General features: G+C 38.3%; 24 protein-coding genes and 1 pseudogene across 25 annotated transcripts in view; 16 read left to right on the forward strand and 9 right to left on the reverse strand.

The window, feature by feature from the left end:
- Positions 1–31, forward strand: part of LOC101314473 (kinesin-like protein KIF18B-like) — a 3,942-nt gene extending 3,911 nt beyond the window's left edge. The window contains exon 7 of the mRNA XM_004301036.1: positions 1–31. This exon is cut by the window's left edge and continues 190 nt beyond it. The gene's annotated coding sequence lies outside the window, so the exon portion shown is untranslated.
- A 4,384-nt stretch (positions 32–4,415) lies between these two features.
- On the reverse strand, positions 4,416–5,664 carry LOC101296663. Its single transcript, XM_004299200.1, has one exon. It carries the CDS (start codon positions 5,508–5,510, stop codon positions 4,716–4,718), a length of 795 nt encoding a protein of 264 aa, XP_004299248.1. The 5' UTR covers positions 5,511–5,664; the 3' UTR covers positions 4,416–4,715.
- Positions 5,665–6,375: 711 nt separating this feature from the next.
- Positions 6,376–8,834, reverse strand: LOC101296957 (protein Dr1 homolog). The gene is made up of 6 exons (XM_004299201.1): positions 8,681–8,834; positions 8,524–8,585; positions 7,887–7,976; positions 7,549–7,643; positions 6,916–6,984; positions 6,376–6,763 (listed from the first exon to the last, which is right to left on the reverse strand). Exons 2-6 carry the CDS (start codon positions 8,576–8,578, stop codon positions 6,602–6,604), a joined length of 471 nt encoding a protein of 156 aa, XP_004299249.1. The 5' UTR covers positions 8,579–8,585; positions 8,681–8,834; the 3' UTR covers positions 6,376–6,601.
- Positions 8,835–11,177: 2,343 nt separating this feature from the next.
- LOC101314760 lies at positions 11,178–14,749 on the forward strand. The gene is made up of 5 exons (XM_004301037.1): positions 11,178–11,266; positions 13,006–13,103; positions 13,193–13,258; positions 13,424–14,370; positions 14,497–14,749. The coding sequence occupies exons 1-5, from the start codon at positions 11,178–11,180 to the stop codon at positions 14,506–14,508; spliced, it is 1,212 nt and encodes a 403-aa protein (XP_004301085.1). The 3' UTR covers positions 14,509–14,749.
- A 2,049-nt stretch (positions 14,750–16,798) lies between these two features.
- LOC101297246 (G patch domain-containing protein 1-like) lies at positions 16,799–24,124 on the forward strand. Its single transcript, XM_004299202.1, has 16 exons — positions 16,799–17,022; positions 17,404–17,494; positions 17,583–17,677; positions 18,219–18,322; positions 18,409–18,470; positions 18,559–18,633; positions 19,163–19,314; positions 19,476–19,551; positions 19,641–19,727; positions 19,856–19,933; positions 20,211–20,355; positions 20,820–21,309; positions 21,535–21,795; positions 21,875–22,003; positions 22,184–22,402; positions 23,048–24,124. The coding sequence occupies exons 1-16, from the start codon at positions 16,885–16,887 to the stop codon at positions 23,825–23,827; spliced, it is 2,982 nt and encodes a 993-aa protein (XP_004299250.1). The 5' UTR covers positions 16,799–16,884; the 3' UTR covers positions 23,828–24,124.
- A 1,256-nt stretch (positions 24,125–25,380) lies between these two features.
- Positions 25,381–30,459, forward strand: LOC101297539 (putative phospholipid-transporting ATPase 9-like). Its single transcript, XM_004299203.1, has 11 exons — positions 25,381–25,779; positions 25,902–27,256; positions 27,403–27,513; positions 27,636–27,912; positions 28,056–28,144; positions 28,248–28,356; positions 28,460–28,669; positions 28,791–28,916; positions 29,018–29,116; positions 29,241–29,432; positions 29,526–30,459. Exons 1-11 carry the CDS (start codon positions 25,381–25,383, stop codon positions 30,141–30,143), a joined length of 3,585 nt encoding a protein of 1,194 aa, XP_004299251.1. The 3' UTR covers positions 30,144–30,459.
- A 159-nt stretch (positions 30,460–30,618) lies between these two features.
- Positions 30,619–31,404, reverse strand: LOC101297834 (probable calcium-binding protein CML15-like). Its single transcript, XM_004299204.1, has one exon. It carries the CDS (start codon positions 31,283–31,285, stop codon positions 30,803–30,805), a length of 483 nt encoding a protein of 160 aa, XP_004299252.1. The 5' UTR covers positions 31,286–31,404; the 3' UTR covers positions 30,619–30,802.
- A 6,449-nt stretch (positions 31,405–37,853) lies between these two features.
- LOC101298125 (ethylene-responsive transcription factor ERF091-like) lies at positions 37,854–38,761 on the reverse strand. The gene has a single exon (XM_004299205.1). It carries the CDS (start codon positions 38,722–38,724, stop codon positions 38,074–38,076), a length of 651 nt encoding a protein of 216 aa, XP_004299253.1. The 5' UTR covers positions 38,725–38,761; the 3' UTR covers positions 37,854–38,073.
- Positions 38,762–43,012: 4,251 nt separating this feature from the next.
- Positions 43,013–45,494, forward strand: LOC101298421 (calcium sensing receptor, chloroplastic-like). The gene is made up of 6 exons (XM_004299206.1): positions 43,013–43,365; positions 43,489–43,734; positions 44,200–44,392; positions 44,638–44,779; positions 44,858–44,989; positions 45,092–45,494. The coding sequence occupies exons 1-6, from the start codon at positions 43,117–43,119 to the stop codon at positions 45,324–45,326; spliced, it is 1,197 nt and encodes a 398-aa protein (XP_004299254.1). The 5' UTR covers positions 43,013–43,116; the 3' UTR covers positions 45,327–45,494.
- Positions 45,495–46,083: 589 nt separating this feature from the next.
- LOC101298708 (probable acyl-activating enzyme 17, peroxisomal-like) lies at positions 46,084–51,147 on the forward strand. Its single transcript, XM_004299207.1, has 14 exons — positions 46,084–46,337; positions 46,815–46,944; positions 47,041–47,309; positions 47,427–47,631; positions 47,752–47,792; positions 47,884–48,009; positions 48,384–48,454; positions 48,590–48,810; positions 49,231–49,325; positions 49,503–49,719; positions 49,982–50,107; positions 50,182–50,280; positions 50,407–50,619; positions 50,712–51,147. The coding sequence occupies exons 1-14, from the start codon at positions 46,084–46,086 to the stop codon at positions 50,820–50,822; spliced, it is 2,178 nt and encodes a 725-aa protein (XP_004299255.1). The 3' UTR covers positions 50,823–51,147.
- Positions 51,148–51,290: 143 nt separating this feature from the next.
- Positions 51,291–53,403, forward strand: LOC101299001. The gene is made up of 5 exons (XM_004299208.1): positions 51,291–51,445; positions 51,525–51,604; positions 51,956–52,338; positions 52,726–52,802; positions 52,891–53,403. Exons 1-5 carry the CDS (start codon positions 51,378–51,380, stop codon positions 53,039–53,041), a joined length of 759 nt encoding a protein of 252 aa, XP_004299256.1. The 5' UTR covers positions 51,291–51,377; the 3' UTR covers positions 53,042–53,403.
- A 163-nt stretch (positions 53,404–53,566) lies between these two features.
- On the reverse strand, positions 53,567–55,116 carry LOC101315057 (tetraspanin-11-like). Its single transcript, XM_004301038.1, has 2 exons — positions 54,536–55,116; positions 53,567–53,881 (listed from the first exon to the last, which is right to left on the reverse strand). The coding sequence occupies exons 1-2, from the start codon at positions 55,037–55,039 to the stop codon at positions 53,567–53,569; spliced, it is 819 nt and encodes a 272-aa protein (XP_004301086.1). The 5' UTR covers positions 55,040–55,116.
- A 2,638-nt stretch (positions 55,117–57,754) lies between these two features.
- On the forward strand, positions 57,755–60,805 carry LOC101299298. Its single transcript, XM_004299209.1, has 8 exons — positions 57,755–57,821; positions 57,902–58,030; positions 58,583–58,698; positions 58,870–58,951; positions 59,212–59,271; positions 59,361–59,468; positions 60,056–60,101; positions 60,287–60,805. Exons 2-8 carry the CDS (start codon positions 57,908–57,910, stop codon positions 60,514–60,516), a joined length of 765 nt encoding a protein of 254 aa, XP_004299257.1. The 5' UTR covers positions 57,755–57,821; positions 57,902–57,907; the 3' UTR covers positions 60,517–60,805.
- A 1,762-nt stretch (positions 60,806–62,567) lies between these two features.
- On the forward strand, positions 62,568–65,838 carry LOC101299584 (enolase 1, chloroplastic-like). The gene is made up of 7 exons (XM_004299210.1): positions 62,568–63,130; positions 63,463–63,770; positions 64,057–64,211; positions 64,300–64,617; positions 64,917–65,063; positions 65,164–65,214; positions 65,354–65,838. Exons 1-7 carry the CDS (start codon positions 62,718–62,720, stop codon positions 65,417–65,419), a joined length of 1,458 nt encoding a protein of 485 aa, XP_004299258.1. The 5' UTR covers positions 62,568–62,717; the 3' UTR covers positions 65,420–65,838.
- A 60-nt stretch (positions 65,839–65,898) lies between these two features.
- LOC101299865 (2-aminoethanethiol dioxygenase-like) lies at positions 65,899–68,810 on the reverse strand. The gene is made up of 5 exons (XM_004299211.1): positions 68,221–68,810; positions 67,414–67,565; positions 66,889–67,045; positions 66,515–66,715; positions 65,899–66,403 (listed from the first exon to the last, which is right to left on the reverse strand). The coding sequence occupies exons 1-5, from the start codon at positions 68,417–68,419 to the stop codon at positions 66,288–66,290; spliced, it is 825 nt and encodes a 274-aa protein (XP_004299259.1). The 5' UTR covers positions 68,420–68,810; the 3' UTR covers positions 65,899–66,287.
- Positions 68,369–70,767, forward strand: LOC101315349. The gene is made up of 7 exons (XM_004301039.1): positions 68,369–68,809; positions 68,900–68,957; positions 69,158–69,277; positions 69,354–69,449; positions 69,523–69,661; positions 70,456–70,593; positions 70,706–70,767. The coding sequence occupies exons 1-7, from the start codon at positions 68,688–68,690 to the stop codon at positions 70,765–70,767; spliced, it is 735 nt and encodes a 244-aa protein (XP_004301087.1). The 5' UTR covers positions 68,369–68,687.
- Positions 70,768–71,379: 612 nt separating this feature from the next.
- On the reverse strand, positions 71,380–76,215 carry LOC101300147 (probable phenylalanine--tRNA ligase beta subunit-like). The gene is made up of 19 exons (XM_004299212.1): positions 76,158–76,215; positions 75,965–76,020; positions 75,775–75,875; positions 75,470–75,599; positions 75,261–75,376; positions 75,079–75,145; positions 74,648–74,689; positions 74,226–74,267; positions 73,961–74,037; positions 73,696–73,822; positions 73,439–73,606; positions 73,197–73,322; positions 73,010–73,111; positions 72,681–72,890; positions 72,455–72,562; positions 72,096–72,191; positions 71,918–72,001; positions 71,723–71,798; positions 71,380–71,619 (listed from the first exon to the last, which is right to left on the reverse strand). The coding sequence occupies exons 1-18, from the start codon at positions 76,213–76,215 to the stop codon at positions 71,730–71,732; spliced, it is 1,779 nt and encodes a 592-aa protein (XP_004299260.1). The 3' UTR covers positions 71,380–71,619; positions 71,723–71,729.
- A 615-nt stretch (positions 76,216–76,830) lies between these two features.
- Positions 76,831–78,105, forward strand: LOC101300443 (H/ACA ribonucleoprotein complex subunit 2-like protein-like). Its single transcript, XM_004299213.1, has 4 exons — positions 76,831–77,029; positions 77,125–77,194; positions 77,463–77,568; positions 77,746–78,105. Exons 1-4 carry the CDS (start codon positions 76,894–76,896, stop codon positions 77,908–77,910), a joined length of 477 nt encoding a protein of 158 aa, XP_004299261.1. The 5' UTR covers positions 76,831–76,893; the 3' UTR covers positions 77,911–78,105.
- Positions 78,106–78,265: 160 nt separating this feature from the next.
- Positions 78,266–83,492, reverse strand: LOC101300724 (uridine-cytidine kinase C-like). The gene is made up of 12 exons (XM_004299214.1): positions 83,436–83,492; positions 82,646–83,026; positions 82,322–82,436; positions 81,862–82,057; positions 81,642–81,755; positions 81,358–81,531; positions 80,349–80,543; positions 79,742–79,864; positions 79,554–79,666; positions 79,223–79,334; positions 78,842–79,114; positions 78,266–78,733 (listed from the first exon to the last, which is right to left on the reverse strand). Exons 2-12 carry the CDS (start codon positions 82,983–82,985, stop codon positions 78,515–78,517), a joined length of 1,974 nt encoding a protein of 657 aa, XP_004299262.1. The 5' UTR covers positions 82,986–83,026; positions 83,436–83,492; the 3' UTR covers positions 78,266–78,514.
- A 513-nt stretch (positions 83,493–84,005) lies between these two features.
- On the forward strand, positions 84,006–86,847 carry LOC101301007 (agmatine deiminase-like). Its single transcript, XM_004299215.1, has 11 exons — positions 84,006–84,196; positions 84,492–84,605; positions 84,709–84,798; positions 84,907–84,973; positions 85,170–85,225; positions 85,319–85,397; positions 85,489–85,623; positions 85,739–85,971; positions 86,170–86,325; positions 86,650–86,738; positions 86,832–86,847. The coding sequence occupies exons 1-11, from the start codon at positions 84,110–84,112 to the stop codon at positions 86,845–86,847; spliced, it is 1,122 nt and encodes a 373-aa protein (XP_004299263.1). The 5' UTR covers positions 84,006–84,109.
- Positions 86,848–87,904: 1,057 nt separating this feature from the next.
- Positions 87,905–91,034, forward strand: LOC101301295 (probable serine/threonine-protein kinase DDB_G0291350-like). 2 transcript variants are annotated; one of them, XM_004299216.1, is made up of 6 exons: positions 87,905–88,243; positions 88,782–88,924; positions 89,143–89,286; positions 89,559–89,744; positions 90,017–90,141; positions 90,456–91,034. In XM_004299216.1, the coding sequence occupies exons 1-6, from the start codon at positions 88,036–88,038 to the stop codon at positions 90,679–90,681; spliced, it is 1,032 nt and encodes a 343-aa protein (XP_004299264.1). In that variant the 5' UTR covers positions 87,905–88,035; the 3' UTR covers positions 90,682–91,034. The 2 variants fall into 2 exon arrangements, with proteins under 2 accessions (XP_004299264.1, XP_004299265.1); XM_004299217.1 differs by having other exon boundaries at positions 87,958–88,176; positions 88,853–88,924.
- Positions 91,035–91,866: 832 nt separating this feature from the next.
- LOC101301780 (LAG1 longevity assurance homolog 3-like) lies at positions 91,867–94,493 on the reverse strand. The gene is made up of 6 exons (XM_004299218.1): positions 94,239–94,493; positions 93,383–93,606; positions 93,097–93,252; positions 92,725–92,910; positions 92,262–92,446; positions 91,867–92,106 (listed from the first exon to the last, which is right to left on the reverse strand). Exons 1-6 carry the CDS (start codon positions 94,368–94,370, stop codon positions 92,072–92,074), a joined length of 918 nt encoding a protein of 305 aa, XP_004299266.1. The 5' UTR covers positions 94,371–94,493; the 3' UTR covers positions 91,867–92,071.
- A 16,312-nt stretch (positions 94,494–110,805) lies between these two features.
- LOC101302073 (protease 4-like) lies at positions 110,806–115,091 on the forward strand. Its single transcript, XM_004299219.1, has 13 exons — positions 110,806–111,230; positions 111,330–111,513; positions 111,607–111,744; positions 111,872–112,042; positions 112,117–112,220; positions 112,668–112,735; positions 112,847–113,013; positions 113,198–113,267; positions 113,435–113,589; positions 113,859–113,964; positions 114,058–114,145; positions 114,240–114,383; positions 114,583–115,091. The coding sequence occupies exons 1-13, from the start codon at positions 110,820–110,822 to the stop codon at positions 114,811–114,813; spliced, it is 2,037 nt and encodes a 678-aa protein (XP_004299267.1). The 5' UTR covers positions 110,806–110,819; the 3' UTR covers positions 114,814–115,091.
- A 4,621-nt stretch (positions 115,092–119,712) lies between these two features.
- Positions 119,713–121,945, forward strand: LOC101290870. The gene is made up of 5 exons (XM_004301040.1): positions 119,713–120,094; positions 120,142–120,250; positions 121,529–121,763; positions 121,863–121,874; positions 121,925–121,945. Exons 1-5 carry the CDS (start codon positions 119,713–119,715, stop codon positions 121,943–121,945), a joined length of 759 nt encoding a protein of 252 aa, XP_004301088.1.
- Positions 121,946–122,001: 56 nt separating this feature from the next.
- Positions 122,002–125,023, forward strand: LOC101291152 (annotated as a pseudogene).
- The last annotated feature ends 10,433 nt before the right edge of the window (positions 125,024–135,456 follow it).

Here is a 135,456-nt window from a genome sequence, read left to right on the forward strand (position 1 = left end):
GTGATCAACCAGCCTTGTCATATCACAATGGAGATGGAATCTGAGTTGTTCATTACATTATTCTTTCTTCATAATGTTTCTTCTGTAGAGTCTGCGAAACACAGTTCATTAGTTCAATATTTTGTTCTTCTTCTTCAGAGTAGTGTGTTACTTATTCCAAACTCATGTAGAGATCATCAATACACTCCCAGATCCAGATGAATGCATAAATGCTTGTTCTTATTGTTTTAGAAAAAAGAAGTGAGCACATGTTTTACCTTATTGCATTCAAAATCATGTAAATAACTGTGTAAGGTCAAGGTTTTTTTTTTTGGTTAAGGTCAAATATTTAAACGAGCTCTTTCTCAAGTGGAGTTCAGACTTCAGACATGTTACTAATAGTAAAAGTGGCTCGGGTACTTTTTTATGCTGGTTTTTCCTTTTCAATTATCTCTAATTCCAAGTTATACACTCATGATGCTTAAAGGACTGTTAAAATGGCTCAAACTCTGTAGATGACATAAAATACACTCATACATCAAAGAAAATTGATGTCCCATACTCCAATCACTTTCAACAGGTCTGAATTCGGAGTTACCAAAAAACCAAAAACTTGGCAAAATGCTACGTCATACATAACTATGTACCCTCCCAGAGGTAACTATACTATCCATAAGAAAAGTCGATCAGTTTCATCATCTTCCGACACAAAAGTGGTAGTAAAAGGCCAATCTGCTGTGTAGATGACTCACAAAAACATCAAACCGCACCTTAACTGTTCATCTCAAAAGCCTAAAGTAGTAGTTACAACTTACAAGATGTAGCAAACCCCTAATAAAGACTAAAGAGTTTGTAACAAGTTGCAACAGAAATTATGGAATGCTGTCATTCCATCGGACATCTTACTACTTCCTTGATGTGGAGATCGGGAAATTATTATTTGTACCCGGAACACCACCTGTTTTATGTTCCTTTTCACTGTTCCCTGATGTAAGAGTAAGACTTGTAAATACGTTTGTTGCTCATATTGACTTCTATCTATATTACAAAGGCTCATCAGCTTTGCGCTCGCAAAAGAGGACGCCGAAATTGAGGGAAGCGTAGCTGAAGAGGGGTCTGGATTTGGCTGGGGATCGAGTACAATTCAGAACCTTACAATGAAGCTCTATATCATCCAAATGAGGCATATATGAAGCCCTCTCTTTTAGGGCATTTTCATCTTTTCTTGCAGACTAAGAGTAGTGCTGGAAACTAAAACAAGAACATCGATCAGTCGTAACTTTGAGATGGATGGCAGTCGAAAAAGAAATTACAGTCTGTTGGTGCCTAACTGCCTATTAGATGTTTCTCATTTGGTTTCTTTTATCAGTTTCCATTTTCCTTCTGGAAGTCTCAAGATTATCAAAACACTAAAACTGTTGAAATATATAACCCACATCGGGAAAAATGGGACTTTACATGTGGTTTATAAGGGTTTGGACCACTCCATCCATTGCTAATTGGTTTTGGATGTAAACCAGACTACTTTATCATGGTATCAGAGTGGGTTACCCACGTTCACGTTTCACACGAACTCCACGTCACCCCAAATGTTGTCCACGTCTTAGGCTTAAAGATTTGCCACACGTGGGGGGCGTGTTGAGATATATATCCCACAAACCATGGTGATGATGATCCAACCCCATTGTGTGCATGAAATACCAAATAAGCTCACCACTACAGCACCACTTGATCAAAAAGGTATTCCACTTCTAGCTAATCTGGCCCTGCTTCTGCTTAATTATATATCAATATGTATGTAATCAAGCATTTTAAGCTTGTTAACATCCACTTGTAGATATCAGATATTGCGTCCTCCTATCCAATTAAGGAAAATATTAATGGCCACCTATAGATTAAGACTTCAAGTGATGAAGAAAAAGCTGAAGGCTTTCTGCATTTCAGGGCCTCCCAGCTGAGCTTAAAGTCTGAGCACATCATCAACTCTTCCGCGCACGGGGCTCAGTGTCTTTAGTCTGGTCCCTCATATGAACAGCTTAAATATGTTATCTGCTGTAGCAATCACTCGGCAAAGAAAGACCACCACTCCCAGAGAGATCAGAACTTTTCTTCATTGAGCGAGATGAAGAAGTCCGCACGCTAACTTGCTTTGCTTGTTTACTTGTTATTGTTGCAGACTTATAAGACAATTTATCGAACATTTTGCCTTTAGACTAGGCATGTCATTTCATAACAACCGAACATGTGGAGTACTTCAATGGGGGCCTGTTAGATATGATGCAGGCATTTGGTTGAAAATTTTAATATTTCTAAGATCAAACCCTACATATATATTTCATATCTCTCGTTCATTTATTCAGTAACTTTATCTTAAGGTCACATAGCTATCTACATGTACGTTCCCAATAGACAAGGTACATTTGCCTACAATAATATGGCACCACCCAACTATGGGACTGAGATGGCAGCCACCCAACTATGGGACTGAGATGGCAGTAGTCATTATAGTCCTGATTTATTACAACCTTACCTACCTTAGGCCATAAGGGCAATGCACTAGAGCTCTGGGCAACACGCAATCCATTCAATGCTGTTCTTGGTGTGTAGTCTAGGATTGACTTAAATATGTGTTGCCAATTCTGGGTTGTATACTAAATTATTCACATCTGTGCTAAGGCCATGTACAAGAGAAGGAAATTAAAGCGGACTCGAAAGAGCACAATAGAAATGGAACATAAGAAATGAACTCTATTCTGGTTTCAACTCTAGCTCTAATCTGAAATCAAATGAGATATATGATTGTACTAATTGAATAAATGATTGAGCAAAGCAGCGGCCTAACTTTAGGTAGAGCCACCACCAACTTTTGAACCCTTTGAAGAATATGACGGGTGGATGATCATCAACATGAACCTCGATTTCTGCGATAACATAATCCTAGCTTTAACAGATCCATTACCATCCTTTCAAATTCTCCTCTGGCATGGGCCTCTCCTTCCCATTATATTCTTTCTCATTGTAGTTGCAGAGAGAGGAGAAAGAAAAGGCATACACTTAATACATGAAAGCCTTGAAACTAGGATAAAAGGGGTAAACACTAAACACAAGACAGACACTGGCACACCAGCACTGTAACATAAGCTACAGAACATGACCCAACTATCCTTGTAAGAATGTCATCTGCATTTCATTTCTGGGTTTAAGGATGTCATTTCAGATTGCTGATGCAAATTCACACAGTGAAATAGAATGTAAGCAGTAGTTATTTAAGCTCAGTAGGGAATCAAGTGCCAAGGTGGAAAAGCAGTCAACAGGATTTACATTTAGGAGGAGAAAATGAAAAATAAAGAACATACAAATAAAAAGCAGTCAATTATAAGCAAAAGCCAAAATTCTGCTGTCAGGAATTGGATTTGGGGGTGGATTTCATTTTATATTTTGCTTTTGATGACTTCTATGATTACTTTAGTAAACTTATCTTGGGATCATTCTAACACAAAATTATATATCAAAAGAAATGATTGGAAACTGGAATAGGCCTATACTTTTGGACCAAATGCTGGTTTTTTATGGGATGAATGTGTGTGTATCACCATAACAGCAGAAAAGGAAATAAGTTAAACGGAAATGAATAGTAAAGCAAAAAAGAGACATCAAACCTATCATTGAAGCTATTCCATATAGAAGAGAGAGACCCACACAGACAAAAGGAAAAAGAAAATTGCATCTTTGTGTCATTAGATTTTTTTTTCTTTTTGGCTAGGCCTCTGAAGCTATCTTATGATTTAAGCACAGATCTTTCAGCTACAGAGAAGAAAAGCAGTTTATATGTTTTGCATATTCATGCCCCATGATTTATAATCACCAAAAACATTATGCAGGGGAAGGCCCCTTACAAAAAGCGAAGGAGTTATTGTACTAATCTACCGACCTGATGGTATGACATTGAAGTACAGATTTTTCCTCATTACCACTGATTGTTTACAATCTTGTGTCCATCTTTCTCATTATATTGCTTGCATGTTAGGTCGTATAACAAAAAAAGCAAAAACAGAGTCATTTATTAGAATTTTATGTTCATCGCGTTTAGCCATTTAGAGTCATGTGATGAGAGAGATAAACACATAATTGCATACAACCGGTAATATGAAAGAATAGTATTATCTTCTTTCTTGATATAGCAAGTCAAGAATACATAACCACAAAACAAACAGAATAACAGAATGATGGATAATTGGATATTCTAACAGCAATATACCAAAAATGGATTTACAAACTGAATCACAAGTTCCTCAGCTCAGCTGCTAGCAGGGCATATATAACAGATTCATACATAATTTCTCCAACAATTTAAACAACAACACATAACAATAACAAATAACTCCATCAAAAACTGGACAGATTAAGAAGCATTAGTAAAGATGACAATCATCATTGCATTAACATCAGGTCTCATCATCACTTAATTAAGGATTGGAAAAAGCTATACATGTACACCTTCATGCCCCCCACCACCTACATCATGTTCTAGTGTATTGCCCCCCACCTATACTAACATCATATGAAAGATAGACATAATCCCACTAACCATTTTCCCCAAATATTCCAACCTAAGAAAAAAGAAAAAAGAAAAAAACAAAAATACTAGTAGAGAACTAATTAGCTTCCAAACTCAGCTAAACAAGAGCTTACTCTTCAAGAACCTGAAGCACATAGTGGCTAATCCAAGCTCAGTTTTAGACTCGAAGCAAGTAGATACTGAGTTCAGGAGCTCCATTGCTGTCAGGGTTCATCATGTAGAAAGCCTCAGAGTCTCTGGACCCAACAACCCTCTCAAACTTGGCCCTCATGTACATGAGCTCACCATCTTCACCTTCATCCCCACAAGGCAACACCCCAGCACCCATTGAAATTGGCTCAACAGCTTTCAACACCTTCCACTCTTTGGGCCCACATTCCCTCCTGCTAGCAAACCCAGACTTCTTCCCATTGCAGTAAGTCCTCCACACAGGCTCCTCCAGCAACCTCCTCACAGCTGAACCAGATTTCGACGATTTCGACTCCATAGTTTTCTTCTTCTCCTGATCTTCCTTCTCCTTGTCACACTCCAAAGCAATCCTCACAAGCCCGGAAGCCATTTCCTTCACCAGACCACTGATTGGAGTAGCAAGCTCAATCAGGAAAGCTGGGTGTGAGTTTGGGTCTCTCTGGAGAGCAAAATGCACATGCCCTTTCTTAGAGCCGAAAAGGGTCCCTACAACTCTAGACCCCAGACCCAGTGGAAGGCCTCCCCTGTTCTTCCCAAAGGCCGTGAGCACCGACCGCAGCCTCGATATTGCTGCTGCCTGGAGCTTCCTCCTCTGCAGCTGAATCGCCTTGTGAGGAGTGTCCTTCCTCTTCTCTTCATCAGACACTGCTTTTGGCAAAGAAGGAAGAGCATGGTCATCATGGCCATGATCATCTTCATTGCCAACTTTGTTGGTCCAGTGGAAGTGTCTTTTGGAGGAAGAGTCCTGCAAGCTTTTTGCCATTGGTGTTGGTGTTGTAGCATAAGAGAGGAAAGCAATGAATGGAAGAGAGGCAGTGTTGTTAAAGAAGGTTGGTGTTGAGTAAAGAGTAAAGACTAGAAGAGAGAGTGAGAGGAGTTTGGTTTCTTCTCTTTTATTGAGGGAGAGGTGGTGGTGTGGTGTTTCTACATTAATTCTCTCTTTGTTTCTAGCAGAGCTGCCCCAAGAGAATCCTGACAAAAGAAACAAAGACTGACCCACCAAACTGTAACAATGGAGGTGTGGATTTTTAGAAAACACAAAATAAGGGGAATCTGAGGAGACAATGGGGTTGTGATTTCACTTTCTTAGTGGGGGCAAAGCCAAAGCTAAGGTGTGGTATAAGGATTTTTGCTTGACTGCACCCCTTTTTGACTTAAGAGTCACAAAACCAAACCAAAAACCCACAGTGGAAAAAGAGCAAAGCCATCACTATTCACACCAGACATGCTGATGTGAGCATTTCATAACCATGCCCCTGTCTTCTTCTACTGCACAGGTATGGAGGTGCTGGTGTTTATCCCAAGTTCTAAGTCCCTGAGCTCTCATGGGCATGGCTTATGTTGGGCGCAGAGTTAACATTTCGATCTTCACCTACCTGCGAACTGGCACCTCAATGTTTGTAGGGGACCTCTACCAACTACACCATTGAAGCATCGTAATCAAAAACATGAGTTTTGCTCCCATTAAAGGTTATCTTATCAGTCCAAAGAGGAAGGAGATGTAAACACAGAAGAAATCACGATGAGAAAGAAGCTAGAAAAGGGCTTTCTTTCGTGAGCATTGCAATCGCACAGACAAACCACACATTGAAGCCAGTGACCGCTAAATGCTAGCCAGCCATAACTAAAATAACGAGACTGGATAATTTACATAATTTGTGATACCAGGATTCGGACAAACTCGCACTAATTACATTCACTTATAGACATGGATCCATAACGAGAATACAACTTAGGAGCATAGGCCAGCAAACTAGTCAAATGATTTTGTACATAACTTTAAGAGATATTAGAAGCACAATCGATGAGCGATGCTTTGCCTACGGTTGAAGGAAAATAAAGGATCCTAAAGAGTTAGCTCTCTAAACTTTGGTCTGGGTCTGGTTGCTTGGGCGCAGTTGCGCCTCCATTCATTCTGGCACGTGCCTCGGCAAACATCCTCTGCTGCTCTGCCAAGGCTTGTTCCTCGGTCATCTCTGCTCCATTGCCCCATTTGACACTTTTAGCTACGTCATGCTGAAAAAAGATTCAACTCTCATCAGTACATTGTTTATGTTGCAATTTCACTTCGTATAAACATGGATCCTACCATGGTAACAAGTTTCAGCAAATACAATCCTGCACTCTACTTGTATAAACATATTAAGCAAAACATGAGGAAAACTTACCACAGTCTCAATCTTGTGTTGTTCATATGCTGCATAAACTTCCTCAATGTACTCGCTGAACCCAAGGACCTGACAAAGAGTAAATCAAGTGTCAAAGTGCAGCCAATTGAATATGTACATTGTTACACAAAAACTAATGCTAACTGTTTGCAAGATGTCTATGACAAGCTAACTGAATCACATTACTAATGCTGTGGTAGGCCTGTTAAAGATCACTAGGTAGTCAACACATTTCACCTGTGCTGGAGTATTCACCCCATGTCACCAGAGAACCATCTGTATTGTTGATTCCTACCCCAATGAAATTACCAACCACCTTTTTTGGTCAAGTACAAAACAATGATCACTTTAAAGCTCATTTAACAGATATGCCTTTTAAGGACAGATGACCAAAGTGACTATAACCATCCTATATCAGAATTACAGAAAGAATGAACTACATCCACAAAGATGATGCAAGTAAACGATGCAAATGCATAGATTGATAGGGGCACTCTACATACTAATGTCGCATAATATGGAAACCCAGGTTCACTATGTACTAGAATCAATTAGAGGAACACACAGGGCAACAACAAAAAACAAGAACCAATATCGAGACATTGAAATATATAGGGAGAGTTGGTCAGAAACCTGTAAAGCCTTGAGCACGTGCTCAGGAGCTATTGTTCTTTTCTCCTCTCTACTACAAACTTCATTCGACTCTGATGAAATGAGATTTATAAACTCTGCAAAGGCACAAAATAAGTATTAAATCAGTTTAAACGAATAAAATATCTGCCACAGGTTATCATCCAGGCAGTACAAAAGCATAGTGTTATGTTATTCAGGAATACATTAAATATCATTGGACTTCAAACTAGATGAGGGATATCACTACATATGTACCAATGGGATACCTAGCAAAGTGTCTGTGAATGCATATGCCAAAAGAAAAACATAAACAAAACTACTCTTTCATTTATTCGTACCTACACAACACTCAATGAGAAGATCTTGAGCATCTCTTGCGACGCGCACATCTGGAGGCAACATCTCCTTAATGATCTTGGTCATGGTTGCTGAGAAGAAACAGTAAGTTTACATCAGTCAGTATGCATCTTCAAACTCAAAACTTCAAAAGGATAGCACATAATAATGTAATCTAAGCGCTAACCCTCTGATCCAAAAAGAAAAATCACTACACGTTCCAAGTATGCAGACATCAGATCGACTTTAAATCTTGGCACACAAAGCACATCATGTAGACAATAATTGGACATTCAGTAAAAGCAAAATTGCTACCCCAAAGCAATGAGCAAACCATGTAGATCTACATAAACATCTCTTATCTAATTCAACAAAAATGCTAGCCTGCTATTTAATTCTTTTTTCATTCTATTTACCAGATATAATCCACTGTTAATTTCAAACAAAACTCCAATTCTCCTACGAACTCTTGCGAACCCAAAAAAAAAAAAAAAAAAACGAATCCTGTAACACTGATAATCACCGAACCGAAAACACTGAAAATTCATAAGCAAACGGATCACATCGAATTCAAAATCCACAAAATCGATTAACCTAACTATCAAAACAGCCACAAAACACAGAAAATCAAATCTATACCTTTCGGAAGCGAAGCGTCTTCTTTTGACTTTCCGACGATGTCCATCGGCTCCATCCTTGACCTGCGTGAACCACAACAAGCCCAAAAATCAATACAGAACCAAATAAAATCGAGCAAAACCCTAACAGATCTGGAGGTTAGCGAGATCGGACTCACCGGGTTGAATCGGGTACCGGAGGCGTGAGTCAGACGGCGTAATACGACGGATCTGAACCGATTGACGAACCGAGTTGCAGGGGAATCGGAAGGAGGGACATGGTTGTTATATGGATTTATCAGACGAGGGCGCAGTTCATTGGTTCTTCAGGATAAGAGAGGCAGATCTCGCGAGCAGGCGATTAGGGCACAAACCCCCTAAAGCGCGTTGATTTCACAGTTTTGCCACGCGCTGATTTTACGCGCTTTGGTGCTTTCGCGCGGTTAGGTGGGTTTGGGGGTGTTGGCCACGTGGGAGGGGCGCGCGTCGTCTGGCGTCAAGTTTGGGGGATCGATGAATGCGTGGGTTAGTTGAAAATTCTAATTCTAGTAAAAGTGAAAGTAAAAGCAGTTTTCCACTGGGAGGTGTTACCTTTTCTTTTCTGTTTTCACCAAGACTTCGGTAGCTAATTTTTGTCCACAAATGTGTCCACCAAGACTTCAACCTTCTCCGGTTGAAGCCTTGAAGGTTGCAAAAAGGTATTCTATCGGAATATATGCTACTTCATTTGGCATTGTTCATCTGAGTCATATATGTTTCTATAATAAAATCATCTCAAACCAAAAGTTTTGTATTGAAATCTATTAATATTTGATTGTTTTTAATTATTATTTTCAGTATTTGTCATGTAAAAATATATATTTTCAGCTAATTGTTATCGAAGTACATTTTGGTACTTTTTTTTTTTTTTTGTAGAGAAATAAGTACATTTTGGACTTATTAATGTGTTCAAATAAAAAAATATAACACATGACAACTGTTATAAATCAACATTTAAGAACAAAAAAAGAAACACGTCCTCAACTAAACTACCATTTGAGAAAGCAAAAAAACAATTTTAGTAGTTAGTTAGTGCTAAATTTTGATATGGTATCATGAAGACCTTAAAAGGAGGCCTCAAGTTTCAACATCAATAATTTCATCAACAACAATATTAATTGGAAAAGTGTCCACCCAAATCACCCACATATCTCTCTTTTTTTGGGTTTTTTGGGGGAAGACTCGTTATGGTCTCTAAAAACTCCTTCAACCCCAGTTTTTCATAACTAGAGGCTCTAATTCCATCAATGTTTAGCTTGAAACATTAATGATTAGCTTGAATCTCCTCAACAACTTGGACACGCAATAGCCTTTCATGTCACTGTTAGGAATGACTTTAATCTCTTTGGAACGGTTTCTCTAGAGGAAATTTGGTATAATTTAGTCATTTAGCATATATATAAAACAATGTTTAGCTTGAAATAGTTTAGGCTTGATCCAAGACAGCATAAAAATGTTTAGTTTGAAATAGTTAAGCCTTATCCAAGACAGCATGGTATAACTATGACTATAAACGGTAATGATTTTGGTTTTGGATAGAGCACTGATCCGTTCATTAACATAATTCAAAATAACTGCCAACCCCCCACCTGCTCTAAGACAAATAGATCTCTCACTTTTTTCTTTTTTTTTTGGACGATTATCACTCACTGATTATCAAATGGCATCCGCCCCCTCCTCATGCAGTGAAGCTAAATTTCGATGGTTCTGTGTGTGCCTCTCATAAAGCTGATGCAGGTTTTGTAATTCGAGATCACAATGGACACTCTCTTGTTGCAGTGTCAACAAATCTTGGCTACTCTGATGTTCTCTCTGTTAAAGCTCAAGCTCTCAAACATGGCTTATTGCACTTAGCATCCTCCACGTCTCAGTCAGTTTTCATTCAAGGTGACTCCAAAACCCTATTAGATGGCATTACTGCCAAAGCGCAATGTCCCTAGAGGATCAAGTTCTTAGTCCAAGATATTTTACATCTTTGTAATAGTTTCCAGTTTGTTTTGTTTAATCATGTATGGAGGAAAGAAAACTTCATGGCAAATGCTTTAGCTCAATTAGGTCATTATGTTTCTGATGTTATGTGTTGGAATGCCCAGTTTCCTCCCTCTGTTTTCATCGCCTACCGGTTTGACCAATGTGGTGGCGGGTGTAGCAAAGGGTTCTAGTTGTAATTTTTTTTTCTAATCAGAAAAAAAATAAATAAATAAAATAATTCACATGACTTATGGTACAGAAGCCTTGTCCCATGCTTAGTTCAAGCATGACCATAATCTAAGTCCTACCTCAGCAAATTGAAACATAAATCTCCCTTAAACAAAAATCATCCTTTGAAGTTTGAACCCATGAAAAAGAAGAAGAAAAGAAGGCACAAACATGAAATTGATGACAATTCTTACTAGGTCAAGCTACACTGTCATCAAATTGATAAGAGTTGTTAGTAAAACATGCCAAAAATTCTTACTAGATCAAGTAATAACCCGTTTTAAGAGAAAATTAGAGATAAACTACCATAAACAAATAATGAAGTAGAGTAGATAGATAATGAAGAAAGTAGAATGGTTGAAGCTAAGTGTAAGATATTTTGTTTAAGATGAGAGATGAACCGAGAGAAGAGCAGCTGAAGGTGGTAAAAGTGAAAGAATGGTACGACTGAAAGAGAATGATGAGGTTGAGGCGAGAGAAGAATACCACGACTGCGAAAGGCGACTTTCACAAACCCATGGTAAAAGGTGTGAAGCCTCTCTCCAAGATTTTGTAAGCTCATTAAACTCAATATATACGTGTTGTTGCCAAACACAAACTTGCTCTTATCATGTGACCCGTCTAATCTGGGTAACAAATATGCCCCTCGGTGTTTTTTTTATTTTGTCGTTTCGGTTTGATAGGAGAATTTTTTTTTTTTTTGTTGGTAATCAAATTGAATGATCATTTTTTTATAGTAGTGCTACATACACCAAAATATTTTACCAAATATGAATCCCAAATGACATGGCGGAAGCCACCTCAACACTTCGATAGAGTAGTACCATTGACGTGGATTGTGATTAATTTAAAAATAATTCATGAAACTGTTTTATTTAAAACAAGAACAGAAGTGAACAATAAAAGAATAACCCAAATGCCTTCTTCAAATTAAAAAAAAAAAAAAACCCTAATTCGCTAGCTATCCCTCATGAATCAACCCTAGGTTCTCTCATGAACTAGTGTTGGTAGTTGGTACCCAACACAATTGAAATTGCCACTATACAATTCATGAAGTTTCATTTGTAAATAAATAGATTGTTTGTCTTGGAAAGAATGTGTTGTAAGCATTGGGTAAACTAAGATTCATCCAAAACCTGAAGAAATAACTCTAACTTCCGAATGAATCATGAAACATAAGCTACTCACTAATAGGTTTTCAATTGGGTAGAGATTGAACACTAGCTCTAAATAGTGTTCAATTATTCATGAATTTGAGTAATTAAAGACTAAATGCAACAGCTAACTGTGTTTTGCAGAAGAGCAGTAAATTTCTTTTTAAATTAATAATGACAAATAAAAATAATTTTGGGAATTCAATTAAATACATGTATGAAATGAAATGGCACAACCACATCATTTGGGATATATTTTTGGTAAAAAATTTTGTGTTCTCAAGCATTTTCCCTTTTTTTTTATATAATCACTAACATCTTGACTCGCACTATGTATGTGTGTAAATTTTTTTTAACTATTATAATTATGCTTAAAGTTTGATTTCCCTCCCCATTTTCTCTCCCACCTCTAACGTTTTAAGTTTCTTTCTTTTTGTTTTTTTTCTTTTTGTTTCTAACATTTGTAATTACTAATTTATCTTTCATCTATTAAAAGGCATATTTTAAAGTTTTAATTAATCATAAGCATTATAGGTAGTTCAAAAATTTAACCGTACAAAATCAAAAAAACCTTCTCGCTTTATTAATAGAGATTTCGTTTTTTTTTTTGGTTACATAATCATTTCCTTTTTCTGGTTCATAAATATTTCCTTTTTTTTTTCTTAATAAAACTTCTACCAGTGTCGTTTTTAGTCTGGAAGACAATCTAAAACCCTAGCAAAGTCTCTCACACTCTCTCTCTCTCTCTCTCTCTCTCTCTCTCTACATGTTTGTATTTCATAGTTTTTCGATAACTTTAACTGCTTATTTTGTTCTGTGTCTGGAATTTATCTGTGGGGTTGTCATCCTCCTTAGTATGCTGTCATGAAATTATGATTATTTCTTGAGTGCTTTGTTATCATAGCAAGTTGATGGACGTCAATTGCCGGACAGGTTGTTTTATTTCTGGTTTTGTTTTGAATATGATCCATTGTTTGTTTAATGCATTTAGTGATTAAATTGTTATAGATCACCAACTTATGCCTCAATGCTTCATCTTCTGCTTTAATATATTGAACCACTTAGTTTGTTTAGTCATGGAACTTTAATTGGTTATTTTCTTTGTGATTCAGTGTGGAAGAGGCAAAAAAGAAAATTTATGCTTGTAGCACAACAACATATACGGGCTTTCAGGTGTTGATGAGCGAGGAAGAGTCAGAGAAGTTCAATGGTAATTTCATTTCACTATGTTACCTTCTATCATTCTGAGACTCTTTTCAAAAAGTCAAGATAGTCATGGGACTAACTTTTCTTATACAGGTGTACCTGGAGTTATTTTTGTGTTGCCGGATTCTTACATTGATCCGCAGAACAAGGAGTATGGAGGTGTGTTTATTTCTGTTAGAATGCTGAGTTGTAATCTATCAGCAGATTCAACCATGTGCTGGTTTTCATTTAAATTTGTAGAATAAGGAGATAATTCATCTATTTTTTTGAATAAGCTTTCACTTGAAGAAATTTTAGTTATTTATTTATTGTTATAAATTTCAGGAGACAAATATGATAATGGCGTAATTACACACAGACCGCCCCCATTTCAGTATGAGAGGCAGGGCTCAAGATACCGTGATCGTAACAGATACGATCGACCAATGCCAAATCAGCAAGGGAATTCCTCGTATGGCCAACCGGGGTCTCCACAAGGTGGAGGAAACTATAGGGCTTCACAACCGGGGTCTCCACAGCAGACTTATGGCCCACCCGGACAAGGGGAAAACAGAGGTCACACATCAGTTAATTCTCCTGGAGGGAGGGATGCATATCAGCAGGGTAGAGATCCAATACCTTCATATCAGGGCAATTACAACCAACAGGCACAAAGGAACGTTCCACAAGGAGATCAGAGTACATACGCTCCTCCTAGTCAAGGGGAACATAGGGGTAGTGAGAGGACTTCCGGTTATGGGCAAGGACCGAGCTCTGGATCATATGGGCAAGGACCGAGCTCTGGATCATATGGGCAAGGACCGAGCTCTGGATCATATGGGCGAGGGCCAAGTGCTGGGTCTTATGGGCAAGGACCAAGTGCTGGGTCTTATGGGCAAGGACCAAGTGCTGGGACTGCTGGGTCTTATGGGCAAGGGCCGAGCGCTGGATCATATGGTCAAGGGCCGAGCGCTGGGTCATATGGGCAAGGGCCGAGCGCTGGGTCTTATGGGCAAGGGCCGAGCGCTCAAGGACCGAGTGCTGGGAGTGCTGGGTCTTATGGGCAAGGACCGAGTGCCGGGAGTTATGGGCAAGGGCCGAGTGCCGGGAGTTATGGCCAAGGACCCATTGCCGGGGATTATGGGGAAGGACCAAGAGCTGGTGCTCACGTCCAAGGACCCAGTTCTGGCTACCCTGGGCCTGGAAATCAGAATTTCACCCAAGGGGAGCCAAGGAGCATGCAAGGGGAACAAACAAACTATGCACCCATGGGACAGACAGGAGCTGACCGAGTAAGATCTCTATATACTAACTAAATGTCTAATGAACTATTTAACTACCAGAGTATCATTACCATTTGATAAAGAACAGGGAAATTTGTAGTGGCATGTTATGTAACTCATGCTTGTTTTTTGCAGGGAAGATATTAGTGATGTGTCATGCGCGGTAATGCAAAGAGGGATCAACGAAGGGCTCATGGCACATTCCTTATCATGTTTGTTCACATGAAAATCGAATTTATTTGAATTTTCTTTGGGTCTTTATGTGGTAAATAATGGGTCAACTATCCTCTGTATCCCTTTTGGACAAGTGTAGTCAGAAATTTTAGCTTTTCCTCTGTTTCATGAGCTTGAACAGAATATTTACTAATGGAGTATAGAGGTTTTCTACAAGGAGCATGGAAGTCATTCCTTTTGATAAAAGCGTGGAAATCATTTTTATGTATGAGAAACGGATAAATTAACCTCAGGGGAAGAAATTTGCTCATCCTCCTTATACTGGAGCAAGTCTCCTCTCCAACTAGTCTTTCAAGTTTTAAAATTAGTTCCTTTAGCTAAAAGTCGGTAAAAGTATGAACCTGCAATGCTCCCAATGTTGCAATCACGGAAGGAACTGTATAGACAACAAACCGAAGTGGCATGTTTAAGGTCTATACTCGCAGAACGTTACTTACGTTCTCAACGTAATGACATATTTCAGGCCTCCAAAAGTAGATTTGCTGAGCGGGTTGAGGTGAAGAGAAGGAGAGGGCAGACGAATTGGGAGTGCCCTCCAAGTGGGGAAGGCTGAAAATTAATATTGACGGGGCTTTCAATGGCTCTTTGGGAAGTGGAGGAATTGGGGGTAGTTGTTAGAAATGAGAATGGTTTGGGAATCGCAGCTATGACAAGACTGTTCAAGCATGCTCACTTTGCGTTGAATATGGAGTTTGAGGCGTGCAGGGCGGGTCTTCGACTTGGTATTCACCAAGGTTGGTCGGATATTGATATTGAGAGTGATTCTATCCTACTTATCGCTGCCCTATAGAGGGAGACGGACATGTTTGAGGTGGGTCATGTTCTGAGTGATTGCAAGGATTATATGAGAGCCTTTCAATCAGTCAGGATCCGACACATCTATCGGGAAGCAAATGGTGTAGCAGACAAATTAGCGCACCTTGCTAATTTGGGAGCACTTGATGATGTTTGGTTAGAGAAGACTCCTGCTATTATTTTCTCTACAAGGATATTAGTCATTTACTTATTGTAGCACGGGATTCAGGCTCTATGTCCCCCCGATGTAAAATTTTAATATTAATTTAATAAATGAAACTGGATGTGGGACTGAACCTTCCAGCTAGGCTGGATTTCAAAGCCTTTCAAAAAAAAAAAAAATTTGCTGAGATTTACCGAAGATGATGTTTTGAAATGGTTGATCGTGGCAGAATGTCACTTGCGCTTACAACGGTTTCCTTCTCATGAACGCATTGCAACGGTTGCTTCCCAGGTCCGAACTTCCGATGCTTGTATGTGGATTTGTTTGTAGAACACAATCAAGTACTGTAGTCATTTGGAATCAATTTGCATGTGTTATTAGAACATTATGGAGCCTCTGTACCCATACTGACATCCAAATTGCATCAAACCACATGCAAGAAACCACAAGCGTTAATGAATCCATCTTGGCCTTTATCGAACTCTCATGACATGAGACTACGGATGGACATAAGTTCAATTGTTACGAAGTTTTCTTGGTGGATCGAAGTCGGAAATTAAGCATGATGTTATTGCCATGGAACCACGGACATTGGCGATTGCCTAACATTTAGCCTGTCTTTATGAGACTAAGCTCGCATATATCTAGGCTTCTCGGTCGACTCCTTTAGTGACCATCCACCACACACACAACCAAGAGGTGATCAAGCAATGACCTTCCCGTAATCATAGAGAAAGAAGAGCTCATGGTTTTTGTTTTAGTTGTGACGAGAAATGATCGAAGTCACATGTTTGTAAAAAAGCCAGTAATGGCCATCTTTCCCTTTTCGTAGTTTAATTGCATCATAAAGCCTCTAAAATCAAATGTTTAAACTTATAATACCTTTTTATACTGTAAGTAAACATCAATTGTAATTAGTTCAATTTTGATTATAATTTCATACGATAGATAATAAACTCAATGTAAATGAATATTCCTATACCAATTCCCAATTCGTCTCTCGTTCCCTTCCCCATCCTATTCATAATCTATTCCGTTCGAAGTAAATAAATGTGCCATTCACGTCTTGATCGAATACTGGGCCGGGTAAGTATAACAACCTTGGGCCTCCGAGTCCGTTACACAGGGGGGTACACAGGGGGGCACACCCTTCGTTAGTTCGCTTTCTTCTACCTTCGCTCGAAGGAGGAGAGGGGCTTTTGTTTTGCTCGCTCTGCAACTCCAACTCCTCCGAAATCCTAATTTCCAAAACAAAATCTCATCTCCGATCACATTAGATTTCGTATTCCGATTACAAAGCATTGTCCTGGATTCTCAAACTCGTAAAGAAGATGGACTCGGACGAAGAAGACTTCGTATTCTACGGAACGCCGATAGCTCGCGAGGATGACGTCACCACCAGCCGGAAGAAGAAGTCCGTCGCCGAAGCCTCCGGTCAGCTGCGCACTCTCGCTCCTTGGAAGCAAGAGGTAGTTCCTCCTCCTCCTCCTCTGCTATTTCGTCTTCCTTATCTCGTTTATTTGCTTAATGGAAGCAATGGAGATTACGACTGTCGTGTTTACGAGCTCGGCGGAGTTTTACTATCAGTAATTTTTGACTAGTTGAGCTTGTATGGATTATTGAAGGCTGAAGATTAGGATGAGTTTGAGATTGTGATTCTTAATCTGTTTTGTTATTCTAGAAACCAAGCCCTGCGTAGCTATATGTAATGCTTAGAGCATAATTTAGACTATAACAGTCGAGAGTGTTGATACGGACAGTAATGATTTTATGTGCTTGGTGAGGTTTTGAATGAGCAAATTTGGATGAACATTCTCTTGACTTTTTTTTTTTTTTTTCTATCTCTGCAGGTTAGAGATGAAGAAGGGAGAAGAAGATTTCACGGAGCCTTTAGCGGAGGGTATTCTGCTGGATACTACAACACAGTGGGCTCGAAAGAGGGTATTGTTACACATTCCTATGGACTAGAGTGCTTCATTGCTTTTTGTTTATTAGCTAATGGTTCATGTCATGTGAAACAAATGTGCAGGTTGGACACCACAGACCTTTGTGTCTTCCCGTAAGAACAGAGCTGAAGTCAAACAGCAGGACATTTTGAACTTTCTGGATGAAGATGAAAGAGCTGTATGTTTTATTTTGATCGTACCTGGACCTGAGTTTTATCTCAAACTCTCTCAGCTTCTTACCTTTCAGCTTTGTGAAGTGTTCCAGTTGTCAATATTGGAATTAGGGCATTTAGAAAATGGTTAATTACGTGCTTAGTTCTTCTGACAGTTTAATTAGGGCATTTAGGAAAATTGTTGTTTTTTCTTTTCTTGTTTGTTTGTTTGTTTGAAATTTTAACTCCAAAAGGACATGAATACAAAACTCTACTTGGTGAAAAGGCTGATTGGAATTTCGCGAAAATCTGTTCTGCTGTACAAGGGTACAGAAGTCAACCAACTACCAAAGTGTCATCTTTCTAAAATCATATTCTGTTAGGTTTGCTCATTAACGTGTTTAAGTAACAAAAAAATACAAAATAAAGGAAAAAATCGCATATGATTAGCAATAATCTTCCCCTTTTGAGTCGAATGAGATTCTTGAAGTATTTTTCTCAGTAAAACTTCGATCTTATTTCAACATTCTAAATCAGAGGTGTAATTCTATTTTTGATTATATTTAGGAAATGGAAGGTCAATCTTTGGGGACATCTTCGCAGTTTGATACATTTGGATTGACAGCTGCAGATCACGCTAGAAAACATGCAGAAAAGGAACAGCAGAAAAGGTTAATGTTGATCATGTGTGATCGCTGTTTGCTAGATATTCATGTCGGTCAACTTGATGACTAAATTGATTTTGCATGTATTATAGGCCATCAGCTATTCCTGGACCTGTTCCTGATGAATTGGTACTTCCAGCCACAGATTCTATAGGTATGTGTCCCGATAATTTGGGATTAGCAATTATTGAAAATGTTTGCAGTTGTACATCATTTAATCCCAACTTGCCCTTGTCCATTAGGTGTAAAATTGCTGCTGAAGATGGGATGGCGCCATGGTCGTTCAATTAAGGATTCACATGCTGATGTAGCATATGGTATGTTTTGCAAATGCAAATTCAAGATTGTTTTCATATTAATTCTACTGTGCTTCTTTTCCAAGATATATTAATGCATTGTAAGTGGTTTTTTGAACCAAACTTGAACAGAATAAACTTAAACGATCTGGGAGAATGACTTATTTCATTGAACAACTACTTTGGCTAATATATAGCCTTACACGGTAAAGTGCAAAGGAATGAGTCAACCTAGAAGCATATCACCCTACTTAATAGGGTATAATGAAACAGAAAACAGAAAGCAAACCTAAACAGCAAGGGATCCTAATGCTGCAAGGAATCCCAATACTTGACAAGTGGCCTCTATTTGAGGCTGCAATTTAGAGAGCTTGTATGCATGCCGTAACTTTAACCTTTTCAAATAAGCATATAGTGCATAACCCCCTCCAACCCCTCCTCCCGCCGTACTGCTCAAACCTGGAGAGTAAGATACTTCATGAAATGTGCATGTGTGCAAAAGTTGGAAGTGATATCATTGGAGGATTTAACTTCACGTCGTTCGTAACAGATGCTCGAAGGGAAGGTAGAAAAGCTTTCTTAGCATTTTCTGCTAATGATGCGAAAACACAGCTGGCTGACTCCGATCCCATTCATGATAATTCTGAAAATTATTCAGAGCAGCATGCAAGTGATGATGTTCGATCTTCACAAAATACACCTGTAAGTAATCTGTTTTCTTAGCGTTTTCTTACGAGTGATCAGAACTGCATGGTTAGTTGTTTTCAGGTTATTAGCAAATGCACTAGATATCTATATCAGATGGATCTGGAAATTTATATACATGATAGTGCATGAGTTGTGCCTCACATCTTCTCTTTCAGGTTTATGTACTCAACCCAAAGCAGGATATGCATGGATTAGGCTTTGATCCTTTTAAGCATGCTCCTGAGTTTAGGGGTATGCAATTTTTTAGATTGGTGATGTATTTCTAGTTACTAATATGGATGTGTTCTGATTGATTTTTTTACTTAATTTTTTATTTTCAGAAAAGAAAAGGTCACGTGTATCTGATAATAGGGGCCCTGGAAACAAAAGTTCTCTTTTACTGAAGAATAGTCTATTTGGCTTGAAGTGTAAGATTTAAGATTCATGTAGTAGGCATTCCTTTTTTGCTTTATCATTGAGGTCACCATCCTATTATTCATTTGATCGCTTGGTTTTTTGTCTCAACTTATGGTTGATCTGGCTTGTCATTCATCAGCAGGAAAAGCTGCTCCTGGTTTTGGAATTGGAGCACTTGAAGACTTTGATGCTGAAGATGAGGATGTGTATGGCTCTGGTTAGTATTTCCTGGGTCAGGAGTTTGGTTATTATGGGTAGTTATCAATCCAAGGCAGGAATATATAGGTGTTTTTAGAGGCATATGAATTCATTGCATAAACCACTCTGTTTTTCAAATTCTAGGCTTTTGAAGATACAGTATAGCAGTATGGTTTATTTTGAGGCTTATCTTGATGCTAGAAAATTTAACCATATGATTGAGCTGACACCTCTCATTTCACCCTTCATATGTTCTAACTTCTAAAATCTTTCACTGTCCCTCCTCTCCTGTTCAGGCTATGACTTTGAGGAGACTTATGTTGAAGATATTGATGAGCCAACAAAATTGATCATGGATAGTAAGCAAACGTCTGTTAGAAAGGAACCAGGTGCTCTCTCTGGATTTAGACTTGCATCAAATTCTGACTACCAACTTGAAAGGTAATTAAAGGTTTTAGTTTTCTGATACACATTTTTATTTTGTAAGTGAAAAGTTCTAGCTTAAAGTAGGAGAAACCAAATATAGTGGGCCGTAGATTTCTTTATTTATGGTTTTGATATTGAAGATTTTAACTGATGTCTACCATTTTTCCCTCAGTATAATGAGTTGTAACTTGTAGGTCTTTGATCATTTTGGTTAACATAGGATATCCATTGGTACTTGAAAATTTAGCCTAAAACACTATTGATATATGTACAACTATACAAGTTGCCACCTATTTTAACTGTTTAATACGCATGTGCATATGCTGAAATTTGAACCTTCTGAATGATTATGGATGAGTCCATGATGAAGTTACATATACTTTACATAAAAGAAAATATGTTCTCACTTTCTTTTTTTTCTTTTTTTCTATTTTTGCCGAGTATATAACTGATAACTACTCCACTGGCATATCTTATAGATTTGATCCTCCTGTAGTTCCAAAGGATTTTGTACCCCAACATAAATTTTCTGGGCCTCCTGAGACTAGCTACAAGCTTGGAGATCCTGGGCCCCCGGAAGTCCCTCCTCCTCAGGATAATAATCTGAAAGTGTTAATTGATGGGGTGGCAACTTTAGTAGCTCGATGCGGCAAATTATTTGAGGATCTCTCAAGAGAGAAAAATCAATCAAATCCAATGTTCAGTTTCCTTGTTGGAGGAAATGGTCATGAGTATTATGCAAGGAAGCTGTGGGAGGAGCAACAGAAGAGAGGAGATCAAACTAAGCTGCAATTAGATGGTAAATTGTCTCCAAGAACACAGAAAATGACAGCAGAGGGTCGTGGGAAACTTTTAGGGGAAAGGCCTTTGGAGCGAAGCTCTAAAGACTCGAGTACATCAATTTCTTCCACTGATGCCATTCATCTTCAGTACAATCTTTCAGATACATTTACTGATCCCTCATCATATGTGAGTACCATAGCTCTTTACTTTTGTGGTTTTTTTTTCTCTCTATCATATGAAAACCTTTACTAGTTCCATGTAATTCAAATTGCAGTTACTGGCTTTGACTGCTCTATCACTATAAACTCTTTTTTTTTTTTTTGGTTTCATGCCCTTGGTTGTAGCTTTCTCTGGACTGTGGAAGTGATGGATTATTCGTCTGACATGAAATTATGTATGTTTTGAATGTAGAGTGAAATGCCAGTAGTCGCAAAACCCTTCATAAATGATGCAGCAAAGCAAGAAAGATTTGAGCAGTTTCTGCACGACAAGTACCAAGGAGGGCTTCGATCTACCGAGTCCGGTAGAGCTAGTCATATGTCAGAAGCAGCTCGTGCTCTTGAGAGATTAGACTTTGAAGTTGCAGCCGAGGCAATAAAAAAAGGGAAATGGAGTAAAGAGATATCCACATCACTTACTGGAGGGATGGAATTTACTTCTGGGGGATTTGTGGTATGGCTTTGTTCATATTGTTTTCACATTTTGACCATGGTTATGCTGGTTCTGATTTGTTTCTTAAATATTAAAACAGCAAGCTAAAGATACTCAAGCTGAAGATGCGATCCCAAAGGAAGTCCATGTAAAACGAACAGAATATCAATGGCGTCCCTCACCTATCCTATGCAAACGCTTTGATCTGATTGATCCTTATATGGGGAAGGTACAGTCATATACTTTCTTCTAAATCTTGTTCTGTTTGTCTGCATTACTTGGTAACTCTCAAACTAGAGCGTAAAGGACACCATTTACTTCATTCATTGGAAAATATGTACTCCAGTGAACATGCTTTTGCTAAACATCATGGCTTGATTTTATGTTATTGCCTTATTGCCACTTGCAGCCACCACCAGCTCCACGATCCAAGAGTAAAATCGAAACTCTCATTTTCACATCCGATTCTGTAAAAGCGACTAAAGAAGAAGAAACTATAATTGTAAAGAGAGACTCATACCACATTCCTCAACCTGAGCCCCAAGGAATAAGCAAAGACGTAGCTGACGATGAAAGTGGTGGTGAGGTAGAAGTTGAAAACGTTGAGAGGCCTGTTGACCTTTACAAGGTACTTTGATCCGTACTTGCTCTTATTAAATTTAAAAGTTCATCGGAAGTGGTTATAAGCTTCTTAGTTCATTCTTGCATAGTGCTGTCCTGCATGTGTGATTCTCACAAAACAAAGGCCGTGCATCACTTATATTATAGTACATGTAGTGTTGTAATTAGATGGTTCATCAACCTTAATATTTACTGTTTTGGGTTTTTAACCAGCTCGATAATATGTGCAGTTGGCGATAACTTTTCATCTATGCTCGTAGACTACTTGCACATCTTTAGCTTATATAACTGGTCTCTTTGCAAAAAGCAATTGCTTGTTTCTGCAAATATTGAATAAGTCCTGGTCGTTACTTAGTATGCATTGTGGATCAGGAGATCGTAGAGTTGTGCCAGTTAGCATAAATCTGAGACAGTATCTGCCGAGTTCGCTATCATTAATGTGCATCATGAAATGTTCTTAACTGTGAGACTTTAACTCGTTTGGCAGTTCCTATGTACATAATTTTGGTAGTGAAAAAAAATGCAATAATAAGAGTATCAATGGAACTCAAAAGATGTATCCACTCACCTAATAACAGAAGAAACCCAATGTTACTATTTTTTATGCAAATGCTGTTTATGGGGCCTGATAGTTATCTTCATTCCTGTGCAGGCTATCTTTTCTGATGATTCAGATGATGAGGAGGATATCTCTACTCCTAATGAAGTTAATCCAGAGAAGAAGGTTGAAGCAGCTAATACAACATTAAACCGTTTGATTGCAGGTGACTTTTTGGAATCTTTGGGTAAAGAACTTGGCCTAGAGGTTCCGCCCGAGTTGCCTTCCTCAACAAACAAAACCATGAATTCTGCTCCTCCCAAAGAGATTGCCAATGCCAATTCAAGAATTTACAATACTTACCCAGTTGAAGAAAAACCTTCTTCCACTCTCAATGTCCCTCACGCCAGCAGGGAGATTGTTCAAGATCGTACATCCGAGAGAAAGGAAACTGTTAATGGTAACTTGATGGGTAGCTCAGCCGGAAGTAATAGCAAATACGCTGAGACTGCTTCTTTAGGCAATCATGTTGATAGAAATAGCTCGGAGAAAGGACCTTTACTGGATAGGAAATTCAAAACACCCTCAAGGCGGCACCGAAGTTCGAGCAGCAGCTCATCATCAGAAGATGAGAGCAGTAGAAAACGCTCCAGGCGACATCGACATAGACATAGACACAGCGATTCAGATAGTGATTCATCCGGTGATCAACGAGACCGATACCATTCTAGGTCTAAAGGGAAAAAGAAAGGATCCTCACGAGAAAAGAGCAGTAGTAGCAGAAGTCACTCAAAACATAAGCGTAGAAGCAGAGACTCCCCCAGTAGATATGATTATTCCCCTGAGAAGGAACGCTCAGAAACCAAGAGAGACAAGCACAGGAGGAGGGAATGAACATGAGGTTTGCTTCCCACCTTTAAGCTGGAATGCCAAATCGCATAGAATTATGGAGCATCCTGTCCTGAATAGACGAAGCTTCGTTTTCTTGCTCTTTTTTTGGAGGAATTTAAATATGAAATTAGATTGTACTTAATAGAGGTTGCATGGTCTATAGTTTCAGAAATTAAATTCTTAGACAAGTAACGATCATCTGCATTGTCACGGAGCTCGAATTATTACTGCCGCTGATGTAATGTTGTCACGTAATGTACATGTATAGTGTGCTGGTAATATTAGGCATTTTTTCCTTTTTGCTTCACCAATTTTTTCTTTTACTGCATTTCTCTTGGTTCAAAAGTTATCCATAATCGGTTAAATGATTCTTGTGTATTTTCCTCTGAGAAAATAATATAATTCTGCAATATTCATGTAGTCATTTCAAGACTGACTTGGTTGGCCTTGTTTTGGGTCAAGAACAGACAGTGTTACTTGTTAGTCAAACTTAATAAGCAAACCTCGCAATCATAGTGACGGTATTAAACGACGATTAGTGCATGTGGATGATCTTGTTTGACCTTCTTACCCACCTAGCTAGCGGCCTCAACCTCCTCCCCCATCACGTTTTCTATCTAATTATGCCAGCAAACCAAAAATAATAATTTCTCTCTTTTCCGTTGAAATCTGAGTGCGTCAGCTATGACGGCTATTTCATAGTATTGCTTATTTTGCTGACTCTGCTTCATTTCACAGCAAACCCGTTACTCTCTTACATGGTTATTTACCTTTTAAGCATTGCTAGGAATAATCTAGTTCACTTCCTTCCTCTGTGAACCAGTATTTCTTGACATTCTAGAAGACTTGGTCCGTACTCAAAAGCTTAAAACTCAAATCACAATCCAGATCACTAGGCGTATATCGTATCTGCCAGTTTCTATAAAAAGCTCAATATTCCAGTTTTGTTCAGATATTTTATTCTGAAACAAAACAGGGTTGATTGTTTGATACACTCCCCTGTTTGGCTTTTCTGCCTTCTGTCAAGTTTGCTCGGGAAGTAGTTGAGTTGGGTTCTGTTTTCTTTTCTCTCTTGTTCAGATTGGGGAGCCCAAAGTCACTTTTCCATTTTTCCTTGTTCAAAGTTTGGTGCTTCTAGAGCTGCTTAGCTACAAGTCAAAGCTGGGAAGGTATAGTCATCTCTCTTTGGCCTTGTTGAGTTGTTGAGCTTCACAGAAATAGAGAAGCAAGAAAATAGAAATAGTACTGCAGCTCTACTTTCATTGCCTTATCTGTGGGTTTTGGGTATAAACTTCAGTTCCAAACGATCTCCCCTTTTGTTCTGGCTCTTACATATTTTTTGCTCAACAGTTTTTCTTCTCACAAGTTCATCTTGGCTTTTTCTGGGATTGTTGAGGTTCTGTTTCTGTAATACAGTTGCTTCTGGGGAGTGGGGACTGCAGTTATTGAGTTCTCACTTGTGTAAGTTTCCTGGATTGGAGGAACTGAATCTTAGTGTTCCTGGAAAAACTTGTTGCTAGAAGTACACTCTTTGAGTGGAACCAATTGTGTAATATATGGGTGGTAGTAGTGGTAGAAGAAAGAAGCAGCATTTCGGCAGAATCCATGCCTTTCATCGTGGAAAGCCATCCTTGGATGGCGAGCATTCGCAGATCGGAGGCCCCGGATTCTCTAGAGTAGTCCATTGCAATGACCCTGAATGCCTTGAGGCCACTGCTAAGAACTATAAAAGCAATTATGTTAGAACCACCAAGTATACACTTGCTACATTCTTACCTAAGGCAGTGTTTGAGCAATTCAGAAGGGTTGCAAATTTATATTTCCTCATTTGTGCAATACTGTCATTTACACCGCTGTCTCCTTACTCGGCTGTCAGTAATGTTGTCCCTCTTGTGGTTGTGGTGGGAGTTACGATGGGAAAAGAGGCCCTTGAAGATTGGCGACGCAAAAAGCAGGTAAATTTTCTGAATGTTCACGCCATGTTTGATGCATTTCTTGATTTAAATTTCTATACTTTGCTGTAGTTAGTGGTATTAGTAATCATGGAGTCTAATGTAGTTTGTAATACTGTTCTTAGGATATGGATGGGAACAACAGAAAAGTTCTGGTGCATCAATCGGAAGGTGAATTTGATTTTAGTAAGTGGAGGGATTTGAAAGTTGGGGATATAGTGAAAGTGGAAAAGGACCAATTTTTTCCTGCTGATCTTATTTTACTTTCATCAAGCTATGATGAAGCACATTGCTATGTAGAGACCACCAATCTTGACGGGGAAACTAATTTGAAAATCAAACAATCTCTGGAAGCAACTTCTTCTAATATTCATGAAGATTCGAGTTTCAAAGACTTCAAGGCTTTGATCAGGTGTGAAGACCCGAATGCAAGTCTCTACTCATTCGTAGGGAGTCTGGAGTTTGAAGGGGAATCATACCCTCTTACACCTCAGCAGCTTCTGCTTAGGGACTCTAAGCTGAGAAACACTGATTTTATATATGGGGTTGTAATCTTCACAGGTCATGATACAAAAGTTATGCAAAACTCGACTGAACCACCTTCCAAGAGAAGCAAAATTGAGAAAAGGATGGATAAGATAGTCTACTTCTTGTTTTTCCTCTTAGTTGTGATGTCTACTGTTGGTGCTATTGTCTTTGGGGTTACAACTAGCCAAGACATAGAAGATGGGGCATTGATAAGATGGTACCTTAGACCAGATGATACTACAATTTACTATGATCCTACGAGAGCAGCAGTTGCAGCCATTTTGCAGTTCTTGACTGCCGTTATGTTGTACAGTTATCTGATTCCCATTTCCTTGTATGTGTCGATAGAGATTGTTAAAGTGCTCCAGGGCGTTTTCATCAACCAGGATCTGCACATGTACTATGAGGAAACTGACACGCCAGCTCGAGCACGTACCTCAAACTTGAATGAAGAACTTGGCCAAGTTGATACTATTCTATCAGACAAAACAGGAACCTTAACTTGCAACTCAATGGAGTTTATCAAGTGTTCTATTGCCGGGACTGCTTTTGGGCGCGGAGTTACAGAAGTCGAGAGAGCTTTGTCCAGTGGTAAAGGCTCGTCTTTTTTTGGAGGGGTGACAGAAGAAGAAGGCCAAGTTGAAGAATCTGCTGAAGCCAAGACATTAATAAAAGGCTTTAACTTTATGGATGAAAGAATAGTGGATGGAAATTGGGTAAGGGAGCCTCATGCAGATGTAATCCAGAAGTTTCTACAGTTACTTGCCGTCTGTCATACTGCAATACCTGACGTTGATGAAGAATCTGGAAGAGTTTCATATGAGGCTGAATCACCAGATGAGGCAGCTTTTGTGATTGCAGCAAGAGAGCTTGGGTTTGAATTTTATGAAAGGGCTCAAACAACCATCTCCCTGCACGAGTTTGATCCTATGTCTGGAAGGAGAGTTGAAAGGTATGCTTCTTGTTTAACACTTTCAATTAATAAACTAAATAGTAAGTGGAACTATTTCAAATATTTTTTTATTTTTATTTTTTATGAAATGTTGAATTTGTTGATATATGCTGTTCTCAAGCTGTCGTTTGCTTTCTGTTTTTCAGATCTTATCAGATTTTGAATGTATTGGAGTTTAGTAGCTCAAGGAAGCGAATGTCTGTGATTGTAAGAAATGAGGAGGGAAAGATACTATTGCTCAGTAAAGGTGCTGACAGGTTTGTAAACTCCTTCCTTTTTCTCTGTACTACAAACATAATCTATCACTTTGCTCTTAATTCTGTATGGATGAAAAACAAAGAATCATATATTCATATTGGTACTTTTATTCCACAAGCAGTGTCATGTTCCAAAGACTTGCAAAGGATGGAAGGGAGTTTGAAGAGAAGACCCGGGAGCACATTAACGAGTATGCTGATGCTGGTTTGAGGACTTTAGTACTTGCATATCGGGAACTTGATGAAGAAGAATACTTTGAGTTTAACAAAGAATATACCGAGGCCAAGAACTTAGTTAGTGCAGATCGAGAGGATGCTGTGGAGGAAGTGGCTGAGAAGATTGAGAGGAATTTGATTCTTCTTGGTGCTACTGCAGTTGAAGACAAACTTCAAAATGGGGTATGTTTTAAACCGACGATCAGCAAAACTACTACTGATCATGTTATTACTGCGCATATTCTATTCCAATGTTCATTTGTTGCCTAGTGAAAGGACATTGGTAGTAATTTTGTATATTAAGACTAAACATTTGTGCCGGATAGGTTCCTGACTGCATTGACAAGCTTGCTCAGGCTGGAATTAAACTATGGGTTTTGACTGGAGATAAAATGGAGACAGCAATAAATATTGGGTATAGTTACTAACTGGACTCTGTATTAGCATCCTTTTTTATGTGTATAAACATTGTTGAGTGCTAACCATATGCTTCTTCGTATTTTTTATTTTGCTTCCAGATATGCCTGCAGTTTGCTTCGACAAGGAATGAAGCAAATAATAATAAGCTCAGAAACCTCAGAAGCTAAAGCATTAGAGAAGGTGGAGGACAAATCGAAAGTGGCCACGGTATACTATATTTCCTATGCAAGATTAATTTTAGAGGGTTAACTTATAGATAGTGTGTGATTCATGCTGTAGTACTAAAAATGGTTCTTTGATGATTATTCAGGCATTGAAAGAAAGTGTTATTCATCAAATAAGTGAGGCAAAGGCATTGCTTGCTTCACCAGATGAGAACTCCGAAGCATTGGCTTTGATCATTGATGGGAATTCACTCACTTATGCCTTAGAGGCAGATGTCCAGGACCTATTTCTAGATCTTGCCATTGGCTGTGCCTCTGTTATATGCTGTCGTTCATCTCCCAAACAGAAAGCACTTGTAAGTATTCCACCAATCTTGTATTTTTATTTTATTTTTAAATTTATAGGTTGTTCCCTTGTTGGTATAATTTATTTGCTCACTTCTATGGTTTCAATAGAATTAATATAAATAAATGCAGGTTACAAGACTGGTAAAAATTAAAACTGGTAAAACAACTTTGGCAATTGGTGATGGGGCAAATGATGTAGGAATGCTTCAAGAAGCAGATATTGGTATTGGTATCAGTGGTGTTGAAGGAATGCAGGTAAAGACTTCACAAAATGCATCATGACTTCATGAGTTACTTCCATTTGGAAGAATTTTGGTGAATTCTCACTTATCGTTTCTGCCTATCTGAAATTTCAGGCAGTCATGTCAAGTGACATTGCAATTGCACAGTTTCGTTTTCTAGAGCGCCTGCTACTCGTACATGGACATTGGTGTTACAGAAGAATCTCGTCAATGGTAAGTTCAGTTCTTAAGAGAATTCAACTCATATATAGCTTTGTGATTACCATTTCTTGGACTACTGATTAATTGTAACCAAGTGCACTACAAAAAATTGACACAACCCTTTCTTGTTTGACAGATATGCTATTTCTTCTACAAGAACATTACTTTTGGCTTCACTATCTTTTTCTATGAGATGTATGCTTCATACTCGGGTCAATCTGCATATAATGATTGGTATCTATCACTCTATAACGTCTTCTTCACATCACTTCCTGTAATTGCATTGGGAGTGTTTGACCAAGATGTCTCTGCCAGATTCTGCCTCAAGGTATGTCCTTGAGTACATAGAGATATTGTTATCTAAGATAGTGAAAACTTCATAGCATATGATCCTTATTGTCTATTTGTTTCGATGTAACAGTTCCCTCTCTTGTACCAAGAAGGTGCACAAAATGTCTTATTTAGCTGGGTCCGGATACTTGGATGGTTGCTGAATGGCATAGTCACTGCCACAATAATCTTCTTCTCCTGCATCCTGGCAATAGGTAGTCAAGCCTTTCGCAAAGGCGGGGAAGTTGTTGGCTTCGAGATCTTTGGTGCCACCATGTACTCAATTGTGGTATGGGTGGTCAACTGTCAGATGGCACTATCCATCAATTACTTCACTTACATACAACATCTCTTCATCTGGGGTGGCATTGTGTTCTGGTACATATTCCAGCTGGCTTATGGTGCCTTGGACCCTTCCATATCAACCACTGCCTATAAGGTCTTTATTGAAGCATGTGCACCTGCCCCATTCTACTGGCTTGTTACACTCTTGGTAGTAGTCACTTCTCTCCTACCTTATTTCACTTATTCCGCCTTCCAAATGCGATTCTTCCCCATGTATCATCAAATGATACAATGGATGAGAACAGATGGGCAATCAGATGACCCTGAGTTCTGTCATATGGTGCGGCAGAGATCGATAAGATCCACAACAGTAGGCTACACAGCTCGTATTGCAAGGTCCAGACGCTTTGAAGAGGGTCATTGATGAATGCACCAGTTAATTTCCACATTCTTCTCATAGCGGTAGTGTACATTATCTCAAAAGTAAGATAAGCATTTTTCCCTTGTATTATATGTTAACTAGTTCCCCATATATTAGAGGAAAAGGCTGGAGCAGAACTGATCAGCTCATGTCCTTCCAACTTTTTGCTTAGGATATATACTTGTATGGTCAGGCAATCGCATCATGTATGATGATGAAGCATCAGATGTACAATATCACCAATATTTATTCAATTATTCGATAAGATTATTTTGTTTTCTAGGTAATAATAACAATTAGTATTGGTGGTGTTTCATTCTGTGGCATCTGAAAAACAATAGGTGAAGCAGACGGAAATGAATTATCTGAAAATTATAATGTTTCTGTAGATGAATGAGATATGCATGAGAAGAGATTCTTCTTCAATAATTGGCATATATAAAACTAGTAGGAACAAAATTCTTGAAGCAATTTCATTTGCTGGCCAGAAACAAAAAAAACATATTACAATCTACAGGACCACCAAACGAAAGATAGAACAAGAAAACAAAAGTAAACTTCTTGTCTATGATCTAAACAGTAATGGAAGCAGATCAGAATTTGTCTGGGTGCTGCATCAATAGAGGTATGAACATGTTAGCTTAGACATCATAACGTTTCGGTCATGAGAGACCAAGGCCTAGATAACCTGAGGCAGACTTTGCCATTATGGTTGCAAATTCATTAAAGCTGATCACACCATCTCCATCTGTATCAGCCTCTTTGATCATCTCTGTGAGCTCCTTATATGACAAGGGTTGGCCCATTTTGGCCATGGATTTTGCCAGCTCTGCTGCAGTAATGTAGCCATTGCCGTCGCGATCAAAGGACTGAAAAACCTCCATGAGTTGCTGCTGGTTTATAAAGATTTCCTCATTCATGTCAGGCAAAATGGCCTTGACCAACTCATCAAATTCAACAGAGCCATTGCCGTTTGCGTCAATGTTGGATAGCAGAACATGCATTTGGTCACCTGAGGGCCTGAGTCCTAGGGACCGGAGGAGCGCCCCGAGCTCCAGAATGGTGAGGCTGCCATCTGAGTCCATGTCGAATCTTGCAAAGATGGCCCTTAGCTGGTTGAGTTGCTCAACTTGTAATGCAGGCATTAGGACTAGTACTATAAACAACAACGACACAAACAATGAAGGTGCACAATATGAGAATAACAGATTGTGATTAACACAATGACTTTGCTGATTGCGGTGATGGTGGGTGGCAGCAGAGGAGGAGGAGGAGGAGGAGGAGGAGAAAAGGGTTGTTGTGGTTTGATTTGCTTTGGTGAAATGGGGGTTGTTGTTTTGGTGGTGAATGATTGTAAGATTTGAAGGCTAAATTTGGTTTGTGGAGACAACTAAGAGGCTAAGTCGGTGGTTTTCTTTTTCTTATTTTGTCACACACATGGAAGGTTCTCTTTTCATGTGTGCTTCTAGGAAGGGAGCTAGAGTTTTGGAATTTCTACCGGTGATGAGTAAATATAGTCAATTGACTTGCATATCTTATGATTTCATACCACGAGAGTCGTAGAAAATTGTATCTTTATATTCCGAAATATAAAATGCAAATTAGATATTTTAGATTTTTCATGAGATCATTTTTCACCGTTGAACGGGTGAATATAGTACTGAACCCAGAAATCTTCCTGTGATTAGGTAATTTTAGCATACCTGCCCTATCTCCTGCTCATTTGGGGTCAACATTGCATCATCTAATTGTTTCATTATCTCTATTTGCATAGTAGGGCTAGGAAAATGAACAATCTATGTTGCACAATATTTGCTTAGGTCAACAAAATAACTATCTGTTCTGGTGAATGATTCACTGAAAATTTGCCTTTGAAATTTAGGGTTCACTACCATAACTATCTGTTCCAAGGCAATGGTACCATCACTAGTTCACTACCATGCATCTAAAATACCTCAAAGTCTCAGAACTACAAGTAAGAGCTTTGCAAATATAACTTAACCCTCTTGGGGAGGAGCCTTGTCACCTTGTTTAACCTTGGCAACATCATTTCCTCGTTGGCCAAAACCCTTAACCTTTGTTGATCCAACTTCCACATCAGGATGAGGGCAATGATCACCAGACAGACACCGAAACCTGCACTTGCGCTTCAGCCATGCGAAACAGCTTCTTTGATCTCTGATGCCCTCCAATGGTGTCAGCACAACCTGATCCCGGGTCAGGATTCGACCCAACACGCATGAAAGAAATGCAAGGATTGTTAGGACGGAGATGACTGCAAAGAAAGGGCCGATTGATCCAGAAGAACTTATCGGAACTGCTTCAGGAATCGGATTAGTACTCAAGCTCTCTCCTGCTGGCTGATAATTAGGCAGTGTTTGTGATGTTGTTGCCATCTCTAGCTTTTTGTAATGTGTTGGTAGTAAAAACAAGCCCATACAGATTGAATCATGGAGCTATATAAAAGCATCAAAAGCTACAAAGAAGCATTGTGTAATAGTGATCAAAGTGTTGATCAAGAGCTGAAATGAGTGGAAGACAACATGGAAAGGAGCTAAAGTAGTGACTTTTTTCCTTTTCTTTTCTTTCTTCTTTTTAATCTGCTATGCTTTGAGGAAAGATATGTCTGGTTTGCTTAATGCACACCCTCCTCATCAAGAAAGCAGACCTTTCCTTACTCCTCTTGCATTTATAAGTTGTTGTTTTGTATTATATCCATCTTCATTCTTCACACCCCTTCCAACTCCTTACCACCAATGTGAAATTTACTTGAATCCATCAAAATCTATTTTCCCTAAACTTATACGGCATCAAAAAATGCATCCACAATACTAGCATCGTTACTTATCAGTCGATTCTTGTGAGAAAATACGTTCTACTCGATTAAAGCTTCATCTTCCAATTTTTAGTTTTTCTTTTCCCATTTTTCCATTCTTAAAAAAAAAAAAAAAATTCCAATTTTTTTATTAACAAAAAAAAAAAACCGAATGTAAATACAATAGAAGGAACTGCCCAATGTTTTAGGCCCGACTTCTGATGACATCAAATGTGACATTGGGTCCCCGCCCATGGACCACGGTTGATATGAGCATTGGGTCCACACTAATTATTATTTGTACGAAAATATAATATAGGATTTGAAATTCACACTCCATAAATTGTAATTTACATTCTTATTTTCTATTTTTAGTCATTATTTTCATAAGAAGACAAAATGGTGGGTTCCACACCAATTATTATTTGTACGAAAATATAATATGGGATGTGAAATTCACACTCCGTAAATTGTAATTTACATTCGTACTTTCTATTTTTAGTAATTATTTTTATAAGAAGACAAAAGTTAAGTCACTAAGGCCAAAATTTAAGTTACCAAAAATAGAAAGTGAGAGTGTGGATAACAATTTGAAAAGTGTAGATTTCACTTCCTTATAATATAAAACGATATCCAGAATCAACACGCCCATAACAGTCATTTCTCCAGCACAAATGAGCTAGTCTTCAAACGACACGTCGTGTTCGTACTAGGGATGGCAATGGGTAGGGTGGAGTCAGGGGATCAAAATACCATACCCGTATCCTTTTTCATTCTTCATCCTCGTAGCCGCTCCATTCCCCCGTAATTAGATAATGGGGATTCCCTGTACCCGTCCCTCTTTGGAGATTACGTTCTCGTACCCGCCTCGATTCCCGTTAACAATTATGTAATAATTAATTTTTAAAAAATAATTACGAAATATAGAAATATGAAAATAAAATCAAATACATATATAAATAAGTTTCTTGATTCAATCAAACAAAAACGAATACAAGTCTCGGTTAAAAAAGAAGTTTCTATAAATATTCATTAAGAAAATCATAGTAGAAAAATATTACAAAAGATTTTACATAAACATCTATTTATAAATAATATATATATTAAAAAATAATATTTACATCCTAAATGGGTGAGGATGTAAACGAATATCAAAATACCATACCCGCTCCGTACTCGAGTTAAATACCATACCCGTCACTCGTTTATCCTGTATATCTCCCCCGTTAGGGTCGAATACCCGTAGTACCCTACCCGTTGGGGATTATTGTCATCTTTAGTTCGTACCCCCCATACAGTGTTCTCTTGGTCACCAAATAAGGGTAAGAACGTAAAATCCACATATAACCCGAATAGTAAAACCCCAAAGTAGCCCCTCAAGGGAAAGTGACTGCCAATAATTGTCGTTTCCGTATGTGAGCGAACAAAAAGAAAGAGAGCAGTAAAAAGCCAAATAGAGACGGAAGCGAAATATGGTTGATCTTGAGTTTGCTGGTTTTAATCTCTTTCTCTTCTCTCACTCTCTAAATGCATGCATCAATAATTCATATATATATTTATATATATTGAAGAACCCGGATCTAAAACAGAGTTTGAGTGATTACATTACTATTGGTTGTTAGATCTGTGCTGCTACTTTGCCACTCACCCAGTTTGGATATTTGTTCTTGACTTCTTCTTTTTGTTTGGTTGAATGTTTTGGGTTGTGGGATGGAGTCACTGGAGGCAGCGGTTCATCGATCTCTTCCTGAGATTTTTGTCTGTGGAAAAAAAGAAACACAAAAACATGAATAGGTCGATAAACCTCTGCATCCAGCGCTCACTCACTATCATCTTCTTTCTTCTATATTTGTTCTGTATGTTTCTGGTTCTGTGTTTTCACAGCCTCTGGCTCTGTTATATGTCCAATAAAGGTTATATCTTTGAGATGTTATCTGTTTGTAGTTTAGTAATTTTGTTTGTGCAGTCAAATATTGAGCCTTTAGCCATTTGGATCAGGCATGATGACTTTGATGATCATGACCCTGAATATGACATTACCAATTCTGGAGATTCAGTTTCTTTCTATATCTAGTGATCCAGATAACAAAATAGAAGCTTTGGTATCCATCGATTGCTTTAAATGCTATAGGATTATGTGTTCGTATAATCTGTGCTTGTAGACTTTGTGATGGAACTTCTTTTTAACTAGAGCTAGGTCCGGTTCCATCCCTTTTAGATGAAGCTGTATATCCTGCTTAAGACCTGATCATTAATATTGTTAGGTTCTTTAAACATTGCTTGTCTCTAAGTTCAATTCTTCATTTAGTAGATTTACATGCGTGTAAGGCTGTAACAGTTGTAGAGTAAGACTGTAACGGTTGTAGAGTTTACTTTAGTAATCCTCCTATGTATTTATCAATAATCAGGTCTCTTTTCAGTTGCCTAGCCTCGTTTCCTTCTTCTTATTCTTCCTTTCATCCCTTGTGTGATTTGGAAAATGGACTTCAGTAATCCTTTTTTTTTGGTGAGAGGACCTAAGTAGTCCTGGTAATTTGGCTGCCAATTAGTTGTCATTTTCTTGAGCTGGTGGTCTAAAAGTTTGAACTTGTTTCTTTCTTGTAAGGGAAAAAGTGTCTTCTAAAGAAAGGCTTCAATTGGGACTTTGGCAGACAGTTTTCATTACTGCATGGAAGAGGAAGGAAATGATAGTTACGGAGTAAGCCAAGTTGCTGAGAATTTTCTTTATTTGATTTACCCCTTTAGAATCTGGCATCAAACTCCTTGCAACCAAAAGTAGAAATTTCATTAAAGCAGGAAGAGGATTGTATCGTCTACCATAGGAATCAATCTATAGTAGAAAGCCAAGCATGATGCTATGGATATTCTGATTTAGTGGTTGTAATCTTGCCGATTGTGTATTAACTTGTGATTCGCATAGAAAAATCTGCCATTTTTGGTCAGGTGTGACAAAAATCACATCTATTATGTTAGTACTGGGATATTAGCAAAAAAATTATTTGACTCTCCTACTAGGGAGTATCCTTATTCGATACAAGAAATAACCTGTTCTTACGCCAGTAAATATCCTTGCTTGAGAGTAGGAAAGCAATTTCATTTCCATATTCAGCAAGTGCAAACTCGTGAAAAATACAGTTGTTTCATTAGTTTTTTTTTTTTTTTTTTTTTCCTTAGGCTTTGACTGGAGATTAAACTGATTTTTAAGATAAACCTACATGATGTGAAAATGATGACCCAAAACAGAGGGAATTGATTCATCAATCATTACATCTCTCAGATTTCCAGGTTGAAGGTAATTTGATACCAACTAATCAACATAAACATTTTTGTGTACCGATCAGTTAAGCATCATAGACCCAAATCACCGGATGATGGCAAACGCACTTCCGTGATTTGTTTACTGAATTATTATCCAATACAGGGTCTATTGTTTGGTCTTTCATGCATACAGATACTCCCCAGGAAGGATATGCTCCCTTTTTATTTTCCTATTGTTTGTTTGCCTGTTTGGTGCTGATAATGAAAACGACATTGACGATGACTATGAATCTGAAACTAAGCTATATGACGATGCATGGTGATTCATGGTGGGAGCTGTGTGGTTAATGTGAACAACTGAAAATGACCACCATGGCGTTACATGATGATTCTGATTATTATGATAACAAAGACCAATTAGTCATGTATATGGTACACAAATTGCATTGTCTGTAAATTATATCTTAGGCAACTAGTTTTGATCTTATCTTAGGCTATATTGATCCTACAAACTGAACATTAGTATACTAGTGTAATCGATCTATGTGCTTCAGGTATGATACTATTTATATTCCTTCTTAACAAGAAAATGTTTCTAATTGTTTCAGTTTGTGTGATTGGCCAGTCTTATTTTGTTTTCGTCCTCATGTTTTAGTTAGTCTTGTTAAATGTGTTTATGCGTTAAAATCTAACCGCGATAAGTGGACGAATTGATAAGAGTATTTTAAGTGTGAAGCTTAGAAAGGCTTAAAAGGCTATGATCGATCATCAACTATATCAAAGATGGGTATTTACAAGTGCGTAGAGGATAGCCCTAGCTTGTTTGAATCAGATTAAGAACTGCATATGCCTACAACTTATTCAATGTGATCGAGGCTGTAGCAATATGAGCAATAGGCTCTATATTGTTGTCCTTTTCTTTCTCTCAAACGATTCGAACAATGTCGATCTCTGTTGAGTAAGATGTTAAGAGATAGAAGCCAAACATGCAAGTACAAGGTTAACACATCATCCATCACGCTGCATAAAAAGGTGATTCTTTTTCTCATATATATAGTAATGAGACAGCACTGTATATGATATAACCCAGAAATATATACTTTAAATTTCACACATATATGTGAAATTTCTAGCTAAAAATTAACAGCACCTTCCATTAAGGGATCCTTATTTTTGGCCACTTTCTAGGGATAGAGCATTACACCACTTCCCAATTAAATTTTTACATCTCCACCGTTCATATCTTAGGTCTATATGAGTAGATCACCTCTACAAAATTTCATATGATTTGGTGATCGTTAAGACTTTCAAAAGTTTGATTTAGTTTTAATAATTTTGAACGGTCCAGCTTATGTCAAACTAAAACCGTTGAAGGTCATTAAAACTAAATTGAACTTTTGAAAGCTTTAACAATCACCAAATCATATGAAATTTTGTAGAGGTGATCTACTCATATAGACCTAAGATATGAACGGTGGATATGTAAAATTATAATCGGGAAGTTGGTGTAATGCCCTATCCCTATAAATGGCTTAAAATAGGGATCCCTCATTGGAAGGACCCTGAAAGATTAATTAGTAAACAATTATCTTACCGATGGAGCCATATTCGTTTCAGCCACCGTAATCAAATTTCATAATAGTTAATGACACAGAACCAAAATACACACAATAATTTAGTAATTATTTTCAAAAGTAGAAAAGAAAAAAAAAACATAATTAATCACAAGGACCTACTACACGACTATTATTCTCATCTTTGATCTAAAAACATGCTAGGATTCACCACAAAGCAACTTAATGATGATCGAAGTGATCGTCTATGGAGCCCTCTTGATAACCTTTTTCTTCACATTGATCATCATGAAGTAGCACTGAAAGAAGGAGCAACGACAACAGAAGAATAAACCTTAGAAGTACCAAATGGAAGTGCGCAATGGTAATCATCATAATCTCCAACATCACAAGCAGTACTTGTTGATGATGAAGAGCACACTATAGTTTCTTCAACAAGTGTATCAAAGTACTTATCGTTTGAATCAGATTGAGCCTCCTTTGATCCTATGATCCTCGATGATGATGAAGACCTTGAAATTGCTGCATGGTTCTTCATGATCGCGTGCTGAAGCAACTGATAAAGCCGCGGATTCTTCCTCAATATGTTGCAGTTTTCTTCATGTATATTCATGAAGTCCATTCCATGCTGCTGATGAGATGATGGGAAGTTGGTCTTTGCATTCCTTCCTCTCAAAACCCTTGCAGCCTTATCATAAGCCAATGCAGCCTCTTCTGCTCTATCAAAAGTTCCTAGCCATAGTCTCAGATTCTGTGATGAGTCCTTGATCTCAGCCACCCACCTTCCTGATGGCCTTTGTCTCACGCCTAGGAATCTCCTTCCATTAATCTTTGCCTTTTTCGGAACCTTGATCACGCTAGTACTAAGACAACTACTCTCTTTGTTTTCATGGAAAGTTTCTTTTTGGTTTGGTGTTGAGCTCTCTAGGCTGTCCATTAGAGTAGGAGAGAAGAGTTTGGTTTAGCTTTGCTATGGATGAAAGGGAAGGGAGGGCATCTGCACCATTATTATAGAGTTTAGTGAGTACTATAAGAATGATGACAGGGATAATGGCATGCTGGCTGTCTCATTAGGGTTTGTTTGTATCCCAAGTAATAACATTATTGCAAGTAGAATTTCTAAACTAATCTTGAGTTGGTGTTGATAAGCATTACTGTTTTGTTCTTCATTTAATTACTTATTAAGAAAGAGATCGAGTGTGATATTATGGAAAGGAATGGGTGAGCGGTATATATATTCTTGAGCTAAGCATAAATATATACAAATTGTCATCCTAATTGTGTGCCTAATAGATCAGCAGCCTCCTAACTCTTATTCAGTTCGAGTGGGTCTTTAGTCTTTTACTACTACTAAGAATAGTAAAAAATAGTTCTAAGTCATGATATATATAAATGATAAATCAAAGTGTAAGAATATCTGTTTTTACTTCTCCCCTTAATCATTTCAAGTTTATTTGAAATCTTTTCAATGATCGAACAGTATTACTCTGATAGTCTAATAACATATATATATATATATATAGGTTTATATATATAGGTCAAAATTAGAGATATTTTTCATTGTGGGCAATTTGATTGGTAGAAAATAGAAAATGATATTATGATCAGTGTTAATATACTTAAATTAGCCAAGTTGGGTTGTCATTTTGTATAGGGCCAAACTAAAGTGCAGGATGCATTACTGTACTAGCCATGATGTCTCAATTCCAAGGGTTTTGGCACAGCAGAGACTAGGTTGAGAAAGATCATTTGGTTTGTAAGTCTCCCTCATGAATGGGGTTAGATCCATTCAATAATTGATGTGGCTCCAAATTAATCATGCAAATCTAGGGCTGGTTTAGTACTTTCACATGAAGAGTCTGCCAGGTTGATGATCTGGGATGGAATATTAGCAGAAGTATAGTTGCAGAAGTATCCAAATTAGCTGTGAGGTGTTGACAGAAGCTAGGTTTATTGTGATTAATATAAGTATTAAGCTTACTGTTCACCCCAATGAATTCCCCAACTGATATAGCTCCAATTGCTTGGAAACAAAACTCACACCTCAAAAGTCCAAAACCAAACACAGAACCTACAGTGTTTCTTTCCAACTTAATAAGATAATATTCTTCCTCACATTGCTTCAAACTATAAAACACTAAAAGTTTGGCACTTGTCACATACTGGTTTATGTTTTTTAAGTCCCTTCATTCAGAGCACACATGTTCTGTTTTCTTTGGATTACTTTTTTTTTATAAGTTTTCTTTGGATTACTTGCTGTTCAAATTTGAACAAGTACCTGCGGAATTTTTGTCTCTAAAAATTAATCAGAAGTTTTTAGCCTTCTTTTTGTTGGATTCTTTGTGTACTTTCTAGTTTTGGCCTCAGATTCTTGCTCTTTTGTGGACATGGATCATCATGATTCCATGATAACTAGCTTGGCTGGTTTCCATGGCGCTTCTCTTAAAGCAACTGCAATGGCTATATAGCAAGGTTTTCTTGCTTTATGGTTTGTGATAAACTTGCTCCTTAAAATTTCTTAGCCACAAGAGTCAAAACTGAAGGTTCACAATTGAGTCTCATGTGATACAGATAAAGAAGACTGTTCCAATATTTCATTTACATATTAAGAGATGACCAAGACTATTATAGTTATAAACTCTCTCGCTCTCTAATGTTTTACCCATATATGTAGCCAGTGGCGGAGGGAGAAATTTTTTTGTATGGGGGCACAAAAAATCAACCAAACAATTTTTTTGATTAATGAACACAAAAGTTGAAGATTTCATGGGTAACTGCAAGCTGTCATCACTTTCAATGGAGAAGCATCTGGGAATGAAGTTGCTGAAATTAGGGTTTGGAGTGGGGAAAAGATTTAATTTACTGTAATACATCTTAGAGTTTCAGGAGCTGTTCTCCGACGTCCATGGCGACAGGTCGACAGTGAAAAGAAGATGAGATATAGAGATGTTCTATTGTTGATTTACCTAAACAACAACGAGTGTTAGTTAAAATGCATATTTTTACTCAATATGTAGCTATTGTTGTGCTAAAGATGCTAACCCAGGTGAGGCTGTAGGGCTGCACTATCAAGGATATCCGCAAAATATATATTTCTGTGGGGGCATCTCTACATCATGTGGGCAGATGTCAAAATCTCACTGGGGGCACGGGCCCCTACTAGTCCTTCACTGGCTCCGCCATTGTATGTAGCTACTTTGTGAGGGAATTTTTCAAATGGTGCCCCAAGTTAAGCCTATTCATCATTTTGACATTCAATTTTAAAAACTATGATAATGGTACCTCAACACTTAAACTCAACCCAACATTAGTTTCATCCGTGATTGACACCGTTAAGTTAGACTTTATCCATGGGCAAAATTGTCTTTTCATGTCTTCCCTCTTCAAATCTTTTCCCTTCATAAACATTTCCTTCTAGAATAATGTTCATTTTCCCATCAGTATCAGAATTTGTGGTGAGCCATGTGTTGGTTGCATACAAAAATTAGAGACATCTAGAAATTATAATACACCATTGGCCATTAATATCCATAATTAAAAGTAGCTTTGACAACCCACCGGTGAGAGAAAAAATCAACATTGATTAAAATGCATTTTGTATCAAGTACATAAGTTCATGAAACATATATACTTAATAGAACAATCAAAGATAACTAGGTAATAGAACTCACATTCATAGTTGATATCTTCAGGTCGAGAAACTCTATCAACTGATAAAGTTTGTGGAGTGAAAACATGAAGAAACAATTTTGCCCATGGACAAAGTCCAACTTAACAGTGTCAATCAAGGAGGAAACTAATGTTGGGTTGAGTGTAAGTGTTAAAGTACCATTATCATAGTTTTCAAGATTGAGATGTCAAAATGATGAATAGACTTAACTTGGGGCACCATTTGAAAATTTTCTTCCTACTTTGTAGTCATTTATGTCATAATCCATTACCAGTTCTCATATAGCAGGGCAGTCTTGTTGTGTGAAACTGTTCTATGCCTCATTACCTATATATAGACCTTCATGTCATGCTAGTAAGAAAATACGTGCTAATATATATGATGTAAAACCAGAGAAAGAAGGTTTACATAGCAGCTTGACTTGTTCCTTGATACACTTCAACTGTTTTAAATTTTTCATAACGATGAGTACGCTTGACTGTCCACAAATGCTTATATATGATTTTATTCAGAACAATAAGGGAAATAAAAGAATAGCATAAACTTTGTCAAGGATTGAACTCAGTTGGATTTCTCACAAACTTCTCTTTTGCCCATTTGTAATCCAACTTGAAAACTGGCCCGGTCCAGTCCTCTTTCCTCTTTTAATTCCCACTGTATTTCATTTGAATCTAAATATACTGATGATTGTAATTTGTAAGTATTCTACTAGCTACCATACAAAACTCATTTTACAAACAGTCAAAACACAATTTGTCACATCAACATCATTTTAGTGATTTTACAGACAATATTTGTACTTAGTCCCACATGTGAAGTTGATTCCTTTACAGTCACAATGTCTGATAGACTGATCGAGCAAAAGGTATGCAAGAGGAAGAGAGGTTCCATTAAACACAGGAATCAGTCTAAGCTGATTAGTTTAGCAGAGTGCAATGCCAGTCTTCAAACTTATGTAACTTATGTATGCAGATTGCATAGATCGATTAATAAGCTATGTGACAGAAATTTTTTTAGTCTTATTAGTCATCGTGGCATAGGTGTATTAGCAATTCAGTCCTCAAATTTATGCAGATTGTATACAGATTATAGTATATTTCTGGAGCAGTCTCACGTTTTGCATAAATGCTGAAATCAAGCTGATGCAGCAGAAAAATAATATGAATTACAGTCATCAATATTGTCCAGTAAGCCCAAGTGATATACCTTGCTTCTCACTGGCTACTTTGATTCCTCACACTGCCATTTCATTGTATAAACATTCATAAATATACATAGGGGTTACAAGGTTCTAAAGGGTTCTTTTTTGTTCTAACATAAAAATGTGATCAGTAAATTCTGCATCTCTGGTTAGATGAAAGTTGGGTGAAAGTCATAGAACTTCTACTACCACAAGCAGGCCAGGCCACCAAGATTGCTTGATGTATGAGTTGCTTTAAATATTAATGAAAATGACACATAAGATATCTCAAGCCTATGAGGTTATGATAGAAAATCCCTTTATCATTTGGCCAAAAGTTCCTTATCTTGGGCTCTTGGCCACTTAATTCTCATCACAAAAAAAATTCCTTTTGAAACATCAACCAAAGAAACAGTGAAACACACTTGCTAACTTTCGACTTTGTGTGTGCCACTTTTTGAGAGGCTCAGGTGGCAAAGATGGCAGTGGAGATGGCCATCAGAGCTTCAGTCACCCCAAGACCTCATCTTCCTCCTCCTTCTTCCTCTCCCTCACCATCATCATCATCACCATCCATACCTAAATTTTCTTTCAAACCCCAATTCAGACCCGTCTCTGTGTCACTCCCAACATCAACTACCCTCTCTCTCTTGGCCCTCTTCACCTCTCCCTTTGAAGCCAAGGCCTTTAGCCTCTCCAAGGATCAAATAGTCTCTTCCCTCACTGAAGTAAGTACATTCCATTCCAATGCATGAAAATATTGTTATTTACAGTGTTTCTAATTGCTTCCCTACTTTTCATTTCATTTTGTTTGGCACTCATTTGTTGAATTTGTATTCTTTGTTTGTTAGGTGGAGCAGACAATTGATCAAGTTCAGCAAGTGGGTTCTAGTGTGTTTGACAACACAGGGCGTTTTCTTGAATCTTTTTTAAATGCAGTTAAGCCTGGCATAGATGGGGCATTGCCAATTGCTAAGCAGGCTGGAGAACAAGCCCTGAAGATTGCTTCTCCTGCAATTTCTGAGGTTTCAAAGAAAGCTCAAGAAGCAATTCAAAGTTCCGGGATTGACACAGCGCCTGTTTACAGTGCTGCAAAGGTTTTTGCTTTGCTCAAGTTTTTACTTGGTTTGTGGTAAAATGTACATTAGCTAGACCATCCATGGCTGCAATAATATACACTGTTTTAAAGTGAATTAAAGCTTAGTGTATAGTAGTTGATTTCAGTTGCATAATTAATTGACTGGGACTTGTTTAGTTTTGACTTGAGATAAGTGGTTAGTGTAGTCTAAAACTTTTAATTGGGGCAATGTACATTACCTGACTATTTTTAAAACATTAGTGATGCAATTCTGAAATCTTAAAATGTATAACATTTGCAATGTGGTAGTTTTGAGTTCAATATGCAATGGACTTGTTCATCACTAGTGGAACATTTATACAAGTTTCAGAAAAGTATGGAAATTGAGATTGTAAATTGAATGGATAACAATAAGGTGGATTTGTACACTATTCACCCTTTTCTTCCAATCAATATGTTTATCGAGAGGTATATTTGGTCGCAGACAATAGGTGATGCAGCAGGACAGACCAGCAAAGTAATTCAAGATGCCAAGCCCATTGCTTCATCAACTGTCGAGACCATTTCGTCAGCAGATCCTGTTGTGATTGTTGGAACTGCTGGAGCAATATTCCTCACATATTTCCTTCTTCCCCCAATTTGGTCTGCTATCTCTTTTAACCTCAGAGGATACAAAGGTAAGTACAAGTTTATTGTGATATGATGTTGTTTCAAGAAAATCTATTGATACATAGACAATGTGACTCTTTCTGCTTGTATTGCAGTTCTACAATTCAAGTACTTAACTTTTGAAAGATATAAACTAGCTTAAAGCTACACATTTTCGGTTAATGTTATCATATTGAGACTACATGTTTGTCATGAAGCTGTCAGTGTAACATGCCTGTACTAATAGCTAATGTGCTATGGTTGCACCACTCAGGTGCCCTCACTCCTGCTCAAACCCTTGATCTCATTTCGACAAAGAAATACATTCTGATAGATATTCGATCAGAGAAGGACAAGGACAAGGCCGGCATTCCTCGCCTTCCATCTAGTGCCAAAAGCAAATTGATTGCTATTCCGTGAGTTGCATTAGCCTCAAACCCTTTTGTACCTCTTGTGCCTTTGTCTGCATGATGACAACGAATTCTGTTTTCCAGCTTGGAAGAACTACCAAGCAAACTGAAAGGCCTAGTCAGAAATGTGAAGAAAGTAGAGGCCGAGATAGCAGCATTGAAAATTGCTTACCTCAAGAAAGTTAACAAGGGCACCAACATTGTCATCTTGGACTCGTGAGTTCTTTCTTCAACCTCATTCATCATTCTTGATAATGACTTTGGATCATTACCCTCTTTCTTATTCTGCTCTTGTGTTTGTTTGGTGTACATGTATAGTTACTCTGATTCAGGTAAAACAGTTGCAAGAGCACTAACCAATCTAGGCTTCAAGAACACCTGGATTGTAGCAGACGGGTTCTCCGGAAACAAGGGGTGGCTACAGAGTCGTTTAGGCACAGATTCATACAATTTCTCCTTTGCTGAGGTGATTTCACCATCGAGAATCATCCCAGCTGCGACAAGACGTTTTGGCACCACAGTTCAGTCTGGTCGAAAGCTTCTTTCAGATTAACTTCATCCAAATCTTGTCTTCCTTTTTCTCTTTCAAGACGTATGTAGTGGTTTGTTATCGTTCTCAATTAGTCGATCTATCTGTAAAGTTATGTAACTCATTTCTTTCACCTTTGTCTATATACTGTAATCTTCACGCTTAGAGCCTAGTGCTATCCGAAGTTACTCTATACATACTTTTTTGATAGAGATCACACAGTTTCTCAGAGACTAATCCGTATCGGGATGTTGTTAAAATGTTATTTTCTTACTGACTATCAAGAATAGATTAAGATTTAACTCTAATTTACAACGGCATGATTCGAACCTGAGTATGAGGGTTTACATAAATTTGACCACACGTGGTGGTTTACTTTCATATACTGAAGTAATATATATTCGAGTCCAATAAATGCATATATTCGAGACAATGTAACTCTCTTAGCTCATTCTTAATGTTAGTGAGATTTAAACCGAAAAACCGTTAAAGCTAGTGAACAAACCAACACGTCACGACTCACTGATAATATCCGTTTTCATAAGAGACATTTTTGCACATTTAGAGTTAGGTAACATCGCGCAGCATAACGTGTCACGGTAGGTGTGCCCATATTTGCAATACAAGAAATCACATGACCCAAAACGCAGAAATTTCATAACAAAACGACACACGAGAAATTGACGAGCCACCTAATCAACCCAGCCAAAGCCGTTATCTTCCAGCTCAGAATAGTCTCATACAGAGTCACTCTCTCTCGCCGTCATAACTACCGGCGGCGATGGCGCACAAGAGCCTCGACACCGTTACGATCGCCAACATCGAATCCCTCGGGATTGAGCCGGAGCTCGCCAACAGACTCCATGGAAGTCTCGCTAAGATCATCGCCGATCACGGCGCTGCCTCTCAGGACACGTGGCGCAATATCACCGGGCACGTGCTCAGCCCGGACCTCCCCTTCTCCTTCCACCAGATGATGTACTACGGTTGCTACAAGGACTTCGGACCCGACCCGCCCGCCTGGCTGCCCGACCCGTATGCTCTCTCACTCTTTTGAAATTGATAATTAGACCGCGAAATGAACTAGTAGCTTAATTTTAATAATAAGCTTAAATTTTTGTTAATCTGTACTTTTTTCTGATTAAAATTAGTTTGTTTGTGTTATTTTGGAATTCCTTGTGTAAGAAGAATCCTCAGGTTGACAGACAATCCCTCAGGTTAAAATATTTTTTTTTTACTGCTTGAATTCATTGGCTGATATATGATTTGATTGTTATATTCTGTCCTGCAATCACTAAATTCCTATATGAAATAAATTTAATGGAAAGTTATGCATTAGCAGCATTTGTAGTTCTTATATGGTTTGACATGATGAAAAATTGGAAAATTAACAACTTGGTTGCTGTGGACATGTTAAAGTTTTAAACTTTACGAAGAATTAGAGTCAGACATGTTTTGGTTATGTGTATAGTTTCTGTAAACTTCTGAGTTTGTGTCTTGTTGTGTGGTAAGGGAGACTGCAGTTTTAACAAATGCTGGCCGACTACTGGAGAGGCGGGGAAAAGAGTTTTTGGGTTCTCGATATAAGGATCCCATATCCAGCTTTTCTGACTTCCAGGAATTTTCGGTGTCCAATCCAGAGGTAGGATTTGTTTAACACTAAAGTTGCTTATCTCAAAACATTTGATTGATTTGTTTTCTAGTCGTTGTACATATCTACTTCCTGTTTAATGGTCAGGTTTATTGGAAAACTGTACTAGATGAGATGAATGTGTTGTTTTCCAAGCCTCCGCAATGTATTTTGCGTGAGAATCTGTCTGGAGATGGGCATTTATCAGTTCCAGGAGTTCAGTGGCTTCCCGGAGCTTGTGTGAATCCAGCAAGGAATTGTTTGAGTTTGAATTCTAAGAGGAGCTTGAATGATACAATGGTAATATGGCGTGACGAAGGAAAGGATGATCTGCCTTTGAATAAGATGACACTTAAAGAATTGCGTGCAGAGGTTTGGTATGCTATTCATGATCCTCTAAGCTTTGTCCTGTTGAAGTCATTTCCAACAATTTTAATAGACTTGAGTGATTTTATCTTTCTAATGAGATCTTCTTTTGATCTTATAATCCATAGGTTAGTTGCACATGCTCTACAAGCACTAGGTCTGGAGAAGGGATCTGCAATCGCAATTGATATGCCAATGAATGTCATTTCCGTAGTTATCTACCTGGCTATTGTTCTGGCAGGTTTTGTAGTTGTATCAATCGCTGATAGTTTTGCTCCTCCTGAAATATCAACCAGACTAAAAATTTCGGAGGCAAAAGCCATATTTACCCAGGTTCATACCCTTCTGTTGGAAAAGCTGAATTTTTTTTCTTCCTCAGATTATGTGTATTCTGGCTTCATAAATTGTACCTTTGTGTTTCCTCAGTTTCTTTTGCTTTGTTTTTGATGGTAGGATGTAATAGTTCGTGGTGAGAAAAGTCTACCCTTGTACAGGTGAAGTACTGAAATAGTTTAGCTATGAGATGACATAGTCTATTTCTGCTTTTGTTTTCATATGTGCCTCATTGTAGTGTCAATTGTGCAGTAAAATCAAGGATGCTCAATCTCCTATGGCTATTGTTCTCCTTACAAAGGGTTCCAATTCCAGCATGAAATTGCGTGATGGTGACATTTTTTGGCATGATTTTTTAGAAACAGTAAAAGATTTGAAGTATGTACTATACTTTATTATTGTTTACTTTTTACTTCTAATTTTTATCAGTGTGTAATTTAATAAGGTTATTAAGCGTACTTTATTTTCCTTTAGAACATACTATACAGTGAATATGTGCTTGATATGCGTCGGTGTTTCATTCATTTATATGAAGTTGTGATTCAAAATCATTTTGAAAACTCTTGGCGTACAAACTGAATCTAGTGTCCCCCTTCTGTTATGGAGTATGGACTAGTTTCTTCTTTAACCTTGTAATGCTGAGCCTGTGTGTGTATTGTTAGAATTACTTGAGCGTATCTTGAAAGAACCTAATACTTAGTGAGGCTCTGATTTTAATGTAGCATCTGTTTGTATTTCTCTCAATCCTACAGAAATGAATTCACTGCTGTGGAACAACCTGTAGAAGCATTTACGAATATCCTCTTCTCATCTGGAACTACTGGTAATTTGAACATTGAAGCTTAGCTTGACATGTGCCACAACTCCACATTTTTACATGACAAAGTGAATTTCTTTAACAAAACTTCTATTAAGCATTTCTTTAACAGTCTTAATTGTGTCCTTGATGTTGTTGTAGGGGACCCAAAGGCAATTCCATGGACCAATGCGACTCCTTTCAAAGCTGCTGCAGATGCCTGGTGCCATATGGACATTCGTAAAGGTGATATTATTGCTTGGCCCACAAATCTTGGGTGGATGATGGGCCCTTGGTTGGTATATGCTTCTTTGTTAAATGGTGCTTCCATTGCCCTATATAATGGATCTCCACTTGGACCTGGCTTTTCCAAGTTTGTTCAGGTAATCCTACTATAGGTGAAAACAAAAATTGTTGGCTTTCACATAATAATCTGCATTTATGGTAAGAATTCTCACTAGGTTTTGTTGTTATTCATATTGCTGAAGTTCCCCCCAGCTATATGCCAACCAGAATAGCTGCCCTTCTGTGAATGCTTGAATATATTAGTGTTAGAACAGACCTTCCTATCTGCTATTTCAACAATTTCCTACTTGCAAGCACCATAAGTTTTCCCCATCATGGATGTACTCAATTTTTACCATAAAGGCTTGAATAAAATGTTTTGGAACTGCATAGTGGACTCGTAACAAAATTGTTGCCCATGTCTATGGTATATTAGTCCACGGAGTGAAGTATAGTAGATTATAAGCATCCGAGAAGTGAATGCTTTCTGACTATTGAAACTGTTTCTATCTGTCTAGGATGCCAAAGTAACAATGCTTGGTGTAATCCCTAGTATTGTTCGGACATGGAAAAGTACAAATTCTACTTCAGGCTATGATTGGTCTGCCATTCGGTAAGTTTAAGCTGCCTTTCTTGGTATCTACCATATTGGTTTGGACATCTGGTTTCATGGGTTGTACTATAACTTGTATAATGTTAATCATGAGTTTTTCTACTGGTTTTGCTTTATATTATATATCCAGTCATAACTCGTTTTCTTTTTCTTTTTCCTTCCCATGAAATCTGGCAGTTGCTTTAGCTCCACCGGTGAAGCATCAAATGTAGACGAATACCTATGGCTAATGGGGAGGGCTGGCTACAAACCTATCATAGAGTATTGTGGTGGTACAGAAATTGGCGGTGCCTTTGTTTCTGGCTCAATGTTGCAGGCTCAGTCTTTGGCTTCTTTTAGCACTCCAGCTATGGGCTGCAGTTTGTTTATTCTTGGTACTGATGGAAGTCCAATTGTAAGTACCAACAGGCCTCAGCTTCAGATGAATTTTTTGTTTTGTTTTTGTTTTTCTTACTCATCAATTTATACTAGCTAGTAAGTATTCAATAGCAATGCACGGTAGACACAGATAACGTATCGCACAATATCCCTAATTTCTTTGCCAACAATTTTGATTGGCTATTGACAATGTTGAGTAATCTTTAATGATATTTTATCATGTTCTGGAATTCTTTCGGCTCATGTTTAGTTACTCTAATCTCCATCTTTTCTTGCAGCCACAAAATGAACCAGGGTTTGGTGAACTGGCTCTTGGTCCTCTCATGTTTGGAGCTTCGAGTACGCTGTTGAATGCTGATCATTATGAGGTTTATTACAAGGGAATGCCATCATGGAATGGGAAGGTAAACAACTCTATTCTCCACTCTCAAACCAGTATACCTTCTACATCACTTAAATTTCTGATCTTCACTCGCAGGTTTTGAGAAGACATGGGGATTTGTTTGAGAGGACCTCCAGGGGTTACTATCATGCTCATGGTCGCGCAGATGATACAATGAATCTTGGAGGCATCAAGGTATAGGAAATATGATTTTGAAAAGGAACTGCATGTTGAATGTGCACATGAAATCTGACTTCCTTAGTCCTGACTGTTATCAGCAGATAGCACTGTTCTGACTTTTCTGTTTATTTTGATTGGCAGGTTAGTTCTATTGAGATTGAACGAATCTGTAATGCAATTGACACCAACATCCTCGAGACAGCTGCTATAGGCGTGCCGCCTGCTGGAGGCGGACCGGAGCAGCTGGTAATTGCTGTTGTGTTTAAGAACTCAGATAATCCACCTGCAGACTTGAATCCATTAAGAGCATCCTTCAATTCAGCTGTGCAGAAGAAACTAAATCCATTGTTCAAGGTATGCTTCTCACTGCTTTATTTTAAAACAATAACCTCAACCATCACATATCCACAGTCTATTACACGCTTAACATTTCCTCGCCACTGCAGGTTTCTAGAGCTGTGCCTCTCCCTTCTCTTCCAAGAACAGCAACAAATAAGGTCATGAGACGGATTCTGCGGCAGCAGTTTGCTCAACTCGACCAAGGTGCTAAGCTATGAAAGTACGAGGGAAGAGTTGCTTTTGCCTTATACAACACCAAGCACTCTTGATGCAGACAATGTTTTGTTATTTTACAATAATAACCTTCTTGTACAGCTTCCCCAATATATCACAAGTCTCTTCTGGAAAACTATATATTGTTACAATCCATATATATTAATGTCTTCCCATCCTAGTCATCCATATAAATGATATAATACGTGTAAATACATAACAACCATGTACTAACACTTTTCATGTTTTAGTGAAAACTTTTATATACACGGTGGTGTAAGTTCACGGTATCTTCACCATCAATATGTTGGTTAAGTTAACCATTCATCTATATTAATATCTTACGATTTTAGCCATTCACACAAAATTTAAGAAAAATTATATGTTGGGCCTTTGGGCCAATTACATCAAAACCTAGGAGAAAAACCCATTAAAAAAGCAATGATACCCTGTGGTCGTGCGTAGAGTAAGATAGTATAGGTCGGTTAGTTGTTGAAAAACACAAGGCAGCGGATATAGTTGGTTCCTCTTTAATCAGAGCTCCGTTTTGACTCACAGCTATGGCGACCATGGCCTCTCTCGCCGTCGCCGCCCCCAATTTCACGACCTCCTTCCTCGGCAAGAAACTGTAAGCCCCTCACTATCTCTCTCTGTTTCTCTCTGTGATTCTGTAAATTGATTTCGATTATTTTTTTTGTTATTTCTAGTAGCTTTCGTGAAAATACGAAGCTGCAAAAGAGTTGCTCCTTCCTGCGAAACCCTAGGTGTGCAGCTACATCCTATGGAGGTATTCCTTTCGACCTTTTTTTAGATGTATTTTTACTGCTTTGATTATGTTAATTAGATTACGCAATTGGATTCGGTTTTATTCTCCAAATGAAAGTTAGTGAAGAATTTGATGGAAATTGCAGGCTTCAGCTTTCTCTAGGGACAAACGAACTTGGTTTAGTCTGCACGAATTGATTCAGTTATTGGTTGAGAATTAGTGTGACAGTGTGATGTCTATTCAGGATTGGATAGGTTGTGTTAGTACATTTATATATGTCGAGCTTTTGAAGCTCCTTGTGAGTGTGTTGATGCCGTAATATATGGTTTGGTGATTGCTGGCCATTGTTAATTTCTTCTCCGCATTTTATAGGTAATACTCCCAAGTTCCCTCGGGTCAGTGTTTGGGATCCATATAAGCGTCTTGGTGTGAACCAGGATGCTTCTGAGGAGGAGATTTGGGGATCGCGCAACTTTCTATTGCAACAGTATGCGGGACATGAGAGAAGTGAGGAGTCAATTGAAGCTGCTTTCGAGAAAATATTGATGACAAGCTTCAAGCAGAGGAAGAAAACAAAAATCAACTTGAAGAGCAGGTTAAAGAACAAAGTTGAAGAGTCTCCACCTTGGGTTAAGAATTTGCTCAGTTTTGTGGAAATTCCAGCCACTGAAGTTATTTTTAGAAGATTGTTCCTCTTTGCATTCATGGGTGGCTGGAGTATTATGAACTCAGCTGAAGGGGGACCTGCTTTTCAGGTTTGTTCCAACTTTTACACACTGATCAGTAATGCTCTTTTGTTTTATCATTGTGCATCTTATCAGTTCTGTTATCAGAGTGAATCTTCAGTCATACTAATAAAATGTAGGATAAGTTGGTGAGATAGGAAGTATTGGACCTTGAGATAGACCTAGACCTTTATGCACTTAGCTTACACCGCCTTTTGACAGCACTCGAGTGTCCTACTAAATAATATGTGAATTTTAGAACTGCATGCTTCAAGTGCTTTTCTACCATAATAGATACTGCACTTTCCTCATTGCTGATAAATACAGGTTCAAATATGAAATATCATCTATATTTGGAATCTTGGTGCCCCTTGTTCTCTCACTTCTCTGTACTAAATGAAATATCTATTACTACAGGTGGCTGTGTCCTTGGCAGCTTGCATATACTTCCTAAATGATAAGATAAAGAGCTTGGCCAGAGCTTCTGTTTATGGGTAAAATTTCTGTAAATACTAACCGTGGCTATAGTTCTCTGCTCTCTCCCTCTTCTCATCTCATATTTACACAATGGTTCAATTGCAGACTTGGAGCACTCGTTGCAGGTTGGGTGTGCGGTTCAATCTTGATTCCAAATATTCCTTCAATGTTCTTAAACCCGACTTGGACTCTCGAACTTCTAACGTCACTAGTAGTTTATGTGTTCCTGTTCCTTGCTTGCACTTTTCTCAAGTAAAACTATTTTGTCTGGACACATCATTCGAATTTATGTTATTCGGTAGGTTGCAAACTGAGCCAAACTCCATTTTCGATATATCGAGGTCTATGTTTTGGGGTTCTCTGAAACTTGGGCTCTGAAACTTGGGACTTGGGAGTTTGAAATCCCAAATTCCCAATTGTGCATCTCTGTTACAATCGTCTTCATCAAATGGCTCTCACGTTAGAGTCATTCTTTCTGACTAGTTGGTTCTTTGTTTATGCACATTCATGTACGATAACACTGGATTTGATGAGGACAAACAGACGTAGGTACTAAACAATATAGTTCCAAGTAAATTATACGATGCAATGATTTTGATGAGCTTGAACAGACGTTACAAACTGAAAAAAGTACTAAACAATATAACTTCCAAGTATATCAAATAACTAGGTTCTGCAGTGAAGATGAATGTAAAAACAGCACACCTACACGGCTACACGAATAAGAATAATTCTAAGTTACATTGGCTAAACAACAACTAACTAAAATCAACGCTAGCGTTCAAGGCCCGCGGAACTTGCTGTTGTTGTAAGTGCTGAAGCGATTGTTCTTGGTAGCACAGCAGCCAACGCAGTAGACAAGGGTAAGGAGCACAAGAATACAGCAGTTGAGTATGGCGAGAGACCGCCACTGCTTGCGAATGTTGGCCAGAATTCCTCCTTTGCATGACTTGCAGTCGTAGCACAACCTGCTCTGCTTGTTACTCCAAGTTAGGCAGTCAGTGTCCGGCTCTTTAGGTCCAGACTTCGGAATCGCCCAGTATGTTGCATTCTTGAATTCATATCCGCAGTAGGATGGTGGCTTGCAGCAACCAGACTGTTTATATCAAACACACGTAAAAGCTTATGATTAGTACAAAGTTCAAGAAAGCATGGCACATTTTCACAATGTATAGAAATCGCATATATATGGATATACACTATACAAGTACTAGTAAAAGAAATTCATAAGGATGATGAATCCTGATGCATGTATTCCATGCAAAACTTTGTCCACCAACAATTAGATTCTAAACTTGATAATTTGAATGAATATTTTGCATACAGAACCGTAAATCGCTGACCGTAAATATTTTGCATACAGAACCGCAATTCGTATCGAACATAAAAAAAATCAGGTATATGAACATTGCACACGACATTACAATTACAAGGGGAATCACAGAACCTAAATGATCAGTTATCAATTTTTCAATAGAAACACAAAAAGAACGAAGAATCCTATCTCCTTTTTCGACTGCATGATAGTGATGATTCAAGCAAATCTACTCGGATAAACTTTACTGATTACCATATCTTTATATTTTCTTAATAAGTTAAACTCGAATAGCAATTTAAAACCTCAGTAACTATGATTAGATCACAGATATCACCAGATATCACATAACTTAATTATATACCAAAGTCCAACTAAAAAGTTCGTCCAAAAATAAATATATCAGTAAATTAAAAAGGGAAAAAATCCACATACCTGAATCGGAGACAAGTTCTTCCTATAAAAATCGGCCTGAGTCTGATGAACATCGCCACCGAGACTCTTACAAACCTGAGCATCCACTAGACAACTCTTGATCGGCTCCCAGTTTTTCCCATTAACAACGTAATGCTGAAGCCAATGCGAGAAGTCTCCGACCTTGTACTCCTTGTACCCTCGTCCCGACACGGCCTGTCCGATCCCCTTGTTCGTCACGAACAGAGCGAACACGGTGAGGGCGATGAATCCGAGGATGAGGAGAAAGATCAAGACGAGGTAGGTATAGAGGAGAGAGTTGAGTTTGCAGCACGAGCCGGCGAGGCCGAGGAGGGACACGACGACGAAGACGAGTCCGGCGAAGAGGAGAGGGTTCTGGAGGACCTTCTGGCACATGGTGCCGCCGTGGAGGTGGAAGTAGATCGACGCGCCGATGGAGGCGAGTCCGAGGAGGAGGAACATCGCGTTCAGGATCCCGATCACGGTGTTGCTTATACGTAACATTGTGAAAAGGTAAAACTAGGTCGCAGGTTGTCTCTGTCTTGTGAGAATTGTTAAATCAAACCCTAGGATTTGAGAATGAGAGAAACAGAGGAGACGGTTGTGTATTTATCTGGATTTCTGGAGTGAGAAACTGTTTTATAGAAGGAGTTGAACACCTACGTAAAACGGTTGCATTCGGATTTTGAATCTTGGTTTTGGACGTGGACAATAGGTGGCGGGTGGAGAGGATGACACGTCATCATTGCCGGTTGTGTGAGAGGGGTGAAAGGACCGAAATGGGGTTGGAGGGGGATTTGAAAAGGGGACGTGGGATAACCGAGTCTCGTTCATGTACGTAGTGGACGCCTTTTGTTTAGAGGCGACGGTTAGGGTTTGGTTGACGGGAAGCTACGACTAGTTAAACCTACTACTTGTTTTGAATATACTTTGTTTGTGCTTCGTCTGTTTAGGTTTACACTTGTCGGAATATACTTTTTTCTTCTTCTTTCTGTTGTATCTGTGGATCAATGTGCCGGAGAAGTTGGGTATTTGGAGAAAGAGAGCGAGCTAGGCAGGACCGTGTGTAGAAGGAATGGTGTGAGAATGGTTGGTTTGGCATTGGAGAAGTGATTATTTTCGGAGGATTTTTGACTACTTGATGCGAATTTGGGACATCTGTCTTTATGATACATGGAGGGTCGAGATCAATCGATAATTGTTTGTAGCTTGTAGAGAACTTTGATATTTGGGGTTCGTGTTTGAAGTTCAACCTTATATTTTGGTGGTGTACTGATGACAATTGTTGGCTAATGATGAACAAAGCAGTAGGTCGTTATGATAGAATCGAAAGAGATAGGAGTTAGATTCTTGAGGTGGAGTTTTTGTGGTAATTTGATCGGGGTTTTGTAGGTGTTAGATTGTGATAGGAAGAAAAGATGGACATAAGAAGGATGATATGATATGATACAGCCTCCATTTGTAAACTTCTTTGTCAACTATCTTCTTCTGTTATTGGTATGTTTTGCTTCCTAGAATATAATCATATATAGCATAATCTGTTTCATGCAAGGGAAGTATGAATACATAATGTGCGGGCTTTGATCTTCAGGTTAACATTTTCAAATCGATTGATTTACATGTCTCGTGAGTGTGTATGTAACTATGTACGTTGGTCATTTCTACTAATTTTGTATAGACAAGGAAAGACTAACTGAGAGCTGCTCTAGCCCTACGTGATCAAACCAGTGAACAAACTAAACCTGATCGACAATATAAAGATCGATCAGAAAAACGTTTAGCATAATTCATTGTCCTTGCTGGCCATAAAATTGCGACACTGTTGGGAAGAGATAGTACTATGAGAAGCGGCTTGCATGCAACACTAGTACAACTGTGTGGGATTAATTTCGTAGGGTTTAGGGTTAACATACATATCAATAAGCTTGTTGATTGGGAACTCATGTAGGAACTCGATCAGGACAGTAATTCAGGTGCCTAGCTTCTCCATGCCATTATCATAAAAGGATACGTACATCTACAATATGTACACCTGCATTTCAGGTTTCTCTTCATTGTCGAATGATAATGATATACCTACGATAGTCATGCAATCAATCAAGAGATGCATTATTCAAGATCTTACTCGGATTACAGGTTAGTGAAGTATATATGAATATAGTGATGAATTTACCGTCAAGAATGAATGAACCTCAAAAAAGACTAAAATCATTTTAAAACTATGCATATATATATAATTAATCTCAGTGGCCGTATTTACATGTATCTTACAATGTTAAGTTATGATGTTTATAGCTACTCGTATGCAGCGGAAAAAATTATCGTAACTTTTAACGACACATTGTGTTCAAACTTTTCTAAATGTTGAAGATTATTTCTTTAAATTTGCATCATCATTCATCACATTTGAAAGACGATTCTAAGATTCTGATTGATGCCTTAAATCATCACACTGAAGTTCCATGACGGAAGTTTCTCGTCCAAGATCTCAAAAACTTAGTTGCTTAAAGCATCTCCAATGATCTTGTTTATTTTTTTTGTCAAATTTGAATTTGACATCTTACATGGCAAATGACATTTTGCTACAATTTCTCCTCCAACCAAGATGTTAAATATATGTATTATTTTATTAAGGGAGAAAGAAGAGAGAGAAATAAATATACAGGGAAGAAGAGAGAAAGGGAGAAGGAAGAGAGAGAAAGAACAATAAAGAAAAACAATACCATTCTCATGGGTTGTGTCAAACTTGACAATGTATCTGAAAAATGTCAATCACGTGTCATTCATGTGGATTTGACACTTTGGTTGGAAAAGATTGCATTAGTCAATTATTACCGTTGCTCTGTGCACCTGACAAATAACCTGATCGTTGGAGATGCTCTTAGTTTGAATTGATCTACTTTGTTTATGTGTGGATAGAAACCAAGTTCTTGCTGATGTTAGAGCTAATTTAGGCCATTTCTTTCATTCTTTTATTTTATGGTCGAATCAGTTACCTATGTTGATACAGTCTGCCTTCTACTTTGATCAAATTAGAGGTGGGTGTCGTTGAGGTTTTTTGTTGTTGTACTTTTTTTTTTCTCTCTTAAACAAAAAAAAAAAAACAACGCATTTGAAAAGAAAAAGGAAAAAAGAAGAAGAAAACGAGAGATGTATATATGCCTATACGGGTCCTACCCGCTTCCTATGCCAAAACCCCAAAAACCCAGAGTCGGCGATGCAGAGACAGCTCTCAAACAAGCTCAGTTGGAAACCCATCTATGGGTTTGCTCAGTTCACTCAAAGGGTTTGTCTTTCAGTTCTTATTTTTTCCACATAACCTGAAACTTGGTTGATAAATGGTTTTGGGTTTGATTGGTTTTGCAGAGAGCGATGCACGATAGGAACAAGAAGGCGATGGAGTTGATAGCCAAAGGGTGGAGCGCTCTGAAGGAAGTTGATAGAGTCATCGACTATTGCGAGCTCAACGATCGCCGACTCATTCCTCTATTAAGGGTCTGTCTCTAATTTACATGACTTCATTTTTCGGTTCATTTTACATTTTGAGGGTGATGTGGTGATGGATACTTTATCAACAATTAAGTATTGGTCTCAATACGTTTGAGTTGGAAAAGTAATGGGAACCCAGAAAGTTGGTGTCTTGATTAGTAATGTGAATTGAAGAGGAAAATGTTCTTTCCGGTTTTGATTTCCATGTGTTCTTAAGCGATTTATATGCTTTTGTGTTTATGAGAAAATGTGAGAAACAAAGAGGAACCAAATTCGAATTTCGGTTATGATGGTATTGGCTTTTGGTTTTGGGAGGGAGAGGGGTAATGTTTATAATGAAAGGGTACTGTATAAAATTCATGATTTGCTCGATTGCCATCATTAGTCAATTTGGTGTTGGTTGATTGTTGGCTAAGATCTAGGCTTCCAAATCAGAGGCAATATATGGAGTATCAATACACCCCCTCCCTTTCGATCACAGTATAAGCTTTTGTTAATGAAATGGGATAACAGAAAGAAAAAGTCTCTGTTCTGACACAATTCTTTTGATCGCATCAGGCAGCAAAGGAAAACTTTGAGTTGGCTCTAGAGACTGACAACTCTAATACCCATGCCAGGTATTGGTTGTCCAGATTGCATTTGAAATACCATGTCCCAGGGGCGTGCAAAGCGATGTAAGTGTACTTGCTGAGAAGTCTTGCGTACTTTTTTCTTCGTTAGTTTATGTCACTTCACTGATGGTGGTCTGCGTTCCCAACATTAATATTCTGTGTTGTATCATGGGGCATACAAGCAAATAAAAGGATGTCATGTGATTGATAATTTTGCTGTTTTCTTCACAACAGAGGAGCTGCCCTGTTAGTTGAAGCCGCAAATATGGGTGATGCAGATGCACAATATGAACTCGCTTGTCGTCTTAGAGTAGAGGTATAAACTCTAAGAAAGTTTTATCACTGCTGCTCCTAACAAAATTTGTATGTGAAGTATATTTGTTCTATCACTTCTATGTGTTTTGCTCCCAATCTGTGAATTTTGATGACTCGTGAAAATTTTTCCCTACTAGATCAATATTCTTTTGTTCCGGGTTGGAATTTTCCAATTGTTTTTATTGTACTTTCTTTTTCCTCTGATATTCTTAATCATTTTATTATTAATTTATGATGCTTACTTGCTTGGGTGCTTTTTAGAATGAGCATGTGCAATCGGATCAGCAAGCTTTCCATTATTTGGAGAAGGCAGTTGACCAGGTAGTTTTCAGAATGTTGTTGCATATAATAGTGCTTCCAGCCTTCCAGAATATATTTCCAAGTCTAACTGGAGCTCGGTATTCTTTCAGTTGCATCCAGGTGCTCTATACCTTCTGGGTGCTGTGTATCTGACTGGAGACTGTGTCAAGAAAGATGTTGCCTCTGCCTTATGGTGTTTTCATAGGGCATCAGAGAAGGTAATGCAGCTCCTGTTTCTGCTAACGCAGTTTTGGACCATGATAGTTATTGGGATTCATTATGGTAAACTATTGTCCTAGTTGGAGACTTCTGTTAAATTTGATCTGGTTTAGCAGTTATAGGTATTTGGTGGGCAGAACTGTTGATCTCTACATGGGCATAGGTTACTTGATATATTGTTTCATTTACCTACCTCATTTACTGAAAATGTTTACATATTTTGGCTTGAGCAGCACCGTCTTGTATTAACAATTGAGTGCTAACTGCTAAGCAGTCTGGCTCTCACTCCCTCTTATAAAAGGAAGTGTCATTTTATTTTTTTACAACTAGCAATATGTCATGCTCATAGGTTTGACTTTACTTAGAGATAGAATTGGATGCTATCCCAAAGTGAGAAAGAGAAACATAAATTGGGGGAGATAACTATTTGCACACCATTGAATCAGTCCAACATGGTTATTATCTACAAAATAAATCTTGATAAGTTTGTTCAACAAGTCTGATCCTCTCAGGCTCTACTGAGAATATCATTGTTTCTCCAACTAGATCGCTGTTTTAAAATGTTCTTTCTTTTAATAATTTTCAGGGTCATGCTGGTGCAGCTATAGCATATGGGTCTCTTCTTCTTCAAGGTCTGTTCTTCCCCACCATGCTTCTTTTGAGTACAGGCCGTAGGTTCATTTCAATGAGGATCCTTTCAATGAAGGGTGATTCTTTGTATGTATAAGGAATGATAGGATGCTTGCAGCCCGACTTGTATTTCATTCCCAATTTGTCATGAATTTTTACCCTTTAGTGGCATATTTGCATATCGTAGGTGTTCAAGTCCCAGAATCTGTGACAAAGTCAACTTCAAAAAGGGGTTCTTTAGCCAGAAAGGCAAGAAAAGATGCAGAAAGCCTTGTAAGAGACCAGGCAGGAATGGCAAGAGAGCGGTTTCAGATCGCTGCAAAAGCAGGATGTGATCTTGGACTGAAATGGTTGGAAAGACTTGACGAGGAAGAGAAGCATCTATTGACCGGAAATGAAATGGTAGAAGATGCCTAAGGAGGAAAGAAGGTGTGTTAATCGTTCACTATACCGACCAGACAAAGTTTGTGGAGTTATCCTCGCGCGTGTAATAACTGATTGGGGATAACTCGTATCATAAACTGATTTGGGTCCATGTATACATGGTACAAGCCAACAAAAGAATTCAAATCCTGCTCTACTGGGCATCTACTGGGCATGAAGCTTGCTTGAATATCCTCAAAAGTTGTTGTCATGATTCATGAATAACTGAAAATGTTATAGTGCATTTTGTATATATATATAAGTGCATTTTTGACACTTCGCAATAGCCAAATGCTAGCACCAAGTAATAGATTTTTGGCGAGTATTTGCTAGAGCTTTTTGTTCATTAGGATTTCTACGTAGTTTATTGTCCATTATGGATTCGTACCTACTATGGTTTCATTTTGAAATCCTTATAAACAAGTCTCTAATTATCTTCTAGCAATCTTCTCATTGTAAAGTAAGTATCCGTCGTTCCGTAAATACATCACCTATTGTTGCACAAAGGTGCTGGGTGTTAGTCTAGGGGAGAGAAAAATGTCTGCCAAGCCACAAATGATTTTTAATTAGCTCCAACATCTCATATAAACATCAAATTACATGATTTCGTTGTATTGTATTACATTATCTACGGTTGTAAAAGTACATACATATGTGAAAGTCATATCATGGAACAATGAAATACAAAAAAGAAATGCAATGAAGGTGAGTGCAACATGTATCATGTACAAGAGCAAAAAAAAGAGAGATTGGTTTCACCTGAGCAATAAAGGTTGATTTCTCATGAACAAGAAAGGTTGATTTTGTTATCAACAGTCATGTTCGCATAATCAGTAACTTACCAAGAGATTCATGGTCAGTCACTGTTAGATTTGAATCCAAATGGTGAAAAAATTATTTTTTAGTAGAGTTGTTTTGTTTTCAACCTTTAAGGAGACGTTTGGCAGGGCAGACAAGATTGGAATAGGATTTTATACCAGATTAGACTAAGACTAGATTGGACAAGAAATGTTAACAGGAAAACCAATCTGGTGTTTGTTTAACAAGATTAAGATCTAGATAACTACAAGATTTATAAAAATAAAAAAATTACAATCGGTAGAACATCTCTAAACCCATCTCAGTTCTAAACCAAGATTTGGATCAATTGGTCATGACAACAGTCATTCACGGCGGCGTTGACGGAGTATCGTTGGTGACGGCAGCGAGCAGGGAAGTGGTGACAACAGCGACTGGTCACCTTCACTTTTTCCGATTGTGATTTTCCGGTTCCACTAACTTCGCCGCTTCTCGAATCGTACTCCGATTCATGCACAAAGCTTATGAAACTCCAGAAATTAGAAAGGAAACCTAAACCTAGCGATGAGGATCCTCAACGACAATGGCGTTGCCGTCGGTAGCGATCTTGGCCTCCGATTAGCGATTGTTTCCCCTTTAAACACAACTCTAACCCCAGCCGCCACCACCACCGCGGCTTGCCAGATCGCAGCTCTTCGTCGTCGTCCTGCGCCACCGACTCCGTTCTCATCTTCGTCTTCTTCGCGGCGAGAATGGTGTTGCAGAGCTCGATGACTTGGTGTTCAGACAAACAAGGAAGTGAGAGAGAATATGAGATTGAAGATTCAGTTTTTTTTTTTTTCTTTTCCCTATGAGGACGAAGCCTTGAAATCTAGACGGATAAGAATAATAACACCTTCTCAGGAGGATTTGAAATTAAGGTCTGACAAGATTAAAATTTTCTGCTTATTCCATATCTGAACACCCAAACACAACTGCTAATCAGATCGGAGATAATTAATCTTGTCAGGGGCCCATATCCGGGCAAACAAACGGCCCCTAAATGTAAATAATGACTAACAATTTATCTGATCATCTGATGGTAAAAACATACCGTTGCGGTCTTAAACTGGGCCATGTACCCGAATCCAAACAAAAGCAGCCCAATAGGCCCACCTAAATCCCTCCATCAACCTGAAGTAGCAGTTAAAAGTACCCCACAGAGAAGAGTATATAAAACATGCACACCTACCTACCCAGCTGCCTCGCTTGGCATTCTCAACTGGCTCAAGAGACCCCTCCTTTATTTTCATCGCTCCTCGGCGGACTTTCCCACGCTTCTCCTTTTATATATCCTCCTACCTTTCCTCTCCCTCCAAACCCCTTCTCTCTCTCTTTCCTTTTCAAACAAACAAAAAATGGCTATGGCCACCCAACCCTCCACCACCCTCCTCCAGAACCCCTTCATTTCCTCCAAACCAAAGCTCTCCGCCGCCGCGATCCCTCTCCCTCCACGGCGCCGTTCCCTCTCCGCTCAATGCTCCGTCGCCGTCGCGCCGTCCGCCGCGGTTAGAGCTTCCAAGGAGTACAAGGTGAAGTCGGTGAAGGCGAGGCAGATTATTGACAGCAGGGGGAATCCGACGGTCGAGGTTGATCTGGTCACTGATGATCTGTACCGATCGGCCGTTCCTAGTGGGGCCTCTACCGGAATCTACGAGGCGTTGGAGCTTAGGGACGGTGATAAGGCTGTTTACGGCGGCAAGGGTGTGCTTAATGCTGTTAGGAATATCAATGACATTTTGGGGCCTAAGCTTATTGGCATCGATGTCAGGTTAATTTCTTTTTGTTTTTACTGCTTACTGTTACTTGTCTGGTAATTATTGTAAGCTTCGGTAACTAATGTTCATTGATCAGTATGAAATAGAAGGATTTGATAGTTAGTTCAAGACCGTAGGAGTGATTTTTAATGCATTTAGAGCTATTTACATGGCATCGGTTTTTTTTTACTGCGGCTTGTTTTAGTGGTTACTTTGCAGTTTACTGTCCCTGTTTACCTCATGGCTAGTTGTTGTTAGCCTTCATGATTATTTTGCTTGTCTGAATTGTATATTTTTTGTGTGTATGTATGCTGGTTTTGAAGTTTTCGCTCTTGTTGTTTTGTAGAAATCAAAATGCTGTGGATGCGGTCATGTTGGAAATAGACGGAACACCAAACAAGTCTAAACTGGGGGCCAATGCCATATTGGGAGTGTCTCTTAGTGTGTGCAGAGCAGGTGCAGGGGCAAAGGGAATTCCCCTGTACAAGCACATCCAGGAAGTGTCTGGAACAAAAGAGCTTGTTATGCCCGTTCCGGCTTTTAATGTCATAAATGGAGGAAGCCATGCTGGAAACAATCTCGCCATGCAAGAGTTTATGATATTGCCTGTTGGTGCCTCCTCATTTGCCGAGGCACTACGGATGGGTAGTGAAGGTTAGTAATTTAATTCTGTTTTACAGAAGTGATGTTTCTTTTTGTGGTAAATTTGTCTTAAATCACGACTTTACTCAAAAATGAGGATTGAAATTGGGAATCATTTTCAGAATACAATGTACTCGTTTGAATTTGTTATTTTGGTTAACTTCTGATATATAATTTAGTGACATGAACATCTAGGTTCACATAGACCAGAAAAGACTTGAATTTTAACTAGAGTCATACTTTAGTTTGTTTTCCGAATTTTTGGTAATCCACAGCTGTTCTTAATTGCATGAAACAGTTTATCACATACTAAAGGGAATTATCAAGAAAAAGTATGGACAAGATGCTTGCAATGTTGGAGATGAAGGGGGATTTGCTCCCAATGTACAAGATAACAGGGAAGGATTGGTTTTGCTCATTGATGCTATTGAAAAGGCTGGTTACACTGGCAAGGTAGGACCACAGTGGCCCCTGGCATTGTTGTTTTCTTGCGAATTGATGTGAACTATTGTGTAATGTGGAATAAAAAAAAATGATGCAGATCAAAATCGGAATGGATGTTGCTGCTTCAGAATTTCTCACCAAGGATGGCAACTATGATCTTAACTTTAAGAAACAACCAAATGACGGGGCACATGTGCGCTCACCTCAGAGCCTTGGCGACCTGTACAAGGAGTTTATCAGAGATTTCCCTATTGTGTCCATTGAAGATCCATTTGACCAAGATGATTGGAGCTCATGGTCTTCACTTCAATCTTCAGTTGATATCCAAATTGTAGGAGATGACTTATTGGTCACAAATCCAAAGAAGATTTCTGAAGCCATTGGGAAGAAGGCATGCAATGCCTTGCTTTTGAAGGCAAGTATTTTTATTGGATTTTTTCCTCTCTCTCTCTCTCTCCATGACATTCACATTTCATTTCCTTCAATCTTGATTATCATTCAAGTTTTGCCTATTTTTATCCATAGATGCGAAACAGTTAACAATCATTTATTCTTTATCACATTCTAGTATATCTGAGATAACTGTAATTGTAAGACAATGTGTGCTTGACTTGTCTTATAGGCTTATAGCTAATAATGGCATTTTGTGGGAAAGTAAATTAAAGATACAATTGCGTGTATTGATTGAGCTCATTTTCTTTCTATGAATTGCAGGTAAACCAGATCGGCACAATCACTGAATCTATTCAGGCAGCACTTGACTCAAAAGCTGCTGGCTGGGGTGTGATGGTTAGTCACAGGAGTGGGGAAACTGAGGATAACTTCATTGCTGATCTCTCTGTTGGCTTGGCCAGTGGACAGGTTTATAAGCTGATTTCTTTTCTACATATCTGTTCTGTATGATTTTGTTTTGTTGGAACTATGAAATTGATCCTAGCATGTTGTTTGTATACTTGTATAGATTAAGACAGGAGCTCCTTGCCGAAGTGAGCGTTTGGCCAAGTATAACCAGGTTAGCAAAAGCAGCGGAATAGTTCGTTCCCTACTGTGTACTTTTACTTGAGTTCCACATGCGAATAATAATAATTAAACCTTACTACCTTCTATAGCCGGTTTTTAATCTCCTGTTATCTGTTCCCAATTGGTTTCAGCTTCTGCGTATAGAAGAGGAACTTGGTAATGTCCGTTATGCTGGTGAAGCTTTCAGAGCTCCATGAGGGGAGGACTTTTACATGTTTCAGGCATGCGTTGACCAGATCATTCATCACGTTTTCTGAGCTTCGAGTCCAACTTGGGTTTGTGGGAACATCTACAGAAATTTTTGATAGAGGTTAATGAAGTGAGATGTTATTGGATAATTCCATTTGCCGAAACGCCCGGAATAAGACACCACAAGTATCCATTATCTATGGAAATGTTTGTAGGTCAATAAAGAAGTTTAGTTTTCTATAATGTTTTAGTGTTTTGTATGGAATTGTAGACTGCTGACCTTCTCGTCAAGTCATCGTTCCAACTCTGTAGCTGTTATGTTGTACCAGAATGTATTCAATGTAATGTATCATGTACCATATATTTGACCTCTACTTTCTTTTTACTTTTTGTCGAACAATTTAACCTCTACTTTAGATCTCATAATATATCGTTGTCTCTGCTGGATTAACACAGACATAAACGCTAAGCAATTAGTCCGCATTTTAAATAACTTTCAACTTACTGGCTAATTGGCCATAAGGAACATCAAAATGACATACCATTGCCGGCATAAGATTCCTGTACACAAGCAATGCTATAGAGGCAAAAGGAGATGGTAACACCACTGGCAAATCAAAATTGCAGTGTACAATCATAATACGTTCATTACGTTGTAGCTACACAACTATCTATCGAAGTATGCAAGAAAGCTGATCACGATTCATGAAAGCCTACACAAAAGAGCTTTTTTGCACAGTTGCAGCCCCTTAGTTACCTCTGTTTAGGCTTCTGCAGTTCGACTAAAAATGAAATGCATCGTAGGGTCCAAAACTTAACCATATACCTTAACAAGCATTGGCTCATTGAATGATCATCACTGGTTATTGATGAAGATTAAACCTGAATAGTCGGTCCAGTGTAGTTTCCCCCTCGCATATAGATATTAGGTTCTGTCTCAGCAAGCCATGCATAGTCCTCTTCTTTTGCCTTGTATACCTTAATTTCTGTAGCTGCAATTTATGGGTTAAGCAAAACCACTCTTATTATTATTTCATTTTATTGTCATCTGAATAAATTCACAAAACAAAGAAAGCCTATGACAAGAAATGAAATTTTCTTACGGAAGGCAGTATATGGGTAGTCACGGTAGTATGTGCATTTTCTACCCAAATCTTCATTGTAAGGAGGAGTGAGAATGTCAAGAACAGCACACGGTGTGACTGCAGTGAAAGAATGCAGATTCCCCCCACTATTTGGGTACAAAACTGATGTCCCACACGGTGCCGTCACAACTTTGTCAACTGCTAGCTTTGCTAATCTTACTGCGTTGGAGAGCACACAATCAATTACTGCATATTTTGACCTTAGACCATAAAGTACAACATAACAAAGAAAAATCTATAGAGAACATTGTGTTTAGGAACTACAGGAAGAGCAATATGAAAACATTGTTAAGAAGAAGAAACCATGCAAAAGCTGAAATGACAAAGCAGACCTGGAAAATTATTTGATCCCTTGCTTTCCAGGGAAGGTTCCACCCAATCGTAAGCTCTCACATGCAAAGAACCATACAGAACTTTGCTAAAAACAGTCATGCCAGGGTGATCATGAAGTGGAATGGCGGAGGAAGTAGGGAAACAGAATATACACATCTGCATATAACCATTTACCTAATCATTCAGTAATAATAGAACAAAACAAGAATCTTAATCAATTCTTAAGTGGTAACTCCGCAAACACAGATGAATGGTGATTCCCACAATGATATCATGGACAAGTAAACACGATATAATCTACATAATATCAAAACTGTATTAAAAGAACCTGAATATATTTTACATGTGAATGTATGTGTGGTCAAGGCACTAAGAACACAGTTACCGACAATGCTTTCAAAGTTTCAAAATAAAAAATCAATAACAACTTGGGAAGAAGAAAAAGGAAATCGTAGCAGCATTTCTATCTGGTAGTAGAAGTGATAGTCGTAAGTAAAAATATGCCCTTTCTGTTAAATGCTTACCGTAAAAGTATCTCCTTCATACACGTTCAAGTATGTTATTGGTTGAGTCCATCGAGAAACCCTATTTAGATTGTCAAGTCTGAAAAAACCGAGCCCTCGATCATCATCTGGATTTTCCTCTTGAAGTCCAACATCAGCAGGATGGACTGTGTCTGCAAAGTCGTCAAGGAACGATAATTCATCATAACAAATAGAAACTTCAATACCGTTCTGACTCAAAGATCTTAACTTTTAGATTTAGTAAACTTTAAACAGGAATTATCATCAAGAAATAAACCTCTATAAAGTGTAGTGAACACAAATACAATCAGATAAAAGCAAAGACATTTTTGTACATTTGGCCAATCTCTGCTGAATACTCAGTCAAGGTGTTCCTAAATACACCATCAATCTATATTAGAGGTAGCTCACATCAGTTTGCATTACTATGATAACATATATAAGGAACAAAACTCCATCCACACGTCGTCAGAAACAGCAGATAAAACAACTGTCATTCTCGATTTAATTGGCATATTTCCCGGTTATTGTCTTTCTTTATAGAGCTGAAAACAATGCACACATCAACGACATCATATGATTTAAGTATGCTTTGCAGACCAACCTTAATTGCTCTAACTTCAACTTCACTTACTTCATACCAAACCATTTCACTATCACATCCAAGTTTCAATGTCAAGACTTAAGAGCTCACATCAAATTTCAGCACAATTTGCAAAACCCAAAACAAACTCCCAACCCAAAAACTCACACACTTGAGAACAAACAACTTCACCACAAGACCAATTAAAACAAGCAGAGAAATACCCAAAAGAGAAGAAAGCTTTTGGACAGCTTCGGCAGAAGGGGGAGCAGACCCCGAGGGCGTAAACGTCTTTTTACATAGTTCATAGATAGCCTCGACTTTGGAGCTCTGCCTCGCCATGCTTGTGTGGCTCCGAAACACACCGAAATTCACTCTCTTTTCTACAAAACTCCGAAACTTATCGCAACCCTTCTGTAACATTCTTGGCCTCTCTTCCCACAACACACCCAACTCTTTCTTTCTCACTAAATCGCAACCTGGTTTTTCCAGTACCACCTCTATCCACAGCCGTCTGATCCTTAAACACGTGGCAGACAGACATAATCCCACGTGTCCCCGTTGTGCAATATTTAACTACTGTATTTCATTTTCCAGAATCAAAATTCAAAGTCCTTCCCTTTCCCCAGAGACTAGATTTTTTGGGCGGGAAAATCCGAAACCCTAGTTCTGAAATTGGGGTCTGCTCTGAATGGAAGGGAGCGAGAGCGAGGCGGTGTATGATTCGGTGGGCCTGAACCCGCAGCTGTTCATCAACGAGGTCATCAACACCGTCGACGATTTGGTCGACGATGCCTTCAATTACTTCCATGAGTGAGTCTCTCTTTCTCTCTTTCGAATCTGTATTTGGATCAAAGACTCCGTTTTTTCAATGATTTCAAACCCAAAATGGTTAATTTACAGGGAAGCATCGACCGGTTTGAAAGTGCAAGGCACTGACAGAGCTCAAGATCTAGCCAAGGTACTATTTCTTTTTTCATTTCCAATTTTCTTTTGTGATTTCTTAATTTTAAACTAGTGAAATTAGTGATAAAAAAAAATTGTGGTTTCTTAATTTTGGATTCTTGTGGATGATTTGGGTTGAGGATTGTGAATTTGTGATATAGCAGGAAGGTGCAGTGTGACTGAGTTCTTATCGAGTGTTTATTCGCTTATCTGCAGGGTGTTAATGTGATTCGGAAAATGGTTCAATCGAATGTTGATAAGCGGCTGCTTATGTGGGAGCAGTACTGTCTTGACCACTGTTTTGAAGTTCCTGAGGGGTTTGTGTTGCCCAAAAGTGTATGTCCTCTTCAGTTGAATTTATGTTGAGTACAAGAAACTGATAACTTAATAATCTAAGAAACTGATTTTATAGGATGAATCACCTGTGGATAGTTCAGCATTTCAAAGTGCAGTCCGCGATCCAGAAGTGGATGCCCAGTTGGATTCGTTGAGGAACAAACTCTCCAAGGTAATTACAGTCGTGTAAGATGATCAGTTGTTTGTGGAACTGTAGTTTTGTTTTAATGGATATATGGTTACAGGTTGGTGAGGAGTCTGCTGCACTGAACCGAGAGCTCCAAATATTGGAACAACAGTCTGCTTCTAGTGACCGTTTATCTGCTCTTGTTAATGAGACATTGCAGTTATATGACCAAAACTCTTTTCATGAGATGTTCCAGGGTAATAAACTAGACACAGATTTGAATTATGTTGAATTTTAGAGTGCTCAGAGTCCATTGATATAGCTCCTTATGATCATATTTAGGAAGCATGGGCTTGGATGTATGAAGTTTTTTTTTTGTTGTTTTGTGTGTGTGTGTGATATAACTGCCTGTGTTAATACTAGTGAGTCACAAACAACTTGCATTTGTGTTAATGAACACCGTAAGTTCAGTAACTGCCTGTGTCCTCATAATTCATCAATTCATATTCCGTATCCTATTTTCCCTCTCATTCTGGAACTTACTTTATGTCAGTTTTTAACAGTAATCTATGCTTGGGATCGAATCATTGTTTGGTATGCTCTATGGGCATCAGTCTATTTAGAGCTTAGACATTACTCCTTATCAGCCCTATCGTAAGATTAGAGAACTGCAATCACTTGACTGATGTTGTTAGCTTGATGTGTGTTTTTCTTGTTCGTGTTGAGTTTTCTAAGGCTTGGTTGAGGATTTCTTGTCCTCTACTATTGTATGGCTAATTTACTGATCTGACTTGGAGAGTAGTCTAGCTGCTAGTTCCCAAATTGCCAGAAGTAGTACTTATCCTTTCTTTTGAGATTTTTTCCTTCTACAATTATGTGCAATACTACTGTATGCCGTTTCAAGAGTTGAAGACTACTGAACAGGAAAATCCTTATAATTCCCATATCGAGGTTCTGTGTGTATCTATCTTTTGTTGTTGGCTCACTTGGATGGCACTAGCTGTTGATGAATTTTAAATCAAAACTCATTATAAATTATTGTTTTGGGCAGAGATGGTTAAAACATCATCAGAACTTAAGATGAAAACTGCAAAGCTGATGACCAGAAGGGCTGAAAAAGTGAAGCAGAATAAGATAGATAGGATCTACAATCGATACAAAGATTCATCTGTGATGAATGACAGCAAAGGTAACAGCTATAAAATGTTCATGAAAGTCTGTGGTCTTGCTAGTGAAATTCAATATTAGGGAAGATTGCATTTCCATGTGTGTTACAAACTTACAATATGCTCTCTTTGCAGGCTTCTCTGGTTCAAGGTTGGAAGATCTTCAAGAATTCTTACACAATATGAAAACAATGTGAACTATCCGTACTTTTTTTTTTTTTTTTTCAGTCTTCCGCACACAATTTGCGCCATTTGACAGTAGCAACTGTTTGTCCATCCAGATCAGCAAATTGGCAATGTTTTTCTATAGTATGTATTGCACGAACATGGATTTTAGGCTGATTTGCTGACAATTATTGTGATTGTAAAATCTTATGCTTGTGAGATGCCTACTAATGATACTTGTGTTGACTTGTCAATGTTGTAGATGAACCCAGGTGAACATACAACAGGCATTAATACGAATGATAATCATTCCATACCCTAAACCCCCTTGCATAGTTGCATTTCTACATCCACAACCAAATCACAAGATCATCCACCAAATCACTACTGCCTAGGGGACTTTCTGAACTTCGTCATCTAAAGCAATCACTACCGGAATTACCGAATTGGTGGCAAACTACTTTCGTCACCCGTTCTGAAAATCTCGTCACCTAAGAAAAATTTTCGAGCCCATAAGTCCGGAATTGGGTGATCGGAGGTGGTTTTGTTTTACTTTGAGGGTTGAGATTGAAGAGAGGAAGAAGAGCAGAGCTGCGCATTTGGAGGCTGATGGTTTCAGTACGCTCTATGTTAAGAAAAAAAAGAAGGTCAAACCATGTCAAGCCCCTTCATTTAAGGCCTAAGACCGAAAATACAAACATAGAACAAATGCTCGTGTATAATTGACAACAAGAAGATTATTATCCAAATCAGTAGCTTTTCTCCTTGGAGAATGCAATTACAAACCAGTGATCAAACCGATAAATTGGTAACACTTCAATTTCTTTCCGGTAATTGTAGGCCTAATACTAATTCTCCATCTCTTACAGCCTTGAGAAGTGTACCTAGAATTTGAGATAATCAACAAAAAAACATCAACAATGCTCATGATAAATATATTCTTTTCACATGAGAGAAATCTTCAAATTAAAAAGATAAAATCCTTACATTAAAATTACAAGAAACTCTCAATGTTCAATTCCACATACGAGCACGGATCAGGAATATCGAAGTTCTTCAAGACCTGGATAAAAACACAATTTGATCAATTAAATGTGTAGATGAGAGTATGCATGACCAAAAGCTTTAGATGTTACAGACCGTATCCATAATCTTAGCAAAAGAAAACATAATGGTCTATACCTCAGGGTGCACAATACCAAAATTTCCAATTTGCTTCCCTTTATAATAGATGCTTGCTTGTAAGCCAGACAGAAACTCAGGCTCCTTCAGTAGGATGACAAAAGGGTGAGGGCATCATTATTACAAACCACAAAAGCAAGTGAAAGGAACCCTATAGCTAGAAGGACAATATACTCACCTTTGCATGCTGTAAATTATAGCCTGCATTGTCGCCACCAGGAACAAAAGCAGCCCCGAGTACTTCCATGATTCTATCCACCAGCCCATGAATCAACTGCAATCAGAAACCACCATGTAAGAATAAATATTTTCTCATCACCACCTTCTTCAACAATTAAGTTGCTAAGACCACAATCATGCATATGATATATGTCACAAAACTTGTGGCAGAATGCAGCAATTTAAGAGCTTGGATAGTAAAAGAAATGAGCCAACTGTTCAAGTTAGAGGTCTCCCATAACAGTTAATAAACATACTAATGATCGTATACTAGAGAAAATGACTTCGTTATACATCACTAGGATTTTGAACTTGTACCTCAAACCCAGAGCTAGCCCCACAGTATAACGCTGCTAACTGGCGCCGGTTTGATGCACCAACATCTTTTTTCTCATCCAATATAGTCACATCACCCACTTCAAAAACCTATATAGTGAAGTGAAACAAGGTAAATAATTTTGAACTGAGTTTATAAGAAAAATAAATCTAGTAATAAAAATGATGAGAACAGGCAACTAAACCAAAATGATGATCTAACTTATACCTTTATGGGCTTTGGGTGATCTTTGTTGTGACCCACGGATTTCAATATGCCAGGCATCAGAGTGGTCCGTACAAGCTCAAAATCAGATGAGCGAGGATTTCCAACAACCACAGCTTTTGATTTGTCATCTATACGACGTAACAAGTCAAAATTTTCTTTCCACGAGCACAGAATGAAATTCTGTACCTCCGTATACCCGTTCATGGCAATCTAAGACAAGTTTGCGGCGTCAGAAGTTAAAATAATAAAGAAGTTAAAACCATGCCTCCACTAATTGGAAGGACATAATTTATTAACTTATATGTTAATGACAATTTTGTGTTCTGTACCTCAGATCGGAGCATATCGCTAAGCTCATTCAAGACAAGTGGCTTCACAGAAGCAGGCCTTGTTCGTGGTATATTGTTATAACCATATGCAATTGCAACATCCTAAACAGACAGATCATGCCTTGTCAAGGAAACACAAGGATTTGGTGTACTACCAGAAACATCAAAATGAAAATTCAAGTTCTACCTCCATGACATCACAAGGGTGAAGGATGTCACTTCTTGTTGGAGGTACAAGTACAGTGATAATGTCTTGGTTATTGCCTGATGACTGCTGTGCTTCTAATTGCATCTTATTCAACAAATCAATGACCTACAAAGTACGAAATGATGATAAGGAAAAGAAAAATTATAATATATAGCGCTATAAACTAAACCGCTTAATATTTAAGAGCAGTAGTCTTTAGTTGCACTAGTACATTGGCATACCTCATCGGCCCCCAAAGAGAGTCCAATTTTGCGATTAATGTATGACAACGAAACATCCATATTGTAGACTGATAAATCAGGATATACATATGATTTTCCATCAGGATATATCACTTCAACAGGTTCAATCTCAAACTTTCTTTCACAATATGATGAAAATGCTGTCACCTAAAAAGAGTAAAAGATTATGTCACGACCAAAAAGTTAAAAAGAAATATAACTAGCAAATACATGCACCCATAATTTCAGCTTCTTACTATTGTGTTGAGGACAATCTTTGCCTTTGTCAAATCAGTCGCTGTACACTCTATGAAGACATTCTTTGTCTTCAAAGTAATCGCTGAATGGGCACCATTAATAATGGGAGGCAACGACAAAACAGTTCTGCCAAAATGAAATTCACCTATCAATATTTATAGTGCTGTGTACTGTAATGGATAGGCAATTATACATTCAGTCCTCTTTATGAAAGACAATTATAAATGACCATAATAATCAACGTACAAGAAAAATTTATTGTACCTGTTGTTATCATATATAACAGGGAAAACCTTGGAGTTCTCTATTATGTGTAGGAACTTCTTCAGCTTCAAATCTGACTAAAAGATGCAAAAGAGAAAAAGGGATCAAGTTACTAAAATTAACCCATGTCACATTATTACTAGCTCAATGAAACATGATACTCAAGGAAGTACACATTATTTACTATATTCCATTGGTCTAACAAATACCAAATTTTCATTCAGAAAGGGAAAAGAAAGAGAGAAAAAAAATGTATTGAACTCACTTTGTAAAATTCCATGAGCTCATCAGCTCTGAAGTTCTTCGCCTAATAAAGATATCAAACGGACATAAAATCAGTGATATCTATAAACGGAGAAAGAGATTGCAAAGATATATTGCATATAAACAACTAGTTTGACAATAGGACAAGGAGCTCTAGTAAAACAGCAGAGCTTCACTGGTTTACAGTATAAACGAGTACATGAACCAGATACCAAAAGCTACCAAACCTATAATAAATCCCAGATACACCTCAGAAATAGGTTGCCTGTTTTAAAACCTCGACACTATTTTGAGTGCAGATTATTAAATTAACAACTGTAAGACCCATATCTTTAACAGTAATTTAAAAAAAAAAAATCATTCAAGTGGAACCATACATGTAAACACTTCATCATTAACCAGAGAGAGCCATATTCAGATTACCTGTTTCAGTGGCACAAAACTTATGCTTGAAGGTGGCAGAGCCTGAAAATGGAAAGACAAATGTAAGCAACTAGTAGTATTGACACTGTACCCGAAAAACTTAGCACTCAAGAACTATTTCAGTGAGAACATGTGCATAGAATTCTTAAGAAGCAACAACTTAGGTGATCATTAACTATAGAACCGTTCAAAAGAGCTATTCTGCAAGTGCGTATTAAAACCATCACTAGCACACCAAACTGATTCAGTAAGCAAATGGTTTCAGGATTGGTGAAAATTTTCCTTTTTTCATTCCTAGAGATGAGAGTTGCAATATGAGATCTGAAGAACTGAAATAAATAGGGTCTGAACAACTGGAAAAATATTTACCATATGATCTGAAAACCTATAAGAAAATGCAGAAGACAGGAACAAGTATAACCAAAGCCCACCTCATATGAGAAAGGAGCTTGTATTGTGTCCAAATCATGAGTCCCAATGGCAACTAGGGTTCGCCGCCTGTAAAATAAATGGTTATATGTAAAAACTTTACTATGTAAGACACAGAAAAAAAAAAAAAAAGGGGTACAGAAGATAAATCTGTAAACAAGAACATTTAGTCAGAAAACATTACCGGCAGATATTTTGATGGAGCTTGTCTTGGAGGTCAATAAAGCTGTTATAGCTTGCTTCAGTGAATGTTATTCCTCTTAACACAGCACAAACGACATGAGGTCGAATCAAAGATGTCTGCAAGTGGTACAAACTTCCTTTGTAAAATAAACAGTAGCACTAAAAATAAAAAGCATCTAAGAGAGCCCTTTTAGTCTCAAACATAGCTACCTCTGGTTTCACATGCATTTTCATCATAGTCTCCTTGCTAATATTTGCCAACTTATATTGAGGAACCTCCTCCTTCTTTTCGAAGATACGGAGAGCTTGTGACAGCCCTTCAAGGCAAAGCAAATCGTATCTGCCCATAAATTAACAATATTTTCACTCCTCTACATCAATATCAGATTACAATTTCTCCAAGTACACCTCGCTACTCTGTATATTCAGCTCACATTGATATCGAAATCAAAATCTAACTCATCGAAAGTAACATTGAACCAATACATTATACGGAAACCACAAGTTCTCCATACCTATTAGCAGGAATGTCAATTTTGTATATAACTTCTTCATCTTCGTCGGCTTCTTCCTCATCCAGATGCTTCTCTTTCCTTACAATCGCTTTCTCAGTGGTCTAAAACACACGCATTCATAATCAGCAGAGCTCCAATCATATATCACCATTAGAAATTACAGAAACAAACAGGAAATCAAAGTGCTTACGACGTCGTCTAGCTCGATTCCGAAACGGAAGCACTCATCTTCAAACTCTCTCTCAGCTTTCTCGCTCACTTCCTTCTTCTTCAGCTCTTCCTCCGCTGCCAGATTCAGCTCAAAATTTACCATCAGTGAAAAACTTTTTTCACCGTCAATACTACATCGATATCAAAATAAGAGAGCGAAATCGAGTACTCACTGTAACTTTTGCCTAGGGCGGCGAACAGACGATCCCGTCCTACGCTGACCGTCGGCATGGTGGACTCCGCTTCTTCGTTTCTTTCTTCTCCGATAACAAAGAGAGTAGGGTTTTATATCGCATTTTGCAGCTTAGGAGTGAAAAGTCATTATTACCCCCAACTATCTGAGATTCGTTTCCGACGCGTTTCCGGAGTAACCCACCGTATCCGGCCATACCGTCACGTACCCGGTGATTTTTTTTTATGCTAAAAGATTATTACAAGAAAAAACCTCTTGAGCAACTAGCTCCAAAAAAATCAAAATTAATAGCCGAACTCACAGCCGGGGAAAACCCCACCTCCTAGTCTCACGAAGAATATGCTGAAAGCTTATATCTTGAAAGGAACAAGTAATCTTCTTGATGTCATGGATAATTTGAAAGAGCCTCCAGGGACAAACCTGGTGACTTGTTGGTTAAATATTTGTTCTCGGAAATGCGTCGGAAAATGCTGAAAACGCGTTGGAAACGTATCCGTAAATAAAATAAAATGGATTGTGGGGTTAATAGTGACTTTTGCCTTAGTGCATTAGTGTCCTCATCGTAAGTTTAATTGGGCCGCTGTAAGGAGTGGCCCAGGCCCATATCTCTTAAACCCTCGCAATAAAACACCTAAATCTCCGTAAGGTTTTCAGTGTGAGAAAAACCCTAGTCTCCAAGAGAGAGGAAAAGAAGAGAGAGAGAGAGAGAGAGAGAGATGGGCAGCGATAGCGAAATGGAGAAGTCACACCAGAAGGAGAGAGAGAGGAAGAAGACGCAGGCTCTTGCTCCGATTGCGAAGCCTCTCGCCGGGAAGAAGCTCGGGAAGCGAACTCTCAAGCTTGTCCGCAAAGGTATATACGCCGCCGTATTTATATATACGTATTGATTACACTGTGATTGATTTTGTGAGTGAAGTAAATTTGATTTGTTTTTCTGTGTGTTGTAGCTGCTGAACACAAATGCTTGAAGAGAGGAGTGAAGGAGGTGGTTAAAAGCATAAGGCGAGGTCAAAAGGGGTCAGTTTTCTTACTGTGTTTGTTTACTTGTTTTCGATTTTTCAGTAGGGAAAACTTTAGAAGATTAGATTGAATAGAAATTTAATAGCCCTAGCGTTGATTCATGTAAACAACAGTTACCTTTTATAATCAGTACCTATGCGATTTAATCTGTTAATTCTGGTTCATGAAAGCTGCTTAGTGTATAGATTGTTCTGGAGTCGGGTTACTATTGTGGTGTTTTGATTAAAATCTAATGATGGTGTATGCTTTTTCATTGTAATTGCAGGTTATGTGTTATAGCCGGGAACATTTCTCCTATTGATGTGATCACTCATGTTCCAGTCTTATGTGAAGAGGCTGAGATTCCATATGTTTATGTGTCCTCCAAAGAAGTAAGTTTTGGTTTAAAACAAGAAGTGCAAAACACATCTCTACATGTTCAACAACTAATTAACCAAACATAATTCTATCAAACTTTTCTGTTGAACTCTATCAACTCATGATTTTTGAAGATTTTGTCATTCAATAATACAAAAGCAGTGTTCTGATAATGTTAATGTCTACTTCAGGATCTTGCAAATGCAGGGGCAACAAAGAGGCCAACATGCTGTGTTCTGGTGATAACCAAGCCAACCAAGGGTGAGTTAGCACACGAAGAACAAGAGAAATTAAAGGCAGAATATGATCAGGTTGCGGGAGAAGTTTCTGAACTTTATTCCTCCACACTTTTCTGAAGGCTGGAAAAATTTACTTGCCCTTGTACTACTGACTATCTTGTATCGAGGTTTTTCCTTTTTAGTGCCTCTGAGTGCGCTGGGCTATGTAGTTTGTTTCAGAAAATATTAAGACAGAAATGTGTGTTTGTGTACCTATTGGAGTAGAACATCAGCATATTTGATTTTCTAATGGGAAGTATGAGATCCTTGTTTTACTCGTTCTTTTTCCTTTAACCTTTTTCTTTTAATGATGCTTCATCATAGATGTGGTTTCAAACATTATGAATACTCTAAGATGTCCACCTGAGAACATGAGTCCGTATGTTGCTTGCACTGCCAAATGAAACTAAGAATTTGCTGTGTAAGGATCTGTCTAATAACGGAAGATGGATCTGATGTTACTTGCATCCAAAAGTTTGTTTACAACAGTAATAACAGAAACTGCTATCCAAGTCATACTATTTACATACGCTAAATCGAAAGATTTATCCGTATTTGCCTCCCTTCATCATGTAAGCAGGCTACACCTTTATTTGAAATGCAGAACTCCTGGCTCTTCCGTCATGAGGTTTATATATGTGGTATCACAATGTATGCTGTGTGTTAGCTGCTTGGCAGTACATTACTTTTGGGAATTCAAACTCCTAAAGAGCAAAATACCTAAACCACCAATTGCCAAACCAAGTACAACAGGAATGCCAATGGAGTCGTAATCATTCACTCGGGCAGTACTATCTGCTCTTCCTAGGCGAAGTCTCTCGGCTGTGTACTCCCGTAAAAGGTTGCTCAAATTGTCTATTTGGTGCATGATCTGGCGTTGGCTTCTTGTGATTGCTTGTATCTGTCAGAAAGTAAGAGAACAGAACAGATCAAACCACTCTAATATACAGCATACAATAAAATCACGTTAAGTTACTCCAGTTTTGTAAGTGTCAATCGTCCGAAATACCTCTTCCATCAGAGGGGATTCCTTGGCTAATTGTGAAGCAGACGCGGAGCTTGGCAGTAAGGTTCCTGTCAACGCACCATTACTTAATCCAGTAACAAAAACAGAAGTAGGTCCAGATCCATTGCATGCTTCAGCCTGCAAAGCCAAGTTTTGCTGGCTAGCTGAAGATTTTCTGAACGAGACCTTGGAGTTAAGCTCTTCAACACGAGAAGTAAACTCATCCATCCTCTCATTCAGCGTAGATATCTGTTCTGAAAGTTGAGTGATAACTCCCTGAAATAATGCAATACAGGTGTGTTGGTGACAAACAATCCCATATTAGAATTGAATTCTACACAGTAAGACACTATCAAAGCCATTCACAACAAAGAGTTGACATACCTGGTTTGAAAGTGTGGCAGGTGATTCCAGGGTTCTCCCATCAAACCTTCTATTGTTAACAGCAAGCCTTGTTAACTTGTCTCTGTGATTTGAGTAAGAGTGTGATATACCGCTGCCCAGCGTAGCAAATGTTTAGTTAAATGAGTCAATTAGGACATAAAAAACCATGCTGGACGATAACTTATTGGGTAGGAGTAACCTAAAGCCAATCAGAGTGGCCTCCCTTTTCTTTATATAAGTTTGGTTTTTCTTCTTTTACCCCATCTCCCTTCCTTGCCTTCTACTTTAATTTCCTTTCTATTCTGACCAAATAACTGATAATGAAAAGTACCGATTGAGATGCTTGCTTCTCCTATCTGCTGAGGCTCGGGAAAGGGCTTCTTTAGGGCTTGAAACAAAATCATCATCTATGCTGAGTTTTGTCTTCAAATCATCCGGCAAGGCCTGAATAATGATCATGTTAGGACTATCCACAAGTAGGAGAATGCATGATCAGTTGAAAGAGTCATACACTCGTACCATAACATCATTTACAAGTTTCTCCAGCTGAATTTGTTCAATGTAAGTACGGGGAACATAAGAACCTTCCAGATTCAGCTGCTCTGCGATACTTTTAACATAGAGACGATCCTTTCCTTGCACCTTCATACCCAGTTCAATGTATTAGTGCTTAGCATTGCAAAACTCTCCCAGAAAATGATACATTTATAGTTTATAGTTTTCTTTATTCTTGATGATGTACATATATTACAGCTGACCATAGAACTCAATAGCTACCCTAACCCTGGGCTCCGCTGCACAGACAATGTAATAACTACCCTAAAACTCAAATGTTTACGATATTTTTTTTTTTTCTTTTTTGTCTGAAATCACACAATTTCAGTTAATCACAATATAGCTATTTTGAAGAAAATAAAACCTCAGGAGGAAAAGAAAAGGAAAACCAGTTGATCCCAGAACTGGTGTTTCCAACTTGAAGTGAGCTTACATATGCTTGCATACTTTACAAAAGACCAAACACCAAAAATCAGCATATCTCATGTCAGACTACTTCAAAACAATTATATAAACATCCCACAAATTCCAAAACAATCTCAACAACTGAATGCACAAAATGCCATGATACCTGAACATATTGCCGATTAAGCTGCTCCAACCAATCAGTTTTAACGCAGACCCTATCATCACAGAAAACATGGCTGCTTCTTTTCAGGATGGCTGCAATTGTGTACCCCAGAGCCATGAGACCTCCAAGAAGGCGCACACTAACTTCAAAAGTTATTCTTGGTGATATTATGAAGGGACTATCTGAAACCCACTCCTGAAAGAGAGGTAAAACTAGTTAGAAATCCTTTTCTGGGACTCTGGAGACTATCTAGGATATCTAGTCTAATCTGGAAGTCTGGAACAAGCACATATCAGCAGAATCCTAAACACTAAATTATAGAAATATTCACCTGCACCCCATGTAACTAAAAGACAACCATGTAGACTACATGTACCCAAATTTCAGTTCATTATATAAAATACCAAGGTTCCATGTGAAATGGGAAGGCAAATTAAACTATCACTTTTTTCGACTAAGGACTGACGGTATATTTCAGGGCATCTAGGTTAAGCCTCACCACCACAATTTTTCAACTTCATGAGTATACAAAACTTTTACCGATGAATAAAATGAACTGAAAACCAGTGAGTAGAACTAAATTAATTAATGTCAGATGCTTCCAAGGCATTGATAACTCACATAGTTCATTAATTTGAAGTGCACAAAGAAAAAATGAAAAGGAAAAAAGCGCTTCTGAAATACAGCTCATTTTTTGATCTACAGAAGTTAGTAATGCATAGTGGTGGCTGACAAAGAAGAAGAGTCAAACACTAAGGGTAGCAAGTAAGATAATGATGATAATTACTACTATGTCCAGTAGAAAAGGAGCACATTAGTATGAGGAGTGATGTCCAGTAGAAAAGGAGCACATTAGTATGAGGAGTGAGAAGTCTCTCAGATTCAGGCAAATTCGAAATAAACCTTATAGATTGATTTACTTAGGATTGATAAATTCATCATTGAAAGTACCATAAGGACACTAGTTGAATAAACTCATAAGGAACTTCGGTTTAAAAAAATGTCCAACCTCAAACATGAGATTGTATTTGCCATCCCTGTTCCTCATCCTTAGATACGATTGACATGCTTCAGGATCTTCACCTGGTGGTAACAGATATATGTCATAAGTTTCTTCTGTGGTTTCTTTGTGCTCTTCAGAAACCACAGCCTTGATTTGATCCACTGTCACTGTCCTATTTGACTGCAGTAAAAGGAAAAATGACCAGTGAAATAGCCGGCATAAATATTTGTAACTTGAAACATATGAACTGAGTGAAAGAAAGACCTGAAAAAAAAAAAATTATTGCCAACCTTTAAAATATAAGTCGGATTCTGAAAACCAGTGAATGGATTGAATTTATTGGTGATTTTTATATGTGCTGTCTTGAGATCTGGCTCAATAAAGGCCTTGTACATAGGGTATACCTGTATCAAAATTATAAATATGAAGCGCCAGATCCTTTGTATGCCAATCATTCATGGTACAGAGGAGGAACAAATAGAAAATCTAGCACAGAATAAAGGGATAAACCGTTTCAGAGATTTGGTGAATAATCTCTTCAGGCTCTTGGCCGGCACGTTGGATGTCACGTAAAACACGTTTGACAAGATCAAAGTGAACTCCACCAGTTATAGATACGCGAAGATCTAGCAAAGGCCGCAATTTCTCACTTACGGCATATATGCCCTCAATTAGTACAATACGAGAGCTAGGGACCTCCACTGTCCTGTTAGAAGCATGTGAATGACCAAAAATGTTAAGCAACATCAGATGACACACATGCTATTAAAATTAGTCACAAGGCACAAAAAGAAGAAAGCTAGACATGATAAGCCTCATCTATGAGTCGATTAAATTTGGCATCGCATCAGCCATAATATAAACAAGTCAACAGCAGAAAGTTTAGGCTTTCAATCATATAATTGGACTTTAAGGAGGATGGGGAGTTAATGTGGCCAACAATTTTCCACATCATGCATAAATGCACTACCTGTAACCTATGCGAGAGCTAGACTTGAAATCATATATTGGAACCTCGACTGCTTTCCCTGCTTTTAAGCCATGTATGTTTTCAAGCAATGTCTCATAATCTGTCAAGCGCGGATCTGTTTCAAAGCATTACAATCATTGCAGTGAGTGCTCTGATCTAGATCATTCATCGCACTAATTGACGATTAAAGGAAAGCATATAATGGAGGAAGACAATACAATTGCACTTTCAGTTTTAAGAAAATATAAACAGTTAGGTATTGAAGAATGATGCAGAACATAAGGGAAAAAATTTAGTTAGATGATCCAAGTGAGAATTGCTTACCATCGAAGTTGCCATCAATGATACGACTAGCATCATTGTAGTTATCCATTGTAATGACAGCAATGCTGGGCATAAAGTTCAGCACCTTCTCTGTGAAAACAGTCTTGCCTGCTCCAGAGGGGCCTGCTACTCCAACGAGTACTAACCCATCATTCTTTTGAGCCAACAACTGGCATGCCCGGATAACTATAAAGAAGCCTTTCTCAAACGACAGTGTATCTGGAATGGGGGCAATTTCATATCGGTCACAGTCTTTCCTTTTTACAAGTTGGACCTGATCTCGCAATAGACCAGAACGTGGCCTTGGCGACTCAGCACCAGAATTTGTATCTTGAGCCATTTAGAGCTAAAAGTCTAAAACTCTATATCATCCTCTGTGCACTGTACATACATAGTAAAGGCAACATTATATGGAGAAGAATCAAACAGCAATAAAATTGAAGAATTTTAACTGTGAACTAAACTCTTCTTGACTAAGGGATCAATGTACATGCTTGAAGATCAAGTATATAATAAGCAACTAGCATTAAACTCCTTCTCAGTTTCAAGAAATTAAACGAACAAAGAATGGAACTTCAACTCGCACTCATTAGAACAAGTGGGAATGGAGATACCCAGAACAACAAGTCATCAACAAACACTAATCCAAAAATTAATTTCACAAAACTATCAAGAGCCCATTTTCCCAAGAAGCATAAACATGCATATATTCTCTATAGAAAAACAGCAAATGTAGAGAACAATCAAACAGCAATGAAATTGCAGAACTTTAAGCTTTGAGTTTCCTTACATGACCCAGAGGTAGAAGAAGTCCATGCTTATGATCAAAACAACTTAAAAAAATGGTGATCTAAAATACACCAAAAACAGTGATTGAGGCACGAAGACCAAACCTTTCCAATAACGAAACTTGGTCACAGTCGCTATTTTATCTCTGAATTTCTAGAAGACGTATTTGCTAGTAGATTCTGGGAAAGAAAAAAAACACTTAATGGGGTTGTTGTTCCTGCTAGGATTCTTGGCATCTTGTCATGTTGTGAATGGTTCTGAAGTTAAGAGGGTCGACACATGTCACCCTGGTGGAGCCTGGTTTGGTCAAGTTTGAGACGTACGCGCGAGTAAAGATCAGCTGCACCAATGAACCAATGTAAGGTGTTCTTTCTGGCCTTGAATTTTACTGCACAGTGAATGTGAAAAGTACACAACTTTATGAAAGGTGTGGTCTTTTTCAGGTGGTGGTGACCTAAAGTTGTCAGGGCCGTCATGGGTTATCAAGTTAAGATGAAACTCTGTACCCTGTACCAGATTCCTTTGGGCCTATCTTAAATGCTCCTCCTTTCTTACCCTTTACTCTTCTTTGAGCCTTTCTTACTTTTGTGAAGACTTGTCCTTTAGGAAGCCTGACGTCTGCAGTCAACACTAACCCAGTTCAGAGGATTTGAGGCTGAATTGAGAAAGAGAATTATGAATATGGAAGGCACGCCTAGTTCCCATGGATATTACATGCCTGCAGAGTGGGAACACCACTCACAGTGCTGGATTGGATGGCCTGTAAGTCACTTTTTCTCATCAATTCATATCAATTTTGCATCTTTAAGTTGATGGGTCTCTTGGAATCTATGCTTTCTGCTATTGCCAAGTTCATGTGAAATCCTGCCTATTGATTCTTTGATGGGTTTTGGCAAAGTTTAACACAGCAAACTGATTAGCTTTCTGGAAATTTTGAGCTATTAGGGAAGAGTGAGATGTGTATTATGCGATAATGCATAACGTTTTGTCATATAGAAGGTTTAATCTACTTAGTTCAGTCTCTGATTACTATCTTATCTTCGTTATGAGTTTATAGGAGCGCCCTGATAACTGGAGAAACAATGCAGTGCCTGGTCAGGCTGTGTTTGCCAGGGTGGCATCTACAATCTCAAAGTTTGAGCCTGTAACTGTGTGTGCCAGTGCTGCTCAGGTTAGTGATATTTATAAGAGATGAGGCTCTGAGAGTCTTTAGTATCTGCTGGTCTTTATTATGAGTGTCGGAAGAGATTTAAGTTTGAATTCATTGCACTCAGTGGGAAAATGCACGAAGTCAGCTACCAGAAAATGTCAGGGTTATCGAGATGAGTTTGAATGATTCTTGGTTTCGTGATACAGGCCCGACGGTGAGCTTCTTCTTCAACTCATTTGTCGAAATTCTGATTCATTAGTAAGATATTCTGATTTTAATGTTGATCTTTGAAACAACTCTTTTATCGTCTCTTTTTTTTTAGTTCGTCATAGGAAGAAGCCCAGAGCCAAAGATTGCTGGCATTGATTGGACTTTTAACAGTTGGGGAGGTAGGCTTTTTAGTTATGCAAAGTTCTTGTCTATGTTGAAGTTCTACAGTTCTCTATAGATATACCATTGTATTCACAATCTTTCAACCAACAGACCTGTAGTCTTTTCGTGATCAGGGTATCGTTGTGTCAAAACTTCAATGCTTTAAAGGTAACTGGCATAATTGCATTTAATGTTTATTCTTGTTATTTGTAGGAGTTGATGATGGTTGTTATCCAGACTGGAGTCTTGACCTCCTTGTGGCACGGAAGGTGAGAAGAACTAAACATATCTTATTTTGATTTATTGGATGTTTGCTTTGTGTTTCTGAGACACTGGTGTTTTCCCAACACTTTTATCTGCAGATCCTGGCAATTGAAAAGGTTCCAAGGTTTCCACATTCCATGATTCTTGAAGGTGGAAGTATCCATGTAGATGGAGAAGGTAACAATCAAGACACTAAAGAAAGCTAATTCTGTCTTCAAGTAAAGTTGTCATCTTATGATGATAATCATAACTTCCTTTTTCCCTTCAGGGACTTGCCTCACTACTGAAGAGTGCCTCCTAAATAAAAACCGGAACCCTCATATGACCAAGGAGCAAATAGAGGATCAACTGAAGGCATATCTTGGAGCGACGAAAATTATTTGGTTGCCTCGTGGATTATATGGTAAGAACTCTACTTGGCTACTATCTAATGATTGGTTTACTTTCTTTCAGTTATGCATAGATTAGGGTCACCTATTCTTAATTGAATCTGAACTGTCTACCAAAATGCTTGGCAGGGGATGATGATACTAATGGTCACATCGACAATATGTGTTGTTTTGTGAGGCCTGGTGTGGTTTTGTTGTCTTGGACAGATGATGCAACAGATCCTCAGTATGAACGAGCTGTAGAAGCCCTTTCCGTCCTCTGCAATACTACTGATGCCAAAGGTAGGAAGTTGGAAGTCATTAAGCTTCATGTACCAGGCCCACTATACATGACAGAGGAAGAGGCTGCTGGAGTTTCTCAGGTGAACACTGCAGACCTAGATTCAACTTTTACGATACTTAAGCTAACTCTTTGGTACATACTACTCGAGCGCATTTTACATCTGGAAATGTTGAGACATTGGATCTGTATAGACTCTTATATTGATAAATTGGAGTTGGTACTAAATTTCAGAATATGTGGTGTGTTTTTTCAATCCTGGTGTTTGTTGTTTTTACAGGACGATGCTAAACTGAGACTTGCAGGCACAAGACTTGCTGCTTCTTATGTGAATTTTTACATTGCCAATGGAGCAATCATTGCTCCACAATTTGGGGACCAGAAATGGGATGATGAGGCTGTTCGTGTCCTATCTAAAGCCTTTCCACACTATGAAGTAAGCTGAGTTTTATCTTTGTATTTGATATCAGGTTCTATGGTCCTCAAGTTTGAACTTGGTGATATTTTGATTCTTATGAGCTGCTTTGACTGTACAAAGTAATCACTCGTATCTGCTCTGCGAGGCTTAATATAGAATAGGAAACAGAATGGTCTTGATCTTCTCAGTGCTATTGTAAACAAACGAGAACATAGGCATAAAAGTTGTACATCAATAAGGATTACAATCCTCATGGCACTTCTTGATCTTCATTGATTATTCAATTATGGCGTTTCTTTTCTATTGATGAACAATCCCTGTGTTAATGTATTGTTGGCTCAGGTGGTGCAAATTGAAGGTGCTAGGGAGATTGTTCTGGCGGGTGGAAACATACATTGCATCACTCAGCAACAACCACACATTCCTTCACAGTAATGTCGACCATGATGACATTGGTGCATACAGTGTAGCAAAGACATAAATTACATCGCTCACTTCATCAGTTCCATTTGTTTCTGATCCAGGGGCACTCTCAAGTAGAGGTGGAAAGTCTCTGAGTTATGCAGGCATTATTGCAACAGAGATGAGAGATATTGCGACAGCGCTAGTTGACTGACTTACAGTGTTGTAATTGCTAATCGAAAATTGATCTAGGTTTATGAAGTTGAATAATTTATGCAAACTTTGGCCTGATACACTTGCATTTTAGGTTAGCTTTGAGCAGCTTCTCATTTAACTGAAAATCCAATTCCTTCACTCTTTTTTCATGGAATCTGTTTATTGATACCTGCTATTCGAGTTCATTATTCAACTTCTTCATATACCTCAAAGTTACCTGCAATTCAGTTTGGCAAACTGACTGACAGTAACTGATTTGGAAGTGATGTGAGGTGCACAGTCCACAGTAGCAAATCCATCTTTCACTGTATTTACCAATAGTAGGAATGTTGTTTGGTCTGCAGAGTTTCCCTGGAACAGATGAAACGAGAAAGCAGATTTGATCACCATTGGAGTTGACTGACAGCTCAACCATCTCTCTAAAGTTTAAGGGTGACCATAACCCCAATATCATATGATTTGATACCAACCTTAGACATGGTCTCATCAATGAAATCGAGATATTCATATACACCACATTCTATATGATTCTTCCATATATGCAAGTATGCAACCCCAAAAAAGGAAAAACTTCATCTCAAGAAACTAAACTAGAAGATTATAGGAGAACGTTAAGTATGCTAATCCTTTCACCCTCAGGACAAATATGATCAGAATATCACTTCATCAATCAGTAGTTAACAAACGATTTAAGAAAAATTAGAGAAATAAAAGTAAATCAATTTAAGTACGTTATTGTGAGAGATCGTGAGTTCGACTCACAATATTGTAATACATTATTGTGCATTTGATAATAAAAAAATACGTTTTTTTTTTTGAATAAATTAGAGACTTTAAATTTGGAGCAAAAATAAAAAGGGTAAAACTTGAAACGTAACCAAAAAAAAAAAACTGGAGGGGAAAGAAGTGAGAGCGACAGTCCCTGAAAACCAGTAGTCCATGTGTTTGGCTCAGATTTACATGGGATCTTTCGTTTTGTAATAACCAATATAAACTCCAAATCACACTCAATCCTTTCTCTCTCGGTTTCCGATTCAATTCCAGTGATGAGCTCAGCTCTATAATAATAATAGCCCTCTGATTCTGCATCCTTGTTTCATCGAATATTTGATGGGGTGCTCATTCTCAGGTCTGAACGCTCTGTACGACGCCGTTAACGGCGGAGGTGACGTCTGGATCAACGAGAACCGCTTCAAGATCGTGAGGCAGCTCGGCGAAGGTGGCTTCGCCTTCGTCTTTTTGGTCAAGGAGGTCGTCTCCGACTCCTCCTCCGCCACCTCTCTCGCCAACAAATTCAAAGACGCCTCTCACGTCTCTGGTCTGTTTTCTATGTTTTCTGTTGTGATTTTGCGATCTGCGTATGTGTAGATGTGAATCTGAAAATGCTTGTAATTTGTATGAATCTGAATTGGTTAAAGCTTTGTTGTTATAGTGTGGTTTTGCTTTGGAAATTTGTGATCTGAGCGTTTTGTGTGAAGAATGTAGGAGAATTAGGTTTGAGCCTGAGAGCTGGGATGTGATACTATATTTTCCGCATTGGAATTGCTAAACTAAGTTTAAAAAATGTGGTTCATCGTTGCGATTTGTGATTTCGAAGTGTGCCTGCTGTTACTTTGGCTACAGGCACCAATTGTTTTTACATTTACTCCCTAGAATTTGGTAGCCTTTGCCATGCAGTTGAAGATTCTTTGATAGATCTAGGGTTCTGCTATGTAATGTGTCCAGTTCGTATTGGATTTTCGATTGGAAAATAGTATTACTTTTTCAGGTTTGAGATGTTTGTTGTTTCGTGTACTGGTTTGGTTGTGGTTAAGTTATAGATGTGGCTTGAGCTTGTTGTTACTGTTCTATTGCAGATGATGGAACTTATGCTATGAAAAAAGTTCTCATTCAGAATAGCGAACAGTTGGAGTTGGTGAAGGAGGAGATCCAAGTTTCATCGCTTTTCACTCATCCTAATCTGCTTCCACTTCTTGATCATGCCATTATTTCCGTCAAGGTTGACATCCTGAAATTCTATGGTCATAGTATTTGCCTGTTTTGAGTTGAGACGCTTCATATTTGTCCTTGATTTTCTCTAAGAGAACAATAGAACTGGAAAAGTTAATATTGGAGCCATATAGTTAAGGTTACAATGGAAAAGTTAATTCAAGTATCCTATATTTTTTTTCTTAATACTCGATGCTATTAATTCATCCATCCTATTTACTTTGGCAGCCTACACAAGACCAATCGTGGAACCATGAAGCATATTTATTATTTCCAGTTCATCTGGATGGAACTTTACTGGATAATGCAAAGGTTATGAAAACTAAAAAGGAGTTCTTTTCAACCTCAGATGTTCTTCAAATATTCCGGCAGGTGAATGAAGATTTCATCCTATTTATTCCCCTTTTGATTAGTCAAAATTTCTCTTTAAAAAGAAGGGTAACATTTCATTCTCCCCTTTTAAGTGACTGATATCACATTAAAAGACTATGCTGTTATCTGCTCTAGACAATGCACAACTGGCATGTTTATAAGAAGGGTAACTTTGATATTCTGTTTTTCCATGTTCTACAAGAATTACTTTGTAACTAAAACAGGGTTAGAAACATCAAACATATTTTAACTTTGAGAAATCGATGCCACAGCTTTGTGCAGGACTCAAGCACATGCACAATTTTGAACCACCATATGCACATAATGATATCAAACCCGGTAATGTCCTGATTACTCATAGAAAAGGGCAACCACCTCTAGCCATATTGATGGATTTTGGCAGTGCTCGACCTGCAAGGAAACAAATTCGCACTCGTTCAGAGGCACTGCAGTTGCAGGTATGTCTTTTTTCACCTCTGTTTTTTGTGCATGTGTGTGTGTGTATGTCTTTTTTCTTTTCTTCTATTAAATTAAGTGCAAAATGTTGTAGAATACACACCTTCAAGAAACATATGTATTTCTTTCATTTCATGACCTTTGAATGTCAATTGCACTATTGGAAAGGTGCTCAACCAATATGTGGGGATTGATATGAGGTCTGGGTTCTTCTCTTATCAGCAAATTTTAGAAGAAATTTAGTGAAGTGTTCCTTTTCTTGCTTGTTATGTAGGAATGGGCATCTGAGCATTGTTCTGCACCATTTCGAGCTCCAGAGTTGTGGGATTGCCCAAGCCAGGCAGATATTGACGAGAGAACGGATATATGGTCTTTGGGATGCACTTTGTATGCCATATTGTGAGTACTGATCCCGACTTACATTTGAGAGTTATACGGGGTGTGCCTTCTGTTTCACTGATGAATTTGTTAAGAAACTGTGTGTATACATATATGCACATCTGTATCTTGCATGCATGTGGCATCTTTATTGTGTCCTTGCTCAGAGGTGACACCAAAGGTTTAGTTTTGCATAACCAAACACTACAAAGATAATGAAACATCTGTGTGACCCTTTATGTTTGCTTGTACTCAATTATTGTATCATATCCTCAATTCCTCATCATCATATCTGTAACTATTACCGCAATACTTACGCCTGATTCGTTTTATAGGTATGGAGTATCTCCATTCGAATATGCACTTGGTGAATCTGGAGGGAGCCTACAATTGGCAATAGTCAATGTCCAGATCAAGTGGCCAGCTGGACCTAAGCCTCCATTTCCAGATGCTCTTCACCAGTTTATTACATGGATGCTTCAGCCACAGGCTGCAGTTCGTCCACGAATTGACGATATCATAATACATGTGGACAAGTTGATTTCAAAGTTCTCTCAATGAGATAATATAGAATGAAATGAACTTTCTTTGCATGTGCTGACTTTGCACATTTCAGCAAAGCTCCTTAAAGTCAGTTATCATGCAGCCTTCTTTTGTACTTCAGACTCAATAGGGCAATTGAATTTATAGTAGCCTCTCCATTATTTCACAGGTACTGTTTGAGTTAGGTTGGCAGTTTGTGCATTTGGTTTATTGTTAATGTTTCGCTTTCTTCTGTCTCTACTATTTGATTTTGTATTTGTAATTTATGGAACTCCTAGTCTCCTTTGTCTTGGTTTCGATGAATAGTGAAAATACAATAATTGTGATACAAAATCCTGGCTTTCCCTCCAAAAGCTTGTAAAGTTTTTCCTTTTTCGCTTACATTTACAAGGTAGCTCATTGTGTTGCATGTATCTTTCTGTTCAGAAAGGAAAACAAGAACCTAGCTGCTACCTTTTGAAGGTCTAAATGCTATCGATCCTAAAGCTACTATGCATTCTGCGCTTCGCTTTGCTAAACCAATGTGGGTTGCACTCCCATGGAGGAGTAATCATGACATTTAACAAGAGAACACCAAAAAAACCAGAGTTGTTCGAGAGGATAACAAATCATTTTCAACAAAGTTCGATTCAGTGATTTGCAACCCACCTGTTGTGGGAGGGAAGCCGAGAGCAGAAGTGTGCTCAACTTCATCACAGTGAAGTGACCCAAACCACCACACCACACCCATCTAGTTCTTATCCCCGCCCTAGGATTTTCTTGAATTACAGTTTATAGCAGAAGAATATACGCTTGAAAATCAAGTGTTGCCTGAAGCTGAACAAAGCAAGAAATGAGGAAGAGTGAAATATTAATCAGGTCAAAGCCCTCTGTGTACGTTCATTTAAGCAGTGACTATAAAATGAAACAAGTGATTCACCTATCTCATATAGTATAAATAAGAGAAAATACAGTAATTTACACTTCCAAAAATAACTATGTAATACAGACTCGGTGACACCTCAAGCTATAGTAATGTTCTATAACCAATAATTTTGATATAGGGAGAAAGAAATCTGTGGTGGTTGTTTTATTATGCTTCCCAAAGCTTCGACCATGAATAATGAATCAAGTTTCTCTGCTTCATCCTATCTGTTCAAGAAACTGTGTCATAATAATCAATAATACAATCCCATTTCAGATATATAAAAAAAGGGTATTTTAATAAGGACAAGTCTTGGAACAAACCTAACCTGTATGTATGATATCTGAATATACAGATTCACTTGCTGTATAATATTCAATCTGCATGGAGAACGAAATTAAACACCATATAGATTGGCTAAAAGGCTAGAAACCGTGGTGATTATTCTTTCAATATAACCTTGAGATACAAAGGTCCCTCACGTTTAAAACCATCTTCGTATTGTCAATCATCATGCTCATCATCATCATCTTCAGAATCTACAGTCCACACAAAATACCATGTAAGAGGGGAAGCAACATACGCTGTTTCTTGCAGTAACTTTTTCTCCATACAAGTGAGAACCTTTATCCATTATTGTGGTGATACTTTAAGATATAAAATCTAATAACAAAATCAACAGAAAACTAGTTACCAGATCGAACATCATCATCAAGTTTCCCCCATGAGCGGATTTGCTTTATGAGCATCCAGGCCATCAACTTCCACCAATAGATATGAAGAATGAGCAAGCAAATTAGAAGAGTATTAAACAAGTAATAGTATATAGATCCATCCACCATGTGCTTTTCCTTGTCCAAGTTCAAAAGGGATTCATAGCTGCCAAAAAGAAAATGAAGCAAAGATGAATCTTATTGTAGTATATGTTACTAAGTGAACATGGGCTAAGTCGTTCATATACCAGAAAATAAGGACAGCAAAGAGGAATCTGTTACTTTTTCGCATGTTAATGTTTGTAAATTCGTTGTTATAGTTCTGATGTGCATATTCAGGGGTGATAAGAAACCACGTTGTATTGTCTAAAGAGGATATCCAAAAACTATATCGTGACATTCTCTGTGCAGATTTGAAAGAAAAAAAAAAAAAATTAAACTCACCTGGTACTCCAAATTATCCAGAAGGGGAAGTAGATAAGACGTAGAATTGTCCAAGATAGAACAAACATAACAAAGGAGACGCTGGCAATTAGTTCAAAGCCACAATATTTTGACATTTTTGCTATTTCTAAAAACACATCACATCCTTCATGAAGGGCTAAAATGATTGAGCCAACTCGGCAAAACCTGCAAGAATGAGACAGAAAATTAAAACATGGGGAAAAAAAAAAGGGTCTTTTTGCTTTAACCTGAAACTAAAGAAACCTTTGTTTGAGAATCATAGGCATGCACCATGAAAAAGTGAGGATTCATACTACACTTCCAAGAGCAGTCTGAACACCAAATAAATAGCAAAAGCCCTTAGAAACTTGCCTCGCCATGTAAGAAAACACAATCAATATTGTTGTTGCTATATGATGAGCCATAGATGCCCAAAAGTCAGAACGCCTTGTTTCCCAAAACACCAAAGCAAAGCTGGAGTACATGTAAAACCCAGCAGAAAACATGTAGAGTGCCTTCAATTTTAATCTGACAATCAAGGAATAAATGTCAAATCATGTCTAGCCAGATGATATACAAAAAGAAATTATTTGTAGAATGAATAACTCATGGATCAGACATGAAAGTAAAATATCTTCTACTGAGTAAAGGGACGAACTTAGTTTTCTGCTCAGGCCAAACCTGATCGCCAGGCCCGACCCAAAAGTGTTTTGTGTTTGAGAACCAAGGCTCATTGTATGTTATGGAAAGGGCCAAAGCCTCAGCAGAAAAAAAGTATAGGCACTTCCATGCCGACTCTTTAAATTTATTAACTTTTCTCTGCTCTTCATGTGTCTCGACTTTCTTCTGTTCCTTTCCAGACATAAGACATCTCGCTAATCTCTGCAAAACACAGATGCCACTGAAATTGATTAAAACCACCCCTTTTTCAAAAAAGAATAGGCAGTCACAAATTGTAATGCACATCAAAGAAGAGCTTCAGAATGCTGGGATATGCATTCCTAGCCAGTGCACGCAGTTGTTAATCTTGATAGCTTATGACTTCTAAACGACAACTAACTTAGGAATGAGGATTCTGCACCACATTCAAATGTGGACTGCATGAGTTTGTTCACTCTTCTAGTAACCTCATCAGCATTTAGATTTATAACAATATACAGTGTCAATAAGAAAATGATTCATGAATGAATAAGCAAGACTAATCACCAAACCAAAACAGAGCTATAGACCACACCTAGTTATTAACGATACAGGGTTCTCCACAGAAGTTAAAACAGGCACCAATTCTGATCTAATCACTTTCTACCAAAAACATCAAACACCACAGTGAAATCAAACATAAAGCTTCAAACTTTATGAACTACATACATAAGGGATCATGTATTGCAATACATTTCAGTTTTGAACAACATATTGATCACAGCCAAAAACAAGTACTAGTTCAATGCTACAATCAATCCAATAATAACCAAAAGCTTCAATAAAGTAAGAGCTGAATGAATGGCTAGAGGTACCTCAAATACGAAAACGTCAAGGACGAGCCTAAGAGAAGGGAAGAGGAGAACAAACAAGGGAAGAACCAAGAAGTCTCTGGGAACTGGGTAAGACTCCTCCTCCAAGTACTTGCCCCAATCGCTGAGACCCATCTGGATGAATTGAACTCGGGATTGGTCGAGGAGGGAGGACGATCAGCAAACTGGGATTTAACACCGAAGGGAAAGTGGCTTTGGTTGTGTTTGACTTTCGAAAAAGCCGAAACTTTGTGATAGACAGAAAGACTTTGACGGTTTCGACCAAAAAAAAAACAAAGAAAGACTTTGACAGATTTGCCGTTGTCAAAAAAGGGGATCATTTTTTGGTGATCCATTTTTTTTCTAACAGAGTACACCCGCCGAGGATGACGTCGTAAACTCCCACTACTACAAACCAGAGAAGAGTTACTTTACTCGTAGTCTTATGTCCCAGATAAAAAGCAATTGTTGATACAGTGGACTACGGACTGCTTTTTTTTTTTCTTTTTTTTTTTAACAGGAAGACTAAAGACTGCTTAATATCTATCTTTGGCGAATAAGGATCCGGGTTTTTGCTTTGTAGGACTATGAGCGAGACCCAAACTCTGCCAAAGGAAATACAAAACGGTGTCAAGAAAGGAGACCGCGTTAGGGTCTTAGGGGATTAGCAGTAACCTAACGACATGTTTGAGAAGTCTTGATATATTCTTATGACTAACCTCAAGAAGAGACACTCTTCTTCCAACACCGTACAGACATGATACCATAACAATGGCAGAACCATTTACCACTATATCAAACCAAACAACCCTAGCTCAAAACGAGCAAGGACATATTAAACCTAACCAACACCTAAAATCCAAAAAACAAACCTAATAACTGAAATATAATTCATCGCCACCTTGCTTCTCGTAAAGAGCCGACCGACAACGGACGTCGGTCAACTATCATTGGAGCCTCAACCTAGTGCTAAAAGGACTAAAAGGACACCATTTCTGGAAGAGCAAAATATCGACGAGCAAAATATCGCCTGTGTTCAACACTTCAACTTCATCCATTTCAACACATGTATACAAATCCATCCTTTCCCTCTCAAAGGTTTCAATCATGTTGTTGATCTATTGCGAAAATGGCAAAGTTTGACATCCCAAACCTAATATCTTCATGCTGATTGATTCCGTTTATGGAAATTTAAAGGTTCGACATCCCAACTCTTTGAATTCTGTATTTTTGTTTTTGGTTTTTGAGAAAATGAATAGAGAAACAACCTTTGATATAGTTGTTTACAAATGTTATTGCCTAATTCAATTTTTAGGACATTGGATAATATAGTGAAAATTCTTTAAAAACCTAATTTTAGCTCGGCAATCATGAAAATTGATAAATTATTGTTGACCATAACCACTATTTTTGTGGAAAATCTCTATTAATAAAACCAGAAGGCCATTTTGACTTTTTCAATGGTTAAATTCTTGAAAATCCGATTATACATATGGTTGATTACCCATGCATAAGTACAATATTTTTTAAAATTAAAGGGTAAAACTGAAATTATCTATTTATTTTATTTTATTTTAGAAAAAGCAAATTGAGCACATGTCAAGAGGCTAGTAAAAAATAAGAGATCTTGTCAAAATTTTATTGGAGGATGGTGGGAGAAACCACCGAGAACAATGACGTAACAAAATACCGCAGTTCCTAAACTCCATATTTCTCGCTCTACCTAGAGTTAGGGTTGTTCAAGTTGTGCGGATTCCAGATCCATGGTGGCCTCTGCTGCTTCTATAACAACAAGACTCATCTCAAAGTTATCTATTAGAAATAAAGAAGAACCTATGGACCTGGGAAACCTTTGATGCCCTGAAAAAGGCTTCAGAACACCAATGTTTTATCTCATTCAAAAACTCAATACTACAAGGGAAGTAACCTTCGATTCTTTCAAGAGTGTTGTTCGCTTAATGTGTTGTCTCAACTCCGGTGGAGGTACATGCAAGATGTGATCGATATCTCTTCACTTTCATCAATGAAAGAGATGTGATCCAGGTTGGGTTACTACATGGGTACATAAGAAATGTATTGAATCGATTCTTTTTAATGAATAGATCCGATTGCAACTTCGAATATGGAATTCAAAGTGATCAAATAGGAAATGATACTCTGAATCATAGAACTATAATGAAATATACGATCAACCAACATTTATCAAATTTGAAAAAGAGTCAGAAGAAATGGTTCGATCCTCTTATTTTTATTTCTCGAACCGAGAGATCCATGAATCGATATCCTAATGCATATAGATACAAATGGTCCAATGGGAGCAAAAAGTTACAAGAACATTTGGAACATTTCATTTCTGAGCAGAAGAGCCATTTTCAAGTAGTCAATCGATTACGTATTAATCAATATTCGATTGATTGGTCTGAGGTTATCGACAAAAAAGATTTGTCTAAGTCACTTCCTTTCTTTTTGTCCAAGTTACTTCTTTTTTTGTCCAAGTTTCTTTTCTTTTTGTCTAACTCACTTCCTTTTTCTTTATGAGTTTCGGGAATATCCCCATTCATAGGTCCGAGATCCACATATATGAATTGAAAGGTCCGAATGATCAACTCTGCAATCAGTTGTTAGAATCAATAGGTCTTCAAATCGTTCATTTGAAAAAATTGAAACCCTTCTTATTAGATGATCATGATACTTCCCAAAAATCAAAATTTTTGATCAACGGAGGAACAATATCACCGTTTTTGTTCAATAAGATTAAGATACCAAATGGGTGATTGACTCATTCCATACTGAAATAATCGCAGTAAATCTTTTGATAACATGAATTCCTATTTCTCAATGATATCCCACGATCACGACAATTGGCTGAATCCCGTGAAACCATTTCATAGAAGTTCATTGATATCTTCTTTTTATAAAGCAAATCGACTTCGATTCTTGAATAATCCACATCACTTCTGCTTCTATTGTAACAAAGGATCCCTTTTTTTTTGTGGAAAAGGCCCGTATCAATAATTATGATTTTACATATGGACAATTCCTCAATATCTTGTTCATTCGCAACAAAATATTTTCTTTGCGCGGCGGTAAAAAAAAATATGCTTTTTTGGAGAGAGATATTATTTCACCAACTGAGTTACAGGTGTCTAACATATTCATACCTAACGATTTTCCACAAAATGGTGACGAAAGGTATAACTTGTACAAATCTTTTCATTTTCCGATTTGATCCATTCGTTCGTAGAGCTATTTACTCGATCGTAGACATTTCTGGAACACTTCTAACAGAAGGACAAATACTCAAATAGTCAGTTTTGAAAGAACTTATTGTCAACCCCTTTCAGATATGAATCTGTCTGATTCAGAAGGGAAGAACTTGCATCAGTATCTCAATTTCAATTCAAACATGGGTTTGATTCACACTCCATGTTCTGAGAAATATTTACCATCCGAAAAGAGGAAAAGGCGGGGTCGTTGTCTAAAGAAATGCTTTGAGAAAGGTCAGATGTATAGAACCTTTCAACAAGATAGTGCTTTTTCAACTCTCTCAAAATGGAATATATTCCAAAAGGCCACAAATGGCCGTCCTTACTCAAGTTGCCAAAGAAGATCAAGCACCAGTTCATTGATTCATTCTTCTTTTTTTATTCGATTTTTTGAATTCTTTATTCAATTTCGACATAAAAGAAATGAAATGTTAAATTCTTGAGTAGTCTACTTCCCTTCGAATGATGAATCCCCTTAATTAAAGGAGTCCCTTTCATAAGGGATTTACTTGTCTATGTATCGTTGCGTTCGATCTTTTAGGTCCCTACTTCGCCTCGACGGTTATGTCACGATATCCCTAAAACCTATATGCGATGGATAGACTCCTGCAACCATGACATACTTACTTATTTGGACATAAATTTCTATTCTTTCTAAACGAAAAGAAATGGTTAATTCCACAAAAGAAGTCTTTTTTTCACGAGGTACAACTATAAATGATGGTTTTTCTGATATTATGGTTGTGCCTCTTGATTTTTGTTTAGATTTAAGTTGAAATACATGAGTTACTAGCAACACTCACGACTGCAGTAACATCGCGCCTGGTTGGGGAGACGATTAGACCTTTTCTTCAAATCGATTAGCATGGCATCAATCGTTGTTTGGTTCTTGTGTGTCTCACCCTCCCTCTCAATGATCTCGTGAGATTGTAAAGAAGAATTAGGGAATCCCCTATGGATCTTCTTAATGTGAAGTTCCAGTATGAACGATTGCTTGGACGCTGCCTTGAGCCTGTGACTGCATAACATTTAACCGCGACGACATTCCTTGTCCACGAGAGCATGAGCTTTCTCAAGCTGCGTCCGCAACAGAGGTATCAACAACTACAATGGCTTCACTGATTGTCTTTCGCGGGACTGCCCCCACCTCTTTCTCGTTCCCTGCTATTGTTGTTGCTCCCCTCCTTAAAGAAAAGAGAATGGTTACTATCAGGGAGGTCTCTGCCTTTCTGCCCTCTACCAAGATCACATGTGTTCGTAGAGGAAGGGAGGATGATGAAGCTATAGACGACAAACGTCCTCGGTATGAACTCTAATGAACTAGGGTTTTCAATTGCTTCAAATCGCAATCTAAGAATCATTCATATAAGAAAATCTCTCAAGAAAAAGGGCAATCCTCGTGGCAACAGAAATAAGAAGAAGAGTCTGGGAGAAACTTTAGACTCCATGGCACCTAGCTTGGTGGTGGAGGAGAAGGAGGGAGACTGAGTCCGAAGCAAAGGAGGGTTGATTTCCTAGTGCAACTAGGAATCCCTACCAAACCCTAGAATAATTTTTCTCTCTACATGTACGATGAAAGGTACACCATGTGTCTTACCCCTTTAATCGTTGAGAGTTCAGTTGTTTTTAGGGTGAGGTAGGCTTTTTTTTTTTTTTTTTGCTTTCTAGTCATTCATATCAATCTTGTTTTTTAGATTCGTAGTTTGTAGCTTGAATTAAGTACTTTGCTTTGTGTTCGAGTGGTCCTCGGATTATTCGTGCATTGACCGTTATGGTCATAATGTTTCAATCAATGAAAATTTTACAATTACCTCAAAAAAAAACCACTAAGAAAATGAATAATATTATGTTTTGTTCAATCTAAAGAGAGGCATAAGGATGCATTAACTAATGAATTTTGATGAAGATGATAAAAAAAAAAGTTTAGCAATTCTCATGCTCACGCAGTAAGGATAATGATGTTCGTTACATAGTAAACTAATAGTATGCGTAAAATTATTATCGATAATGAAATCATGTCAAGTGACGTACATTTTGAATAAATAATATGAATAAATTCAGTTTACCCCCTCAAACTTTACGACTAAAATCAGTTTAGTCCCTGATCTTTTTTTTTAATCAGTTCAGTCTCTGAACTTTCAGTTTTCATCAGTCGTGTCTAAATTTCAAAATTGACTTCAATGATTACGTCACAAGCTGAGTTTGCCAAACATGTTGGCCCACTTTTACAGACTATGAACCCCGTAAAAGGGTGTAATGGACATTTTCACATTCCACCCTAAAATTAAAACATAAACACTCTAGCAATAGTGCAATAGTGCAAAACCACGACTCTTCCTATTTCTCAAATGAAGGGTGAAAGGCTGAAAAGTGGGCCACTATGTCGGTTCCAACTCACCAGATGACATCACATTTAGAGATAAATTCAAATTTTGGACTAGGGTGATGCATTTTGAAAATTTAGGGACTGAATTGATTAAAAAAAAAAATCAGAGATTGAACTGGTTTTAGCCCTAAAATTTAAAAGGGTAAACTGAATTTAATCTTAAATAATAGATCAACATAATTTGGTGTTCATGACATGTCATAACATGCCAAACACCCCTTTTACAAGAATATCGAGCAAGACGATAAATGATTAGCAACACAATAAACAGTATCAATAGATAACTTATTGCATGAGTTTGATCCCCAATTTGAAATCAATCCATATATTCTTTTTTGGCCTGAATACCAAACCGTACTGAGCATATCACAGTCAGCTCTAGCCTCTATGTCATGGTTGCCGTTGGAGGGTTCTTGTTTGAATTAAAACCAGGGCCGGTGTTGCATGAATAATTAAGTATCTCTCAGACAACACTGTACTATATATGAAACAAAACAATTTGGACATTTTTGTTGGAGTACTCACAGCTGGTACTCTCAGCTAGCTGGCATGTTTTGCATTCATTAGGGTTTACATCAAATTGCTGTAGTCATGTAGACCCAGATTGCGATTGTAGCTTTCCCCCATGTCAAAAAGCACGGCATGCTGCAAAAGATACACCAATAACACTATATACTACCAGCTAAATTAGATTGAACGCACAGATTGATCTTTGTTAATCAGCCTGCTAGCTAGCGGATCGACTCTCGAATCACATGATGTTAGTGGTGTTTTATGATCTTTGGTGATAATTAACGAGTTTTAACATGATGCACAAATGTAGTTCTCTTAACATTATTCTAATCGATACATATGAGACTGTCAAGGCCGGGCCTTTATACCTAGGACTTTTCATATGAAAGGAATATCAAAGTGACCAAGCTCAATGCCCAGATCGTGCATGTCCACGTGAATTGCAAACACATTTATATTGCAATAAGAAACTATTGCATACAAGGTAATGATCAAAAGGAGAATAGTGAATCAGATCTGCAATCTAGCTCTATCTCTCCTCCAACCTCCAGCTTTGACATTATTGTCTTCTTCAATTTACGACTCACGTGGGAAGGGGAAGGGGAAGACAAGAGGGAAGCAAATCAGGATGTGATCACCTCAAATGGACAAGCAACAAGAATAATGGAGGGTCCTCTCACCTTCGAACTTGTCTCCTAATTCTACTAACATACAATATAGAACGAATAGAAAGGAAACAACCAGAGTTCGTGTTCAAAAGTGCTAGGGGGAGCAATGTGTGCCCCAAACCACCTGGATTCGACCTCTGATCTTCGTTGTGTTCTTGCCCTCAAGGACCCATTTCAAAAGAGAGTTGTCTATTTTCCATTACAAAAGATGCACGTATAAAATACTCCAGAACACTACAGAACTTTCGCTTAACGATAAACAAAAAATATTCTTATCTTCATTTCGAACACTTCCCTTAAGAAAAAGGGCATTTATACCTCGGCTTACCAGAACACTGGAAAGATTTGCAAGTTCATAATGAAGACCAGCAGCCAGCTCATGCATTGGAATACTGATCATATATAGAGGCCTAGCTCTTGGAACATAAATGCTTACATGCATCAGCTGAAGTAGTGAAGGTGAAACCATGTCATTTCAGAACTTATTACAGCTGCCTAGAGAAGTAAACTCACCCATATATCCAAATCTGCAAGTAGGATTCATCTTGCAGCAGGAACAATAAATAAGGCATGTGGATATATTTAACCCCATGGTTCTTTTTTCATTTTTCGAATAGTTTAACCTTGCTTTTCTGATCCTGCTGATACAAAATTCAATATTTACGGCAACATCCACATGCATATAACCAATTAGCAAGATAATCTATATATTATATGAGGAATTAGCAAGCTGGAATGCATATAAGCAATGAAGGTGAAGAAAATAATTGATCGAGTTGTTTGTTGTTGTTGTCTTTCCCCCCAAAAACACAAAAGATATCATCTTGTTTTGAGGAGACACACATGCATCATCATATTGGTGGAGATAGAGACATCCAACTTGATGAGTTCCTCACATTCAATTCTTATATATAGAGATATAACTTGGCCTGAAGATCTTTAAAGTTTAAACCCTAGCTAAACTCAAGTAGTTCAGTTGGGCTGTGGGTGCTTTCAAAGCTTCACAGGTAAAAAGCCTGTTCATCTTTAAATGAAAGACAAGATGGGTATTTAAGGGTGTGATGAAAGCTTACTGAGGTAGAAGATAGAGGTCCTATAGTATCCCATTCTGTCTACCTAGCTAGCTGCTTAGATATTCATAGCCTAGTCTATTTTGTCTGTGTATTTAAGTCTCTCTCTCTCTCTCTCTCTCTCTCTCTCTCTCTCTCTCTCTACATATATATAGATAGATACATAAGCTTCCCTTTGTTATAATGAGATATGCAGAAGAGAAATTAATAGAGGAGATGAGTGTATCTTCTTCTGTTATGAGAGCCAATGAGTGATGAGCAGAACCACCTCATGTCCTTTCAAATTTAAGAAAGCAAGCGTCTTTAACTGTTTGGTATACATGACTTCCTTCCAATCAATCTCCTTCTCTCTGCAATAGTATGCAAGATGTATAAAGTTCACTTTCATTTACATCAGCTTCTACCTGTCTTCTTCAGCCCAGTGGATTAAGTCAGAGAATTGATGGGTATTTAGATTTCCAGGCGGTGTGGTCTGTGGTGTGATGAGTGAGAGATTTTATTCTATATATATACATGTATTCTAGCATCTAGCTAATTACAACTATTTAAGAGACTCTGGGTTAAGCTTTGTTTGTGTAGCTTGCAAAACTGAGATAGGTATATGTCTTTTTGCTTCTTGGTTTAGTAACTATACTACTACTACTTCAATTCTTTTAGATGCATCTGCTACTACTTTGTGATGTTTGTTCTTGTTCTTGGTTATAGTTATGGACCCTTCCAAAATCTATGGAGGCCATCATGCAGAGGAAGAAGAATGCCAAAGCAGTGAATCGGGGTGGACAATGTACCTTGGGTCTTGCTTAGATGGTGAAAACAATCATCACCAACATGACAGTGATGATGATCACCATGATGGAAAAGCACAAGGCTATTGTCACAAGGATGACAGTGATGATTCCATGGTTTCTGATGCTTCTTCACGCCCAAGTACCCATCAGAGGTCCAGATCAGTTCATGCTGCAGGCAAGCAAGAAGAGAAGGCCAAGACCAAGAAGCAAAGTGCATCAGGAGCTGCAAGGATGAGAAGAGAATACAGTAAAGCATCGGAGAAGAAGGGGAAGATCATAAACTCTAAAGCTAAGTAGCTAGCTCACACGAGTACTAGCACTTCAGAAATTATGGGGATAAGGTTTGGTAAAATTAGGCAACTAAATGTTCTTCAAGTTCTTCAACTAGCTAGTCCATAGTTGTTTTGGTTTGTGTCCAGGTGGGCAGAAATAGGGTCACTTAAGAAAACTGGAGTGCAGTTTATTTTGACTAGTCTGGTTTAGTTGTCAAAGCTTTTGTTTTAAGAACAATATATATAAAAATTTCTCTTGAAAAATTGTCCACTAGCTAGAATATAATGCTTAATTGTTTTGAATTCTTTCTGGTTGTGCTAAATGTTTGTCACAGATAAAAGTGAGTGCTGCTTCTGCTTCTGATTCTGCTACTGCATAATATGTATGGTCAAATAACACTGTACTGTCTGTGTAGCAAATAGCACCTTAAAATGAACAGTGTGTTCAAACTGATGATATCTAACACAAGGACAGAGTGGTGGGTTTGTGAAATCACCCAGGCTGGCTTTTAATAATGTTCAGGCCACCCACACAATCTACTACAAGGTTATTAACTTATTATAGTACAATTTCATTTGACCAAATTAAATATAGAATATGGGGTATGCTTATGCTTCCTACTATATAAAAGCCAAGTATGTTTCTTCCTTTAGAGTTTAGACTAGAAAATTTGATTCTCTTTCTCCTAGAAGAAAACAGCCAAATCTGGACATCATATAATGGAATGAGTTATGTTTAAAGGTAATCATAAAGATTAGAAGGTGAATTCTCTTTTTCATAACTTTGCCAAATTTTGTATATTTCAACATGCAGTGAACAGAACTTTCAACTTCTGGCTTTTAGAAGCTTTTAAGATTAAGATGCTATCTTTATTCTTGCTTCTTTAAGTGGTATTCTCTGAATCCACAATAAACACATTAAAAAGATGGTATCCCAATCCTAGCTTAGCTAGAGAAATGAACTCAAGATTTGTTTATATTGTTATTTCAATTTTGGAAGCAACGAAATGACATCATGGAATCCCTTGTTGCATGAATCAATGAACAAAATTCAGAAAACAGAAGTAGAGTAGTAGATATTGAATGAACATCACTTGACATGAACAAACAAGTTTCCGGTGAACATCATGCTATTGGACAAAGTGAACATCATTCATTTGTCAAGATCATAAAAGTTCATCGATTTAGTAATAAGTACGTAGTTCCTGAGACCTTCACCAACTATCCTCAGAAAAGAGAAAGTAGAGCAGTAGATACAATCTTCTTTTTTTTTTCTCATGAAAGTGCAAACACAAGGAACATGACTATAGCTAATTAATTTGGTACCTTGACAGAAATGTTGAGTATAGCATATGCTAACCTCAAGTATAACTAGATCAATCTGAATTTTGCACAACGAAGCAGAGAGCACGCGACCTAGTAAGGGAATTCATCTCCTTGACAACAAGGCAGTAGTAAATCCAATCAATAATTCGGAACTGCTTAGTCTTTAGCTGTAAGGCATCAAGTTGCTTAAAGTCAGCAGCCATGGCCTCTTCAGATGGCTCGCTTCCAGTGTCTGCTGCAGCATTTGAAGTGGAAGTCCTCTTCTTTTTGGTAGGAGAATGGCCTTGGAATGTTTCCTGACTATCCTCAACAACTGTTTGGACCATATCTCTTTGTTCAATGGTCCTGACCTCATATGCACCATAGAAACCTCGACCCGCAACACGCTCATAGTAGAAGAGATGGACATTTTCAGGCAAAGTTCCAGTCTGCCAATCATCAACGTCTCTAGGTCCAAGATGTGGAGTACAGGCTGCTCCGACAATGTAGGCAATAGTAACATCATCCATTGTATAGTTTCCCTCAGGAGGAAACCAAGCACAACACCGTTTCTCCTCATGCCAGTCAAACAGCCAGGAGGGGCGTCCTAGCTTGTTCGATAGAATGGTTGAAATTCTCCATCCTTTTACATTCCGAATTATTCCTGAAACCAAATGATAATCCACAACATAATTCTCAATGTGGAATGGATTATCAGTATTCCAAGCTGGACTTCCATTGAGAATGGGAATATAAGTAGTGTCTCCAATACCTCCCTTAATGGGAGTACGTAGGGCGAATAGCTGCATTCAAGCAGATGAGAAATTCATCATACTCTAGTGAATAATAATCTTCATGATGATCGTAATGCTCGATAGATATAAACGTGCATTCAAAGTGTGCCCGAACTGCCATGGAATTTGAAACGTATAGATCGTGGATCCATGCAGAGATATATGCTCTTGCTGCGTATGTCCAAGGGGAAATGCCTGAAGGAGGGGCAAATGCTTCCACTAGCCATTTCAAATGTTGCGATTGACACTGAAAGAGAGGAATGTAAAGCGAGACCAGTTCATCAAAGATGGTTTGTAGATTTAAGGTGACACAACGCACGGGATGGTCGTACATGCAATCCAGGCCAATGCGACAATTATGGAGGAAGTTGCTTGCTTTTGACAAATCAGTCTGCACAATCTCTTCCTTCTTATCCATTTCTACAAGAAAACAAGAACATACAGACCATCAACCCAACAAAACAGAAGAGGAACATCATGTGAAAATATACAGCAGTCTCAAAACCAATCCACCCAAGACATGCTCCAATTATGACCAACTACTTATCAAAATCAAACATGTTTATCAAGTAATCTACCATATTATGTATTCTGGTCCGAAGGGGAACATCGAAAAACAAGTTAAAGAGTGACTTAGGCAGTGATGTGTGCCTAGCTAGTGGTGTTTCTGTCTGTGGTTGGATTTGTGCACACACCTAGTTCACTCAGCTAAAGCAATTTGTTCATATCACTCAGCTAAACGAATTTGTTCATATCACATCCCATAACTATAACCACAGCCTTCACCTTTTATAGTCCAAAACTAAAATCCAGAACTCTAAATTATTTGTGCAGATCTTTTTATATTAATTTAGAAAAATTGCCACACTTTTCAAATTACATATGAAGTTATGAACTATGTAATCGAAGAAACTAAGACTAATACAAAGGTTTATAACAAAACACACAAACCAGTATATATTTTAAAGAAAACAACAATATATAGCTAGCAACCAAAGGCCAAAAATAAATCCCAAAAGGCATGCAATTCAAAACCCAAAATGCAAAGAAAAATCAACCATGACCACAATATATATATATATATATATATATATATATATATATATAGGGTTGTTCAAAGTGATCCAAAAAAGCAAAGTAGAAATCTGGAAAAAAGGATATGCAATTGCAGAGGCTAAAAACTGACTTACAGAATGTCTCTTGTGATGACCGATCATAGAACGATTAAAGATACTAAAATGGATTAAGTAAGCATAGATAATCAACACAATGTATTTCAAATGGCTTGGTGCAAAACCTCAATTAGGGAAAAAGCACCAAGCAAGATTATTACTTCAATCTTCAACTCAGAGTTTACAAGAGGTATAGTTCTCACACAACTATAACACTACAAGTCTTACTTCTGGTTATAATTCTCTATCTCAACACAAATGACTCTAATTCATGTAACTCTACAAAGAGAATGAATCTAGAGTACTAAGATTACACCACTCTCAGTTCAACTAGTTCCACACTAAGACTTAAACACTCTTAGTTCTTGTTCACTGATTCTTAACACAATCAGTATTCCTTGGTTCTTCAACACAACTAGGTTACTTGGTTCTTCAACACAACTACTCACTCTATACAAGAGAATAGATTCATGTAACTCTACACAAGAGAAACTAAGATCCAGTAACTGATACTTCAACACTATCAGATTTCTCTTCTGGTTCTACAACACAACCAGATCACTTGGTTCTTAAACACAACCAAGAATTCTTCTTTTCAGATCCACACACTTCAAATGATCTCCACACACAAGAGACTGAATCATGCTTGCTGATACTATATCACTATCATACTGTGAGCTGGTTCTTCAACATAACCAGTTGTGACTCTTTGCTTCTATCTCCCTTGATCACTGATGCATCACCAATCTCAAGTGCAATCTGACAATGCAAATAAGAGAAGCAGTCAATCAGTTATCAATCTCTCAAGAAGCTATGAACATTATCATCAAATATTTTGACTCAGAGATAATACCATGAAGGCCTATTCTTAATGTTCAAAAAGCTTGAAACTTTCAATATTTAGCAGTAGCTATTTATGGAGAATGAAATTCTCCCCCTCATCTAATGCACTCAATTACAGAATTAATTTGTATTTTGGAAAACATGCAATCTGCCAACCATCACCTTGCACTTTCCAAAAATATCAAATTGATTCTTGCTTTAAACCTGCAATCAAACATTTTCACCTTTATAGCTTTGCACAAATTGATTCTTGCTTGAAACCTGCAATCAGATAATGGACATTTACATTCCACAATTACAACCAGCTGTTATCAAGCATTCACACAATTATCTTCCATCATTTTAACTGTAATAAAGACTCGCATTTTGAGACCATAGACTTGTATGTAATCTTGCAAGATCAATGCCTGTCAACCAAAATATCTTCTATTCTGATTTAGAAATCAACCATCAAGATGTTTACTTAATTTGATCAGAGAAAGGATCAACTTACCATAAATTGATTCTTAAATCTGTTACCTTGTAGAGACATTTCTGATCTCAAGTTTGATACCTCTGATCATGCAAAACTTCAATTACATCCAATCCGAGTCATGTCACCTTGTCACTTTAGTCCTATTGTATTTTGAAAATCTTGTGTTGAATGGGAATAGCCAATATACCTACAACGATGTTTCAAGATATACTCTCCTTTTGCACTAGAACTTGCTGTGGTGCTTTTAATTAAGTAGCACTCTTCAAATAATAATTATAATTAATAGATAAAAACCTCTTCAAATTTCGATTTTTCTAGGATGTTTAAAAGGTGTAGCCGTGTGTAGATAGAAAATGTTTCCACTTACAATTTCCTCCTTCCCAAGAAAAAACTTCAAATAATTTAAAACACCTTCCCTGATTACTGTAAATGAATCATTCTTTAAAAGTTGTTCTTGTTTTTCAATATATAGTGGCACACCAAGGCAAATGAATAAAACGGCAAAGCTTTCTTGTTTGTGAATACAGCAATGTTTTGATTACAGAATAGGAAATGAGCTGCATAATATATGCAGCTAGCCAATAAGAATAGCATTCATTCATTTAGGATCATAAAGGTTCAAGAAAGAATGTTAAAAAGAATTCAACTGAAAACATAATCCGAGCAGTACATCACTCTTTATTGACATTCCAAAACATGCAAGTGATGCAACTAACACCATAAGCTAAACCTATCTAACTGATATGTCAAATGAATGTCACAAAAATATATAGTTGCATTACATTGCTAGCTATAAAATAAAATCCAATTTCATAATCGAACAGTGAGCAAGGTTCCTTGTTTCATAATCCCTCTTACGCACAACATTGTGGTAACAGGTCCAATCTATAATTTTGAACTGGCAAACTATCAGCTGTTCGGCATCTTGTTGCTTTATGGCACTGGCTGTGGATTCGGATGGCCCGCTTCCTGAATCTGTCAAAGACATTGAAGTGGCTGTAGTTGATACAGTGATCAGAGTCTTCTGCCTTTTGGTGAGAGGGCCTTGATTTGTTTCCTCAACAATGGTTGGGAATGTAGGGAGAACTTGTCTTTGTTCAAGGATCCTGACCTCATAATCACCATAAAAGCGTCGAGGTTCAACACGTTCATAGTCCATGCTGTAGTTTCCAGTCACAGTTCCGTTCTGCCAGTCATCAACATCTCTGGGTGCAAGATTTGGAGTACAGGCTGCTCCGACAATATAGGCAACAGTAACATCCTCCATTGTATAGTTTCCTAGAGGAAACCAAGCACAACATTTGTCATCGTGCCAGTCAAACAGCCAGGTGGGGCGTCCTCGGTTGTGTGACACAATGATTGACATTCTCCATCCTTTAACACTCGCAAGTAATCCTGAAAGCAGATCACGGTTCAGGACAAAGTTCTCAATGTTAAATGGATTATCAGTATCCCAAGCTGGACTGTCGTGGAGTATAGGAATATAAATGGTATCTTTTGCTATGCCCCTAATGTGAGTTGGGCGAATAGCTGCATTCAGATGAATGAGAAATGTATCATATCGTAATGAGTAGTAATCTTCTTCATGCAAGTAATGTTTTAAATAACGAAAGCCAGAGAGTGTCCTGACAGCCTTGCAGTTTGAAACATATAGATCATGAATCCATGCAGAGATGTAGGCTCTTGCGCCATGATCTCCTGGAGAAACACCCGATGGAGGGGGAAACTCCTCCATTAGACATTCAATGCGCTTCTCCTGGCAATTGAATAGAAGACTGTAGAGTAAAGCCAGTTCATCAAAGATAGTCTGGAGATTTAAGCTAACACAGCGCATATCAGAAGACTCGTGCACCATGGAAACATGGTGAATTTCTTCTAGATACTTGGTTGCCTTTGACATTGCAGTCCCCAATTTAATCTCCAACATAGTCATATCTGCGAAAGTTACAGTACTCTGATCATGAATCTAACAATGCGCACCAAAAAACAACAGTATAGCGCATGCGCACAAACATATGTACAAAAACAGTGGCTTTAGAAAACCAAGAAACAAAACCTCGATGTGATTTCATGGAACAATAATCTAGTATCCATGTTACTTAACATACCAAGTTAGATAGACATTACAAACCCACTTTATACAGTACCGAAAACTTAATCTCAATTCATACTCCTCAACAGGACAACAGCTAAAGCACATTGTGCAATATAAGCCCTAAGTTCCTAGTTTTGAGTCCTAACTTCTAAACACAATTCCTCACCCCATCAAAACAGCCACAACAATCTTCCTACGTTTACCCAAATCTCCCAGAAATAGACCATACATACTTATTTCAAACAACACCAGAATAAGCAGCAACATTTAAAAACACCAAAAACACATAAAAACCCAGAAAGCAAAAGCCTTTAGTCTAATATGACAAAGCCAAGGCACACCCAATTCAGAACATAAAATGTAAACCATGAACAATAGAGATTCCAACCAGCAGAATCACAAAGTATCAATCTTGGAAAGAGAATATTCAAATTAGCAACAATCTGAATTCACTTACTGAATTTACAGACTGTAATTCTGTAGAAGCTGACAACAGAAGAGGAGACTTTTCAGATCACTCCAATGACTCATTCCCTTTTCATTGGAGAAAAATTGACTCTTCAAATTTTCCATAATATTAAAAAAAAAAATTACAATTTCGTAAAAGAAGCGCGCTATGATATGACACGTGGGGCGAGCCAAAAAAAAGGTGACGTGGATAAAATAAAACCCCCCGGCCTGCTTAGGCCCATGCCATTGGGCTTCCACCTAGCCCCAACATCATATCCCCTAGCCCGCATATATATTTTTATGTTCTATTTTATCCTTTTACCTTAAAACAAAATTACAATTTCGTAAAAACAAGCGCGCGAGATATGACACGTCGGCGAGCCAAAAAATGGTGACGTGGATAAAATTAAACCTTGTCCATCTTCTTTTTCAACTTCTCTCTGCAAAATTCTACTCTTCATTTTCTCAGTGGACTGAGACTGGGAAAATGTCGAAGCTGATTCTCCTCCACGCTTCGCAACACCTCACCCCAATCCACACCCGATTCTTCACCTCCGTCGTCGGAGCCTCCCTCTCCAAGCCTCTCCTCCACTCCCAGTCCATCCCTCTCTTCTCTCACTCTCCTCCTCTCTCCCTCCGCCGCCGCCTCTCCGTCCGCGCCTTCGACGACTCGTCGTCCTCCGCCACCGAATCGACCGAAAACGGCACCGTTTCGGCTAAAATCGACGCCGCCGAGAATGCCAAGGCCACGACGGACAAGGACTATCCGAGCGGCGAGTTTCACTTTCGAGAGGCGAGCGCGTGGAGGAGCTTCGTCGTCAAGCTTCGGATGCTCTTTGCTTATCCTTGGGAGCGGGTCAAGAAGGGAAGCGTCTTGACCATGACATTGCGCGGCCAGGTTTTTGATCCATTCTCACATTTTGACTTCGAAGTTTTGTAATTTCAGTGTTTGATGTTGATTTTGAAATAGCTGTGGTTTTTGTATTTTTTTTTCCAGATAACTGATCAGTTAAAGAGTCGATTCTCTAGTGGATTATCACTGCCTCAAATTTGTGAGAATTTTGTGAAAGCTGCGTATGATCCTAGAATTGCTGGTGTGTATCTTCAAATTGAGAGCTTGAACTGTGGTTGGGGTAAGGTGGAAGAAATTCGGAGGCATATTTTGGACTTCCAGAAATCAGGTACTGACTAAATTGTTTTATATTGCAATTTAATGTTTTGAAATTTGGTTTGTGTTTGAAGATGTGCATTTGAGCTTATGTGGATTGTTACAGGGAAGTTTGTTGTGGCATATGCACCTGCTTGTAGCGAAAAAGAATATTACCTTGCTTCTGCTTGTCAAGAGATTTATGCCCCTCCCAGTGCTTATTTTTCTTTGTTTGGTCTCAGTGTTCAGGCATCGTTTGTAAGAGGTCAGTTTCTTTGGTATTCTGTTCACTATTTATGTATTAACTTTGAAATATGTATGTTATGGTTCTGTCGGGATACTTATGACTGAAATCATTACTGACGGAGGTTTGCGTGAATTTTGGCTTTCAGGTGTTCTTGAGAAAATCGGAGTCGAGCCACAAGTGGAAAGGATTGGTAAATACAAAAGTGCTGGTGACCAACTTGCACGCACGACAATGTCGGAAGAAAACTGTGAGATGCTGACAGCATTGCTCGATAACATATATGGGAACTGGCTGGACATAATTTCATTTACAAGAGGTGCTTTGAGTTTTGGTATTTGGCTAATGTTGTGGTCTTCAAATAATCTACTGACTTACTAAATTTATCTGCAGGGAAAAAGAGAGAAGATATTGAGAATTTTATTAATGAAGGGGTGTACCAAGTAGAAAAGTTGAAAGAAGAGGGCTGGATCACAAACATACAGTATGATGATGAGGTATGGTAAAGTGGTTACTGTTTGATGCATGTTGAGAAAGAATCAATATTTGTTCTGTAGATCAAACATTATAGAGAACTGGAGAGTGAGAAAGCTACTTTGATGTGTTTTGGGATCCAGATGTTGTAGACAGTATTACTTAAACAGAGAGTTGAGAGTGTATCTAAAGTTCAGTTTCCCTCCATGCTCCTCAAGTTGGTCAGGGTATATTGAACTTCAATGACAGGGTAATTACCTGGTCCAGCTTTTTTATAATATGACAAAAAAAAAAAAAAAAGATATTATAATGGGGTTCTTACGGGTTACTAGTATTGGATATGTTAAGATTATGTTGTTCAGTGGTTGAAATTTGATAAGAAAGTCATCAGGAGGGTGGTTGTTCTTGAAAGCTTTATCTGTATATGATAATAGTCAGGAAGCATATAAGTAATTATGCACCCCTTTCAGGTTACTTCAATGTTGAAGGAAAGACTTGGAGTAGAAAAAGAGAAAAAGCTTCCTATGGTTGATTACAGGTAGTCATCAGTATGTGACTTCTGGTTTGTGGTGATGTCGTATTTTTGAAATATATGAAATATATTTGGTGTGATTGATAAAACTCGTTGGTTACTTCTTGATTGCAACAGGAAATATTCTAAGGTCCGGAAATGGACTCTTGGTTTATCAGGCGGCAAAGACAAGATAGCCATAATAAGAGCCTCAGGCAGCATTAGTCGTGTACGAGGTTCTTTTAGTCTACCTGGATCATCTATTGTTGGAGAACAGTTCATTGAGAAGATCCGTACTATAAGAGGTATTGTGGTGCTTCTAATTTAAGTTCTTCACTTCATCTGGCTCCTCTTTTCATTTACATGATAACTGTAAATCATGTAATATCTCGTGTTTTGGATTCGTGGACTTTTAGAACAGGTTATTTGCATCATGATTTGTTCCAAAATTTATCCTGCATCTCATGATATTCTTTTGTCCGTCTCCAGAATCAAAAAGATACAAGGCTGCTATTATCCGAATTGACAGCCCTGGAGGTGATGCCCTTGCTTCTGATTTGTAAGTGCTAGTTATATTAGCGTAATGGCATATGTGATCCAAAATTATATGATTCACTGATGTGTTTATAAATATTGTTGAACAGAATAAAATATCACCTTGCTTTGTCCGCGTCTGCATGCAGTTAACTGGTTACCCTGATGTTTTAACGACTTAATGGTTTGCAGAATGTGGAGGGAAATCAAACTTTTGGCTGCATCAAAACCGGTCATTGCATCAATGTCTGATGTGGCAGCAAGTGGAGGATACTATATGGCCATGGCAGCAGATGCCATTGTTGCAGAAAATCTGACCTTAACTGGTTCCATTGGAGTTGTCACAGGTGAATATGTATATAGTTTATTTAAACTTGGTAAAAATAAAGTTGGTAGGAGTAGGAGTATTAAAAGAGGAAGTTGAGTGGATAGTATCAAAGTGATCTATATCCACCTTGGTAAAAGCACAGAGCCACATCTGAATGTGTAATAGATATTTGTAATAATCATGTTCTTTATATGTTTGCGGTTAAAAGTCTGCATACCCTTTCATTGGTATTCAGATGAGACCTTTATATTCTGCAAGTTGTAGTTGTCTTATAGTTTCCATATGTAGGGAAGTTTAACCTGGGAAAACTGTATGAGAAGATTGGCTTCAACAAAGAAATCATATCAAGGGGAAAATTTGCAGAGGTTCTTGCAGCTGAACAACGACCCTTCAGGTACACTCTCATTGCATACTCTATTTTGTGCGATATTTTTTATAATCCTGGAAGGAGACAAAGTAATTGATTCTTTTTTTCTTCCTAATTCAGAGCAGAGGAGGCTGAACTCTTTGCCAAGTCTGCACAGAATTCATATAAGCAATTTCGCGACAAGGCAGCTTCTTCCAGATCAATGACTGTACGTTCCTGATTGAATCTTCATTTAGCTTTAGTGACTTTATTTTCACTCTGTTCTACCTGGAATTTGAATGTCCCCTTTATTACTTTGCCAGGTAGATAAAATGGAGGAAGTTGCACAAGGGAGAGTTTGGGCTGGTAAAGATGCAGCTTCTAGGGGTTTAGTTGATGCTATTGGTGGACTTTCTCGGGCTGTTGCAATAGCGAAGCTCAAGGCAAATATACCACAAGACACCGAGGTTGGTGACAAAAATCTTATTTCAGTGGCTACGCATATTCTGAAGATTAATATAAGTTGGTGCAGCAAGTTAGCTTTCATAATTTCTTGTGTGTTATGATAATCTTGTGTTAAAAAAAAGATCATCTTGTGTTGATCACATGTTTTTATCAGTATATTTTGGAAGAGGTTGTATGATTGGTTTGTTCCAATTATTCCAGGTCACACTTGTGGAACTTGCAAGACCCTCCCCTTCACTGCCAGAACTTTTAAGTGGCGTAGGGAGTACTCTGGTTGGAGTCGATCAAACGTTGAAGACACTGCTGCAAGACTTGACCTTTTCCGATGGAGTTCAAGCTCGGATGGATGGAATCATGTTTCAGAAACTGGAGGGAGCTTCTAATGCCAACCCCATCTTCAATTTGATAAGAGATTACCTTGGTTCCCTATAATCCGATTTCTTTCTTCTTTAGGCTATATAGAAAATTAAGGCCCTTACAGGTTGATAGAGGATGTGTCCCTTCGCTAATTTGGGTATGATGCCCGTCCCAGACTCTTTGCCATTGGATAGGGGTTCTCAATTGTACAGCCATATATAAATTCAATTTGATCTATACAAAATTAGAATCTTCAGTCGTTACTTCTTTACAGTTGCTGATACGTAGAGAACAAAGACATGCAACATTTCATTGGAATAGAACATCAAAAGTATCAACTCAAGTTGAAACGCACAGTTCCCATATATCATGGAAAGGCACTGTCCTGTCTGTCCAAATTGGTTAGAGTCGAACGAAAATCAAATGAAGTAGAAATTTAATGCGTGCTTGATCCTTATTATAAAGTCCTCGTTAGCGTTAGAAACTCTTCCTTTGTTTGAACCACCTAAAAGTTATAAAAGATATACGAGTTCATATGAGACCTTAGCTAGGGACTTATTTCGAAGGAAATCGTTTTGTTGGTTACTTTGCTATACCAAATAATGGAAGTAATTACAGACCAGGAATCCAAGATCGTAAGCCAGCAGGACAAATAGATGAGGCAGGTGCCACATTTGTACCTCAAAGGACATGGAATGGTCGTATACCTTCCCTTTTGTTCCGGGAATTGGTGATCGATTTCAGAGTAGTCCCATTGGAGGTATGCTGCTGTGTTTGGTTCTTCCTAGCAGAAAGAAGTTAAGAGAAAATAGTGGCTAATCTGGCAGACTCTGCTATGATCTTTTCAACTGTACATATCTTTTCCAGATGAAGAGAGCCTAAAAAAACTTACATCAGTGACAAAGACGTTATTTAATTACTAAGAGTGGAAGTAATTACAAAAGAGGATTATAAGCCAGCAGAGGATATAGATGAAGCAGGTGACACACTTGAACCACAAAGGGAATGGAATTGTGATGGATATGTAGATTGCCGTGACCCCAAAGAAAATGTCAAGCCGCTCAAGCACAAGAGCCACTAGGGGATAGTTGAAGTGAATGAATTTGCTCAGGAAGAAGCAAGTAAATGAAACTATGATGGTGAGTCCGAGGAAGCAGAAGATTACAGGGAGTTCAGAGTGGATTTGTGCTGATAGGAGAGCCATTTCGATAGCGGAGGCCGAGCAAAACACAACAAGTAACTTGGGCCAGTCTAGGTTGTGGCATCTAGCTTCTGCTGGTTGACCAATTTCTTCATCATCGTCCGGATAATGTAAGCAGCCAAGTTTTGTTAGAATTTGCAAAAATTATATAACGCACCCGGGTGCGCCGCGCACCCGTCCATCTCCGCCGTCCATTTGACTTTTTCAAAATGGACGGGTGCACGGCGCACCCGGGTGTGCTGAATACGCTCTCTAGAATTTGGAGGGCAAATGCCTTCAAATCACTTTTAGTATACTTCATTTTTAGGTTAGTATGCAAGTGCTGAAATTCTCGTTTGAATCATGCTTCTCTTATACATCTATATATAGTGACAGAGAACATAGACGTACACAATGTGAAGGAAGCTGTCGAGAAATTGACATGAGGTCCCCAGCAAAGACGACAAGACATGTTGTTTTGACCACGCGTCTCAGCAGGGGCAGAGTCGGAACTCTAGTGACTCAAAAGTAAAAAAAAGAGATTGCGGGGCGTGCCACCTCGCGGACGAGGAAAGAAATGCGCTGCGGCTAGACTTCTAAACCAGCGAAGAAGGGGTTACCGATGCCACCTCGCGGACGAGGAATTACAGTAGCTTCTCCGCCACCGATATCAATACTCGCGGTTGTAACGAGTAGAGCAACCAAAGGAAAGGAAAACGAGAACGCAAGGGAGCTCCGGAGAGCATGAAAAGTAAAGGGTGCAATGACTTCGAGGAGCCTGGAATGTAAAGAGACAGAGCTCCGGGGAGCTTGGAAGGAAAAGAGTTGCTAAGGCGAGATGCTTTAGCGTCTGGGTTCGACTAGGTCGAGAATTGTATTGTATTTTGTTGAGTTGTTTTGTGTTATTTGTTGTGTTGTAGGCTTAACCAGATCCTCGAACTCTCTTATATAGAGCTATTTAAGGCCACTGGTATTGGCCCAAAGCATGTTAAAGACTCGTAAAAGTCTTCAACGATAAATGTGGTGTAGACGATGTAAATCACTTGCTGGACGTGATTAAGCCTTGGCGAAGGAGTAGAACCAATCTCATGAAGACCTGGACGTGCACCACTGTTCACCCATGCAAATACAATTAAGGAGTAGAGTCCTTAACCACCAACACAACCAAACTCATGAAGATGTGGACGTGAGCTCCCATGCAAACATGCTTGAATAAAGATAAGGATCCTTAATGAACCCCTCCCCATGCAATCATGCTTAACTAAGGATATATATTGCTTTCTTATCCAATAGAGGTATTGTAGGCGGAGTCCGCCTCTTTCCTTGCTAGCTCTCTCAATTGATATATATGCATATATATACCACCAAGAGGAGCCCGCCTCTCTCCTTCTTCTATGCGAAGTCTTCCACCTTTGTTTCCTCACGTGGTCTCCTACGCGGAGTCTCCTTTGTATGAGAAGTCATCTCGCCTTGTTTCTTGGCGAAGGCGTCTCGTTTCGCGAAACCGAACTCCTTAATTATACATGCTTTTTTATTGCAGACGAGGCAACCCGCCTTTAAACCTAAATATTATTCAGGTTCGTCGGTGTGGACCATGAATTTAATTAACATTCACTTTAGACAATTACTGTCCAGTAAAATATTAATTTGGGTGTAAACACATGTTAGAACAAGAATTGAGAGCACCATTACTATTCATGCAAACCCAAAATTACCAACCAAGTAGTACTTAAAGTCTTAAAAGATGCCACAGCGGCAAAGCGGCGAGCCAAGCCCGCGCAAAGCAAAATAGCGAAAGTGGTAGTTACAAACAAAGCGCGGGAAACATTGCATAGAAAGAACCGTATCTAGAATCTACTGGATAACATTTAGTGGACTTCGACTTTGGCAATGCCTCTTCTCATAGTCACAAATTTGTCTCGACTTCAACAAGAGTACGCGGGAGAGATGGCAGAAACTTATTTCTTGAAGTCTCCTACAAGTTTATTTCCATCCTTTACGTACTAATTCACAGTTCCAAGCCCCAATGTCGTCCAAATTCTTCAAGAAATAATGCTATGGAACCACCTTTTAGAAACCCACTAGAATTCAGCTTACGTGTCAGCTTATGTGACATAATCACGTCATTTAATGAAATAATCTGATTAGGTTGTGTATATATGTGTATATATATGTCAAATAAACTGACATGTAAGGTGAGTTCTTAAAAAGCTATTGACCTAACATTGTTTTTTTTAAAGTCATCGATATTATAATGCGTGGGAATGAGTTAACCAAATTCAGTGGAAAATGTTCACATGACTCACGAAAAGACATTGAGGTTGAAATAGTACAAAAGTATTAAAGAGGAAACAATCACAAACGTGTGTATAGAACTAGAGACTTATATACGAGTCTTGTAAGCCAAATATGAGACTTGTATGAGTGGAAGACTTTGGCCGAGCAAAATACAATGAACATGTTTGGCCAAATCCAAGTTGCGGTTTCTAGCCACCGGTGGTTGATCAATTTCTTCTTCATCTTGATGATGAATATGATGAATCCAGCAGCCAAATTTTGTGAGAATTTGGATGGCAAGGGCCTTCAAATCCATTTTGGTATTATACTTCATATTTTTGGTGTTGTAATGCTCCTGAATCATCATCTCCTTTTATAGTGTCCGTGAGTCTGTGAGTCCTGTGACTAGCTCAGTTGCAGGCAATGTTTGACAATAGTGGGAAACATGCATGACCCGCAATATTTTCCTTCAATTACCTCTCAAAAAAGAAAAAAAGAAAAAAAAAAACATTGTTTAACTGAAAAAACTGTCTTCAGTTTAAATAGTCAACAACTTCGGCGGTAACCCAATTTAATGATGACCCCCAATCACGGAAAATTCTGCTGTGTCTTCGTACTAAAAGCATGATTAGCAGTGAGTTTTAGTCATGCTTTATATTATTCCCTTATAATTTGATGAGGAACATACCCACATAATTTGAGCGAGTTCCTGCATCAACATGAGATTTAACTTGGGGGCGGGGGGGGTAATGAAAATTTGAAATTTTTATATGTACGATGTGTATTTATACGACGTAATTTTAATTATTTATAACAATTCATATGTTTGACCACCATGTTTCTATATTATTTCCTCTAATCTTGATAATCCATATATGTATGTGAAGATACACACCGTATATTAAAGATACTCTCTTAATTATATTATAACCCTCGTGGTGAGTCACGTTGGCATTTGTACTCGACTAGACTTTTATGTCTTTTGGCATTTGGATGTGAATAGCACTATATAACAGTAACATCGATCAATGGTCCCAGAAAACAAAAGAAACACAAATAGATATCGATCACTGAAGTTCCATTTCCTATTTTTCTTAAAGGTTCCTGTTCCAAGCGAGGAGGGTAGGCTTGGAGGACGAGTGATTTCTATTCCATTTCCTATTTTTATGTGTTCTAACTACGCCTTTCTTTCCACATCCCCAATCCCATCTCTGTTCTCAAGTTTGACACCATGTTCTTGATCTGTTACTTGACTCCGTTACTATCTCTCAATGCACTAGTGTACGTAGTAGTAACAAAAAGTTGAAATTAACTTTTCAAGTAGGAAAATTACTATCTCTTAGTTTGTTAAACTAATCATAGACTAAGTTACAAACATTAGTGTTTGACATCTGATTTAACTTCAGTATCTTAAGTGATGCAGATCCGGCTAATGCAACAACTTTCACTCAGTATTTAGGGGCAAAACCCCTAGATCCAATGCCACAGTAGCTGCTGCTGCAGCTCACCTACTTGCTATGAGTAATATTCAGACCGATTCTAGCTCAACTAGGAATTTGGATACTCCTGGAACAGACTCTGAAATGATTAGGTGGTCACCACCCCCTTTTGATAGGGTTAAAATTAACTTTGATGGCTCAGTCTGGAGGAACTCTGCAGCTAGAGGATTCGTAATCCGAACCCCTAATGGTAATCCACTTGTTGCAGCTTCTTCTAATTTTGGAATTACCACAATCTCAGTTGCAGAAGCTCTTTCACTCCGAAACAGCCTCATTTGTGCCAAGGAGAGAGGCTTGTCCAGAGTGGAGGTTGAAGGAGATTCGAAACTTGTCATCGATGCAGTGAATGGCATTGCTGCTTCACCTTGGAGGATCCTCAAGCTAGTTCAAGAAATTAGATGTTTGAGGAACTCCTTTGATTTTATTAGTTTCAAGCATATTTTGTAGCTAATGCTGTCGCAAATGTTGGCCACAAAGTAGGAGATGTTCGCTTTTGGGAGGAGTGTGTTCCTCCGGAAGCTAGCCTAGCGCTGTCTTTTGACTATGTAAACCGCGGGTGCGTTAGAGACACCTCCATTTAATCTATTGGTTTTTCATCAAAAAAAAAAAAAACAACTTTCACTCAGTACGTGTGACGGGAACCCCCTTGTTATTCAATGCTTATTATCAAACCCAGTTAACACTGTAATTAAGTAGGAAATTGTAGGCAACGTGACTGCAATCACATCGATCTAAATAATTATTGACTTATTGGGTCCGTGGTAGGTGAATTATGCAATTGCATCACTTTAATATCTCTGCAACGTTTCAAACAAGTTAAGGAAGATAATATGAAGCGAAGTGCTTGATGTTATGAAGCATTGAAGATCGAGGTAGGTATGCCGCTGCTGAAGCAGCGTCTGCTTCAGTAATCTAGCCAAGGCATTTTTGGACAAATATGTTTCTGAAAATGAACTATTGAGTCACATCCTTTGTTAATTTGTTGTTGGTTGCTGAGAAAATAATTTAGTTAATTTTTGGTTTGGCTTAATTAGTATCTGTCATCAGAATATATAGTACAGTGAATTTGAGAACAAATTAACAAAGGATGGTTGGAACGCTATATGCAGACGACTGCTTATACAGTTATACAATCGTGTCATTCTTTATCAAACTTTGAAGGTACAGACTAAAGGTATCTGCATACAGCTTCTGTAAGTCTGTAACTAATCATTTTTCTGGATCCGTTAAAAGAAATAGTACCAAAGGTACAGACTAAAACTTTGAAGGTTGACATGGAGCTGCATGTCAGCGGTTGATCAGTCTATTATTCTTGATGCTTTACTTAACATTTTTGCAATTACAAAAAAGTATTGCAGATCAGGAGACGACATAGATGAAGCAGGTGAGATACCTGAACCAGGAAGGAAATGGAAATTAATGGAATGATAATGGCTATGAAGAAGGCAGTGAGTCCAAAGAAGATGCCAAGTCGTTCAAGCAGGTCACACACTTTTGGGTAGTTTGAGTGTATAAATAAGCTGCCGACAAAGACACAAGTAATGGCAAACAGGATTGCCATGGCGAGAAAGTGAAAGGTTAGAAAGGGAGTGACGAGCTAGTACGTTATTGCAATGCTATTTTAATGGCGGCTGCTCAGCAAGGTACACTGCAATAGTGCGCCAATTTTACCCAGAACTGTAAATTTACCTAAATTTCATAAAATCTAGACCATGTAAAATTATCCAATGATTCAAAATTAAACACATCACCCAGAGTTAATCTCCTTTTCTTTTCGACAAAGTCCACAGCTGACAGGAACTAACATGACTAACGTCTACCATTTATTCATCAGTTATCCCTTTATCCGCGCCTTCGACGACTCGTCGACCTCCGCCACCGTTTCGGCTAAAATCGACGCCGCCGAGAATGCCAAGGCCACGACGGACAAGGACTATCCGGGCGGTGAGTTTCAGTTTCGGGAGGCAAGCGCGTGGAGGAGCTTCGTCGTTAAGCTTCGGATGCTCTTCGCTTGTCCTTGGGAGCGGGTCAAGAAGGGAAGCGTCTTGACCATGACATTGCGGGGCCAGGTTTTTGATCCATTCTCACATTTTGATTTCGAAGTTTTGTAATTTCAGTGTTTGATGTTGATTTTGAAATAGCTGTGGTTTTTGTATTTTTTTTTCCAGATAACTGATCAGGTTAATTTTTTTATTATTGTTTTTGTATTATCTTTTTCTTCTTTTTCCAGGTACTCACTAAATTGTTTTGAATTGCGATTATGTGATTCGAAATTTGGTTTGTGTTTGAAGATGTGCATTTGAGCTTATGTGGATTTTTACAGGTAAGTTTGTTGTGGCATATGCACCTGCTTGTAGCGAAAAAGAATATTACCTTGCTTCTGCTTGTCAAGAGATTTATGCCCCTCCCAGTGCTTATTTTTCTTTGTTTGGTCTCAGTGTTCAGGCATCGTTTGTAAGAGGTCAGTTTCTCTGGTATTCTTTTCACCGTTTATGTATTAACTTTGAAATATGTATGTTATGGTTCTGTCGGGATACTTATGACTGAAATCATTACTGACTGAGGTTTGCGTGAATGTTGGCTTTCAGGTGTTCTTGAGAAAATCGGAGTCGAGCCACAAGTGGAAAGGATTGGTAAATACAAAAGTGCTGGTGACCAACTTGCACGCACGACAATGTCGGAAGAAAACTGTGAGATGCTGACAGCATTGCTCGATAACATATATGGGAACTGGCTGGACATAATTTCATCTACAAGAGGTGCTTTGAGTTTTGGTGTTTGGCCAATGTTGTGGTCTTCAAATAACCTACTGACTTACTAAATTTATCTGCAGGGAAAAAGAGAGAAGATATTGAGAATTTTATTAATGAAGGGATGTACCAAGTAGAAAAGTTGAAAGAAGAGGGCTGGATCACAAACATACAGTACGATGATGAGGTATGGTAATGTGGTTAATGTTTGATGCATGTTGAGAAATAATCAATATTTGTTCTGTAGATCTAACATTATAGAGAACTGGAGAGTGAGATGGCTACTTTGATGTGTTTTGGATCCAGATATTGTAGACAGTATTACTTACAGAGAGTTGAGAGTGTATCTAAAGTTCAGTTTCCCTACATGCTCCTCAAGTTAGTCAGGGTATATTGAACTTCAATGACAGGGTAATTACCTGGTCCAGCTTTTTTATAATATGCGAAAAAAAAAAAAAAAGAATATTATAATGGGGTTCTTACGGGTTACTAGTATTGGATATGTTAAGATTATGTTGTTCAGTTGTTGAAATTTTAATAGAAAGTCATCAGGAGGGTGGTTGTTCTTGAAAGCTTTATCTGTATATGATAATAGTCAGGAAGCATATAAGTAATTATGCACCACTTTCAGGTTACTTCAATGTTGAAGGAAAGACTTGGAGTAGAAACAGAGAAAAAGCTTCCTGTGTTTGATTATAGGTAGTCATCAGTATGTGACTTCTGGTTTGTGGTGATGTCGTATTTTTGAAATATAATGAAATATATTTGGTGTGATTGATAAACCTCGTTGGTTACTTCTTGATTGCAACAGGAAATATTCTAAGGTCGGAAATGGACTCTTCAGGCGGCAAAGACAAGATAGCCATAATAGCCTCAGGCAGCATTAGTCGTGTACGAGGTTCTTTTAGTCTACCTGGATCATCTATTGTTGGAGAACAGTTCATTGAGAAGATCCGTGCTATAAGGCCTCGTTTGGTTGATGGAAATGAAATTTGTTCCTTAGTCTTTCCTATGTATATAGGAAAATAAATCTCCCAGGTGTTTGGGAACGTCGGGAAAGTAACTAGGAAATATATTTTACTTTCCTTTCCAATGTTTGGTTTATACATGCATGGATAGGAAAACAAGTAACATTAATTTACCAATTATATCCTTAATATTAAAATATAAAATATTCAAAATTCAAAAATTTTATGGATAATTTAGTAATAACATTCATAAAAATAATATTTGAAGTATGCAATTAATGTGCAATTAATGTTGGGAAAATATGTGGGAGATGGAATTCCATGGTATGTGGGAGGATCCAATTTCTCAAATATTTTCTCATATTGCAGTAAAGTCTTTCCTTTCCTTATGTGTGTCAAATAAAAGAAATTAACAATTTTTCCTTCCCAACATTTCCAATCCATGAATCAAACGAGGCCTACGAGGTATCGTGCTCTTTCTAAATTAGCTCATCACTTAATCTGGCTCCTCTTTTCATTACTTGGTAAATCATGTAATATGTCGTGTTCTGGAACCAAGAACTCTCAGAGACATGTTATTTGCATCATGATTTGTTCCAATCTTTATCCTGCGTCACATGACATTCTTTTGTCCATCTCCAGAATCAAAAAGATACAAAGCTGCTACTATCCGAATTGACAGCCCTGGGGGTGACGCTCTTGCTTCTGATTTGTAAGTGCCAGTTATATTAGCGTAATTACATATGTGATCCAAAAAATTTAATTCGCTGATATGTTGTAAGATACGGTTGCACAGAAGAAAATATTGTGTTGCTTTGTCTATGTGTGCATGCATGCAGTTAACTGGTTAAGTTGATGTGTGTTAATGATTTGCAGAATGTGGGAGAGATCAAACTTTTGGCTGCATCAAAACCGGTCATGGCATCAATGTCGGATGTGGCAGCAAGTGGAGGATACTATATGGCAATGGCAGCAGATGCCATTGTTGCAGAAAATCTGACCTTAACTGGTTCCATTGGAGTTGTCACAGGTAAATATGAATATAGTTTATTAAATTGACTCGGAGAAAAACAGAGTTGGTAGGAGGAAGATGATTGGATAGTATCAAAGTGATCTATATCCACCTTGGTAAAAGCACAGAGACACGTATAAATGTGTAATAGATATTTGTAATGCTCATGTGATCTATGATCTTCTTTTTATGTTTGTGGTTAAATGTCTTCATACCCTTTAGTTGGTACTTAGAATTTCGGATAAGACCTTAAAATTCTGTATGTTGTAGTTCTCATCTAATTTTCTGCTTGTAGGGAAGTTTAACCTGGGAAAACTGTATTGAGATGATTGGCTCCAACAAAGAAATCATATCAAGGGGAAAATTTGCCGAGGTTCTTGCAGCAGAACAGCGACCCTTCAGGTACTCTCATAGTCTCATTGCATCCTCTATTTTGTGAGATCTCTTTTATAACCCTGGAAGGAGACAATAATTAATTCTTTTTTTCTTCCCAATTCAGACCAGAGGAAGCTAAACTCTTTGCTAAGTCTGCACAGAATTCATATAAGCAATTTCACGACAAGGCAGCTTCTTTCAGATTAATGACTGTATGTTTCTGATTAAATCTTCATTTCAGTTTTACTTTATTTTCACCGTGTTCAGATATTAATTATCTGATCTATACAAAAATTAGAATTTCCAGTCGTACCTCTTTTTCTTCTCTCTTTTGTTTTGGGTCAAAACACCCAGAAAGAAACTAAACAGACTAGCTAGCTTCATTAACCCAAAAAAAAAAAAAAAAGAACTAGCTAGCTTGGCCTATCATCAGGCCTAACAGAGATTTTTCCTTGTTAGAGTCACACCATAAAGATCAACAAGATAAGCAGAAGATAAGCATGCATATAGGAGGGCTATCAAACTCAATGTTTCCATAAGCATGATTGATACCTTGCTTGGCAAGGAAGCCCTGCAACCATGTTGCAGTTCCCGTAAGTGTGTTTTAGGGAGAAGCTCTCAAAATTCCTGATCAAACTTTTGCAGCAATAAATAAGCGAACCCATTGTATGAATAGAAACACCAAAATCAACTTCACCAATATCGCAGCATCAGTTTCTACTTCAATTAATACGAGTAATGTGGCAAGTAATATTAGCTTGTTAAAGGCTAAATTCAGCACCCCAAACTTCATCAATTCCCAAATTTATCTGAAAGCCCTTACTTCACAATCCACTGGAGCACCTAATAACTCCTCCCACACCAATTCGTCCAGAAAGACAATCACTTGTATACTGTTGCTGACTCTCTACTGATACGTGGAATATAAGAGGTTTTTTTCGACAGATCAAAAGAAAGTAAATTACAATCACTTGTATACTGTTGCTGACTCTCTACTGATACGTGGAATATAAGAGGTTTTTTTCGACAGATCAAAAGAAAGTAAATTACAATCACTTCTATACTGTTGCTGACCCTAAGTTATCAAAATGCAGAGCTAAACTAGCCGAGTGGAAAATTGGAGTTGCAAGATTACATGCGGTGATGTGGAAAAACAACGAAAGTGTCAATTAATTTAAGGAATTGAAATTACACTCCCCATTTTACAATTCACACTCATTATTTCCTCTTTTAGTAAGTTAAGTTCTGTCACTAGTAACATGTGTTTTGTCTCTTTATAAAAGTTTTAGCCAACAAAAAAAAATAAAAAATGTAAATTTCAGTTCTCAGACTAAAGATTACAAACCGGGAAGAACCAAGAGATTAGAATTCAGGAAATGGAAGTGTATTTTTGACTTTTTGTCAAAGATTACAAACCGAGAAGAACCAAGACATCAGAATTCAGAAACATGGGAGTTTATTTTGCAGCTAAAGAAGCATCCAAAATTATAGTTCTAGATTCCTTTTCACACTGATATTAATCTGTGTGTAGCTTACTTTTGCTAGATTATACCTATTCCTTCCAAAAATAAACGCTGCGTTTTACAATCAAATAACGACCTCAGAAAGAGCAATAGCCACAAACCCTTCATGAGTATACTGTACAATATATATAACGTGTGTACTCTGTTACTGTAGCAGTAACTAACAAGCTAGGGTTATGCTCAACATGAACCCTAACGACTGCTAATAGGTAGGATATTTTCTTTTGGCGGCTTTTTTTTACCAAGCAACTCAAGCAAGTAAGAACGGAAGTAATTGCAAACCAAGATGGTAGACCAGCAGAGCGCATAGATGAAGCAGGCGACACACTTAAACCACAGAGGAAATGGAACACAGATGGCTATGAAAATTGCCGTGACACCAAAGAAAATGCCGATCCGCTCGAACACCTGAGCCGCTTGCTCAAAGTTGGAGCGGACACATTTTCCTACAAAGAAGCAAGTAAAGGTAAGAATGATGGTTAATCCGAGGAGGCAAAAGATTACGGGAAGCTGAGAGTGGATCTGGGGGGAGAGGAGTGCCATATCGATGGCCGACGCCGAGCAGAGCACAACGAGTTTCTTGCCCCAATAATCTAGCAGGTGGTGGTTCCCTTGTTTGGGCTCTGCTGGTGGCGGTGGTGGTGGTTGTGCCATTTCTTCGTCAGGAGAATCCTTCTGAACCCAACCCTTAAGTTTTGCAATGACTCCGAGGGGGAATCCGAGCACAGATGCCTTCGCATTCTCCATAGTAAACTTCATTTTAGGGTTTTCTTCCTCTATTCTATTCTGGGTTGAGTATATAGTGGTTTACGGTACATAATCGCGCATTAAATAATAGTGTGGTTTGCAGATCTAATAAGAAGTTGCCACGAAAATGCCCTTCTTTACATTAAAAATTATATAATGAGACACCGCCTTAGTCTGCGTAGCTCGTTGTACATGTAAGTATGTAAGGCCAAAAGATGACATGGCACCCCTTAGCTCTTCTAGTTACTGCGCGTTTAAATAGAGGAAGAAGATTTTTTTTTTTTTGAACAGGAAATAAATAGAGGTTTTTTTAACAGGAAATTCATAGATTTTTGGACAGGAAATAGAGGATAATTTTCGTCTAATCACCTTTTTCGTCTTCCTCTAAAAGCAGAAGAAATTGCCGCGAAAAATCTTCTACGTGCAAAACCGGGCTGCAAGTTGCAGTATGATAATCTGGAAAAAAAAGCACCATATATAAGGTTTGAGGAGTCGTCTGCTTTACACCCTTCATTCATTTTTAGGTCAATCAGGTTTGGAAACTTAATGTAATAATGTACCGGCCACTAAAATTAAATTGTGTTGGCTTCTAATTAGACAGGTAAACAGAATACTCGACAGTTTGGCTTTATTAGTAAAAAATGATACATAATAGCTTGCCTTTTATGTGATGATGACAATGAAATTGTTATGGTTTATGTAATTTAATTACGTACTGAGGTTTGGAGGCTTGTAAGAATAACCTGCTACGTACTCCTACTAACTGGCAATTAGGGTACTTAAGGGTCTTCGAGATCACTTTAAAAACCTCCCTCCTACACTTTATACCTTTTATATATGTTGTATGCCTGCAGTATCATTTATCTTGTTCGTATTCTTCACTATAACTTATATATTGAGGTTAATTAGCCGTATAAACAACATTAACAATTAGCTATTTGAGAACAAATATTTAACAGTAGATCGAGCAATAACTCTGGTTTAATTTATTTATGAAAAAATGATCAAAAATTGGGTCTCCTAAATAGTTAATTAAAAAATCTTCAACAACTAGTGCTTATCGGTACTCATCATCTTCTGGAGAAGGGACAAGCAAAACTAAAAATTACTTTGACAAGTTTTGGTGGGTGCATCGTGCAAGTATATTCTTGAATATGGCAAGCTCAATTTTCCAGTTGGAAGTTTCCTCTCAAAATGTCAACCTACGTAATACCCGCCTACCCGGGACAAACACCAAAGCTAGTATCAATACTAATCCATATATAGCTAATCTCATCAGCATTATGAAAACCAAAGCTTCGAGTCTTCAACCACACTCTTTTATAGGCAAAAATCAAAGTGCATGAGCGGTACTGTGCAATATTTATATGTGGCTATTTATGTTTAAAGGGATTAATCAATGTGTTATATTTAGATATGTGTCTCTCTCGGTTAGCTAGGTTATAGTGTGTTAATGCATGTGATACATCAAATGTGTCCTCAAGTTGTAAAATAAATCCCCAAAGTAATAATATTAGACCTCAAAGTTGTAATACGAGTCCTTAAAGTTTTAAAAAAATAAATAAATAAATAAAAAGTTACAACATTAGTCCTCATGTGTCCTTAAAGTGGTAATTAAGTCATTAAAGTTGTAATACGAGTTCTCAAAGATGTAACAACTTTTTTTAATCACTTTGAGAACTCAATTACCACTTTAAAGACACATGCATGATGACTAATGTTGTAACTAGAAAATTTACAACTTTAATGATTCATATTACAACTTCGAGAACTACTACTTTGAGGACTTATTTTACAACTTTAGGACAAAGTTGATGCATCACATGTATTAACACAATGTAAAATTTTCAGTCTCTCAAATTTACAACACATGATAACTAATGTTGTAACTAGAAAATTTATAACTTTAATGATTCATATTACAACTTCGAGAACTACTACTTTGAGGACTTATTTTACAACTTTAGAAAAAAGTTTGAGGACTTATTTTACAACTTTAGGACAAAGTTGATGCATCACATGTATTAACACAATATAAAATTTTCCGTCTCTCAAATTCTCACTGTCAGTTAGATGGTCATTATTTATCTGATTTTTTGTTTTATATATCAGGGCCCTTTCAATAAGGGATCCATTTTTTTGTTCATTTCTAGGTGGAATGCTCTCGGTGGAATACTAATTAGGGGTCAGTAACTGATCATTAGGGGCAGTAACTGATTACTGGAGGTCAGTAACTGATTATTGGGGGTCAGTAACTAATTATTGGGGGTCAGTAACCGAGTTACCGGTGACCGAAATCCGGCGACCAGGAAAATCCGGCAACCAAAGTCCGGCGACCGATGACCGGACCGGAGTCCGGCGGCCGTCACCGGAGTCCGGTGAGGTTCAGGCCAATTATTCTCTCTCTTCCACTTTCTCTCTCTATGCATGTCTAAGGGGTGAGGGTAAAATAGTTTTAAAATAATATGGTTTGTTAAGACTTTAGTAAAGATTTGTGCATTTGGGCATAAATATTTATGCATTTGGGCATTAAAAAGGTTAAAGGTTACCTTATATTGAAATGGGCTAATGAAAAAGATTGTCATTGGAATGAGAAATGAGAGGTTTAAATTAGTACTAAATGGGCATTTTCTCTAAAAAAAAACAGGGTTGACTCAATTAATTAGGAATCTACTGACTCAATTAATTAGGACTTAATTAATATATGGTTGTACATCCTTTTTTATTATTTTTTTAATTGAAATGGAGGTTGTACATCCTTCTTCTAAAAAAAAATTAAAAAAAAAAGCCATATCTCTACCTTTCATTACAACAACGATCTAGCTTTTACGGAAGAACGTAATCATCCAAGGCGTCGTCATTCAATAGCAAAACAGAGTAATGTACCAAATAGAACAAGTGACTATGATAATAATACGTTTGAGTAATATTTTATTTATCTCTTTTATAATGTAAAATCATTTCTCTTCAACATTATATAAGTTAAATTTGAATCTTCAAGTCTATGTGAAGAAGAACTAAAGCCTCATTTGTTTCGCGAAAAGTTGGCAACATGGTAGAAAAGTTGTTCATTTCCTGCGTTTGGAAAGTGTTTTTGTATAATCCCGGAGACTATATAAAATCATGGTAGAACATATAAACAAACAGAGACAATCATGGGCAAGAGACAAAGACATATAGTGGTTCACCATGCCAACGGAGGACATGACTACGTCCACTTTAGAATCAACTATCATGACCAATATGCCTTTGGGATCGGGAGAGAGTCCCTCGTCTATCCACCATATGGGAAACCTTCCTTTTACATGTTACCAATGTGGGACTAACTACACATATATCTTATCTTGGTGTCTTCTCGTGGAGATTGGAGGAATACCTTCCCAATGTGGTACCGATGATCTTTCACCATAGCGAGGTAAGATATACATCGTATCTACAAGTTTCATGACTGGTCTATGGGTGGGGAAGGTAGTCCAACTACCGACTACAAGTCCCCCCAAGTTCCCATTCAAGACACGTCTTGAGTGGGGACTTGATATATAAAATGCCCATAGACCAGTCATTTATCAACGGGTACCTGGTCCCTACAGGTACCCGGTCCTAGTCCCCCCAAGTCCGTACTCAGGACATGTGTTGAACGGGTCTTGCTTATTCCGGGTCTTGTTTTTCTTGATATACATTGTAATCTTTAAGTCCGCTGATAAGATAAAAAAATGCCCCTCCCGACTCCCGGCCTCAAAAATTACTCGACCGGGCGAGGATTGTTGTACCCTCACAATAAACAAATGATCGATTAGCAGCTTACATAGTTTAGTTGGTCAACACCATATGGGGCCAACCAAGTATTGTTATGGCCATAATAATTGTCGAAAAACACAATGGTTCATGCAATTGTGTAATACTGGACGTCGAATGCCAATCTCTCGGTGGAATGCCAAAACCTAGAGACTAGCATGCATACTCATATATATGCAGGTTGACTTGCAAGTAGAGTATTATGAACTTTCACAAACCAACGAGATTATAACAATCATAATCTAGACGAGACTTATCTGTGAAAATAGCTGCCAAATGGGTGCACATAGGAGGTATAGATTCATGCCCGTACTACTCCCGGATGATGAATCCTTGTTGCCAGTATGGTCGGGATGCTTACAAGACCACTTAAAGATTACGATGTATATCAAGAAAAGCAAGACCCGGAATAAGCAAGACTCGTTCAACACATGTCCTGAGTACGGACTTGGGGGGACTAGGACCGGGTACCTGTAGGGACCAGGTACCCGTTGATAAATGACTGGTCTATGAGCATTTTATATATCAAGTCCCCACTCAATCCTGGTTGACTTTTTCCAGGTAAATAGCTCCGGGTGTCCATAGCTTCTTTTTTTTTTTTGTCCCGGTGTCTGCAGATACAAGACCACTTTTTGAACCTCAATCACCCTCTGATGGCTTCTCCACTCTGACTTATCTTTCACTTTCAACCGGACTTAATTGTCCATGCTATTGAATTCATCTTTCTTGCTGTTCATACCAGGCTCTCCGAGTGGCCAAAGTACGAAGACGGGTGTCCGGATCAACACCATCCTGCTTCTTTCAGACAGGAACCAACTTTCTCTTCTTTCTTTAGCTGGAGAACAAAATCACATTCTCCTCAGCCCGCAAGATTTGCATGCTCCTGGGTGGTGGTTCCCTGACTTTCTCTTGCAGTCAATTCTCTATTGTCTTCAACTTCTTTTATGCTCCCGTATGGAACTCTTTAAACCTGAAGTCATTGGGGTAAGTTGATTGAAACCTGGAGAGATGAAGCTGCTGCCGAGCCGGGTGTCCATAGCAATTTTTCAGTGGGCACCCAACCGAACACAGTTTCTTCTGCAGTTGAATGATGCCAGCAGATCGAGTGACCCGTTCCAAGTCGATCGAGGCCGATCGCAGTCCCTCGGTTGATGACGCCAATTCGATTAGGTCTGATCCCAACTCCCACATTAACTCCCTCTCCTGATGAATCCGACCAACCAGGAACATGAGCTTGCTTAGCCTGAACATGGACTCTGCTATCCCGGAGGTGAAGAAACTGCCGGTTGCTTATTTCGATATCAAATCTGGCACCGAACTCGACCGAGATAAAGCCGGTTCCCCGCGAATCCGTTTGCACTTGATTGATGAACTTGACCCGGGAAAGCTCATGAGGCCGGTCCCGAGCGGTGGAGATGATCCCGGGAGAGGTACAGTTGACTACCACTGACTGGTAAGACCCGGACGCTGCCAATCGGGAACCCGAAGTGGACAAGGGCCCGGGATGGGTGTTACAGCTACTGGCAGAGATTTCCAGTGATTTGGAACAAACCGGAGGCTGCCACCGGGAGAGGAACCCTTGGGTCTCGTTGAACCATCTCCGGGTGATGGTTGGATACGTCGGCCACAAGCGTTGGGTCCCGATGATAAAAGGATCCGGGCGGGCTGGGTCATGCCATTCTCTCTTGGTGGCATGGGCCTACATATGGCCTCCTGATGGGTTGGGCCCGAGATGGCTTAGACCTGCATACTAGATACCTTGGGTTGATCTCCCTGCATGAGTTTACTGTTAGAGCAACGAGACCTTTAGTACTGATTCCCACATACGGCCCCAATATTTCTGCATAATCTCGGAGACTATATAGAATCATGGTGGAACATATAAACAAGAGACAATCATGGGCAAGAGACAAGGGCATATAGTGGTTCACCATGCCAACGGAGGACATGGATACGTCCACTTTAGAATCAACTATCATGGCCAATATGCCTTTGGGATCGGGAGAGAGAGATTCCCTTGTCTATCCATATGGGAAACCTTCCTTTTTTAGCTAAGGAAGGTTCCCTCTTTTTACATGTTACCAATGTGGGATTAACTACACATATATCTTATCTTGGTGTCTTCTCGTGGAGCTTGGAGGAATACCTTCCCGATGTGGTACCGATGATCTTTCACCATGGCGAGGTAGGATATACATCGTATCTACAAGTTTCATGACTGGTCTATAGGCGGGGAAGGTAGTTCCTAACTACCGACTACAAAAAGACTTTCCTGATTGAAAGGAAAATATAGAGGAAAATTATGTAGTGACATGTGATATAACTATATACAGATTCTATCTCATTGAAACATTGAAACAAAATCCAACAAGATCGATCTGACCTATATTAAGTAGCCGTATCACATTAACAGTAAATGCAATCTAGCTTAGAAAAGACATGGGAACGTTGCAGACAGTGCGTAAGTGTTGGTCGTATTTAAGCAGAGAAGGAGTTACAAAAGAATATCACAAGCCATGAGACTACGTAGACGAAGCATGCTATGCATTTGAACCAGACATCAGGAAACGGAATAGTGACGGAAATGAAGAAGGCACTGACGCCAAAGAAGATGCCAAATCGCTCGAGCACCTGAGCAACTAGTGGAGAGTTGGAATGAACTGTCTTGCCTGTGAAGAAACAAGTAAAGGCAAGCAAGATAGCAAGCTCCAGAAAGTAGAAGACTACAGGAAGTTGGGAGTGAACTTGGAGTGAGAGGAGTGCTATGTCGATTGCTGATGCCAAGCTATACACCACAATTATCTTAGCCCAGTCTAAGTTCTGGCGCCCTGGATTAACTTGATCAGCTTGCGCCACTGCTTCTGGGTCAGGAGGAGTTGGAGGACCATGAAATGAAACAAGCTGTTGAAGTAGCTGCAGCAGTTTTGTAATAGCAGCAGAAAAACTCATTTTGCTAGTAGCTAATTGGTCGCAGAAAAAAAAATTGGAAAGCCAAGAAGAAAGAGAGAAAATTAAAGAAAGCTAAGAGAATGTGAATAAAGGAGATGTGAAGTTTGCTTCAAATATATAGTGGTTTAAGGAAAGTCGACAAGTCCTTCGATTCTGTGGAGCTACATGGATTCCTCCCCATTTTCCTTTCACTCCCTCTTCCTGTCTCAATCTCTCTTTGAAAGAAAACAGGCTGTGAAAATAAATAGGGGAGGACTCGTTCGACATGTTGCGAAAGCAAGCATAGACAATCGATTATGTGGAGCTACATGGATTCCTCCCCATTTTCCTTTCACTCCCACTTCCTGTCTCAATCTCTCTTTGAAAGAAAACAGGGGAGGACTCGTTCGACATGTTGCGAAAGCAAGCATAGACAATCGATCGAAGTACTGCCCAAGCAGTGGGAAAGCGACTGTTACTGAAACTTTGCGGTTTCGTTTCTTTTTGCATTTGAGGTACACTGAGTTGGTCCATCTCTCGATCACCCCACAAGAGAAGCCACTCGAACGAATAGCTCCTTTCTTGCCGTGGAATTCCTCAAAGCTATAATATAAATGGAATTCTCCATTTATACAGCTTCCTCGAAGTCGGGTCTGCCTATGTGGCATCGGCGAGACGGCGAGCTCAACGTAACTGTCAACGGTATGCGTAACAACAAAATCAAAGTAGGGATTACTGGTTTGGAGGACTGCACAAGTGACCTTTTAATGTCGTAGAAAATTAATAATGTAAGTCACTAAAATAAATTATCGGTGTAAGAAATTGAAGACTACAAGCTCCGATGTTTTTTTTTTTGTTTTGTTTAGTCTGGTCAAAACGTCGACAGTAAGAAGGTCCACCTCCTAATCACACAACGCGAGTGTCAAAATCAGATGACATAACTCCATTCATAAGATATGAAAATTAAGCATATTGTAGCCTAATCACACAACATTGTAGGTCGCATTCTCGGCCGACTTGGGCTTTGTTAAACTTGGGCATTCTCTGCCGACTTGGGCTTTGTTAAACTTGGGCATTCTCTGCCGACTTGGGCTTTGTTATTCAAATTTATGACACACTGCGTGTCTTGGGCTTTGTTAAACTTGGGCATTCTCTGCCGACTTGGGCTTTGTTATTCAAATTTATGACACACTGCGTGTCTTGGGCTTCCAGCACAAGTTCTTGTTGTTATGAAGTAACTAATCTACATGTGATTTGGTTCTTGTTATATGAATTATGCAATTGGGTCCTGTTGCAATTTTACATGTGATTTGGTTCCTGTTGTTCTGTCTCTAGAGATATGCTGCTGCTGTAATCTGGCTCTGGCATAGTCAACTTTGGACAAATATGTTTCTGAAAATGAACTTTGAGACAGAACAGGTCTGTTTAATTAGTGAACGAACTATGGCGTCATATTGATCCTGTCTTTGTGTTGTTAACCCTTTCTGTTCAGATCGATGTTCAAAAAAAAATTACGTATTTTTGCTTAGTATCTGGCCTCAAAAGTCACAATACAGATCGATGCAATCTAGCTTGAAACATTTGGAGTTTGAAGAAGAATGCTGGTGCATGCATTTCTTAGATGAGATTGGAACATCTGGTTTGAGCGATTTGGATTTGGGACA

Source organism: Fragaria vesca, linkage group LG5, assembly GCF_000184155.1.
Source record: "Fragaria vesca subsp. vesca linkage group LG5, FraVesHawaii_1.0, whole genome shotgun sequence".
NCBI lineage: Eukaryota > Viridiplantae > Streptophyta > Magnoliopsida > Rosales > Rosaceae > Fragaria > Fragaria vesca.

Coding starts and splice junctions, on each gene's coding strand:
- LOC101296663 (XM_004299200.1), bottom strand. CDS start 5,510: ATGGCAAAAAGCTTGCAGGACTCTTCCTCCAAAAGACACTTCCACTGG.
- LOC101296957 (XM_004299201.1), bottom strand. CDS start 8,578: ATGGAGCCGATGGACATCGTCGGAAAGTCAAAAGAAGACGCTTCGCTT. Junction 7,644..7,886: donor TCTCATTGAGTGTTGTGTAG/GTACGAATAAAT, acceptor GTGCCTTTGCAG/AGTTTATAAATCTCATTTCA. Junction 6,764..6,915: donor AACACAAGATTGAGACTGTG/GTAAGTTTTCCT, acceptor ATCTTTTTTCAG/CATGACGTAGCTAAAAGTGT.
- LOC101314760 (XM_004301037.1), top strand. CDS start 11,178: ATGGTACGACTGAAAGAGAATGATGAGGTTGAGGCGAGAGAAGAATAC. Junction 11,267..13,005: donor TCACAAACCCATGGTAAAAG/GTGTGAAGCCTC, acceptor TTTGTGATTCAG/TGTGGAAGAGGCAAAAAAGA. Junction 13,259..13,423: donor GCAGAACAAGGAGTATGGAG/GTGTGTTTATTT, acceptor TATAAATTTCAG/GAGACAAATATGATAATGGC.
- LOC101297246 (XM_004299202.1), top strand. CDS start 16,885: ATGGACTCGGACGAAGAAGACTTCGTATTCTACGGAACGCCGATAGCT. Junction 18,323..18,408: donor GAAAAGGAACAGCAGAAAAG/GTTAATGTTGAT, acceptor CATGTATTATAG/GCCATCAGCTATTCCTGGAC. Junction 19,728..19,855: donor TAGTCTATTTGGCTTGAAGT/GTAAGATTTAAG, acceptor GTCATTCATCAG/CAGGAAAAGCTGCTCCTGGT.
- LOC101297539 (XM_004299203.1), top strand. CDS start 25,381: ATGGGTGGTAGTAGTGGTAGAAGAAAGAAGCAGCATTTCGGCAGAATC. Junction 27,257..27,402: donor TCTGGAAGGAGAGTTGAAAG/GTATGCTTCTTG, acceptor TCTGTTTTTCAG/ATCTTATCAGATTTTGAATG. Junction 28,670..28,790: donor CTCCCAAACAGAAAGCACTT/GTAAGTATTCCA, acceptor AAATAAATGCAG/GTTACAAGACTGGTAAAAAT.
- LOC101297834 (XM_004299204.1), bottom strand. CDS start 31,285: ATGCCTGCATTACAAGTTGAGCAACTCAACCAGCTAAGGGCCATCTTT.
- LOC101298125 (XM_004299205.1), bottom strand. CDS start 38,724: ATGGACAGCCTAGAGAGCTCAACACCAAACCAAAAAGAAACTTTCCAT.
- LOC101298421 (XM_004299206.1), top strand. CDS start 43,117: ATGGCAGTGGAGATGGCCATCAGAGCTTCAGTCACCCCAAGACCTCAT. Junction 44,393..44,637: donor TAACCTCAGAGGATACAAAG/GTAAGTACAAGT, acceptor TGCACCACTCAG/GTGCCCTCACTCCTGCTCAA. Junction 44,780..44,857: donor AGCAAATTGATTGCTATTCC/GTGAGTTGCATT, acceptor TCTGTTTTCCAG/CTTGGAAGAACTACCAAGCA.
- LOC101298708 (XM_004299207.1), top strand. CDS start 46,084: ATGGCGCACAAGAGCCTCGACACCGTTACGATCGCCAACATCGAATCC. Junction 46,338..46,814: donor CCCGCCTGGCTGCCCGACCC/GTATGCTCTCTC, acceptor TTGTGTGGTAAG/GGAGACTGCAGTTTTAACAA. Junction 47,310..47,426: donor GAATTGCGTGCAGAGGTTTG/GTATGCTATTCA, acceptor TATAATCCATAG/GTTAGTTGCACATGCTCTAC.
- LOC101299001 (XM_004299208.1), top strand. CDS start 51,378: ATGGCGACCATGGCCTCTCTCGCCGTCGCCGCCCCCAATTTCACGACC. Junction 51,605..51,955: donor TGCAGCTACATCCTATGGAG/GTATTCCTTTCG, acceptor CGCATTTTATAG/GTAATACTCCCAAGTTCCCT. Junction 52,803..52,890: donor GCCAGAGCTTCTGTTTATGG/GTAAAATTTCTG, acceptor GTTCAATTGCAG/ACTTGGAGCACTCGTTGCAG.
- LOC101315057 (XM_004301038.1), bottom strand. CDS start 55,039: ATGTTACGTATAAGCAACACCGTGATCGGGATCCTGAACGCGATGTTC. Junction 53,882..54,535: donor AGAACTTGTCTCCGATTCAG/GTATGTGGATTT, acceptor TGATATAAACAG/TCTGGTTGCTGCAAGCCACC.
- LOC101299298 (XM_004299209.1), top strand. CDS start 57,908: ATGCACGATAGGAACAAGAAGGCGATGGAGTTGATAGCCAAAGGGTGG. Junction 58,952..59,211: donor CTTGTCGTCTTAGAGTAGAG/GTATAAACTCTA, acceptor GGTGCTTTTTAG/AATGAGCATGTGCAATCGGA. Junction 60,102..60,286: donor TGGGTCTCTTCTTCTTCAAG/GTCTGTTCTTCC, acceptor TGCATATCGTAG/GTGTTCAAGTCCCAGAATCT.
- LOC101299584 (XM_004299210.1), top strand. CDS start 62,718: ATGGCTATGGCCACCCAACCCTCCACCACCCTCCTCCAGAACCCCTTC. Junction 64,618..64,916: donor GCAATGCCTTGCTTTTGAAG/GCAAGTATTTTT, acceptor TATGAATTGCAG/GTAAACCAGATCGGCACAAT. Junction 65,215..65,353: donor GTTTGGCCAAGTATAACCAG/GTTAGCAAAAGC, acceptor AATTGGTTTCAG/CTTCTGCGTATAGAAGAGGA.
- LOC101299865 (XM_004299211.1), bottom strand. CDS start 68,419: ATGTTACAGAAGGGTTGCGATAAGTTTCGGAGTTTTGTAGAAAAGAGA. Junction 66,716..66,888: donor GGGATCAAATAATTTTCCAG/GTCTGCTTTGTC, acceptor TCTCCAACGCAG/TAAGATTAGCAAAGCTAGCA. Junction 66,404..66,514: donor CTACCCATATACTGCCTTCC/GTAAGAAAATTT, acceptor CATAAATTGCAG/CTACAGAAATTAAGGTATAC.
- LOC101315349 (XM_004301039.1), top strand. CDS start 68,688: ATGGAAGGGAGCGAGAGCGAGGCGGTGTATGATTCGGTGGGCCTGAAC. Junction 68,810..68,899: donor GCCTTCAATTACTTCCATGA/GTGAGTCTCTCT, acceptor GTTAATTTACAG/GGAAGCATCGACCGGTTTGA. Junction 69,450..69,522: donor TGAGGAACAAACTCTCCAAG/GTAATTACAGTC, acceptor ATATGGTTACAG/GTTGGTGAGGAGTCTGCTGC.
- LOC101300147 (XM_004299212.1), bottom strand. CDS start 76,215: ATGCCGACGGTCAGCGTAGGACGGGATCGTCTGTTCGCCGCCCTAGGC. Junction 76,021..76,157: donor CGCCCTAGGCAAAAGTTACA/GTGAGTACTCGA, acceptor TGAGCGAGAAAG/CTGAGAGAGAGTTTGAAGAT. Junction 73,823..73,960: donor GTTATATATGATAACAACAG/GTACAATAAATT, acceptor TCATTTTGGCAG/AACTGTTTTGTCGTTGCCTC.
- LOC101300443 (XM_004299213.1), top strand. CDS start 76,894: ATGGGCAGCGATAGCGAAATGGAGAAGTCACACCAGAAGGAGAGAGAG. Junction 77,030..77,124: donor TCTCAAGCTTGTCCGCAAAG/GTATATACGCCG, acceptor TGTGTGTTGTAG/CTGCTGAACACAAATGCTTG. Junction 77,569..77,745: donor TTTATGTGTCCTCCAAAGAA/GTAAGTTTTGGT, acceptor TGTCTACTTCAG/GATCTTGCAAATGCAGGGGC.
- LOC101300724 (XM_004299214.1), bottom strand. CDS start 82,985: ATGGCTCAAGATACAAATTCTGGTGCTGAGTCGCCAAGGCCACGTTCT. Junction 81,532..81,641: donor ATCCGACTTATATTTTAAAG/GTTGGCAATAAT, acceptor CTTTTACTGCAG/TCAAATAGGACAGTGACAGT. Junction 79,667..79,741: donor AACTTGTAAATGATGTTATG/GTACGAGTGTAT, acceptor ATCATTATTCAG/GCCTTGCCGGATGATTTGAA.
- LOC101301007 (XM_004299215.1), top strand. CDS start 84,110: ATGAATATGGAAGGCACGCCTAGTTCCCATGGATATTACATGCCTGCA. Junction 85,226..85,318: donor ACCTCCTTGTGGCACGGAAG/GTGAGAAGAACT, acceptor TTTTATCTGCAG/ATCCTGGCAATTGAAAAGGT. Junction 85,972..86,169: donor AGGCTGCTGGAGTTTCTCAG/GTGAACACTGCA, acceptor TTGTTTTTACAG/GACGATGCTAAACTGAGACT.
- LOC101301295 (XM_004299216.1), top strand. CDS start 88,036: ATGGGGTGCTCATTCTCAGGTCTGAACGCTCTGTACGACGCCGTTAAC. Junction 88,244..88,781: donor AGACGCCTCTCACGTCTCTG/GTCTGTTTTCTA, acceptor GTTCTATTGCAG/ATGATGGAACTTATGCTATG. Junction 89,287..89,558: donor TTCTTCAAATATTCCGGCAG/GTGAATGAAGAT, acceptor TCGATGCCACAG/CTTTGTGCAGGACTCAAGCA.
- LOC101301780 (XM_004299218.1), bottom strand. CDS start 94,370: ATGGGTCTCAGCGATTGGGGCAAGTACTTGGAGGAGGAGTCTTACCCA. Junction 93,607..94,238: donor TTGACGTTTTCGTATTTGAG/GTACCTCTAGCC, acceptor TGTGTTTTGCAG/AGATTAGCGAGATGTCTTAT. Junction 93,253..93,382: donor TGGCCTGAGCAGAAAACTAA/GTTCGTCCCTTT, acceptor CTTGATTGTCAG/ATTAAAATTGAAGGCACTCT.
- LOC101302073 (XM_004299219.1), top strand. CDS start 110,820: ATGTCGAAGCTGATTCTCCTCCACGCTTCGCAACACCTCACCCCAATC. Junction 112,736..112,846: donor CTTCCTATGGTTGATTACAG/GTAGTCATCAGT, acceptor TGATTGCAACAG/GAAATATTCTAAGGTCCGGA. Junction 113,268..113,434: donor GATGCCCTTGCTTCTGATTT/GTAAGTGCTAGT, acceptor AATGGTTTGCAG/AATGTGGAGGGAAATCAAAC.
- LOC101290870 (XM_004301040.1), top strand. CDS start 119,713: ATGAGTAATATTCAGACCGATTCTAGCTCAACTAGGAATTTGGATACT. Junction 120,095..120,141: donor GCTAGTTCAAGAAATTAGAT/GTTTGAGGAACT, acceptor CATATTTTGTAG/CTAATGCTGTCGCAAATGTT. Junction 120,251..121,528: donor TTTGACTATGTAAACCGCGG/GTGCGTTAGAGA, acceptor TTTATTCATCAG/TTATCCCTTTATCCGCGCCT.